General features: G+C 42.1%; 4 protein-coding genes and 1 pseudogene across 22 annotated transcripts; all 5 read left to right on the forward strand.

Annotated features, from left to right (window-relative positions):
- The first annotated feature begins 11,410 nt into the window (after window positions 1-11,410).
- On the forward strand, window positions 11,411-37,635 carry PRPS2 (phosphoribosyl pyrophosphate synthetase 2). Its single transcript, XM_016119602.2, has 7 exons — window positions 11,411-11,629; window positions 17,561-17,744; window positions 23,307-23,405; window positions 24,105-24,229; window positions 32,296-32,469; window positions 33,245-33,404; window positions 35,158-37,635. The coding sequence occupies exons 1-7, from the start codon at window positions 11,508-11,510 to the stop codon at window positions 35,248-35,250; spliced, it is 957 nt and encodes a 318-aa protein (XP_015975088.1). The 5' UTR covers window positions 11,411-11,507; the 3' UTR covers window positions 35,251-37,635.
- A 12,399-nt stretch (window positions 37,636-50,034) lies between these two features.
- TLR7 (toll like receptor 7) lies at window positions 50,035-71,317 on the forward strand. Of its 2 annotated transcripts, XM_016119587.2 has the most exons (3): window positions 50,035-50,145; window positions 50,477-50,574; window positions 67,695-71,317. In XM_016119587.2, the coding sequence occupies exons 2-3, from the start codon at window positions 50,572-50,574 to the stop codon at window positions 70,839-70,841; spliced, it is 3,150 nt and encodes a 1,049-aa protein (XP_015975073.1). In that variant the 5' UTR covers window positions 50,035-50,145; window positions 50,477-50,571; the 3' UTR covers window positions 70,842-71,317. The 2 variants fall into 2 exon arrangements, with proteins under 2 accessions (XP_015975073.1, XP_015975065.1); XM_016119579.2 differs by lacking the exon at window positions 50,477-50,574 and having other exon boundaries at window positions 50,057-50,145.
- Window positions 71,318-81,820: 10,503 nt separating this feature from the next.
- TLR8 (toll like receptor 8) lies at window positions 81,821-110,828 on the forward strand. Of its 13 annotated transcripts, none has more exons than XM_036226885.1 (6): window positions 81,821-82,159; window positions 82,498-82,907; window positions 85,413-85,476; window positions 95,795-95,898; window positions 101,190-101,256; window positions 107,648-110,822. In XM_036226885.1, exon 6 carries the CDS (start codon window positions 107,654-107,656, stop codon window positions 110,771-110,773), a length of 3,120 nt encoding a protein of 1,039 aa, XP_036082778.1. In that variant the 5' UTR covers window positions 81,821-82,159; window positions 82,498-82,907; window positions 85,413-85,476; window positions 95,795-95,898; window positions 101,190-101,256; window positions 107,648-107,653; the 3' UTR covers window positions 110,774-110,822. The 13 variants fall into 13 exon arrangements, 11 of the variants coding, with proteins under 11 accessions (XP_036082778.1, XP_036082780.1, XP_036082781.1 ...); XM_036226887.1 differs by having other exon boundaries at window positions 82,498-82,641; XM_016119500.2 differs by lacking the exons at window positions 81,821-82,159; window positions 82,498-82,907; window positions 85,413-85,476 and adding exons at window positions 95,370-95,574; window positions 98,241-98,400; window positions 98,759-98,817.
- Window positions 94,076-94,192, forward strand: LOC118607950 (annotated as a pseudogene).
- Window positions 110,829-136,659: 25,831 nt separating the features above from the next.
- On the forward strand, window positions 136,660-141,395 carry TMSB4X (thymosin beta 4 X-linked). 6 transcript variants are annotated; one of them, XR_001593849.1, is made up of 5 exons: window positions 136,664-136,678; window positions 137,423-137,456; window positions 139,257-139,353; window positions 140,432-140,545; window positions 140,961-141,395. XR_001593849.1 is itself a non-coding variant. In XM_016119543.2 (3 exons), exons 2-3 carry the CDS (start codon window positions 140,446-140,448, stop codon window positions 140,993-140,995), a joined length of 135 nt encoding a protein of 44 aa, XP_015975029.1. In that variant the 5' UTR covers window positions 139,239-139,353; window positions 140,432-140,445; the 3' UTR covers window positions 140,996-141,395. The 6 variants fall into 6 exon arrangements, 1 of the variants encoding a protein (XP_015975029.1); XR_001593850.1 differs by lacking the exon at window positions 137,423-137,456 and having other exon boundaries at window positions 136,660-136,678; XR_004952846.1 differs by having other exon boundaries at window positions 137,423-139,353.
- The last annotated feature ends 2,784 nt before the right edge of the window (window positions 141,396-144,179 follow it).

The raw sequence follows: 144,179 nt of genomic DNA on the forward strand, positions 1-144,179 counted from the left end.
GACAAGCAAGTTGTTGGCGGACATCACTGTGGTAAGAGTAACATGTGAGTAGGAAATAAAGGTGAATACACAACTGAATTGAGGTATGAGGCAGGGCAGAAAGAAAAATGCCAGAAAAGATATCTTAAGACAATTGCGTAGACCAACGTGGGGAGGATTCAGGTGAAAAGACTGAAAGAAAATGAGAGCAAACTGTCATTTTCCTGAATTCCACATAGACACGATAGACAACAGCATTATTCCTTTATTTTTTCTTTACTTAAATATTGTTTTAAACACTGTAAGTCTTCTTTATTCATCTGCAGTCCACCAGCTTCTGCTTTCTCATTGTTTTTTCTTCATCATGTTAATGAAATATAAAGTTTGTACTAGTACAGATTAAGCACAAGAAAAAGGTCAGAAGAAAATGAAAGCTATCTCAATCTAAGCCATGGCGTCCCATACGCATAGATAGCCATCTAGTCTATAAACTCACCAGTAGCAGGATTTCTTGACCAGGGTGCTATTGGTCTGGATCATTTTTTATGGGGGGCTGCCCTGTGCATCATAAGATGTTTAGCTGCATCCCTGGTCTCTTCTCACTAGATGCCAGTAATAGTTGTAACAAACAGAAATGTGACAAACAGAAATGTCTCCAGACATTGTCACATGTCCCCAGAGGGGGGGGGGGTGGTGGCAAAATTAACCCTGATTGAGAACAATGGCCAAGAGAAAAGTGGATGTAAATCAGCCCTGTCCTGCCATTTAAGTTGTTAGCACTATTAGGTGGAACCACACAAAACTGCTGTTTTTGTAGGTCAAAACTGGTTCAATATCGGCAATTTCATAAATTTCAAGCTGAAATGGCTGTAGTTCTATATTAATTGGTAAATAGCAAAATAGCAACGGCTATAATGGTAAAAATAATAACTTGCATTCTAATATAAACTTGTTAGTGCAAGGTAATTGCCATGCCATAGAATGTCATGATAACCAATGTCATGATGACTGTGTGACTTCATAAATTACAGACATATTAAATATGTTAACAGCCCAGCTAGAAATGATGGCTGGAAAATGTTTTATTAATCGGCTGTGGGCTCATCAGAAGCTAAAAGTGAATTCAGCGCTGAGAATAATATTATTGCTATTAACATATATTCTCTGCTGATTAGTTAAGAAGCCACCCAGCAATATGGCCCTCTGGCAGCTTTGAACGCAGGCAATGGGACAAGGGAAGTAATGCTGGCGTAGGGTGCCTTGCAATGGCATTGGGAAGGGGGTGCTCAGCAGGCTGGAGCAGGGGGCATTGGTGTCCCCATGGTCCACACCACGTAGAAAGCTGTGATTTCCACAGGCTTAGCCAGCTGAGATCTAGAGCACCCAGCATTGTGGCCCCTGGGCTACAACAAATCTGAGAGCTAGCATTGGGGCCCAGATGACATCTGTTTAAGGGGGAAAGCATTGAATGAGTTGGATATGATTCCTTGTGTCAAATCATGGCTCGGACAGGGGTACAATACAGCTGGTTATAGCTGTGTCAAACGAGATCATATCAACAATTTCTAAAAATCAAAAATGATTTGGAAATGATAAGCATATTCAATATGCTTATAATGAGCAATATGCTACCACTTAGATTACTTCGGAAGCAGTTTTGAATTGATATAGCTTAGTTTATTTAGAGAATAAAAGGGAGCACACTTATATGTATCAATTTTTATATTCCCATTGCAGTCATAAAATATATTTATTTCAATGGTGGCCTATCATCAGATGCGTAGAATCCTACTGATTTGCAAAGAACATCTTGCCCTAGCCGGTATTGAAGAGTGAGCAATTATCTTCTGTTTCAACATAAAACATCAAACGTATAAAGAAAAAACAGGGAAGAGAGTTCAAATCTTTGCCCACTACTAAGTTGAATGCCCTACTAACTCTCTCTGAGCCTCAAGCTTTCTCGTCTGTGCTACTGGAGCCAGAGCCACTGTGGTCACTGTGAGAACTAAATGTGACTCTACGAGACAGTGTGTGGCCCATAGGAGAGAATCATGTTCCCTTCCATGGTTCCCATTAATGAATGAATGAATGAATGAATGAGAAAACTTTTTCTGTATTAAACTGATATGATTTGTGCTTAATGCTTTATATTTCACACAATAAGGTGTTCATTAAATGTATCTTATTGACTCGATTTAAAGCACCTCGAAATTAAGGGTCTAAATATTCCAGAGGAGTGTGTTTGAGCTAAATTTCCTGATGGTGGCTCATTACAGTTCTTCTCTTACCCTTGTTAGTGTATGTAACCTTGAAGGAGTGCCAGTGGAGTTAATAATTTACAAAGTGTGACTTTTCCCCAAAGACACTTGAGCTGAGGGTTTTTCAAGCCTGAATAAGGTCACATTATTCTTCTTTTGAAGATCAAGAAAATCACATCATGCTTTGAAAACTGATCTATGGATAGTTGTTATCATAAGTTGGCATCCAGGAAATGAACATTTTTTTTTTTGTTAAAAACCTGGGCTCGTAAATCAGATTCTTATATATAATAAACTTTCCAAAAGTACATGCTGAACTCTTTCACCTCTTTCAGAGTTCTATTTTGGAGAAAAAATTTCAAAAATTATTCATTTTACCTTTTTTTAAAAAAAAATGCTATTTTTTTAAAAAAGAAAATGTTGATTTTAACATTTCCCCACTGCCTTTGCTAAATGACTTAAGTGGCATAAACAGTTTCTATCTTTTTAACTGGTACCTCTGAGCCTGAGGAACAAAAGTTCTTTAACACTGGGAAAAAAGAGAAGTTATGTGACCAGCATGGCCCTGATGACTTCAGTGTTGGTGGGAAAAGAGAATGGTGGCTTAAAGAACTAAGATAAGAATAAAACAACCACAAATGAGCACAAATGCACTGCTAAGTTGGGTGCCACTATCAGATTCGCTACCAATTCCTCCAAGGAAAAGTCAACATTCTGGGGAAAGAGAAGAAAAGGATGGGACAGTTCAGAATCCAGAGGACAAAAAGCCAAAGGTAGAACTGGAAAGATTAGGGGTGTGCGTGCACGTGTGCGTTCATGCTCCTCTATGTGTGTACGTGTGTCCCACCTTATACAATGATTGGAAAGACAAGTATCATTGAGCTATTCTTCATTGCTCCAAGATGTTTTTAGGGGTCACTTGATACTAATTTCTGTCGTGTCGCTGGAGTATTTATCAGAGTGGCTATGTCGGCACAACATAAAGAGAAGTGGATCTTTAGGAAGGCGCCAAATGATGAAGGTACTTTTGGCTGCTGTCTACATTGATCATATCAATTGCAAAATAATCACATTTTCTTTTAACCATGGTGTTGTGCCCTCTCTGTATGTAAATTTAAAGAGTATTGGTTGGAGAACATTTCTCATTTTAAGTTCTTGCCTGCATGTCTTTTATATTTAAAAAAAAAAGGGGTGGGGGGAAGAAAGGAAAAAGAAAAAATTGTAAGAATCTGCCAAGCAACATGCTAGATGAGGGGTTGGCAAACTACTTATGGCCTACGGGCCAAATCTCACATGCACATACACAAAGTAGAATATTATCATCCATGAGAGTGAAGGAAATCCTGCTGTTTGCGACAACTTGAATGGACTTCGAGGGCATTATGCTAAGTGAAACAAATCAGAGAAACACAAATATATGATCTCACTTATATATGGAATCTAAAAAAAAAAGCAAACTCATAGAAATGGAGAGTGAAAAGGTGGTTGCCAGGGGCTGGGGGGCAGAGCGAGGGGAATGAGAAGGTGTCAGTCAAGGGCACAAACTTCCAGTTACAAGATTAACAAGTTCTGGGGATCTAACATACAGCATGGTGATGATAGCTAACGATACTGTCTTATATACTTAAAAGTTCCTAAAAGAGTAGATCATAATCATTCTCATCACACACACACACAAAAAAAAACTGGTAATCATGCAAAGTGATGGAGGTGTTAGCTAACACCAGAGGTCATCATACTGCAATGTACGTGTATCAATTCAATACTTTGTATACCTGAACCTTACACAACGTTGTATGTCAATTATATCTCGATAAACCTGGAAGAAGGAAAGACTTCTCATTGGAGAAGTCCAGCTTTATCTGTAAAGGACCAAATACTATTTAGGATTTACAGCCAGGCGATCTCTGCCACAACTCCTCAACTCTGTGACACAGAGCAGTCATAGACAATGTGTAAATGACTGAGTGTGTGAATGTGTAAAACTTTGTTTACAAAACAGATGGTGAACAGAATTTGGCCTTAGTTTAGCTTGCTAACCCCTGTTGTAGAGTTGGATGTTCACGTCTAGCCCTCACAAGAGAGATCTGAGCTGGAGATACAAACATGTAAATCATCAGGATTTGGTCATGGGCCCGGACCACAGCAAGGAGAGCATGTAAAAAGAACAAGAAAGAGACCGAAAAAAAATGGCGTAGATGATAGAGGCTCTATTCATCTCTCTGGTGACCAAATAAAAGTTGTGACAGAAACAAGGAGCAGCAGAAAGGCAAAATCGCCTGGGATGAACAAGCCATACAACTAGGGAGAAATCCAAGTAAGCACCCTACAACAGCAGAAGGAAGGGTGGGACGAGGACGCAGGGCTGCCCGGTCAGAGTGGCTGAGTGAGACAGAGGCTGTGGCAGTGACAGACGCCTCTCAGAGGGGCCGAGTCTACGAGTGGATTTTCGCAGTGACAGACCTGCTCGCTCTGAGCACCAGTGCCAATTCGGCTGCACCCAGGGAGGACCAGGAATTTACAAGGAGACATTGTCGGAGTGAGGGCCAAAGTGAGACTAACTCTGTACCGAAGTGCCGTCGGTGTCCATTGTTCCCTGTTGAGCGCCCTCCTCGGTACACACTGCCATAGCCATGACATCATCAAACTGGATAACAGAGGTGGCTCCGCCCAGAGGATCCCCTGAAACCCCATCTCCCCCAGTTCACGGTCCCACCCAAGCCACATCCAGGTGCATCCTCAGCGAGTCAGGTGCTCCTTGCTGAGCAGCGCCTAGACTCACACTGGAGGCAGCTAACTGTGGTTTCTGGCATGATCTCTTGAGGCAACTATAAGCACAGCATCTGTGGATTGCTTGCTGAATCTTAACAGGTGGCTCTGGAGGGGCAGAAGCTTGGGCAAAGTTTGGCTTGCAGCCGAACCCCTCGCAGGACTGTGCCACTGAACACCTACTTCACAAATCCACATTAATATGACCAGGAGACTTAGGAGCTTTGCTTAGTTCATAGAAACAGGCAAAGAAAAGCAGCCAAAATGGGAAGACAAAGAAGCAGACATATGAGAACAGAACAGAACACAGATCCAGATATAATGGAGTCAAGTAATCTAACATACAGAATTCAAAACACTGGTTATGAAGATGCTCAATGAACTTTTGGGAAATGGAGATAAATTCAGTGAGAACTTCAACAAAGAGGTAAAAAATATAAAAATGTTATGGAAATTATAAAAGGGAACCAGTCTGAAATGAAAAACATTATCTGAGATGAGAAGTATATTAAATGGAATAAACAGAGGAATAAACAAAGTGAATAAAGAAAAGGATCAAATGCCCTATCTAGAGGACAGGAAAGTCAAGGACACGCAATCAGAATGGCAAGAGATAAGATGCCAAGACTATAAAAATAATTTAAGAAGCACATGGGACACTATTAAGGGTCCAAATATCTGTCTGATCGGCATAACTGAAGAAAATCAAGATGTTGAACAGCTGTTTGAAGAAATAATGATAGAAAACTTCCCTAACCTGGTGAAGGAAATGGACATAAAACCCCAGGAAGCTCAGAGAATTCCAAAAATTAAGGATCCAAAGAGGCCCGCACCAAGACACACCATAATTTAAATGCCAAAGGTTAGATACAAAGAAATATTATTAAAAGCAGCAAGAGAAAAACAGATAGTTACTTATAAGGGAATACCCATGAAACTGGTGGCTGATTTCTCAAAAGAAACTATGCAGGACAAGGGCTTGGCAAAAAATATTCAATAAGATGAAGACCCAGAATCTACAACCAAGGATACTTTATCTAGCAAAGCTATCATTTAGACAGATAAAGAGCTTCCCAGACAAAAATAAGCTAAAGGAATTTACCACCACCAAACCAGTATTACAGGAAATGTTGGACTTTTTAAAGAAAAAAAAATACAAAAGACTCTCTTCAGATTAAAAGACACACACAGACTAAAAGGAAGGGAATGGAAAAAGATATTGCATTGATGGACCTAGAAGGTATTTAAGTCAGACAGAGAAAGATAAATACTATATGATTTCACTTACATGTGGAATCTAAGGAATAAAAAGAACAAACTAATCAAAAACAGACTCACAAGTATAGTGGACAATTTGGTGACGGACAGAGGGGAGGGGAGTTTGAGGGGCTGGGAGAATGAGGTGAAGGATTAAGGAAGTAAAAATTAGTAACTGATAGTTGGTCACAGGGATGGGGAGCACGGCATAGGGAATGTGGTTAGCATTAATATGTTGGCTGGGTGGAGAGTCAGGGGAGGGAGGGAGGAATTAGGGGGATCGTTTTACAAACTATAGATGTCTAACCAATATACTGCATATTTGAAACTAATAAATAAAATAAATAAATTTAAAAAAAAAAGAAGAACGAAGAAGACAAGAAAGCCAAGGATCATGCTTGGAGGCGTTCCAACAACATTCCAAGAAATGTTGTGTGAGTGGGATAATCTTCATTAAAATTGTAGGATTATTTAGAAGCAGGAAACAGTATAAGAAAGGAGAAATACTCTTTTTATACATCGCATTGAGCAAAAATGGAAAGCCTTCTTCAACTGCTCCCCTAACATGGCGAAGTAAGCGGCACGAGATGCAATAGTAAAATCTGCCTGGGTCTACTATGCAGCTGTGTGACCTTGGGCAAGTTACCTAACCTCTCTGTTTCTCTACCTGTGAAATGGGGATGAAAGTGATAAGAATGACCTCACAGAATTGTTGTGAAGGCCTGCCATGTAGTTAGTGCTATCCACATGTACAATATTATTATTCCTTCTCTCAACTACTACCTTATTCTAGAAGAGTCTGCAGAAACTTGCTCTTACTGGTTCTTGCTTTAGACCCTGCACTTCTCTATCAATCTGGCTCACACTAAAATGAAATTCAGTTCCACTTAATTTGCTCCTCTCACCAGAACATCGCCATGCCTCCTCATAGCCACACAGACCCTTTGCCCACTTAAAGAACCTTCTAGCTCCACTGTTATAAAACTTCCTCACGCTCCCATCTACACCCTGACTGGGAATTCCTGTGCTGCTTGTCTTGCCTTGATGCCTCGGCTTGAATTATGCAGGCCACGTCCAACTCTCTTAAGCTTGCTGAGGGCCCCAGAGTCTTTATCTTTGATCAAATCTCCAAAAGTGACTGATGTGGCCCACATGAAAGGGATATTTCCCTGGGCAGCATCAGATTATATGTAATTACCAAAGAAATTGGTCAATTCCACCTTTACCTTGCCTCTCAAGAACATTTACTGTTTCACGACCAGATTTCATGGAAAGGAGTTAGTTCGATATCCATCTTCATTAGATTCGAGCAAATTTACATTTGTTCCTGTTTTGTTCTGGTTTTTGTTTTATCGAGTGTCATTATGGAATCACTGATATTTACATATTTGGTATATTTTAGGCAGTTATCATTCCATGAGTGTTTGATGTCCACACTGTCCTTTTGACAAAGAGTAATCGTTGCTTCAACCTGGTGATTTTAACCTCTGGACATATTCTTCCTTGTCTTTGCTACGGCTGAGGCAAGATGTCGTGGCTCATGTCCATTGCTGCCTCGGATCTGGGACCTGCCAGATGGCCAAGGATCCTTAGATCCTTTCAGTCGGAAATAGCATTTCCACACCAAACTCCTTACTCTGAACACTGGTGATTGAAAGGAAGAAAATGAAGCTTTTGTCTCGATTTCCAGTACAAACTGTATTTGAGGGTAACCAAGTAGCCCCTAGAAGATGAAGAAGTGTTCCCTTTTACTAGAGGATTCAGCTAATATTTTCAGATGGGATGGAATGATAAAACTAGAAAATGAGCATTTGCAAGGGGAGAAAACAAACCGATTTGATAGTGGAGAAATCAGACCATTACCACCTTCAGCCAGTGATTGATCTGTGTCACTAATAACAGGAGACCTTGACATCTTACTATCTCACGTGTGATCATGGAGTCATAAAGAAAATTGTCCTTTTTTTAAATAGCTCTTATTGAGATATAATTCACATACCATTCAATTCACCCTTTTAAAATGTAAAAAATTCAATGGCTTTTAGTATACTCAAAGTTGTGCCTCCATCTCCATGATCAATTTTAGAATATTTTTATTGCACCCCCCAAAGAAATTCTACATTCCTTAGCCATCACCATCCTCCCATCCCCCAGCCCTAGGTACCCCCTAATTTATTTTAGGTCTATAGATTTGCCTATTCTGAATATGGAATCATGCAATATGTGGTCCTTTGTGACTGGTTTCTTCCACTTAGCATACTGTTTTCAAGGTTCATGCATGTCATAGCATGCATCAGAACTTCATTTCTCTTTATGGCTGAATAATATTCCATTGTACAGCTAGACCACATTTTATTTATCCATTCATCAGTTCATGGACACCTGGGTTGTTTTCATCTTTTGGCTATTGCGAATTGTACTGCTACGAACATTCATGTAAACTGTTTGAGTACCAATTTTCAGTTCTTTTGGCTCTATACATAGGAGTGGACTTGCTGGGTCATATGCTAATTCTATGTTTAATTGTTTGAGAAACTGCCAGACTGTTTTCCAAAGCAGCTGCACCATTTTAAATTTCCACCAGCAGTGTTTGAAGATTCCAATTTCTCTACATTCTCACCAAAATTTGTCATTATCTGTCTTTTTAATTATAGTCATCCTAGTGGGTGTGAAGTGGTATCCCAATGTGGTTTTCATTTGCCTTTTCCCGAGGCTAATGATGCTGAGCATTTCTTCATATGTTTATTAGCCTTTTGTGTATCTTTTTTTGGAGAAATATCTATTCGGATCTTCTGCCTTTTTTTTTCATTTTTTTAAATGGATTTTTTTTTAAGAGCAGTTTTGCATTCTCCACAAAATCGAGTGGAAAGTACAAAGCATCCCCACATACCCCCTGCCTCCACAAACTCATAGCATTCCCCAATAGCAGCATCCTACATCAGAGGGGTACATTTGTTATCGCTGATGAACGAACATTGACACATCATTATCTGCCAAGGTCCATAGCTTACATTAGGGTTTACTCTTGATGTTGTACATTCTATGGGTTTGGAGAAATGTATGATGACATGTATCCACTATTACAGTATTGTACAGAACATCATCATTGTCCTAAAAATCCTCTGTGCTCCACCTGTTCTTCCCTCCCTCCCCACAACCCCTGCCAACGATTCATCTTTTTACTGTCTCTATAGTTTTGCCTTTTCCAGAAGATCACGTGGTCGGAATCATACACTATGCAGCCTTTTCGGATCGGCTTCTTTCACTTAGTCATATGCATTCGAGGTTCCTGTGTGTCTTTTCATGGCTCCATAGTTCATCTCTTTTTAGCACTGAATAATATTCCACTGTCTGGATGTACCAGTTTATTTATCCATTCACCTACTGAAGGGCATCTTGACTGCTTCCAAGTCTTGGTAATTATGAATAAAGCCACTATAAACATCCCATCCATGTATAGCTTTTTTTGCCCCTTTTAAAATTGTCTTTTTTATTGAGTTGTGGTTGCTTTTATGTTTTCTAGATACAAGTCCATCATTAGGTAGATAAATTGCAAACAATTTCTCCCACACTTTGTTGTCTTTTTACTTTTTCAATGGTATCTTTTGAAGCACAAGCTTTTAATTTGGATGTTTTATTTTTATTGTTGCCGTTGCTTGTGCTTTTGGTGTTATATTAAAGAAATCATTGTTTAATCTGAGGTCATGAAAATTTATACCTATGTTTTCTTCTGAGAGTTTTATAGTTTTAGCCCTTACATTTAGGTCTTTGGTCCATTTTGAATTTTTGTATCTGGTGTGATATCCTTACCCTTTTACAGGTGCAGACTAAAGAATTTAGATGTAGATATATGATGACTGTAACTTAAATACTTAAGAAAAAATAGATGAAACAAATATGGCCAAATTTCAACAGCTGCTAAATCTAAAGAGATGGATTTATGGGTGTTCATTATACTCTTTTTTTTTTTAAAAAAGTTCTTTAATAGCACGTGAAAAATATAGAAATAAAAATCAGAAAAAAATACTTGATTTGAGTGAGAACGTCACTAATGGAAGAATAAACTTAAATTCATTATAACTTGCATTTTAAAGTGAATTATAAACTGTAGCATTTTATAATTAGTTGTAAATTATTTGTCATGCTTATAATAAAAACACACAATAGAATGAATGCGTCAGGTTGTCTTGGCATTGCTCTTAGGAACCAATGTTCTAGAACTTCTTGCTCTAATATGGCTACTAGCCACATGTGGAGAGTCCCAATTGAAATATGCTGCAGATGTAACATAAGTTGGTAAATTTTGACTCGGGGCTGCATGATAAATAATTAAGGCTTTGTGGGCCAAGAGGCAAAATGAAGAGCAGATTATGTAGGTACTAATATGACGGGAGGAAAATTTTCACAATGTTTTCATCGACCAAATCCAAAATATAATAATCGAGTACAGTTTTTTGCAGTACACACCACTAACAAGTGGAAAGTTCTTTTTTGAGCGAGGATAGTTCTCATAATTGGAGTTCAAAGGGAATGTAGCTATTATTGACGTAGATCGCAAATGTTCACGTGTGAAAACAATGCTTAACAATGGTATAAAGAGGCAGCGCAGTGGATTTGGCCCCCGGGCCACAGTTCGCAGACCCTTGCAGTTGGACACGTCGTCTGCAATGAATTTGGGGTTGTTCTGGGTTGGGGGATCACTCCTGGTTGCGAGGCACCTCCATCGCCTCTTCCTGCACCCTCCTTGGGTGCCCAGTTAATCTGGTTCATTGGCCTTCTCGCTGGAGGCAGAAGCGAAAGGTCAGTATTAGCGCGCCCGGGGCTCTCCCACGGAGCGAGGGCACATCAATGCTTCAGGACCACCCAGGGTCCCCAAACCTACCGCCCTGGGTGTGTGGTCAGCCCCAGCCTCCCAGTGCCCTCTCGCTGTCCCTCCGCTCCTGCTCCCCCACCCTCTCTCTTACTTCCATTTCACCTCCGTCCTCTCCAACTTCCCTTCTCCTCCCCTTCCCGCGCTGCTCCTCCCCGCCCCCCGCCCCGTTCCACCACCGGGTCCAGCCGCGGCGCTTCCTCGCCCCGCCCCCTGCCCCGCCCCTCCGGCTCCGCCCCCCGCAGCTCCGCCTCCCGCGGCTACTCCTGGCTCCGCTCCACCCTCCGCCCGGCAGCCGCGCTTTCCCGCTCCAGCTGCCGCCTCGGTTGCTACTGCCGACTGCGTCTCCGCCGCGCACCCTTCTGAGCTCCAGGATGCCCAACATCGTGCTCTTCAGTGGCAGCTCGCACCATGACCTGTCCCAGCGCGTGGCCGACCGGCTGGGCCTGGAGCTGGGCAAGGTGATCACCAAGAAGTTCAGCAACCAGGAGACCAGGTGGGGGCCGCGCAGTGCGGGGGAGGGCGCGGGGCGCGCGACTGCAGGGTATGGCTGGGCGGGTGCTCCACCTTCCGGGGCGGGCCGGCCACGACGCGGCCTCCGCGCCACCGTCGCGGCGCCCCGGGAAGCCGGGGAGGGCGGCCCCAGCCCGGAAGGGAGACCTGGGGGTGGTCACAGCACCTCGGCGCGCGGTGGGCGCAGCCGGCGGGAATCGCCTGGGTGCGGGGAAGGCCGCCCTGGGTGTCTTCGCCGCGGTTTCGCGTGTCTGCCAGGCTGATCCCAAACCCCGCGTGCTCGGTACAGTTCCGCCCACGCCCCCGGCTGCGCATTGGATTCACCTGCGGCGGTTGAAAATGGTGCTTCCCCGCCCTGCCCGGGGTGTCCGAGCTCACGGGCTGGGGGAGGTGCGTGGTCAAAGCTCCCAGATGACCAGATGACTCTTCCGAGCAGCCGGGGTGCAAACCCCTGGGTTAACCAGAAGGTGTGGCTGTGCAAAGGGTTTAAAGAGCGTGGGAACTGCGCGGCGCACGTGCTGGATTCAGCTGCACTTTCTCTAATTCTTTTGCCTCAAAGATGATGAACTTCCAGCTCCTTCGTAGTTCTTCTGGGACACTACCGTGTCCAGCAGCCAGGCCATGGCTGGAGTGTAAGTGCCACCCATGTCTCAGTGAGCCAAGGGCTCCTTTCTCCACCTGCCTGAATCCTCGGCTCTTTGACTAATTTCAAGTCGACGTCATTTGTCCCCTTCCTTAAATGTCTAGCACTGTACAGGGTTGCTGGTCATTTTTGTATTTTTCCCCAAGATCTACTTAAGCATTTCAACAAGCGATGCATTATTTTGGTGCTCGCTGCAAAAAAATAAAAAAAACCTCCATCCATTTCAAATTTAACTTGAAATAGATCACAGACATAAATGTAAAACCGAGAACTAAAACTTTCTAGGTGAAAACATGGGAGAAAATCTTGACGACCTTGGGTCAGGCAAAAATTTATTAGATACTGAGGTGTTACACCTGTGGGGAAGGTGGTGGCGGCGGTCAGCTTTTTAGAAAGTGGACAGCCCTTCTTCCGGGTGGGAAATTACAAGCACATGGCCTCGATGATAATGTAAGTGGAGAAACATTTGTGACTGAGTACGAGGTGGCATTAATGCTGGGACTCCGCGGGTAAAGAATTCTTTGCAGAGTTGAATACAGAAGCCCACGGGGATGTCAAGGGCTCTGGAGAAAGATAGTACAGCTAAGGTTTGAATGTTGCAATCTTTTGCCAGTCCTGTTCAAGTTTCAGTAGCTTTAAAAACAGGAGAAGAATGCGATAATGGATTTTGTTCAGGAGCTGGTGTCATATAAATAGAGGAGACTTTTCCAGAGAAAGTGGATTTTGAAAGCAAATGTGGTGTCCTTTTCATGTTATCTGGGTGCAGCCCGATCCTTTGCTGTGGGGGCGACCTGGTTAGTGTAGATCAGAAGCCCCCCAAAAAGTCAGTGTTGGATTTCTGCTGAAAGTACTGTACTGTGGGGGTGAAACTTTGACTTTGAAGTATTAAAGCAGACTCAATTTTACATGGTTTTGAGTGTTTTATAACTACCACTTGATAATTAGATATCTCGAGGTCTCAAAAATCGCTCTACATGAAGTCTCGGAGTTACTTGTATAGTTACATTTTATGTTTTTACTATCTAGACTCTAAAGGATTAACTTCTGGACTTTTGCTTTCCCATGAACCATGTGGGTCCAGTGGGTGATTGTTACCAACAGTCCGCTCTGTACCAGGTACTGTGCTAGTGGTCCAGTTTTTACCGTGTGTGCCTGCGGACCAGAACCAGAAGGGCAAAAGGGAGAGAGGAGTGATTCAAATTGTGTAAGGGGCCCCTTCCTGAGTCTCTTACTGAGCCAGGACCAGAAATCTGATTTGCTGTCTCTCGGCCATCACTCCTTCCATTCCCCTTTTTTCAAACACTTCGTAATCGGACACAGCCTCCTGCTTTTACCTTCTCAACTCTAAATCATTTCAGATATGAGGGAGGTGTCTGCCCCGGCTTTATTGTAGACCACTGAGATGCCACGATGATGTCCTAGGACGCCACTGATGATGGTATCTGAATGTCTTATAACATTTTACCCTGGTTTGTTTGTTAACCTGCCCCCAGAGTCATTACTCTGCTATAAGACGCAAAGTTCTGGTTATCTCTTGTGTATCAGATCACCCCCAGAACTTCATGGCTTAAGGCAGTTATTTTTCTGACTCTCATCTGCAATTTGGGCAGGATTCAGCAGGGAAGGCTTGTTTCCGCCCCATGCAGTGGCATCTGGGGCAATTAACTGGGGCTGAAGGATCCACTCTTAAGATGGCTTACTCACGTGGCTGGCAAGTTGCTCCCAGCTTTGGCCTGGGAGCTCAGTTAGAAAGCTCAGTACCTCTGCACAGGGCTGCTTGAGCATCCTCCTCACAGCATGGGAGCTGGGTGCCAAGCTCCAATAGTCCAAAAGACAGGAAGTGGGAGCTACCAGTTTATTAAGGCTTGGGCCCCAAAGTTGGCACGTTGTCACTTCTGTCACATTCTGTTGTCAAGCACAGAGTCCTCCCAGATCCAAAAGGGAGTCTTCTTGATGGGAAAAGTGTTTTTAGAGTCTGTGGCCATCTTTAAGTTACCACGTCCATTGATCACTGACTCAGATAAACACATCAGCCTTATTTCGAGATCAGTAAAGATCCTTTATCTGAACAGCCAATGGATGCAGCCTCTGGCCCCAGTTTTCAAAAGTCCTAGAATAAAGATCTCTCATGATCATCTTTATGAGTAAAAGCAGGAATAGCTTTGGGGGGAAGAGTTGCCATGGTAATGGTATTTTCTGTTCTCCCCTGGACTGCTAATCATATGAGGATTGAGGTCCCTAAGGAAAAATAGGCCAAAGAGGCTGAAATTTTGGGATAAAAAGTCCTCACACCGGAAGTTGCCAGATAGTGAATATTTTAGGCTTTGCAGGCCCCCGTCTCTGAAGTCCATCATGGGTCAGTGCGTTTCTTTCTGGAGGCTCCGGGGCAAAAATCTTGTCCTTTCCCACCTTTTACAGGGCACCCGCATCTCTTGGCTCTCAGCGCCTCCTTCCATCTTCAAAGCCAGCAACATAGCATCTCTCTGACTCTCCTTCAGTCCTCACTTCTTTCTCTGACCTCTTCTGTCTCCTTCCATTTTTAAGGAGCCTCGAAATTCTATTAGTCAACTAGAACAATCCAGGATAATTGCCTTTAAGGTCAGCTGATAAATAATTCCGTCTGCCACTTTGCTTCCTCTTTGCCACATAAACTAACAATCAAAAGTTCGCGAGATTAGGACATAGACGTCTTCGGTAGGCCATTCTGCCTACCGTGTCATTCTCAGCTCATGGGCTTAGATTGTCAACCCTTGAGCTATTCAGTACTGTGATTTCCAAATTGACTTCATCCTGCAGTTAATGTAATGTTCACAAAGAAATTACATTTTAGCTCCTTCGTACTCAAGATAGGAAGGAGTACATAGAATTCTGTCTGTCCCTCTCGCCCCGAGGTCAACATTGTACTATTTTTATCTACAACTGAGTACATGCAAGAATATGACCCACTATTACCAAAACTCATTTTCAGATCGTATCAACTTGAAACAGTTCATTTTGTCTTCTAATTATTCTACTTGAAGTTAGATAGAAGTTTCTGTTGATTCAGATAAGCTACTCTATGGTATCCCAAATGTCACTCGTGTTTAGATTTTCTTTAGAAATAATAGTTTTTTTTTAATAAAACAACGCCATTGAATATAATTGGCTTCTTATAGCAGAAGAAAGGATAAAGGTAATTATGTGCCTCATTTGTAATTTTAAAATAAGATTTGATGGCATTCTTTTTTGGATGTGCCTTTCATTTACAGTCGGTTCCGTAAGGTCATAGACGCGTTCCTAAAAGTCACCACGCTATGCAAAATCATACGGCAGGGCTTATGGGAAAAATGCAGTTAGGGGCATAGCACTCAAATCTTCCTCGGTGACATATTTGAAAAAAGATGGAAGTGTAATAAAAATGGTGAAATACTTGTACACGTATTACATGTTTAAAAAAAGACAAATACTATGATAAATACGGTGCTTCCCGTCAAAAAAGACCTGTGGCTTTCTTGTCCACGCGGGTCTCAGCAGGGTTGCAGCTCTTGCATTCTTGTGAGGAGGTGGAGGGACGGCCATCTGAAACCGTGCTGAAAGTTGTGACACAAGACGTGGATGGGTGTGGTTGTCGTCATTGTGACGGTGTGTGTGTGTTTGGAGTGTTTTTTCGGGGCTCCCTTTAGCTGGCTGCGGCGCAGTCTTCTGTAGTCTCTGTAGGTGAGAGTTCATGGGAAAGCAGGTGCAAAATTCACGTTATGCTCAAATCATTTCTAATGATCATTGGAGCAAATTTCCCATTTCAAAACAAGCGTCATATAGCAGAGCTGACCGTGTCCTTGGTTCTCGGGTGGCGCTCTGTGGAGGATCTGCCTGGGCACAGGGCACTGTTTTGCTTTCCTTGCCCTGGAAGACACCTGCCAGGTTCACTAGTTAAAATTCTATACCCGAAATATAGAAATTTTTCCATGTGCGGTTTGCAGAGACTTCTGAAGCTCTTGTTTACTCTTTCTTAAGCTACTGGAGGATGACAGCAAAACATGGAAGTACACCAAGAAAGGGTACAGAAAGTGGGAAATGGAGTGTGAGAGAGGGGTGGTGGAAACCCCCGGGCCAGCTGGGCAGAGCCGAAAGGGTCTCGGTCAGACCCTTGCAAGAGGATGGAGTGCAGACTGCACGTCAGGTCTCTGACCTCGTGGGATTGAGATCGTTAGCTCAGCATTTAGGCTGGAATTTGTATTCAGTGCTTAAAAACTGAGCACATCAAAAGGTAGGATAACTTTCTCCAGGAAAACACCTCCCACCCCTCCAAAGAAAGTTCTGCTTAAAGGGAAATACTACAGACTTTGCTTTAAGTTCACTGTGTGTGCTTAGCCCTGAATAGTATTCACGTAGTTAAAATGCAGCTCATTTGGTCGAGTGACGATGTGTATTAGGACGGTGGCCAGATGAGATTGGGAGGCTGCAGACAGTGTAAGTGAAGGGGCCGGGAAGGAAATAGTTAAATCCTCATCTTCATAGCAAAGAGTCAACACATGCCTGGAAATGAGAAATCAAGATGAAGCAATACAAACACATTAGCTGGAGACTCAAAGATCTGTATCAAGAATCGAAATTGGTTGCCTCCGGGCTGTCATAAGCCTTACAGAATGATTTGAATTTTTTGATTACTGTGTACATGTAACTTGAATCAAAACGAAAAAAACTAAATATATTGAGCAGAAAAGAGTTAACATAGCAAGACTGAGGCAAATTTCTAAAGAATGCATAAGATCGTGTCACATGTGAGAAAGTCCTGCTTGCAAGGTGGCCCTCGGCTGGCCTCTGGGAACTTAGCTTTTGCAAGAGTCCCTCCGTTCTCTGATAGAAATGGCTCACGGCTAAACTGTATGAACAGTGCAGTTAATGCTGAATACCTGGGTGTCTGGAATTTTGGTACGTGCCAGGCAGGGGGTGCCTATGCGACCAACCCCCCCAATAAATCCCCCTGGGCATTGAGTCTCTAATGAGCTTCCTTGGTAGACAGCAAGCTCTTCACGCGTGTTGTCACAGCTCGTCGCGGGGGGATTCAAGCTCAACCTATGACTCGACTGGGGACAACTTTCGGACACTTGCGTCTCTTTCCCTGGATTTCACTCTACGTGTCTTTTCCCTTCGCTCTGTATTCTTTAACCATAATAAGTCATAGTCATGAGCACAACTGTGTGCCGAGTCGTCCACCCTGGGGGTGCTCTTGGGGACCCCCGCGACACCAACATGCTTTCCCATTAGTTGATGACATCTTGCTTTTCCTAGCGTTGAGATTGGCGAAAGCGTGAGAGGGGAAGATGTCTATATCATCCAGAGTGGCTGTGGCGAGATCAACGACAACCTGATGGAGCTTCTCATTATGATCAACGCCTGCAAGATCGCGTCTTCATCCAGGGTGACTGCTGTGATCCCGTGTTTTCCATACGCCCGACAAGACAAAAAGGACAAGGTACGAGAGCTGTGTCCTCTTGAAGGAACCTGCTCTGGGTTAACGTCTACATTTCTTTTCCCCTCACGTTTTATCTCAATATCCGGGAGATGTTTGCCTTCTTATTTCAACGATCGCGGAACTATGTTTTCTCACCTTGGCTTTTTCAAAAGTTTGTCTTTGAACCAGCCATCGTGTTCATACCTATAGATACAGAAACAGATTCCGCATATTTTTGCAGGTATTAAAATACCACAGTAGCCCTTGTGAAATTGTCATGTGTCTGTGGCAGTGGCTAGAACTAAATACCCACCCGCACACCCAGCCGGTCAGCACCCAAAACTGGGGGAGTTGGAATCGGATCACTGGGCTGTCTCAATGCCGGAAACTTTGTGAAGGACACACGGGATCTCGGCATCTGCAGTTGTCTCAAAATGAAAAGTTCGATTTTCAAAACACACCATTATCTCTTTTTAACCTTTCAGGGAGAATGAAGCCAATATTGTCGAATTATTCTTTTAGCAACACTAGCACTAGAGAAACTCTGTGAGTTTTTAGAAGAAATTGAGGAAGATGTGGTCTTTGGTGAAAGAATGAAATCACTTCTCTCCTTATTATAATACAAGTCGGAGTTTGAGGGGAGCTTTAACGGGGCTTGTGATCGTTTGGCGGGGCCGCCCTAACGTGGGGCTGGTCTGACGGTTTGCCATTTTGGGGTCATTTTGAGCACTTGTTTCCTCCTTCGTGCCCTTTCTTCATCACTGTGTCGTGTGTCCCTTGGGAACAACATGGTAGCTGCTTTTCATTTTTAACTCGATCAGAAGATTCCACGACTTTCTGAATTTAGCTGCTGCTGAACGAAATAAGATTTTCATTGTCAACAGCACAGGAGCAAGGATGCGGTCACAGTTGAGGCTGCACACACAGCAGCCGAGGGAATCCTGAGTTCGCGAGTTGAGTGGCTTATTGTTAGAGAAACCAATAGGAAAGATGGAATCGTGGAGGGCCGTGTCAGTTGCCTAAGGCTGCCATACTAAATGGCCACAAACTGGCTGGCTGAAAACAAGAGAGATATTCTCTGCCACTTCCAAGGCCAGGAGTGGGAACTCAAGGTGCCGTAGGCCACGCTGGTCCAGAGGCTCTCAGGGGGGAGGGTCCTTCCTGGCCTGTCCCAGCTTCTGGTAGCTGCTGTGTCCCTTGGCTTGAGGCCACATCCTTCCAACCTCTGCTTTTATCTTCACTTGCCTTTCTCCTCTCTGTCAAATCTCGCTCTGTGAGGTGGCAGCATCTGCCTATCAGAATCCTTAGTCACATCTGCAAAGACTTTAACAGTTACCCAGGTTCTAAGGATTTAGACCTGATACCTTTGGGGGCTGCCATTCAGCCCACTCCTGGGGACCTTAAGTGGATATTTGAAGGACGGTTCAAGCTTTGCAATAGTGTCATTATTACATATCATTTGTCATCCAAGCCAGGACACTTGAGAATTTGGAAGGGGCTCCTTGAGTAATTACAGTAGGAAACAAGTGTCTACCCCGGCTGTCTCGGGAGAATCTGACACATGGTCCCCTTTTAGAGACCTCTAGCTTTGGGACTCACCTTGGACACGGCCAGACATGTAGGTTATTCTGACACCGTTTCTGACATGTCTGTGTAATCAGTGTGGCTTGTATTATAATAAAGAGAGAAGTGATTTCATTCTTTCACCAAATTGGTCGACAGGGAAAAGTAAAACTTTGCCTATCATTTCAGGTATGCCTTTGTATTTGTCAAATGGCTGGTAATAGCCGTTGGTAATTTTTCAAACTATCCATTTCTTTCCTTAGATCTAATAGAATGGCTTTGTATTGGGAAACTGTCGAAGTGAGGGTAATGAGATTTAGTCCAAACATAAGCGATGACCTGAGCCTGTGAGCAGACTTCATTTACCCGGGAGGGTGAGCGATGAGGGGACCCAGAGTGATGGGAGGGGGCAATCTCCCATCTTTGGTGTCACTCAGGTAGGCTAAAGGCCATGTAGTGTTTGAACGCGATGGGAAGTCATGGGCCATTCTCACTCTCTGGGCTCAGAATATTCTCCTCCTCGGACACAGGAGAAGCCCTGGGCAGCCCTCCCAGACTTTCTCCTGTGTTTCCCCTCCCACCGAACGTTATTTATTGTCTGTCACTTCTAAGACGAGGAAGTTCCAGGTAACTGATCTACTTAGAGTTACCTGCAAAGCCCAGAAAAAGCTGCAGGCTTTTAACCATATTCAAAGCTTGCTTCGTTCTTTTTAATCTCACTACTTCTTTTTAAGCAAGCCCCGTACCTCTTTACAATTTTATTTTTGGTTTTATTTATAAATGCAAGAATTCAGAGACAAGTTCCGCCAGTGAAGGAATGGTTTCATAAATTTGACACATCAGCACGATGTAATACTACCATGGAAAATGACGATGACACAGTATTGATTGTAAAAGGTGTGGTCCAGCCTGGTCTGAGCTTTGGGGTTCCACCTTTGGAATCAGGTGGACTCAGATTTGAATTTCAGTGCCATTATTTACTCAATTTGTCCTTTGTAAAAGTAATTTAAGCTCTTTGCATCTTTAGTGTCCTCATTCGTCAATTAAGAATAATATTTGCTACTATTTATAAACTGCTTAGCAGACTTTTTACAAAACAAGCCAGGTGTCAGATTTTTTAGGCTTTGCAGACCACTGGGTAGACACAGATGGCCCAACTCCGCCATTTTGGCATGAAAGCGGCCATATATCATATGTAAATGAGAGGGTGTCTCTGTGTTCCAGTCAAACTTAATTTATGGGCATTGAAATATGAATCTCATATACTTTTCAAATGTCCCAATATATCGTTCTTCTTTTGTTTTTCAACCACTTAAAAATGTAGAAACTATTCTTAGCTCACAGGTTGTATGAAAACAGACCACAGGCTGGGCTTGGCCCAGGGGCTCCAGTTTGCTGACGCCTGCTCTAGTGGACACTCAATAATTGCTAGTTTCTTTTCCCAGTAAAAACAATATGACGTGGGCAAGGCTGGGAATAATTACTTCTGAGGCAATAAAAGACTTCTAGCTTTTTTCAAAACTATTTTCATGGTCGTGTTCTCTTTTCAATGATAAGACTGTTTCTTTTTATTAACTGAAAAAATCGAGGACAGTTGCCCCAAAGTAAATTTCTGCAATCTTGAACTTTTTTCAAAGTTGTCCAATTGAAGCTTTTAGCATCAATTTGACATCGAATAAGATCCGAAGTAGCTGGAGAGTCTTTGTCATGATTGAGCTGGCTCACAAAACTCAGGACCTTATCCATTTTTCATCAGGGGACTCAAACATTTCATTTTTGATTACTGTATCTTGAACTCTCCCTTTGTTAAAATGGCATACTAATTTTCCTCTTTATTGGTTGTAAAGTCAGTTAACTTGTACATCATTTTTTCCTGCAAGATTCAGTTGAGCATTGAGCTAAATTATGAAACACAGCGCAAAAACCAAATCTGTAAACAAGATTTGAAGAAAGTATGAATTTAGAAGTTACCCCTGTGGTTTGCATCTCAGAAGTAAGAAATGCTCGCTGCCACAGAGAGATGAATGGAGGAATCTTTGCTGGTTTAAAAATTAGAGGAAAAGCCCCAAATTGACTAGCGTTATGAGTCAAATTCTATTACAAAGATGCCCCAGTGGTCAGTTTGTTCTTTTAATTATCCTGGAATTTTGTTAAACTAATTCTCACAGTCAGCAAGGCTAAGGATGAAGCCTTGGAAATTTGGTGGTATGGAGATTCTATTATGAAATATTTATCAAAGGACTATTGTATACAAGGTACAGGGCTGTACGCTGTAGATGATGCGAAAACTCTCCACAACCAATTCTTTGTGTTTGAGGGCCACATCGTCCAGTTGTGAACCTCCATCCATCTAATATCTTATGTCAGTCTTTCAGCAGGTGACCCCAAGTGGTGGGGGCCACATGCTTAGCCAGTGCTGTGTCCCTTTAGAAGAGACAGATCATTTTTTTCTGAAGTTCTCAGAGTCCCATAAAGTTGGGAGATTTGTACCAGATCTGGAGGTTCAAATGCACTGGCTCAGCAGAGACAGTATGGGATGGAGGCGAGGCAGGTGTGCGGGTGTAGACGGCACCTGAAGCGTTCTCCATAAGAGGGAGAGCAGGCTGGGGGCAGATTGTGGGGAGGACCAGCTCTCAGTAGCTTAGAGCCAGTCTGGCGGCCGGGGGGCTTTTTATCCCAAAGGTAACGTGGACCAGAACAAGGGAGTAAACAAAACATGGGTGATGGCGCGTCGTTAGTTGAGAAGGTTGAAAAATGCAAAAAAAAATGAGGGAAATATTTCTCTATCATTTCAGTATAGTAACATCTGCTCTTAACATTTTGAGCTGTTTCCTCGCATTCTTTGTTGAAAAAAAATGCATGTTTGTAATTTATGTATTTATATTAATGTTGCTTTTTTTAAAATGGCGTACGAGAGAAAACACAAACAATCTGTTAACACAGTGATGTAATTCCTTTCCGTGTGTGTTTACACAAATACTGGGTGTGTGTATTTAATAAGGATCATTGATTTTTTTACTCTTGAATGAAATCATTTTTCAGCTTTATTGAGATATAAATGATATAAAACGTGTAAATTTGAATGAAATCTTTTAAGCTTAATATTTTTTGTGGCTGGCGTATAGGATTACCGTTTCGGACAGAGTTATCATCCATCATTTATGATGTGTAAGTTCTATGGAGAAGTTTTGTCACTTTAAAGGGGATACGCAGTAATTCACGATGCATCTGTTTCTCTTAATATTGAATGATGCATCACCTTAAGGTGTACTTTTTCCGATCCGATTTTTGTTTAGTTTGTAACAGCATTAGCTTCCAGCTTCAGTACATTCTTCTTTAAGAGCTGGCCTTGCCTTTCAGGGCCGTGCAGGATGTGACCTCTCTCTCCCCACCCTTCCCCCCCCCCCCAGCATTCCTTTACACTCTGCCCTGGACTTCGCTCACTTCCTGGATGTGATCTCTCAGCCTGGGTGAGGTCACACGTGCTGCTCCTTTCTGGAATACTGGTCTCCTCACCTCTGCCAGCCTCGCCTTAAAAGCAGTTTTCTCAGGGGGGCCTCTGACAACCAGCCCCTTTGAACTTGATGTCCTTCATGCTGTTTCTCGTTTTAGCTCATGCCCGCCCTCCCCCCCGCCCCCTTCCCCCCCACCTACTCTTCTACGCACTTGTCATGATTTGAACTATATAAATTAAGATATTACATGTATATAGTTTAATCGTTTGCTTCTTTGAGATTTGTTCTCTATACCCAGTGTTAAGCACATTGTCTTGCAATAGCAAATGTAAATATTTGGTGAATAGAATGGAGTGAATATTTTTTGTTATAGCATGTAATTTTCATTATTAATTAAATAATTATTAAATCGAAATCATTAAAGCATTAAATAATTAAAATTATTCATGTTAATTTTCTTCATTAGCATGTTACAGATCAGCTGTGATTTCTCTTCTGTACATCTCAGAGGAATCTCAAGGTGTCCATCTCTTCCTGATATAAAATCCATGTCTTTATTTTTTAGAGCCGTGCTCCGATCTCTGCGAAGCTCGTGGCCAATATGCTCTCAGTCGCGGGGGCAGATCACATCATCACCATGGACCTGCATGCCTCTCAGATCCAGGTGCTGACATTTTCTTTCTTGCCCTTGTTGTGATTGGGGGCTTAATTCAAGTGGTTGAATCCTAACCAGTTAAGTTAAATAATTTCCAAAGGAGGGTAACGCTATTCGTGTTTGAGTTTGTATGTGGCAACTCTCTTGGCTTTCCGTTTTTTACTGAACTTGGAAACATAATTGAACATGCTTTCTCCTGTCTGCTCCACCGCCCGGCCTCCAGTCAGTTTTGAAGGACTGGGAATGGCATCGTGGTTGTAAACTCCATAATTCCATCTCAGCTTCTGGAAAATAATTAAAATGGCAGCGTTATACGCTTTTTAACCTCTTTATAACTTAGTTCCTTCATCTTTAAAGCAGGCCAAATTATCCTGCACCCACTTGGCGATATAACGAATGTGAAGTCTTTGGCTTATAATCGGGTGCTTAAGAAACAACAAACCTCTTCTCCCCACTGCCCTGCAAAGCCATTCTCTATTCCTTAGGATATAGGCCATCATAAGGTAATAGGACACGTCCCCACAGGTAGCAGATGGGGTTGGAATAGGCTTCCTGAACGTATTTCGTTTGATTAAATTCTATTCAAATGAAGAAAAGGGAGTCCGTTGAGAAGGCTTCTTTGGAATAAAAAATTCAAATTTTATTTAATGAAAGATGATCTTTTAAAAAGCCCTGCAGTGTGACACTGACTCCCCCTCCCCCCCTTAGGGATTCTTTGACATTCCCGTGGATAATTTGTACGCGGAGCCCGCAGTCATGCAGTGGATCCGGGAGAACATTGCCGAGTGGAGAAACTGTATCATCGTTTCCCCGGATGCAGGAGGAGCCAAAAGGTACGGCACAGGCCACACCAGGCACATTTCTGCATTTGCTGATTGCTCTTTCCTTGCGCCACGTAGTAGATAGGGAAGCATGTTTTAAATTACTTACTACTCTATTTTGCAAATGGGCAAGTAGGCAGCTTCATCTATCTGCAGAGCAGGGAACTAACTGTCATCTTTGTCGACATTTCATCAGTTGTGAAAGTAAAAAAAAAAAAAAAAACCTGTATTTGTTTTCAGCAAAGAATATGTTTTATTTAAGTTTTTTAAGTTCTTTTTTTTTCTGATTATAAAAGCAATCACCTAATTGGAAAAGAAGGCTTTTAGTTAACACGATTCACCACGCTGGTCCTTCCTAGTACAAACACTTGAGAATGGGAGCCTAAATAGAACAGAATCTTATAAAAATAAATGTTTGTCCATGGAGCACCAAGGGAAAAAGGGAACTCTCTGGAGTCAAGAAATAAAGAAGGGCTGGAAGCCATGCTCAGATGGCCTGGGACGTCAGGTGCCAGATCCAGGGGCCTCCAGAGGGAAAGGGTGTGAAAGGGCAACCCCTCCCCTGCGGGCCAGGAGGGAGGACAGGTTTCACCCAGGCTTTTGGATGGGGGGACAAATAGGCATCTGTGAGAAATGGAGCCGAAGGCCCATGCCATGTGTTGATGGGCGGGGCATATGCGCTCTCCCCACGTAGGGGACCCCTACGGGGAGAAAATCCACATGAAAACTGGTCCCCGGCTGCAGAGCCACGGCAGAGAGAGAATTCACAGGCCCAGGTACTCAGTAAGCTCTCTCCACTGACCGTGACCTCATGCCTGCTGATCTGGGTTAGAAAGCCGAGAGGGCACAGCCTGCCCACAGTCACCATCTGCAGGTCACTGGGCAGCAGCCAGGCAGCACGTGGGAGCGACAGAACAGTTACTAGCAGAAACTGACATGGCACTGAGAGCATCAGCGCGCAGGCATGCCGAGGGGCATGACGGTACTGAGCAGCAAATCTGGAGGGCTTTGCAGAGACTCGGGAGATGATGAGCAATCAGCACAGCGTCCAGAACCAAGGACGAAGATGGGAGAATGCTGATGCAATGCAGAGTGCTGTTATCTGGGAAGGGAGAGCTAAAGAGACCTGTCTGTCTACCTGCCCAGTGAGAAAGCAGGGAAGCTCGTACATGTGCCATGACAGACCAGGAGGACCACCAAGCTTCGGGACATCTTTAAAATGCAAATGCCCGGCTTTCATTTGGCTCCCTCGTCCACCTTGCAATTTCCTTGGAAACTTAAGTCACACGGTGGAATCTTTATTTACTATGGCGAATCCACTGGCCTGATCAAAGGTTAGAGGTGAAAAAGTGGACCAAGGGGTACACAAAGTTGTCATTAATAACAGCTTTTATTGAGAGAAAACTCACGTACGTACAATTCGCCTTTTTCGAGTGCACAGTTCAGTGGTTTTCAGTATATTCACAGATTTGCGCATCCGTCATCACCTAGCTAATTCCAGACCCTTTGCGGCGCCCCAGAAGGAAACCTGTGTGCATTAGCAGTCGCTCCCCATCCCCTCTCCCTCCAGCCCCTGGCAACCGCTCACCATTTGCTGTCTCTATGGCATTACCTCCCTGGACATCTCACATAAACGGTATCACACAACATGCGGCTTTATGTGTCCGCCGTATTTCTTTGTTTTGTTTTGTTTTGTTTTAACCAGAAAACATTACTTTGGAGCTAATAAGCCAAAAGAATAATAGATTCCGCAGATTTTTGTAGCCTTGCTTTTTCTGTGCCAACCTCATTTTTTTAGAGTCTGGAAAACATCCTCTGAGGAAACCTTCAGACAGGGTAGCATCCCCCACTTCCTTTAGAGACCTCTTCTTTCTAGCATCAGACGTACATTATTCGAACATATATCTCCCTTTTTATTTCACACAAGCAGTGACATGGTGTATATACTCTTTCACTGTGCTTTTATTAAAACTTAATTGGCTCCATTGTTTTCTTACAGCTGGGTAATATTCCATTGTCTGTGTACAGCATGGTTCCTTTAATCAGTTACCCGTTCTCACTTCTAGGTATTGTTTGTATACTCAAGAGTTGCTTAACGACAGGCATATGTTCTGAGAAATGTGTCATTAGGTGATTTTGTCATTGTGCAAACATCATAGAGTGCACTTACACAAACCTAGATGGCATAGCCTCCTACACACCCAGGTGCAGCCTTTTGCTCCTGGGCTGCAAGTCCGTACAGCATGTCACTGTCCTGCATACTGTAAACAATTGTCACACGATGGCAAATATTTGTGTATCCAAGCGTATCTAAACAGAAAAGGTACAGTAAAAATACAGTATAAAAGATATAAAAGTATAAAAACGTACCTTGTCCACTTACCACGAATGGAGCTTGCAGGACTGGAAGTTGCTCTGGGTGAGTCGGTGAGTGTGAACGTGAAGGTCTTAGACACAGTTGTACACTACTGCAGACCACGGGACACTTTATTTAAAAATTTTTTGCTTTTATAATGAGTTAACCTTAGCTTACCGTAATTTCTTACTGTATTTTTTGATAATAAATTAACATTAGCTTACTGTAATTTCTTTTACTTTATAAACATTAATATTTTTTTAGCTTCTCAATTCTCGTAATAACACTTAGCTTAAACACATCCAGGTTCTCTGGAACATCTCCCAAAGGGCCCGCCTGAGGTTCTTAAGCGGGTGTCGCTCTTTTCAGAGAGACGTCCATGGCGGTTTGCTTGGGTTTTTTTTTTTTTTTCCATCATAGATTTGTTTGTAAGTGCATGATATATACCATGAGCATTCTTCTCTGTTAAAACCTTTCAGTGTGTGTGTGTGTGTGGGGGGGGGTTCATGTTTTCAAATTTTAAGGAGCTTGTCGAAGTCTGCAAAAGCTTCGGCTAAAGCCTTCATTGTGAATTTTCTTGGGGTTTCTTGTTAGGGGACCACCGTCATATTGTCGGTCCATTGTTGGCTGAAATGTCATCATGCGGCATGTGACCGCCCTCTTAAACACAGTCCTGCAGTATTACACTGGCTTGTGTGTTTCGTATACGTGTGCAAGTAGGATGCATTCCTACAAGCACAATTGCAGAGTCTTAAGGGCATGAGCCATTTTGGTTTTCATGGACAGTGCCAAAACTTGGTCTTTCCGAGTAGACCAGTTGACATTCCCATCAAGTGTGGATGCCAGCGACTCTCTACACAGGCTTGTCCGTACAGCAAGTTATCAGACCTGTTTTACCTTACAAATCAGATAAGTGGGCTTTGGTATCTCTTTCTATCATCCAGTTGCCTGGATAAGGTCACGTGCCCTTTCCAGCATGTTTATTATTCATGAGGGTCTCCTTGTCTTTTGCCTGTTCTGTTGGCTGGGAGGCCTTTTCCTTTGGATTATTAGGGGTTCCGCACAGGCAAGAAGTCACATCTTTGTTGTGTGTCTGTAGAGGGAGGGGACAAATATTTCCCCAAGTTTTCATGTCTTTGTGTAGTTTTGTTCTCTTCAGGACTTTTTAAACATTTCTTAAACAGCCCTGTTTATCTCTTCGCGTTACAGCTTCTTTGTTTATGAAGTAAGTTTTCACCCTCTCAACATTTTTCTTCTCCCATGATTTTGTTTATTTTTAAGGGTCGCCCTTTTATAATGTTCCAATTTTCTTTGACCTGAAAATTGTTTTTGGAATAAAGACTGAAATAAGAATCCAACTCTAACATCCCCCTGCCAGCTGTCGAGTCGTTCCAAAACTGTCAGATAACCCATCTCTCCCCTACTGACATGAAACGCCATATTTTACGATATACGAGGTTCCCCTATCTGTCAACTCCTGCTTTAAAAAAAATGCAGAGTCAACACGTTTCGGATTTTTAGCCACCTCCTTTCCCTTTCCCCAAAGTTTCTACTATGCTGGAGTAAGCTGTTCCCCCTAACTGACAGAACGGCCTCTCAGATGACACATGCTATGTGCAGTTGATGTTATTTGGCTTTTTTATGTGATACAAAAAGCCATATTTCACCAAAGAAAATTTATCAGACAAAGTGGCACTCGTTGCCTTAGGAAAACCTTTGAGGTTTGACCCGTTCCTGGTAAAACAACAAAAGAACAAACAAACAAAATCAATATCGCCACAAGAGGTCACTCTTGGATCATCTTTGACCATCGATTGGGTTGACAGCTAAGAAAAAATAAACCCTAGAAGGCAGCACCTGCCACTGTGGAGATAGTCAATGTTAACCAAACTGGTATGGGAAGTTGGTGAAACTAAGTAATTGAGATTTAACTTTTATTGTGTTTTATTTTGGGGAAGAATATGAACATGTATCCAGAAGAAATGGAAACCAAACTATTTTTCTTCTAGTTTTTTTCTGATTAACATTTCTCTGTGGTACATTGTCTCATCATTTGTTAGGATTATATATTAAGTCTCAGTTATACGTGCAAAAGAAGAGTTGTAGGCTGTTCAGGAGTAAGAATGTTCTAGCAACAACCCAAGGGGCTTTTGGCAGGGATATCTTCGTTTATCTCTGGCTTCTTACATTAACACTGAGTACATGAAGTGTTAGGGCTCCCCACTCATGTCCCATGCCAAACCTCCCCTCCCCCCACCCCACCGGCCACATAGTTCAGTTTCGTTCCCACTCCGGCCTCTGGGGCCCCCCCCCGCTGGTCCGCTTGCAGACAGGCTGGGAGCGCGGGATCACCCTGCAGAGGTGTGAATACTGATTGCTCTTGGATTTCAGATTTCTTTGGCTTAGAACATGGGCCACAGTGGCTAGGTTGTGGACCAGGGCCCTGCCATGCTGAAGTCTTCCCAGTCCTTTCAAATCCAAAAATGTAATAATATATGTGCACGTCTTATCTAAGGCGTTCAAGAGTCTGTTGGGAATACCTGTCTTGTTTTCTGAGAAACTAACTGTCCTTAGTCAGAGTTTAAATGGCTTATCTTTTCTATATGTGTTTTAAGGCGATTATGGGACAAAGTTTTTGTCAGCATTCAAATTAATCTTTTTGCTCAATTAAATCAAGTTAGGAAACCAGCGGTAAGCAGATTTAGAAACAAAGGGTGTGGGCTAGAGAACTGGGGTTCGTTTGAAGCAGAAGGGTTTTTTTTAAGGGTGGGAAGAATGTGGACCTCATTATCATAACGCTTCATTTCCTCCAGAACTTGGGAGATCCAAAATGGGTGTCTTGTCTTGTCTAATCCAGTAGCCTTTGTCTTGAGCTGGAAAGTTTGGTCCTTTTTCCATTATGATGACTGACACATTTCGATTCGTGACCACCATCTTTTGTGCTTTAAAACTGTTGTCTAGTGTAGTTTATTTTTCCTCTGCTAAATTAGACCTTATTACGGTTTTATACAGCCAACGTTTATTTAGGCGTGTCCACATATTGACCGATATCTTTGCTTAGCTCCCTCCACCCCCTGCCACGTCTCAATGTATCTGTTGTTTTCCTTTTGCTTGTTATATTCTTTAGAATTTCCTTAAGTGGTTGTATCAGGAAGTGACTTCTTGCGTTATACAGTTTGGTGGAAGATATCTTTATTTTGTCCTCATGATTGAAAGGCAGCTTTGCTGGCTGTAGAGTCCTAGACCGTTTCATGTCTCTCGGCTGCTTTTTCACATTTCTGATCACTTTTTGTCTCTCAGGCCATATTCTAGACGTTGTCTTTGTCTTCTAATTTATTCTCACATGTTCTCTAAACATACTCGGGTGTGTTTAATCGCTACTAAGTTTTAAATTTCAAATATAGTATTTTTTATTTCTCAAAATTCTATTCTTAAGTCTTGATTTGTCATTCTTTATATAGTCTTTTTTGGTCCTATCCAAGCTTCTATTTCTTTAAAACATAGAAAACAATCATTGTTTGTTCTTTCTTGGCTAATTCCAGTGTCTAACATTTTGCCGTTATGGCCCAGTTATTTCTGGTGGCCCTCACTTTGGGTGTCTTGCTTTCCTGGATGTTTTGTGACTCTTCTATGACACCCTCCTCTTCTTAGAATTTTATCATAAGCGAATTGGTATTTGTCGTCGCCAGTTCCCTTGGAGCGCTGCCCCAAAATATCACTTCAAATTAGATTCTTCACTTGAAGGTTTTCATCATACGCAGCATGGGGATTTGGATGAACAACGCCCAGGAGTACGAGAGAGAACCAGCTCCTCCATGTAGTATGGAGTTTGAGACACACGCATCCTGCCCGTCCTCGCCTGGGCTGCAGGTGTATTTTTCACTCATTCTGAAGGCATAACGTCTGCATCCCTGTGTTATACAGGATGTCTCCCATTCCGCTCGGGTCTCAGCTAGGCCGTCGACTTTCTTCTCTTTTCCATATCTCTACTATCAAACATGCTCAGCATCATTCAGGGCTCCATAGGAGTCCTGAGGGCGAGATCTCAGCTGCGTGCCAGCTTCCCAGGGGAACCTACCATTACATTCTCAGCCTCTCAAGATTCCTGTGACCCTTCCAGCTCCATGATGCATTTATGAAGACATTTCCCTTTGTAATCTAGCATTGTGATTGTTTCTATTTCCGCCAAGAAGGGTGACCAGGGGCTTAGTCTGCCACAGGGCTGAAAGGCAAGTCTAAGATGCCATCTGGAAATGGAGATTTTTCTACATGGAATAAAGGTGGCCTTGCCTTAGGTCTCATTTTCATTCATGTCCCTTGCTTGAGGTAACAGATGTCCCTGCTAATTCCAACGTAGAAAAAAACATTAGGATCTGAAAGAGGTGGCGTTGGTCTTTGATCAAGTTGAAAGCTGGTAAAGTACTGGCCAAATAAGTTACACGCAGAGTTACTACATGACGCAGGAATTCTCGCACTTGCACCCCTAGGGATGTCCCCAAAAGACTCGAAAGCGGGGACTCAAACAGATCATTGTATGGTAGTGTTCATAGCAGCGCTGTTCACAATAGCCAAAAGGTGGAAATGACGCAGCTGTCCATCTGCACACAAATGGATAGACAGAATGCAGTGTGTGCTTACAATGGATTATTATTCATCCCTAAAAGGAGTAAAATACTGGCACACGCTACAACATGGATGAACCTGGCGACCATCATGCTAAGTGAACAAAGCCAGACACAAAAGGCCACGCGTTGTATGATTCCATTCACATGAAAAGTTCAGAATAGGTAAATCCATAGAGATGACCTAGCTTCACAGGCAGGTCGCCAGGGGCCGAGGGAGGGGGAGTGGGGAGTGACTTAACAGGGACAGGGTTGCCTTCTGGGGTGATGGAAATGCCTGGGAATTAGAGGTGGTGGTTGCACAATGCGATGTGGATGCTGAATGCCACTGAATTGTATGCTTCAAAATAATTAAAATGATAAGTTCTATTTTATAGGTATTTTACCACAATTTAAAAATAGTGGTCAGAAACAGGCAAGGGGAACCAGGGGTACGGACTCTTGCTTGCTCGCTCCCCCCATCAGAGCATCCATGCGGTCCTATTCCTGGTTCCCATCTGAGGATGATGCGATGAATGGGACCAGGACTTAGAAAACATACAGGGGTCATGTTCGCCATTCACTGCGCACTAAGTCGGGGTGTGCGAGTGTGTGTATTAGTCCCTCAGTAATAACTTTTCAATTGAATTGCATAATGGTCGATATTGTAAAAACTTGTAGTGGGGTTGGGTGAAAAAGCTGAAGGGATTAAGAAGTACAAATTGATAGTTATTAAAAAAAAAACCTGGAAAATCTTAACTTCACATCACGTCGTATCTGTGGCATTATTCTGTGGTAAGTTTCCATCATCAAAGCCCACTTTTCACGGGAAAAATCCAAAATGTCCTGGACTCTCTGACAGGCCAGGCCTGCAACCTCCTCTTTCTATAGCCAGCCCAGCCCTTTCTGAGCTGATGGCTTTTGGGCACTTACCAGACAGAGGCCAGAGGGACTGGACTTAGTCTCCGGAGGCCTCAAGCTTAACGGAGCCCATTTTCATAAACCTCTAGTGAGAGCTGCTGCTGCTTTCATAATGTCGAGTGTAGTTGGTTGCTAAAATACGACTTTAAAGAATAAGATTTTATCGGTGGTGTTTAAGATGTCCTTCTGCGTCTGCACAGGGTCACTTCGATTGCCGACAGGTTGAATGTGGAGTTCGCCTTGATTCACAAAGAGAGGAAGAAAGCGAATGAAGTGGACCGGATGGTCCTGGTGGGCGACGTGAATAACCGCGTGGCCATTCTCGTGGACGACATGGCTGACACGTGTGGCACAATCTGCCACGCTGCAGACAAGTACGAGGGACGGTTTGGGGAAGCGTTAGCATATCATTAAGAAGGGGAAAACATCCACATTTTAAGAGGGGGCCTCTTTTTCCGAAGTATTGCCATTTGCTTAGCAGTGGCGTTTTAGACCAAAGGAAGTCCTAGGCCGATTTATTTTTAATTGGTAGGAAGAAAACCATGGTCCTTAATGGCCTGGTTTTCATGGTCAAGGTTGAGCTTGCGGTCTGTTTCACCAGGGGTCTGAGAAGGTGCAGCCCCTGAACTGAGCATAGGAAGAAAGAGCCACCCTCGGCCTTCAGGCCAGACTTCCCAGGCAGTACAAGACAAAGAATGTAAAATCTCTCGGTGGTTTTTCTTTTTTTTTACATTGATTATATGTGATGTATGTCGATGATATTCTGGCTGTTTTGGTTTAAACCAGTGGTTCTCAAACAAGGGCAGTTTTGCAACCTGGGGGACATTTGACAATGTCTGGAGGCATTTTTGATTGTCACACAGAGAGGAGGGAGGCATTGCTAGTGAGTGGAGTGCCGGGGCTCTGCACGCCAAAGAGTTCTCCCGGGCCCAGCGCAGAGGTTGATAATCCCAGATTTTATGACATACAAAGTATGTCGGCAGCTCGTAACCTAAAGATCCTCTAGGTTTTCGACTAATAAATGTGAACAAAACCGGTTTCACATTTTCCTTTACGGAATACACTTTTCGCTTTTTAAATTCACACTAAGAGGAGACTGTTTCAACAATATTCGTGTCCACTTAATTTCTTTTGTCTTCTGTTTTATAGGCTGCTCTCAGCCGGAGCGACCAAGGTGTATGCTATCCTCACCCATGGAATCTTCTCTGGGCCGGCTATTTCCAGAATCAACAATGCCGCCTTCGAGGCTGTTGTTGTCACCAACACGATTCCACAAGAGGAGAAAATGAATCACTGCTCCAAGATCCAGGTACTGTCTACACTGCAGGCAGAACCAAGCAGTGAGGGACCTAGCTCAGATCCCCAAAAATAGCATCGAGTCTTCCGTGTGTGACTACTAAGGCAGAGGTCGGCAGAAGTTGCAGCTGCTCGTACATGAGGTTGTAATTCATTTAGATCTCTGGGAAAGGCTGGGGCTGGCAGAAGTCTAAGTTAGAAATAGTAAGTGAATAAAACCACAATAGAAAAACGGTAAGAAGCAGGCTGTGCTAAAGCTAAACAGAATTACCATATGACCCAACAGATCTACCTCTAGGTATATACCCCAGAATTTGAAAACAACTGTTCAAATAAAAACTTATACACATATCTGTAGCAACCCTATTCACAGTAGTAGCCAAGAGGTTACTAACTGTCCATTAACAGATGAATGGGCAACCAGAATGTTCTCTATCTGTACAATGGAATATCAGTCATTCAGCCTAAAAAAGGAGAGGAATTCAGACACATGCTATAGTATGGATAAACCTCAAAAACTTTATGCCCAGTGAAAGAAGCCAGCCAGCCACAAAAGAATATAATATTTATTGTTCGATCCCACTTTTCTGAGGAACCTAGACTAAGTAAAGTAAATGGAGGTTGCCAAGGGCTCAGGGAGGAGGGATGGGGAGTTAGTGTTTAATGGGGTCACAGTTTCTGTTTGGGGTGATGAAAAAGGTTTGGAAATAGATAATAGTGATAGTTACACAACATCGGACATGTAATTAATGCCACCGAATTGTATACTTAAAATGGTTAAAATGGTAATTTTTATGTTGTATCTATTTCACCACAATAAAAAAAAAAATGGAGGTAAAAAAAAAAAAAAGCAACAGGCTATGCTGAGGGTCCTCAGAGCTTTGTTCCTTCTCTTCCCTCCTGACTTGGGAGACCACCAGAGAGCTGGTGATGACCACTTTACACTGACTGGCCTGAAATAGGTTGACAGGGTCCGAGTCCTCATTTTTGCCTCTGTGTCGCAGCGAACCTCGGCAATTCATTTCATTGCTAGAAGCCCCCATCCCATCCTGAAGGTGGGTCAAAGTGGATCTTCGAATCCATTGGTGAACGAAGCAGTTCATTTAGCATGAACAGATATGTTTAGAAATGGTCAAAATAGCTCTGCCCTAGATTTTCATGCCTGATTAGCAGTAGCTGAGAGTCAGCAAACGACGGCCCAATCCGGCCCACCATCTGCTTCTGTAAATAAAGCTTTATTGGAACACAGCCATGCCCATTTATTTTTATGTATTATCTATAGCTGTTCTCACACTACAGCAGCTCAGTTGAGCGTGGCCTGCAAAATGGAAAGTTAGAATGATCATAGCTGTGCTCTTAAATGACAGTCACTGCATTTTCTGAAACCAAAGGAGAGCAAACCTTCCACGTAATAGTCTAATAAAATTAATTTAGAAACAAGTACCCCACTTGAAACTAATATAAGTAAGTAAATAAAACAAGTGCCCCAAGAAAAGGATGTCTCTGGTTAACAGTGGCCCTGAAAAGCCTTTGGGTACCTGCACCGAAAATCTTGCTTCCAGAATCTTCTAGGGGTTTGGTTTAACAGGGCGTAATTTGAAGGTAGACCCAAAGCATCTGACCTCTCCAGAGAAGTGGCTATGGGAAGTCTCGACAGTAGTACATCTTACAGCTGGAGAAATTATAGGTTTTCTGGCTTTTGCGTTTTTAATTAAATTTGGCTGAAATGCCTTACTTTCCTCTCCCCTCTTCTTTTTGGTATTTAGGTCATTGACATTTCGATGATCTTGGCCGAGGCGATCCGAAGAACCCACAACGGTGAATCTGTCTCTTACCTGTTCAGCCATGTCCCGCTATAAATGCGTATGATAGGAGTGTGGAGCAAGCCTGCTAGTGTCTGAGTAGTATGCGTTTATCTGATTTTTAAGCTTTAGGACTTAGCAATTAGAACGCAAAAGCATCAGATCTTTGTATGTTCCAAAATCCGTTGTTTTCTCCTTCTATAGCTCCAAACCGTTATATTTCCAGTTTGGGAGGAAGGTGGCAGTTATTTGACCTTCAAACTGTCATAAATGAGAAATATTTTTGTCATCTTGACTTATTCTGATAGGGGACCTTTTCCTTTATTCTGTCAGTGTTTTAAGGCCATAGCTCTATATTTCCATTGTGGAAGTTCATAGTTTATATTTAGAGTGGCCAAAGGTGACTTCAGGATAAAGCTTTCTATATAGATACATAACAATAATGTCTATGAACGTTTGGGTAAAACCCTGTACAGTATGAGCCCTTAAGCTGTAAGAAAACCTTAGAAAATGTACAATACCATGAATTTTGAATTTATTTTTTTAGTAACTGGGTTCCATATAAACCATTTCAGTCTTTGTGCTTAATTTGGACCAAATTTTATATAGTTTAAGATGGCCACTGACTGACACATTTTTGGGTCAACATTAGACATACCACAGGCTATGTAGCTCAGTATTTTTTTTATTAGCACTTCTGAAAAGCATCTTATAACTATCGCCTCCCTGAAATGTCATGTTCTAAAATTTCCAAAATTATCTTCAGCGATAGATCTGATCTAGAAACCATTTTGAGATGTCCACTCTCACTGACACATTAATGCTCACCTCTGTCCATCCCAGGTGGACAGTCCTTTGGGTACCTCTTGTCCTTTTAGGTCACATTTTTTAGCTCTAGCTTTTACTTTGCCTTTTTTTCCAATAATTTCACGTCGTGGATTTCCATCAAAACAAAACTCCTCTAAGTCCCCTCAGGTTTAGTAATCTGAGCATAATTTTGCTTTCGATGTAAACACAAAGGTGAATTTTTGTGAGTGACCCCAAATGCATATTTAAACATCATCTTAATAGTTTTGATTTAATGTTCTTTTGCCTTTTTAAATCAGAAGTACCAAGTCTTCTAGGCAACTAACTGATTATTTCAACTAAAGTTGTTACTTGAAAAATGTGGGTAAGAAAGACCTATGAAAAAGTACAGATAAGTAAACATTAGTTACTCCATTAAGATCCTATTCAAATAGGGGCCCAAGAGTGACTCTGGAAGGGAATATGGCTCTCTCCACGAGATGGCCCTCGATGACATCCTCCGAAGTGAGGTGTCCCCCGACTGTGGCAGAAGGCAAGCCTTACACATTGGTGGGCAACCAGCCCCAAAAGAGAATTTGCCTGCCCGCATAGAATAATAAACAACAGTCTCTCCCTTCTGCCAAATCTCAAAATCTGAGAATAAATTCCTTAATCTAAATTGTGCAGGTGGAAAAATAAAATCTACTTAAGTCATTAACAAGTATAGCAATCTTTAAGGTTTCAAACTTCACTACAGCAGAGGTTGAATCAAAGTTAAAAAGTATCATTTTAGTGGTTGCAGAAATGAGCATTTAGTTATACTTAAAATGGTTTTTGAGGAAAAATATTATAACCTGGTAAAGCCAGCTGTGCCATATGGATTGACTATATTAAGAAAGTTAACTTGAGATATGTAAAGAGCTTATTGAGATGCCATTTACTTTTAATTTTTGATAAATGAGTGATATCTCTACTTGGAATTTCTGTGCGTAGGAAAATGAAAATGTAGTTAGGAACCAGCAAACAATTTGGCATACAAGTGTAGACATGCTGACATGACTAAAACCAGTCCATTTAAAAGAAATCACTTCAATTAAGATTTAGAATAAAACAGAGCTAGTTTTAAAATAATCTGAAGGTAAAAGAAAAATCTGTATTGTCATTCTCTGAATTAAGAACTGATTGTTTATCATTATCGAGCACCACTTTTGTGTTTAAAAGCACCTCTAATACATTAATTAGACTTCGCCATGCACGATGGCAGTGTCAACCTTAGCTGTTGGGTGATTTCAGTTCAACAAAGATGAGGAAGATGGCTTCCAGGCAGCCTCTTCCCACAACCCAAGCTTCCCTTGCTGGTTTGGAAACATTTAAGTGAAACCATTGAATATGCTGGTCCCGTCCAGCTCTGCTGAATGGAGGCAGACCTGGCATACATCTGGCCAAAGGGGGGCCAGAGCAATGTGAATACACCAGTCACTCAGCCTCCAACTTACAGATGTTCATATTGCAACTGTCCTTTGTCAGATGGAATGTCAACTACATTCGGCACTATTATGATTTGCAGTGCTTGTATTGGCTTAGAACATAGGATTGTAAGATGTTCCAACACTGTACTAAAACATTTCAATAAAATCATACTGCTTTCAAAGTTTTTATCATCGTTGCGGAGTCATATGTTTTGATGGGGTACCTGAAAATGTGCGCCGCCTCCCGAGGATAGCCCCGCATGTGAAATTACAGAAAAGCCAGAAGCTTGTTGAAGTCAGCGCTCCTCCACTTCGAAGGTACTTCTGAAGGGGCGAATAGCGGTCTCCTTGCCCCAGAGCGTAACAGCAGTGCCACATGAGGCATCCAAGTTGGGAATTCTAGATGTTTCTAGAAAATCAAAGATTGCACAGTGTGTTTACACAGCAAAGTAGTAATGTTCGATATCTATAGATTGGCGTAGATCAGACTTAAATGTAGGGTCCAGCGAAGTTTTGATTTTAGAAGCTCTGAGAAGAGTTTCCTGCTCCCATGAAACAACTAGCTATTCAGTGGTACTTTTTAAGTCACTCTCGTGGGGACAGTGAATTGTTAATTATATTCTCCCAGTCAAGCTCAGCCGTGGATAACAGAGTGGCAACATTTTTGTTTTTAAGTGCCAGTGAAAAGAGCTAAAACCAAATCTGTCACAGAAGATCACACTTTATAGTCTGAGAGAATGTGATAGAATGTACCAGAGGGCAGGGGAAAATGAAGGAGAGGTAGAAGTACCAAAAACACTTCAATTCCACCAAATAATGCTGTCACACCTCTTCGGAAGTGTTCCATATGGCAGGTCCTGTGACATCCAGCAGCCGAGTGACGTGGGGACAGGCTAAGTGTCAAAGGAAAAGATGAACCACTAAGGGGTCCAGAGGCTCAATCAGGCTGAGGAGATCAGAAGGGCATTTGTGAAGGGACTGCCATCACTGGTGGTACTTCATGGCAGAATTTTCCAGAATCTGATGGCTGTATTCCAGCACAGACTAGCAGTCCAGCGTAGGGTGTAATAGACATTTGAGCAAGGAGAGCCAATGAAGGTGGAAGTTAGGGCAGGGGCTGGAAGCTGCTACCACATCCTTCCTGTACATTGCGTGGGGAAGTCAACAGTCCTCACTGCACTTTGGACATTAACTGCAAGCATCTTAAATCTTCCCTTTGAAACAATAGGTAGATGTAAAGAAGCAAGAGTTTCACACATTTACTAGATGTTAAGCCATGTGCCTGTGAGCTAGTCACAAACATGATCCTTTCACCCAGGGATTCGTTGTCCTGGCATGTGACCATCTCTGTCAAGGGTAGCACTTGGTGATGACAAATATTTCGGTGTTGAAAATACTTTAAACGGGCTGTAGAAACATAGAAACTGGTTCCTGGTATGCTTACTAGCAAGCTGTGTGACCTTGGGAAAATGTCTACACCACTCTGAGCCTGAGCATGCAAAAATGAGAGAGCGGGTGAGTGCTGAGGGCCCCAGCAGTTTTAATATGCTATGATATTCTCAATTTAGTGGGACTGTTTCTACTAACTGAAGGTTATGGTTCCAATGAGGCAAAGATGGTCACTTCCCCATCATGTGAACAGCTTTTGGCTGGCAGGGGCCTTTCTCAATTTTAACACTGGAAGTCCTGCACCCCAGGAAACCCCTCAGTCCTAGGCAAACTGGAACGCCTGGTCACCCTGGTTCCCTCTTCTAAGGTAGCTGGTTCTGGATTCCCAGTGCCACCTTGATTAAGAAATTCCATGATCACAGCTCTGGTCTTGCGCCAGTTGCAACAGAAGCAGGTTATATTACAAACTCAACAATGTGCCAACGATCTCAGGTCTTTTTAAACCCGTTTTCAAGTAACTAGAAGCTGAAGAGCTGTACTCAAAAATAGAAAAAGGGACACTTTTAGAAATGTGTTTAAGACCCAGCTTGATTGCCAGTCCTTTACTGCCATAAGGGGTCTTTGAGACTCCAGGGGACCGTCCGGGGAGAAGACAGAGTATCCAAATGTTTGCTGGTGAACGTTGCTCTTCCGTGCATTGAGGGTTCTGACATTTTTAAGTGTTTGGCCATCTGTGCCTGAGGATGCATAATTCTCTGAGTTTCCCTAGACGGAGTGTTTAGTATCTTGCATCGAAGCCAAGGCTGACCATGACTTACAGAAACATTTTGAAGACTAAAACTGAATTTGTGTCACTGTTAAAAATCATCAGAGTGAGTCTTTGGGGACACATTTTGATGGACAGTTGCTATAGGGCGAACTCAGAAAGTGCCACTGATATGTGCTCATCTGAAGAACCAAGGGAAGGACCCTAAACTTCAATAAGCCTCAGAATATTCTAGGACCAGAGCTACAGGGCAATCTCCGAAGGTATTGCAAGGGATAGGCCCCTCTCTGCAGCAATGGTGGATCCATTCTCCAGTGACTGCATTCATTCATAGCCTTCAAAGAGCAACACTTCCGGGAAAGACAAAATTCATGGACAGTGTCCTATGAATTAAAAGACATGGAGAAAAAGCAGTTGGCACCATAAGACTGGTTTTGGGTGAGTCTGTAATTCCTTACTCACTTGCACTGGTGTTGACATAAATGCAGTTTTGACCCTTGTAATGTGGAGTTTTATAACATGCATGCAAGTTAGGAACTATAACCCATTTGAGAAATACCACTTGCTTCTCTGTGTTTTCACTGTTGTGAACGTTTCGGCTCAGACAGATGTCAAATGGAAAACTCATTATTTGTAGTCTTCTGGCCTGTCTTGACCCTTCCTTCCACATGCAAAGTGAAGGAGTGGGTCTCATTTCTTTCATTCTCTCACCCATTCTTTATGAAGTATGTGCTATGAGTCTATTGTGTTAGGGTGGGGCTTTGATGTAACTACAAGATAAATAAAATGCACGACTCGGGCTTACAGGTGGCAGGCTAACTTGTTAGGTTAACTCGCAAACCTTTCACAGTTCGTGATTTACTCACCAGTTATTTGACTACCCCTTGAGTATGAGTCCAATGATAGCTGTCTCCCACAAACCACATCTGAAATACGCTATTATCTACATTTTTCTAACTGGGTGAGAACTTTAAAACGTATGCTCTGAGTACAGAATCCTTCCAGATATTTTCCCCCTTTATAGTTATCTTACGCACATCTAATTTGACAGCTGTATCAGGATTCTTCAGAGAGACTGAACAAATAGGAGATATATGGATACAGAAATCTAGAAATAGACATAGGTGTGGATTTACTTAAGGAGTTGGCTCATACAATCGTGAAGGCTTGCAAATCTGAAATCTGTAGGTCTAGAAACTCAGGCAGGATTTCTATGTTACAGTCTTTTGAGGCAAAATTCCTTCTCTGGGGAATCTCAGTTTTTGCTCTTAAAGCCTTCAACTGATTTGATGAGACCCACTCACATTATCAAGTACAATCTCTTTTATTTAAAGTCAATTGATTGTAAAGGTTAATCACATCTACAAAAAACCTTCACAGCAACATATAGGTGAGTGTTTGACCAAATTGAACCCTATAGCCTGGTCAAGTTGACACATAGAATGAACCATCACAATAGCCTTTTTCCTTTTTAAGCAATTTACTTTGGCTGTCTTTCCAAAACATTCAACTCAGTCTCTTCTTATATTTGAGCTATAGTACTACAATTCAAAACATAACTGGCATAAAAAGGTTTAGAAACAAATACAACTGAATCTTGGAGATCAATTGGTAGACGCACACAGGCAGACGTACTAGTAGCCTACCAACATGAGATGTTACGTAGGTCCTGGAGATCAGTCAACATTTTTTTTAAAGAAGGAAAGGAGAATGCAGGTTAACCATACCAAATAGAGGTCAGTCAAAAAAGCTTGTGTTCCTGTTCTGAAGCTTGTTTGTTAATTAGAAATAAGCAGCACTGAAAACTCCCAACACCCAAGCCTCACCCAAGAGCAGTTAAATCAAAATCTTCGGTTGCCAGGCATCATGATTCTTGTCCGATGTGCAGCCAAGATTGAGAACTTCTGGTCTAAAGTCACGGCCACGAAGCTCTTAAGGTCTGCTTCTTCCTCCCAACATGTAAGTGTATTGGCTTTGGGATACTACATTTAGAAAGCAAAAGAGCAAAGAAGAGTATATACAAGAACAAAGTGCCACCATTAATTCCACAAATCAGTACAAATCAGTGCCTATATTTTGGAGAATTTAAAAACATTTTCTCTTTAGTTAGCATTCCTACGGGTGGAATAGCTCTATCAGAGCAATGCCTATTTTAAATTCTGGTATATTTTAATTGTTTGCCAGAAAGGTTGTATCAATTTTAACTCCCACTCAAAGTCCCTAAATGCTGGCCAACACTGGATTGACAATCTTTTTCCCTTTTTTCAATGTTGTAATTTAAAAATACTGAGATGTTGTTTTATTTGCATTTCTGGAAAACTTTATTTTATTGACTACAAATATTTTACTTCGTAAGATCTGTAAAGTAATGTAGTAATATAAATATTATATAGCTATATCCAACCTTGTTAATCCCTCACATATTACTGCAATAATATTTTTGTATTTTTCAAGTATAAAAACATTACATTACCGATTATAAAATAATATATATCTCCTGAAGAAATTTGGGTAAATACAAGGACAAGAAATGAAAAAACAATTGTTCATAATTATTTAGCTATGACAATGGCTAAAAGTGTAGCATGTAACCAAACAAGTATTTGTTTTAAAACATTTTTTGTTTACGCTCAGCATCTTTTTTCATGTCATTCAGTGTTCTAATAAGTGACTTTTAGAGGCTGCATAGTAGTTTAAAGTAATATGTTTTAAATTCAGTATCCTTCAAAGAATCTGAAACAACAAATCTTTACCTTTCTCTTGTATGTATCACAAGTGGTAGACCGACTATTAGTTTGGTGGTTCCCTGTGAACCATGGCTCCCAATATTCATGCTTGTGTGGAGTGCCCTCCCTTACTGACTCCGGGCTTGGCCAATAGGACGTTAGCAAGGATGATTCTAGCAAGGACTTGTGCTTGCGTATTGGCTTGTTTCTGTTGAAATGTTCAGTCCTAGCATCTAACCACCATGAAAAGAAGCCCAAGCTAACTAGACACGTGGAAAGAAAAAGAGCAAGAGGTCATAGCCTCCCAACCTTCCCTACTGGGGCACCAGACATGTTAACAAAGCCATCTGACTACAACCTCATGGTAGACCCCAAATGAGACCAACAGAAGAAGTGCCAACCCACGGAATGGTCGACATGTAAAATGGTCACTATTTTAAGCAGATAAGTTTTGGAGTAGTTTGTTACATGGCGATAGATAATCAAAACATGGCAGCATCTAATATGAAAAGTTGCATCAAATATAGAAAACTAAGCTTTAGAATCATAAACTCACAAAACACTTTTTTTGTTGTTATATGCTTAAATTGCTGAGGTCCTGGCTGATTAGATGAATGCAGAAAGAACATGGGTGGTGGAATCAAAAAAAAAAAAAAAAAAGAAACACATGAAATGTAACCCAGTTTTGTGTATTACAAGATATATGACTCCTTGAAGTATCAGCTTCTTTGTCGGCAAATAAGGTTTTAACACTGGCTACCTTGCAGGTGTTTTATACTTAAGCTCTGTGAGTGACGCTGCTTCTAACTCAATGGAATCATAAACAGGATGAAGGAAGGTACACGTGTGAGTTAACATTTTTATTAGAAAGCCATGTCTCTTAAGCCCAAGAGAGCATTCTTTCCGCTATACCTCACTACTAATGAAATAACTTAGGAGTCTGCGGAAACCAGATGCCGAGATAGAGTCTCTGTAATGCCCACTTGGCAAGACTTCTTCTGATTTTTCAAGGTGGAAGACAGACTGCTTGAAGACCATTACCTCCATAAATAGCCTTTCCTCTTTTTGACCAAGTCATCTATTCCATTATTTGCATGAGGGGCCTTTTTTTTTCAAAGCATCTAACCCTCGGACTCATCTGGTGAACTCTAATACTTACATGGGACCAGTCCGCAACAGGAAAGTAGGTTTTTATTACATGAATTTGCATATCCTGTCAAGGACAGCTTCAAAACACTTTCATTTCAAGGTTAAATGAAACTTACAGGAATAAGCCTAGAGGTGCTTCACAGTTCAGTCAGTCTAAAGAGGGGATAAGAGAGGAAAGACAGGTTAATTGTGGCAGGGGACTTTACGATGCTAAAAATATACTATATACAAAAGAACTAGGTAGCCTGCGTTCTATTTCCATGTGTCATTTACAAAGAGCAGACTCATGGTTTCCGCAAATTTCTAGTAAGGAATATTATTTGAAAAACAATCATGGTTGTATCTAACTCAAAGGGTTAAAACTTTGGACTTGTTATAAAAATACCTGTAATGTCCTCTCCCCTTTTCATCAAACGGACCCTGATTTTCAGCATCCAAGACTGGAAACAGCCAGCAGAAAGTGGGGAAGCAGTGGAGTCAATACCTGCCTGTCACTCACATGCTCTCCAAAGTCGAGCAAGTTGCATAGAGAAACATTAAGGCGTTGTGCTTCCCCATGCTAGGAGCACAGCATCAGGTGGACTGGAGCAGTTTGCTTAAGAGATTTGTTTAGGTTCCCATCAGCTGCAGGAGAGTACGTGTGATGCTAAGTTTCTACTGAACCACTCTGAGGTCTAAGCCGAAATCAAATCACAGAGCTGGGGCCCAAAGTGGGCTTCTGTCCATAGCTCTGTACTTGTCAACCACCACCATGGATGCCGACTCAAACCTGGCCTTCCTTTTCATTCCAGAGACTTAATCCCAAGAGTCCATCAATGTGTAAATCTCTAGATTATCATGACACTAAACACGGCTGCCAGGTAAAATACAGGATCCCCAATTAAATTTGAAATTCAGATAAACAACAAATCATTTTTCAGTATAAGCATGTCCCAAAATTTGCCAAACTTAGCAACCCTACACTAAAGCTTTAAGTACCCACCAAGGGCTGTTCCTGATCCTTTTTATTTCCACCAAAAGAGAAAAAAAAGAAATGCAATGAGACTTAGAAAACTGAGCATGAGGCAGCCTGGCCAATGAGAGGCCTATTCTCACAAGATAAATAGGAGAACTCTTTCGTTTTCATCCAACAATTTCTCTTGAGTTAACTAACCCGCACGAGACCAGGCCAACAATGTGGCCATCTTCTGGGTCATCCCTCACACTGAGTAGTTAGTTCACTGGGGCCACAACTGAGTCTTCGGCAGCAGGTCTTTCATAGGTTCAAGGTTAGTCATTGAGCCACTGCTTGTGATGCCAAAGATCTGAAACAATCCAGATGCCCATCAGTAGAGAGATGGTTAAGGAAATTGCAGAATGTCCAGACAATGCAGCACTTTCTCGCTATGAAGAAAGAATGAGGATGCTCCCTGGATGCAGGTGGAGGAGGGGCTCCACACGAAGAAAGCAAGGGAGGAACAAAGTGTGTGCTAACAAAGTATACCTGTGGGCACGACGGGACGGGGATGGGAATGTGAAGAAACTGGAATGATAAATAAGGAACTAAGAATGGTTTCAGGTGGGGCTGGGGTGGGGTGGAATTGGGTGGATGGTGCATAAGGAAAGGGGAAGACTGGTTTACTCGGTGTCCATGTGCGTGTGCATGTACATGTACGTGTGTGTGCAGAAGAGACTGCACCCAGCAAGCCTGACACCGCTGCATGGAAAGGGTTGTTTCTGGGCTTGGCCTTTGACTGGCATCTGAGAACCTGGACTTCTCATTTGTTCCCGCCATCCCCTGAACTGGTAAGAGTGGCTCGCTGTGGCTAAACTGTTTTTGTAAACACTATGGTTTGTGCTAAACATCTGTTTTCCTTCTGGAAGTCTGGAATTTGGGTATATGCCAGGCAGAGGGTTTCTATGTGACTAGATTCCAATAGACGCCCCGGGTGCTGAGTGTCTAATGAACTTCCCTGGTAGACGACATTCTTTACGTGTCTTCTCAGCTGGTTGCTGGAGGATTAAGTGCGTCCTGAGCATCAGCCAGCTCCTTTGTCCTGAGCTTGTGCCAGGTCTTTTCTGGTCACTGCCCCGCATTCCTTTTTGCCTGTGCTGATGTTGGTTTGTAGCCTTTCACTGTAATGAGTTAGCTATAAGGCCGCGTCCTGTGGGTCCTCTTTGTGAATCGCTAAACCTAGAGATGCTTTTTGGGGGGATACTCGACACCATGGTATCTCTCATTCTCTCTCCTCCTCTCTCTCTCTCCTTTTCTTTTTCTATTTATATATACATATATATGTGTGTATATATATACATATATCTGTATCACATGAATATATATTTATTAAAATAAAAGAAAAATGAAAGTTTTTACTTTTTATTTGCTTAACTGAGAGCCCCATTCGCTCCATCTCCCTTCATTCCTTCCTTCCTTTTCTTTTTTTTCACCTTAAACTATGAATTTTCCATTAAAATTAAAGAAAAAGTTAAAAGGCTATTGCCTTGCCTTATATTTGCCTAACTAAAAGCCCCATTCAAAATGTTTTCAGAGAGAGAAATAGAAACAGAGACAGAGAAAGAAAGAGAGAAATGAAAGGAACAAAGAATAACACAAATTTCACTGCCTCAATCTATAAGGAGACAGAAAATTCTCGTAGCTTTTAAATGTCAGTGTTAGGGGGGTTTTTTTCAAACTTTTTTCAGCTTTTACGTATTAATGTTTCATAATTATAAGGCTTTGTTCTAGAAGAATGTGTCCCTCTTATATATACAAAACAGTCCAGCACATAACTGGAAATACAGGTCTGTCATTTAGGAGAACATTTTTGTTAGAGAGCCGAAAGTCACATTCAGGATGTGAAAATCACACATTAAAAAGCTTTTATATCAAGCAAGATTGTCCAGAGGTTACAGAGGCATAACTAAACTTGCTGTGTGAACACCTAGTAGCTCCTGAATCAGAAAAGAAAAAAGCTATAAAGGATGGTTTGGGGAGAAATTGAGAAAATTTGAATATAAAATTGATATGAGACGATATTATGGAATTATTGTTAACTCTCTTAGGTGTCATCCTTATTTTAAGAGATATAGGCTTAATTTTGGGGAGTAAAACATCATGTCGTCTGCATTTTTCAAATGATTAAGAGAGAACCACGTAAATATCCACATATGAAGACGTAAAACCGCTATGCTTCACTGTTAGCTGCTGCACTTATGCAACAGGCATACAGGTTGCATCGTATAATTCTTTCAACTTTTCTATATATCTGAAATTTTTCAAAATAAAGTTGGGAAGGAAAAGATTTAAAAAAAAAAAACTAAGGCTGTTAATATAATTGAAGTTAAAGTAGAATGATATAATATCCGTTAGTAGAAAATCAATAACCACTCTGCTGTTGAATTCAACACATTGATTTAACAAGGACTTAGAATCTTTTCGATAAGAAAACAATAGGCTTCCTAGATTAGTCAATAATATTTTAATATCTATGTATGGTGCCGGGTAGGTACTAGACTTATTGGAGGAATCACTTCATCAATTATATAAATGTCCGACCACTATGCTGTACACCTGAAACTAATATCGAATGTCAACTGTAATTGAAAAAAAAAATTTTTTAAAAAGAAAACATTAGGCTTTATTTATACTCTACTATTACACAAGTTGCACTTGACTAAACTGGTTAATTCAAACAGCTAGTAAAACTAATCAGATGACTGGTCATTTCAACAGATTAATGTGTATAACAATCTTCCTCTAAATTGACTTCACTGATTGAATTTTTCATATTTTTATGATCACTTTCATTTTTATCATCATAAAGAATGATCAACTATGGACAAGATGCTAGGGACAATGCATTCTAACTCAAGGGGCTTGTAATATCATTGAGGAGCTAGGAGATATGAATCAAGGATAAATAACAAGAAAGAATAATCAATAAGCTAAATGCATAGTATTGTAAACTCTCTGGATCTTACCATATAAAACCTGGGTGTCTCTTTATTGATCATGCAACCTCGTCCCTCACTTTACAGACAAACAGGCAGATTTTTTAACATTTACTTTTAATTATAGTTGACATATGACATTATATTAGTGTCGGGTGTACGACATAGTGATTAGACATTTATATACCTTACGAAGTGATCACCACAATAACATGTTTATTTTTATGTAGTCAAATTTTTCAGTTTTCTTTCGGACTCTGGAGTAGTCACTGTTGGTTTTTCTTTGTTGTCATACTTAGCATGACTTTCCCACTTCAAGATTATACAAGTGTTCATCTTCGGTTTCTGCTAGTACTTTTAATGTTCAGTGTCTTGCATTTAAATTTTTGAATCATATGAAATTAATTTTGATGTAAGAAACAAGGTAGGACTATAGCTTAATTTTTTCCAAAACATTAAGCCAGTTCTCCGATATGTTTTTAATTCATTTTGTCATTGATATGACTTTAAACTAATGTCCCATACATGCTTTTGCTTAACTTTGATATCTCCTCTCTCTCATCGATGTGCTGGTACTATGCTGTTGTAGGCAATGCAGCATCGTAACACCTTCATAGATCTGGAAGAGAAATCTTCCCCTTGTTAATTTTTACTCAGAAATTGCTTGACTACTCTCACGTGTGGTCTCAAGCCAGTCAGATCCAATGCCTCATTTCTATAACAAATAGTTGGTAATGTACCCTTTAGTATATGAAAGGAGATGACATTTATGGATAGCTCCAATCTTTGCAATAAATGAAAATGCCCAACTGATTTCCAAAACTCCCTCAATTGTGAATCAATCTGGCACGTTAGCCATGAAATCTTGATTTGATTTGATTGGGATCGCACACCATTTACAAATCAATTTAAGCAAAATTTCCACTTTTTACAGTGTCGTGGCCTCTACCCCGAATAACGATATACTTCTCTTCATGTATTTACGTCTTCGAGTCCTCTAGGGTCCTTGAAGGAAACGAGTGGCACACTCAGTTAAGAAATTGATAAGTTTAACAAAGTGACAGTTTGGATAGGATTTAGGGAAGTCAAACAGGGTGGGAGAGGGCTTTGGGGAAGTCTTTCCAACCCCACTCCTAAGATAGCAAGGGGAACAATTAGTGGAACTTTGAAAGATGGCGTTCTTGGGAGGACATCACCTGACAAGAGCTTCTTCATTAGAGGGTCATAGCCAACCCACAGCCTCACCAAGTGGGGGAGGGAGTCAAGGGGATAAATACTCTGACCTCTCTCTCTACTGGCCAAACCTGACCAGCAGCTTATGGGCTGTTGAAATTCTTACAGCTCAGCGTTCAGAACAGAGAGCAGGGTGAGGAGGCGTGGAAAGTGGATCTGGAGGGGAAATGGCAAGTCTGTAAAGCATGATAGCCTCCCGCCCTCCCACCACCTACCTTTGTCCCTAAGCTTTTCGTCTCAATTTACTTCCCAGGTATTTCATAGTCTCCTTACTGTTTTGAATGGGATAGCTATTATTACCAATCTGGATCAGTTATTGTTTCTAGGTGAGGAGGCTATCGATTTTAACAAAATGTTTGCATAACAAAGTAGTTTGATAAGGTGTTTGATTTTTACCGCCTATGTGAATATATTACATGGTATGTGACCTAGGGAAAAGTCCATTATCTTTTCTGCATTAATTTCGTTATTTGTTAAAAAAAAAAAAGGATGATAAGATATTTACTTCAATTTTTTTAGTATTTATTGAGATAATACATATAAAGCAGTTAAAATAGTGTCTGTCTCATAACAAACCCTCAGGAAAGATCACCTATTATTATTAGATTTAATAGTTTTTCAGCTAATCTGGGGCACCATTGGCTTTTCAATTCAGTATATTAACCCTGATGATTATCAGCTGGTTTCCCCCACGCCAAACTGCATTTCTCAAATTCTCTCCAGGTTGGCTAGGTGAAGGAAAGAACTTTAAAATATAACTACCGATATTCTGACTCTACCGACAAAAGGTCCCAATAATCAGGAAAGGAGCAATTCTCTTGGGGACCCCACTTTGAGGAGCAAAGCTTTATATGACGCTAGACTGCAAGTGTACCTGACGTTTTTTGGTTTTTGTGTTTTTTTTTACTGATGTGAGTTAACCAAATGGAAGCTTTGTCACTGCTTAAAACCCACGGTCTCTTTCAGCTGTGTCTAATACAGAACAAGGTCAATTTAAACATGTCTCTAAGATTTCTATAGAACAGTGGTTCTCACCCTGAGTGCTTTTGCCTCCCAGGGGATATTTTGCAATGTCTGAACACATCTGTGATTATTACAGCTGTCAAGGGGTAATGCTACTAGCGTCTAGCGGGTATAGGTCAGGGATGCTGCTAAACATCCTACAATATATCAAAAAATTATCTTACAAAAAAATGTCAATAGTGCTGAGGTTGAGAAACTCTCCCGTGAAAAAGAAGGAAGATCAGTTCACCCCGTTGTTTGGATTTAGAGAAGACGTTGCCCCGGTTTTGGTGGCAGAAATAAGAGGAACCTGGTGTTTCTGCAAACCTCATGTCTGGGGTGGCTTGAGTACAAATGCTCCTCCCTCCACCTCCCAACCTTGTCTTTGCACTTAAAAACTCCAGGGCTGGCGATGTGGAGTCTCTGTGACTACACCTGCTGTAGCCCATCTCTTCATCTCAGGAGACTCCAGACATAGAGTCACTTCATGCAACCCATTAAGGTATTTTAAGCATTGGGACAAACTGGGATGATTTAAGTAACTAGATATAGGAGCCATTCTCAGGGAAGAGATTGGGGAGAGGGAAACCAAATCATATGCAAAAGAAAAAGAACGATGGGGTTGTGTAAAATGTCCATTTGAAAATAAAGTCAGACATTTGATAACATTAGAAATAGTTTTCTGAAGTATGTCTCTAATCTGTATAACTTTGAGGAAGTAAATACTATTAATAGACGTTTTCAACAGCACATTTGAGCAATGTTCCCAGGATGTTTTGAAGCAACTTTGCGCTCTTTGAAATGTCAAGTTTGATGTTTTCTCTTTATCTTAGTCGATGCTATGGAGCCCATCTTTGGCTGACCTTGACGCCTCTCTTGCTCTTTCTTCAACCTGACCTCTATACTTCATTTTGGAAGAAGACTAAAAATGGTAGGAACAGCTAAAAAAAAATTCCTAAAAACTGTTATCTGTAATCTTTGAAGGAAGAACTAAAACCAGCTGGCAAGAGCAATGTTTAAGAAACTGAACTTTGTTTGTTGGCTGGAGAAAGTTCTTTGTGATATCGAATAATTAAGATTAATCGTAAGGGTATCTCATAATTTTAGATTAATCAACGCTCTGTCCGATTTCCTATAAGAATTAATGTGTGGTGCAGTGAGGAGGAGCAATTGTTGAATTGGGGGAAATAACTTCTATGGGTCCAATTTTTTAATCCTATGTTGTTGGCTTTAGAGCCCTACAAATCACTGATGTTACTTTGTGCCTTTTCAGTATATGATGTCTTCTGAACGAGTGTGTTATGGGGGGCACATGGGACTAGGACCGCAGGAAACCTGGACTCATGTGCTGTCTGAGAAAACCAGAGCTGGACAGGAGTTAAAGCTATAAAAACGGATTTGGTCCAGGAATTCTTGCAGTAGAGGGAAAAGAACTCTGTATAGAATGGGGCAGAGTGAGGGAAAGTAGATGGAAAATTACTAAGGGGAAATGTCAGACTTGGAGGGATTCAGGGTGAACTTATTTGACAGGATTCTTGCTGAAAACAGGCCAGAGAGATCAGATATAGCCTGGAGGATGGCAGGGCGCGAGGTCTTAGATCTCAAAGGTGACCAGACATCAAGGGTGAAGAATCTCCATTAAACTGACTTAGCAAGATTTGTGGTAAAACTAGGCAGATGACACAGATCTTAGTGGCTCAGAGGAACCTGAACAAAGTTCAGTTAAGCAACAAGTCTGTCAGCGCTGACTAGTTAGGAACCTCGGACCTTACACCCAAGCCCTCTGAAACTCAATTTCTCTGCCTATAAAATGAGCCTTATAATAACCTCTCTGGTTAGGGCCATTGTGAGGCCAAACATTAATCAGAGAAGTACATCAGTGGCCTTTTTCTGAAATTCTTTTGTCACTCCCATTAGACATGATAGAACAGGGGTCCCCGGGCTGCAGACCGGTACCAGTCTGTGGCCTGTTAGGAACTGGGCTCCAGGGTGAGTGAGTGAAACTTCATCTGGATTTGCAGCCATTCTCCAGTGGCAGTATCACTGTCTCAGAACCGCCTCAGATCATCAGGCATTAGATTATCATAGGAGCACTGGTCCCTGGTACCACAAAGGTTGGGACCACTGTGACAAAGCACATTCACCTGGAACCCACTCTGACTTCCAGATCTGAATGTTGGTGCCAGGGCTCATTTTCTAACTTCTAATGAAGAGTTAACTATATCACAAAGGAAACAACTGCTTAGAGTTTCATTTCCTAGAAACTCGGATGTCTATTTTTATGCAAACCCATGCCCGCATCTGTCTTTGCCTCTCGAGAGGTGGCATGATGGGATTGATAATAATAAAGAGAGTTCACATGAATTAACCACTTACTACAAGTCAAACATCATGCCGAGGGCTTGATGTCTATGATTCCATTTCGGCTTCAAAGCAGGTTGTGAGGCCCTGATGAGGGAGCTGGGGCTTTTAGAGGTTACAGAGCTACAGCAGCCTTGACTGGGCACCTGACTCTGGAAGCTGGGTTGGAGACCCCTCTGCTTTACCTAGACCAAACCCGTCACACGCTATTACCCAGGAGACACGCAGTGAATGTGGGTTTCATTATGATATCTTACTACACAGGAAAAAAGGAGAAGTTGGTATATCTTTTTATAAGAAAAGACACAAAAATAATTTTCAAAAGAAGAAATACAAAAGGCCTAAAAGCACTAGGTGATTATTAATAATGAGAGGTCTGATCTTTTGATAATGGAAACTCCTAAAAACTCCACTTCTAAAAACTCTTCTTAAGGAAATGCTCAGGGCTGTGGCCAACTATTTGCAAAGATAGTCTATGCAGCATGGTGAAGAGACTCATCGCTGTTGGTACACCCATTAAATGGAATATTATGTAACCATCAAATCCTTTTTAAAAATAATACTGAATGACGTAATATTCATGATATAATGGTAATGAAAGAAAGCAAGCTAGAAATTGATAAGTATCACATATTCCTGGTGTTTTATTATATGTTGGTTAATCCGTAATGATGCTTCGCACGAACAAATGTGTTACCTATTTCTCTTAATAGCTTCACAATTTTATAATAGAGAAATCTGAGACTCATGGAGTAAAGTGCTTCACCAAAGTCAGAGAACTCTTATATCCAGAATAAAAATTTTTAATTAAGGCTTTCCACTGATAAAGCCCCAGCTAGTACTAAAATGCTTTTCACTATGTGAAATAGATACAGGAATGGGAAGATCCGTATTAGAAGGAAATATGCCGAAATGTACCAGTACTTAAGCAATTTTCAAAATAAAAACATTTTTCTGCTCTTAACAATGGCGAATTTCTTCGTAGCTAAACAAAAGGATAATAAGGAATCCATTTACTAAATTAGTCAAATTTGATTATTTAAAAAATTGGAAAATGCTGCCAAAATTAAAAACAATCATTATACCAACCAGTGTTTTTTGTTAAAAAAAAAAATTTTTTTTTTGACAGTAAATTTGAAGATCTAATTGGCTTTATTAAGCAATTTAGGAATCTGGAAGCATTCCATCTAGTGCCAAGGGGCTGCAGGGAATGGAAGATTTTATAGGAAGTAGGCGGGGCAAGAGAGGTATTAACAAAAGAGAAGAAAAGATTATTCTTGGGCAGGTCATCTTTTCTTTTGAGGTTAAAGAGCCAGAAAGGTTTTTATCATGCAGATTACTCCTTCTTTTGGGGGGGTGGCTGAGGGCCCACGTGACAGATTTCTAGAGCTTGACCAGAAAATTTCTCACTGGTTGATTATATTTCTGAGAGAGGTTGAAACCTTAATTGGATCAGGTATTAAATCTAGGTTTGTCATCATGGGCTTTTAGCATGCCATTTGGGGCTTGTGGTTTTCTCTTTAACATGTAGTGCCCCAAGAATAGATCATTCATATCAGACTATCTCCAAAGTAAGAATGTCTCATGCATTTAAATGATTGTGGAAATCAAAGGAAGAATACTATTTCTTGACATGTAAAAGTTATATTAAAATTGAATTTCAATTCCCACAAATAGTTTTGTGTATTTGTTTATATATGTCTATAACCGCTTTTGCACTATAAAGCAAATTACTCAAAGGGCTGAATAGTTGTGACAGAGATCTTATTGCCTGTAAAACATAAAATATTTACTAACTGCGCCTTGCAGGTAAAAGTGTGCCACTCAAGGTTTATGAGAAAGGAGGGTCTAGGGTGTAAGGTCAAATAAGTTTTAAAATCTTATGGTCTTTGGGGCCCGTTGTGATGTGTGATAGTTGTTGAGTTCCTTATTTACGTAAGACGACTTTATATCATTTTGTTCTTTTATTTTCAAAAGTAAGTCTGTTGGGCTAAGATGGTAGGAAGTAAAACTTTTTTTTTTCCAAAGTAAGTAAGTAATATTCTTGTACTTAAATTTTTGTGTTCTATAATAAAGCTGACATTTACAGCAAATATACTTTACAGAGATTAGCCTGTAATTAGAAATATTTCAAAATTTGCAGAAAGAGAATATTTGGTCATAAATCTATTAGGGAAATTTCCAGTGGAGGTTTGGTCTATAAAACAAATAACGCTTAAGTAACTTCCCTTATTCAGAGTACTTGGATAGCCCCCAGGGAGATACACATAATATACGTCTAGTTATCAAGCAATTCAGTTCCAGATCGATATGGGGAAAGGTTAGTGAATTCAAATTTAAGGGTTTCCAACAATTGCTGTCTCACTTCTAGTGTCTTTCACGTCCCCTATTATTCTCCAGCCAGCCATCACCCCTAATTCAACCCAGCCCTCCCATCTGCAGCTCCCCACCATAACATAATCGCTCATTCCCACAGTTGGCTCAAGGGACGCCCTCCACCAGAAATGCACATGCCAACTCTTCCTTTTCAACTCAGGCAACTTGGCTTTTATTTGCTCTGTGATCTTGGAACTAAATCAGAGGAGCCGCTGAGTGCTCAAAGCTGTTGTCCCTTGAAGCCTGACATATAGTAGTTCACTGTGCCCAGTGTGTCAGCCTTCTGACTTGTAGGTTGGGTGAATGAGTGGAGGAAATTGAGCAAGTTGTCTCTTAACTGACCTCAACAATAAGGGTTCCTCCTCTCATCTTAAGATTAATTTCCATCTGTGAAGAGTTTTGCAGAAAGTAATTAAATCTAACTAGATAAGGACTATGCAAAGACTATGTTGTAAAGACTGGAAGGGGAATGCAAATTAAATACAGACAGGTGAGGGGATTTCTGCATTTAAGGTAAGGGGGGGGGTTCCTTATTGCCACCAGATAATTATACCCAACTTCCTCATCCAGTGGCTCCCTGACCCTCCTGGAGGATATTCTCCACCTTCTCCTTTCTCTTTGAATCCCCAGCACCTCTTGTTATCCCTTCACTCGTAGCTGCTAACTTTACTCCCACTTTTCTGGGGGCATCACAGCAATTGGGAAGAACTTCCATGTTTCCCTGTCCTTGTGTCCCTACCCAGAACTTTTGCACCCATATGTCCTGCCTGAACTCCTATCTAGTTACCTAATCGTTGTGTAATGGATCAATGTAAAATGCATTGGCTTAAAACAAGCACCACCATGTACTGGTATGTGTTGTGGATCCAGGGGTTGACTGTGCTCGGTTAGGTGGCTCTGGTGCTGGGTCTCCCATGCAGTTGCAGTCAGCGCCTGGGGCTGGAGCCACCTGAAGACATACTCTCTGAGGTCTGCTGCCTGGGCTGGGAGATTCAACAGCTGTGGGCTGGAGCAACTGGCTGCTCAGGTGCCTCTGTCTCTATGTGTTCTCTCCAATATGGTGGCTGTGGTGTAACCAGACTTCTTACAAGGGTAGTGGCTCAGGACACCAAAGCAAATGGAGAAAAAGAAAGCGAGAGATCGAGAAGACGAGCGTGAGGTGAGATGGAAACTCACCTTTTCTATTCTAGCCTTGAAAGTCCTGCAGCATCACTTCTACTGATGCTGTCCATCAAAGCCCAGGTTCAAAGGAGGATGGGAGATGTGTCAACAAATTCGTGGTCTCTTACATTACACTCCTAGCTAAGGCCAACCTCCCCACTAGTGCACTAGGTTTCTCCCTGCTCACTTACTCAGGTCAACACTCCATCCTTCTCCCCTTTCTCTCCTACAATATCATCATCATCAACATCATCATCATCATTAACATTATTTTGGATTTTTTCTCTCATGACCTGAAGTGTGTCATTCTCACCAGCATTATAACATGCTGTTATTTCTTCCATCCAAGAATAAATTCTCTTGGTTTTACTGGCCCTGTGAACTACTCCCAGTGTCTTTCCCCCCAACCCCCTTGCTGGAAACTTCCCAGAAATGTTTATCGTCTCTAATCCTGTTCCTTATATTCTTCCAAGAACTTTGAAGTCATATATTTGGCTTCACCTTAAAATATATCCAATATCTGCCAAGTCCTCAGCACCTCCACCCCTTGCCAGCTGGGTCTTTTCCTGCAATAGCCTCTTGCCTGATCTGGGTGCTTCTACCCCTCCTCCCTCACTATTTCTGCTGAGCGCGATCCTTCTAAAGTGCAAGTCAGAACATGCTACTCATCAGCTCAAAAATTTGCAATGGATCCTCATGCCCCTCAGAGTAAAAGCCTCCATCCTTGGAATAGCTGACAAGGCCCAACATGCTTGGGTGGGGAGCTGGAGGCCCTCCCTCTTTGACTTCATCTCCTATCATTCTTCTCCTCTGCCTGCTCCAGGGACACTGGTCTTGTAGCCACATTCATGAATGTTCCAGCATGTTTTCATCTTGGGCCCTTTGTGTTAGGTCTTTCCCTCTGCCTGGAATGCTTCTTCTCTGGATAGATCTACATGGCCAATTTCTTCCTTTCCTTGAGATCTTTACTCAGATGTCATCTTCTCGATGATGCCCACCCAAACCACTCGATTTATAGTCACAATCCCATCTCACATCCCTGATCCCCTTCACCCTGCCCTGCATTTTCTTTTTTACATAACACTTATCGTTTAACATCTGTCGAAGTTTTTGTTTTTCACCATTTCTTTCCACATTGTTATGATGAGGTTTTATTATTTCAGCTGTAATTTTTAGTGTTAAATAAAAACAATACATATTCTTTGTAAAAAAAAAAAAAAAACTTTATGAGTAGAGAAGAATGTAGAAGTCCTTCTCTCCTACCCAATAAAGGCCTCTTTCTTACCAGTGCCCAGAAGAAAGCACTGATTAAAGTTTCTAATGTGTTTTTCCATACTTTTCTCTGCAAATACAAAATCAAATATATGAGTGTGTGTGTGTGTGTGTGTGTATTCTTCGTAAAGAGATCATAAAGAGATCATGCTCTATGTTACTGTGATGCTGCTTTAAAAATTCATTTTGAATTTTTAATAGTATATCTTATACAACTTTTCATGTCAATATCTATAGCTCTTCCGCGTTTTTTTAAAGGTGTGTTTGGTATTCCGCTATTACTGGTTTTCCATTTTTTAACCATTTCCCCAAACTGAGGGATCATCATTCAGTTCTTCCCATTCTTACTACTTCAGAGAGCTGAAGAAACTAACAAAATAGTTTTTATCTGAAGACACGTAATGTTTATCATTATAAAAGGATGCACTAGGTTGTTTTTTTCCCTCTCTGTAAAATCCTTGGAAGGTTTGTGGTGTTGGGAAGCTTTGCTTAGACCAGTTTGAAACATCGACAGCCTGAGGTTCTGAGGAGCTAGGATGACTCCCAGCTGAGGTCAGACCTTGGCAGAGGAGTTTCAGGGGGCTCCATGCCAAGCCTCAGAGTCATAGAATAACCACAGTAGAAAAGGAGCATTAAGGACAGTTAGCTCATCCTCCACAGTGTGTGGATGAGAAAGTCAAGGTTGAGGAGAATTCAATCTGTAGCTCTGCATCACACAGAGTATCTGACTTTTGATCTGACTTTCGGTTGACAGGATGATGACCCTCAGAAAAAAATAAACATGAGAAGTCAGACTAATCCTGATCTTCCTCTAACTTGTTGCAAGATGCAAACCACTTATCCTCACTTCCTCAGTCTTGCCATCTGTCCTAAATCCACCGATTGCATCCATACATCTGTTCCAAACTTGCTAAGTCATGAAGATAAAAATAAAAAGCACGAAGTTAGAAACTTCTTGGTAAATATGTTTTCCTACTAGTCATCACAGCTCCACGACCACAGGCATTCTGTTGGGAATCTAACATGTGTCTAAAATCAGGAGAATTCAGTTCCAAATATAGGCTCAAGTCCCACCACAAAATGCTGCAATCCAATGGGATTCGTCCTGCCACTTTGAAGGCTTGTTTATTCAAGCCATTGTTTGAAGGATGGGCAGGCACATCACCTTTAGGCCTGAATAGCCCTTGTCCTGCAACTTCTTGTTCCCACCATCGAGTCCTGTGTGCAGGAGATGCGCACAGCTTCTGAAATGTAGCTGCAGACGAATTTGGTTCCTAATTGAGACAGTACCCTGCATTGAGTATGTTCCCGGTAATGTCTGTTCAGTGATGACATGAGCATAAAATTCTTTATTATGAAGGTAAACTCAGCATGCCTTTAAATTTACAAGTTTATAAACTATCCTAGCATAGTATTGCTAGATATCAGATGTGAGTCATAAAAAATGTATCATCCAAAAATACCTCTTTCTTTTTCTCCCTAAAGGTGGTCCCACTCAAACCATAAGATATCTATTTTTAATATTTGAAAAATTTTTTAAATAAAAACTCTAGATAGTGTTGTGGCGCGTTCAAATCTAAAACCCATGGAGCCAATTGAGATTAATTATGAGCCTTTATTAGCCGACTTATTCTCCCCACTAGAGAATCAGTCCCAAGCCTCCGGAGGAGGCAGTTTATAAATTCTAAAACTATGTCTTGGTGGGCTTTGATTACACAAGCAAGCAGATTACAGAAGATGTTGGCGGTTAGCATCTAACACAAAGAAATGTGGTTCCTGGTGGACAGCTTTGTTATCTATACTCCAGCGGCAATATTGTTTTATTTTTCTTCTTAGGAGCCTTGGGAGCTATTTTCTCCTAGGCAGCTGGCGCCTGGAGATATCACTCTCTGCCCTGTCCTTGGGCTGACTCACTGAGGAATTGATACCAATAACCGATAACAACATATTTTCCAAAGTGGTCACAGCCGGAATAAAGAGGGGAGATGTGAACAAGGAAGTTGTTATTGAAATGCATTTTTACACTGTTACAATAGCACAATATCAAAACATTAAAGTGCCAAGAATCCTTTCACTGCAAAAGAAATTAAAGAAGATGCAAACACACATTCTACCAAATGCACTGGCTGTCACTAAATGAGATAACTTGAAGATAATTGGTCACAAGGGAGTTTGAATCTTGGTTCAGAACTGCCCAGCCAATCTCTGTGTCCTCATCAGTAAAATGGGAATATTTATGTGTCTTTTAACTTCATTGTCAGGGCTGGGTGATGTTCTATAAACAGTGTGTCTGCCTAAGCATCTGGTATATAACAAGAACATGATAAAAGGCAGCCCTTATAAAAAAAAAACCCTCAAATAACTGACGACTCTTCAGTGTGAATTCTACATTTTCCATTTTAACAAAAAGAGTTGATTTACAGAAAGAATAGAACACCTGTGCATACAAAATCAAAATCCCCATTTTTACCATAATTAGCTCACTAATTGAGCATCCAAATTTACTCAGTGTATTTGCATGTGTAATTAGCTATGATTCATTACCAAAGCTGAGCCTGTGTCATGGTATATTATGCTATTTTACAAATCACATTCCTGAAAAACGCATGTCTTCAGGCAACCTTTGCCAAAAACAAAACAAAACAAAACAACATGGATTTATTTGTATCAAATGACAAACTAGACCTGGCTCAATGCTGAACGAACACATACATTTAAAAATAACATTGATTGAAACTAAGGTTCCAACTTTAGTCTGAAGCAGGCAGTTCCCAATGGTTGGAAAAGGGAAATTTCTATACTTAAGGACGTTTCTATTGGAGTAAAGGAATATTTCTCATTTCTCAATCATTATGAATATCGTTAGAGTTGGGAAGCCTCAAAGGTATTATTTCTCTTTAAATAACATATTTAGAAAGGCTTTGTTCATTAAGTCGGGTACTTTTTTTTCCCTTACCTGCTTGATCAGAGCCCAACTCTGTAGTTGAAGTTAATCTACCCTTTGACAAGGATCTTGGAATGCAAAGCTTGCTAGTATCTCCGAGTTTCAGGCTTCTGGTGCCGCGGGTGTGGAAAACCAAGAGACATCTAGTCTGGCATATAGCATTCCAAGGGCCAGTTGGGTTGGGGATTGACTAGTGAGCACAGGCCAGTGATGGCCCCATTCTAACTGTGCTTGTTCTCAGGAGAGATAAATGAGCTCTGTGTTGTCACTGGGGTTTCAGGTTCAAAGGAACAGTTCTTATGAGAAAAAAGGTTGTGTAGGATGAGTCCTTCTGCCACTCCACTTCCCACGGCATTCCTCTGACACTCTTGCCTTCTCTTCTGTGGCACTTTTCCCACTTTGGCCTTTTTTTAGAGACTCCAAAGCCCTCCTGGTTTCTCCTCATCTCCTTGTCAAAAATCTGATCTTTGGAAAAACTACTATTTCTGATCATTCATTCAGTGTGAGTCTTCCATGGGACTTTAAGACAGCTCAAAGCCTTGATTTATTCAGCAGCTATGTATCTTGAGCTCACTGCGTGGCAGGCGTGATGATGATAGATTGTACGTACAGACAAGTGAAGTTCTGGATCTAGAGCGTTCGCCACCTGGAGGGAGATATGGGTGAGTGGACATAAAGACTTCTGAAAAGGTAGTATAGCAGAGTGACCAAGAGTGCAGCTCTATCTGAGTTGCCCGGGTCTCACCTGAGGCCAGGTCTACGGCTTCTTCATTTCACTTTCCTCACTGTAATGAATCTATCTCTTAGATTTCGGGTGAAGATTAAATAATTTGCTAAATGCTATTGGTTGAAGTTAGCATCATGTGAACTGATTTACAAGGCTTCGCAGGTAATGTAATTTCTTCTAATATTTGGCAGTCTTGGACTGAATTTGCTTAGAGTTTATTCATAACACAGCCTAAGCTTTTGTCTAGACCAGGAGTCTGCAATCTACAGCCTTTGGGCCAAATCCGTCTGGCTACCTGCTTACCTGCTTTTAAATGGCTTGTGAGCTCAGAATGGCTTTTACAACTTTAGTTACATTCTAAATGTTATCTATGCATATAATATCCTTAATTTTGCCTAAAATATTTACTGTGCAACCCTTTACAGAAAGTTTGCTAACCTCGGGTCTAGGCCAATGCTCTCTAATGGAACTGTCTGCAATCATGTAAAATGTTCCATTTCTGCATGCTCGAATGCCATAGGCTCAAGCCTCACGTGACTTTCGAGTATTTGAAACATGGTTGGTGTGACCAAAAAAGTGAATTTTGAAATTGTATTTAATTTTAATTAATTTAAATTTAAATAGCCACATGAGACTGGTGGCTATCATGAGACAGAGCAGCTCTAGACAAGTTTAAGTCTAAAGATTCTGTATTCTGTCAATGTTCCTCTATATTTAATCAACTCCCAAGAGGTTGTGTGAGTCAAGGGGAAGGCAGCACTCCTAATCAGATTCTTTGTCCTGGTCTGGCTTTCATTGTCTGCTAGAAAACACTTAATGGACAGTGCTTGAAAAATGCATGTGAGCATATGCTTATGTCCCCTTAAGGCTGCTACTTTGACTCTATCCATTACATCTGCTTTAGTTTGGGGTAAAGCAGTTGGCTTTTTCAATCCTTCAAGGCCCCAAATTCAGGTCATCTTAATTAACTTTAGAGTTCAAGCTTCAGGCAGAGAAAACCTCACTTGGCGAAGCTGTCTTTCCTTCTGTCCCTGCTTGCTGATTGGCTAACTGCAGTCCTAGTTCATGTCTCTCATGAGGCTGCTAAAAACAGTGAGAAATCATCAAAAGATATCATCATTATGGGTACAGTTGACCCTTGAACAACCCAGGGATTGGATACATGAACCTCCCACACAGTTGAAAATCCATGTATAACTACAGTTGGTCCTCTACGTATACAGATTCCTATCCACAGATGGAAAACACTGCTTTTGATCCACAGTTGGTTTAATCCTCAGATGAGAAACCCGGGGATACAGAGGGCTAACTGTATATTTATTAAAATCAATCCATGTGTAAAAGGATCCGTGCAGTTCAAACCCATGTTATTCAAGGGTCAACTGAATTGCCAAACCATTCTCCTGAAGAGTAAAGTCACACTTGGCGTTTTAGGGATGTAATGTATAACATGGTGACTATAGTTACTAACAGAATAGATCTTAAAGTTCTCATCACCAGCAAAGAAATTGTAACTATGTGAGGCAATAGATGTTAAGTAGACTTATTGTGGTAATCATTTCACAACACATCTATCTCAAGTCATTATGTCGTACACTCTAAATCAATGTATGTGTCAATTATACGTTGATAAAACGAGAAAAACAAAAGTCACAGTTGGAAGGTGTTCTGCCTTCCGAGATAGCATAGGTAATAGTTATGTCAGGTGTTTGGGGATGGTATGACATGGGTCACCGGCTTTACAGCTTCTGCTATCTGAATCTTTCTTACCCCATAGACTGACATCAATGTCGCATATTTTAGGTTCTCTTGTGGCAGCAATTTCTTTCCCAGTTCTAAATTCTACACTGGCTAAAATTAGGTTTGTGTTGAAATCCAATAGAAACAGAATTTCCAACAGAAAATAGAAATTGAAAATCCAGTAGAAATAGAAAAAACCATAGAAAATCCAATTAACACTGGCTTAGCATACCCATTTTATGATTTCTTTTAAACTCCTGGAAGTCAGCAGTTCAGAGCCATTATTTCTGCTTTGTTCTATGAGCTCATTCAAAGATCTGGATACTCTAGATCATCTGTCTTGTTGTTCCATCATCCTTAGCACATTTTCCTCATTCGCATTATCTAAGATGGCTGGCTATAACATCCATATTACAAAAAGCTAGATGGAAATAGACAGGAGAAAGGAGAATAAACCCACCGTTTAAGGATATGTCCCAGAAATTACACGTCTCACTTCCTCTCACTTCATATTGGCTGTAACTTCATCATATGGCCATGCCTAGCTGCAAAGGAGTTTGGGAAATATAATCTTTTCTCAGAGTGGCATATGCCCAGCTACAAGTGGAGATTCTATCACTATGAGGTTAGAGAAAGGGAAAAAAATATATAGAGGAACATATAACAATCTCTGAACTCTGAGAGGATAATAAAAAGAATTAATTTGGAGTATGAGAAAGTATCCCATGGAATAGGAACAACATACAGTTAAACTACACATATGTGAGTGTCAGCATCTTATCTGGAAAGAGCTAATGGTTCTTCTGCATTGTATTTTAGTTCCGTATATATTTTTTCTCTCTTCCACTAGATTTTGAGCTCTTTAAGGGCAGAAACTGTGTCTGCTGCCCCTAGTAGGTATCCAAAAAGTATTTGTCAAATGAAAGAATGAATATGAATGAGTGAAATTATGATTTTTTTAACAATCTTTTCTCATAGGTCCTTGGTACAATCCCTAGCTAAGGAATTGTTGGGGAACTTTTGGTCTAGGTTCTTTGTCTTGGTCCAGCAGGGTTGTCTGGGTCCTTGCTGTATCCAATGTTGTTGTTTCTGTGTCATTTTCTCATGTGCAGAGGTCTTTCCTGAGCACAGGGCTTGCCTCGGAAAGGTATGAACTACTGGAATGGGAATGAACTACTGAGCCAGGACTAGGACCCAGTTCTTCCAACCCTCAATCCCCAGTCCTTTACACAACCTCATGTGTGATCAGTGAAAAAGGAGATGAGAAGAGGGAGTGATTACTTCTGTCTGGGTTGATCCCAGAAAGATTCCTGAAGAAGATAGGTTTGAATAGGACATTATAAGAACACAGCTTCTTAAATCTTTCCCCCAAGGAATCCTGGGGCAAATAGAAGAAACATAATGTGACCCTGAGGAGTCTGGAGCGTAGCCTGAAGGAACCTACTTCAGGGAAAACTTTCTTTTAAGTATTTTGCTTTATTTCACTTTTCATTCATTCATGTATTTAGCATACATAATATAACACTAAATGCCAGGCTACATTTTACACAAGGACATGTAAAGCCCTGCACTCTTGAAGTTTACATTCTCATGCAGAATGGGCATTAAACAAATAAGCGCATAAATCATAAGCAATAAATTATCAGCAAATAATTTCCACTTGTGCTAAGGGCTATGGAGGAAATGAAGTAAGGCAGTCGAGTACAGAGTACATATACTTTCCTGTGCCTCAGCTGACTCATCTGTAAAATGGAGATAACAATCGAGGTCTGTGATTTCAAAATCCTCATACTGAAAACTGTGTCCTAACTCAGTTGATGGCAAACACGACATGATCTAAACTCATTTGCAGGCAAATCTCGACCTGTAGTGAATGAGTTAGTGTTTCCTTTTATTAAAATCCCACTTATTGTGGACAAAGTTCACTGAACAAATTTTTGTGTGTTTGATTAGAGGCTGCTGCCCCAGGCCCCAGTAGGAGTAGTACATAATATAGGGCACATGTATCACATTACCTTCTAAAATCTGAAAAATTATGAATTCAAAACATATCTAGCCCCAAAGTTTTGGGATAAAGATTGAGGACCTATAGCACCATCTCATGTAGTTATTATGAGAATTAAATAGTTAATATATATAAAGCACTGAAAACGATGCCCAACATATAGTAAGTGTTACCTAAGTTAATCAATGTTACTGTCATTATCACTCTTATTACATGGAGGTGGGGGGAAGATTTCGATAAGTTGGTTCAAGAAAGCCTCTCTGAGGATCTGTCACTTAAGCAGACACCGAAATGATGAGAATGACCTGGCTGTGGGAAGAGGAAGAGAATGATAATTTCAGGAAGAGGGAACAGTGAGTACCAACACTGGTTCAAATGAGGAACAGAAAACAAGCCAGATGTCTGGTATGTGGTCAAAAAGAAAAGGAAAGATGGTTCAAGGTCAGAGAGGTAAGTTGGAGTCAGGACATGTGTGATATAAGCAATGGTAAAGATTTTGAATTTCAAAGTGTAATAGGAAGTCATTGTAGTTGATCTTATTCATGTTTATAAAGAATGCTTGATGCTGTTTGATGAATGAATGGTAGAGGAGCAGGGTAATCAGGGAGACAGATCAGTTTAGAGTCTAGTGTGATTGTTCAGGTGAGAGCTAATGGCTAATTGGAGTAAGAAGCTGGTGGTAGACAAGAACAGTAGACAGCTGTAAGAAAAAGTTTAGAAATGAAGGAGAAAAAGGGCTCTCTGATTAATTTTTCATTCTAATTTAGTCTGTAGAGGCTAAAAATTCCAGTGTTTGTCTCAGGTGCATGACGGTCAGTGGTTTGCTGGACTCAGCTCATATGGGCTCACCAGAGCAATTCTGCACATCTCTTCCCGACTCTGCACTCAGTGCCATCGCATGGGCAGCTCAAAGTTGGCCATGGTCCTGGGAGTATTTACACTATAGGAGTTGGCAAATGCTACTAATCAGGACTTAATAAATCAGAGATTGGAGGTGGGGGGGAGGGGAAAGAAAGTGATTGTTAAACACTTAGCAGCATACCGTTGTTATTTTTTTTCTGTAACTAAACTTCCTTCATCTGAAAGCCTCTATTTCTCCCATAACAAAAATACTTAACCTATACATATCCTGGAAAACTCAGTATGAGGATATGCCTGGTGTCTCATGTTCTTAACTCAGTTAATTCAGGGATCTTCCCACTTTTTCCTGGGATCTCATCTAGGCTCATGGGAATGCGATCGAAAGAGAGCACATGGTTCATAATTCGTTCTTTATTCGTATTGGTGCCTTCTGTACTATTACTCACCTCCCTGGTCCACAATATTACTCTTAGGAGCATTACTTATTGTCTTCTGGTGGTGGGATTCATGAACCTGTCATGTTATATGACAGAAGCATAGCTGGTCTGGGATCTTATTATCAGGGAACATGCAAATAGATCACTCTACTTCTCTCCTTTACCTCTTCTAAAGTCCTTCCCTTCATTTTGGTTTAATATTTCCTCCCTGAGTGGTGAACATTTTTCCTAAATCTCTGAGTAAGATTGATGCTTGAGGAAGATATATTTATCTAAGGGCTTCCTATACCTCCTGGTCTGTTGCCATATCTTCCCAGGGATCTGAGAGCTCCAGATTGAGAACTATAGTCTTAAAGGATAACTAGAATTTGATTGGGTGGAAAAGATAGGGAAGAGTACTCCAGGTAGAGAGACTTGCTAGGGACCTGCAAGCTGGGCTTGGAGTTAGTGATTAGAGAAGCTGGTAGCAGAGTTGTATCACTAAGCCCAGACAAATCAATAGGGGGACAATTTATGGAAGACTTTGGATGCCATGATAAAAAGTTAGGAGTCATTTTATAGAAAAGAAAAAAGAAAAAGAAAATTATTTTACAGATTTGAGAGCAATATAATATGATTAATGTTCAGGAAGCTCAATGGGTAGATTGGATTGGAAGAGCGAGAGCCTGGGGACAAGGATAAGGCTTTGGAGCAGACCAAGGGTGAAATAATCCCAGCTGAAATTGTGTCAGCTAAAATGGCAAAGCATGGAGGATGTCAAGAAGGATGGTAAAGAAAGTCAACTAGACTCAGTGAATGTTTTTAATGATGGGAAGGAAGAGATAGGGTGGTGAAAGAGAAAAAAAAGACAAACTTTAGACATGTCGAGATGTATGAAGAAATTCTTTGAGATCTTTCTGACCCATCTTGCTTGAGAGAAAAAGAAATCTGAGGGGGAATTTGCTGATTTATCTCCTATTGGAGGAATTAAGGGAAGTAGGCCTTTGTTTTATTAGATATCAACACGATTAGTTGATTCAGTCAATTGGGAAGACAAAATATTATTTGAGCTAGAAGCCTGTGTAGACACACAAGCTGGATCATTCCATGGATAAGCACCATTTGAACTAAAACCAGTGTTCTGTTTAACATATTGATAGAAATCTTGAAACTTGAGAGCATGTCCATGGTTCAATCACCTTCTAAGGAAGAGCAACTTTGAGTCAATATGGTGGTGATTAGTAAAGCTCTTTAGTGCTTCCTTTTTACGGTCTTTCTCCCCAGTATCTAAGCGTTTTTAATGTTAAACCTAGATAACCAAGAATCACTATTAAGGGTAGGTCTCAGTATATCCCAGTTTGCCTCAGAGGGTCTTGGTTTATGCCTGTAGTCTTGGCATAATTATTATCAGTTCCCCTCCTTTCATTTCCATAAGTTTCCCTTCTGCTTGATCAGTTAGGGGTCATCAAGGCAGTGCCCTGACTGTCCACTTTCTCTTTTCCAAATCTATGTAATATAAGCTCCATGTGTAGGGAAAATGTTCATCCCAGAATCATCTCGAAAATGATTTACAGAAACAATCTAAGAGGAAAGACAGCTTATAGAGTGACAATGCCAAAATGGCAGGAGTTGGGTGATTTGGGGCAAATCAGCTAATATTGCTGAGCTATGTCTTAATCTGTAAAATGGGGATAATGGATTGCCTTTGTTTCTCTACTTAAAATATTAAGAGGACCGAATATTGTGAAAGACTCTTGTAATGTGTACCAGAGTAGGCTTAGCAAGCAAACATTAACTGCACTAAAGTCCTAATGCGTTTTTCTTCCTAGATATACTTGCATTTTAACATTTCTTCACCAAATTTCAGACTTTGGCAGCTAATTGATGGGTCTTCCATTGTAGCATTCTAGATAACTGTGAACAAGAAAATGCTGCTTCTACCACTGTAAGAAGCTAAGTAACTGAAAGGCTAAGATGCTAAAAGCTAAATATGTAACTAAATCATTATGAGCCTCAGTAATTGTCAAATACAATCATGGGGTGGGGGTGGGGGAGTACTGTTTAGACAGTTGAGAAAATACCTGAATTGTTGATTTTAAAATGTAGCAAAAAAGCAGCGAATGAAAATTTTCAACTCTGATTCTTGTTATATTTGAGAACGGTGATTTGGTTTTTCTTAAACTTTCAGGTGTTTCCAATGTGGACATTGAAGAGTCCATTTCTTATTCTTTTTAACATGATCCTGATTTCCAAACTTGGGGCTAGATGGTTTCCTAAAACTCTGCCCTGTGATGTCAGTGTGGACAATTCAACGACCCAGGTGATTGTGGACTGCACGGATAAGCATTTGACGGAAATTCCTAGAGGTATTCCCACCAATGCCACCAACCTCACCCTCACCATTAACCACATACCAGACATCTCTCCAGCCTCCTTCCGCCAGCTGGACTATTTGGTAGAGATTGATTTCAGATGCAACTGTGTACCTATTCGACTGGGGCCGAAAGACAACATCTGTACCAGGAGGCCACAGATTAAACCCAAAAGCTTTAGTGAACTCACTTATTTAAAATCCCTTTACCTGGATGGAAACCAGCTTCTAGAAATACCTCTGGGTCTTCCTTCTAGCTTACAGCTGCTGAGCCTTGAAGCCAACAACATCTTTGTGATCATGAAAGAAAATCTAACAGAACTGGGCAACATAGAAAAACTCTACCTGGGCCAAAACTGTTATTTCCGCAATCCTTGCAATGTTTCATTTTTCATCGAAAAAGATGCTTTCCGACAACTGCTAAATTTAAAATTACTCTCCCTAAAAGATAACAATATCACAGCTGTCCCCACTGTTTTGCCACCCACTTTAACAGAACTCTATCTTTACAACAATATCATTGCAAAAATCCAAGAGGATGATTTTAATAACCTCACTCAACTGCAAGTTCTTGACCTAAGTGGAAACTGCCCTCGCTGTTATAATGTCCCATTTCCTTGTACGCCCTGTGAAAATAATTCTCCCCTACAGATCCATGAAAATGCTTTTGATGCATTGACAGAATTACAAGTTTTACGTCTACATAGCAACTCCCTTCGGCATGTGCCCCAAAGCTGGTTTAAAAACGTTAGAAAACTTAGGGAACTAGATCTTTCCCAAAACTACTTGGCCAAAGAAATTGCGGATGCCAAATTTTTGCATCTTCTTCATAACCTTGTCCAATTGGATCTGTCTTTCAATTATGAACTTCAGGTCTATCAGGCATTTATGAATCTATCAAATGCATTTTCTTCACTGAAAAACCTGAAAGTTTTGCGGATCAAAGGATATGTCTTTAAGGAGCTGAATTCAATTAACCTCTCCCCATTACATCAGCTGTCTAATCTCGAAGTTCTTGATCTTGGCACTAACTTTATAAAAATTGCTGACCTCAGTATATTTAAACAATTTAAAACATTGAAAGTCATAGACCTTTCATTGAATAAAATATCACCTTCAGGAGATTCAAGTGAAGTTGGCTTCTGTTCTAACACCAGAACTTCTGTAGGAACTCATGGGCCCCAGGTCTATGAAGCATTACATTATTTCAGGTACGATGAGTATGCAAGAAGTTGCAGGTTCAAAACCAAAGAGACTCCTTCTTCCTTGAGTTTTAATGAAGAGTGTTACAAATACGGGAAGACTTTGGACCTGAGTAGAAATAATATATTTTTTATCAAGTCCTCTGATTTTCAGCATCTTTCTTTCCTCAAATGCCTAAACTTGTCAGGAAATACTATTGGCCAAACGCTTAATGGCAGTGAACTTCGGCCTTTAGTGGAATTGAAATATTTGGATTTCTCTAACAATCGGCTCGATTTACTCTACTCCACAGCATTTGAGGAGCTACGCGAACTGGAAGTTCTAGATATAAGTAGTAACAGCCATTATTTTCAATCAGAAGGAATTACTCACATGCTAAACTTTACCAAGAACCTAAGGGTTCTTAGGAAACTGATGATGAATGACAATGACATCTCTTCCTCTACCAGCAGGACCATGGAGAGTGAATCTCTTAGAACTCTTGAATTCCGAGGAAACCATTTGGATGTTTTATGGAAAGATGGTGATAATAGATATTTACAATTCTTCAAGAATCTGATAAACTTAGAGGAATTAGACATCTCTGAAAATTCCCTGAGTTTCTTGCCTCCTGGAGTTTTTGATGGTATGCCTCCAAATCTAAAGACTCTCTTTTTGGTCAAAAATGGGCTCAAGTCTTTTAATTGGGGGAGACTTCAGTATCTGAAGAATCTAGAGACTTTGGACCTCAGCTACAACCAGCTGAAAACTGTCCCTGAGAGATTATCCAACTGTTCCAGTAGCCTCAAGAAGCTAATTCTTCACAATAATCAAATCAGGCATCTGACAAAGTATTTTCTACAAGATGCTTTCCAGTTGCGATATTTGGACCTCAGCTCAAATAAAATCCAGATTATCCAAAAGACTAGCTTTCCAGAAAATGTCCTCAACAATCTGAAGATGTTGCTTTTGCACCATAATCGATTTCTGTGCACCTGTGATGCTGTGTGGTTCGTCTGGTGGGTTAACCATACAGAGGTGACTATTCCTCACTTGGCCACAGATGTGACTTGTATGGGGCCAGGAGCACACAAGGGCCAAAGTGTGGTCTCTCTGGATCTGTATACCTGTGAGTTAGATCTGACTAACTTGATTCTGTTCTCACTTTCCATATCGGCAGCTCTCTTTTTGATGGTGGTTATGACAGCAAGCCACCTCTATTTCTGGGATGTGTGGTATAGTTATCATTTCTGTAAGGCCAAAGTAAAGGGATATAAACGTCTGGTATCACCAGAATCTTGCTATGATGCTTTTATTGTGTATGACACTAAAGACCTAGCAGTGACAGAGTGGGTTTTGGATGAGCTGGTGGCCAAATTGGAAGACCCAACAGAAAAACATTTTAATTTATGTCTTGAAGAAAGGGACTGGTTACCAGGGCAGCCAGTTCTGGAAAACCTTTCCCAAAGCATACAGCTTAGCAAGAAGACGGTGTTTGTGATGACAGACAAGTATGCAAAGACTGAGAATTTTAAGATAGCATTTTACTTGTCCCACCAGAGGCTCATGGATGAAAAAGTAGATGTGATTATCTTAATATTCCTTGAGAAGCCTCTCAAGAAGTCCAAGTTCCTCCAGCTCCGGAAGAGGCTCTGTGGGAGTTCTGTCCTTGAGTGGCCTAAAAACCCACAGGCTCATCCGTACTTCTGGCAGTGTCTGAAAAATGCCCTGGCCACAGACAATCACGTGACCTATAGCCGGGTGTTCAAAGAGACAGTCTAGCTCTTCTTTGCAAAATGTGATGGCATAACTTAAGAAGAAGTTTGACTGCCTAAATTTTCTCAAAGATGTCTCACCAAGAATGTTCTCAAATTCTTCAAGACTTTGGGTTGCCAAAATCAGAGAGGCAAATTCCAATCACCAGTGCATGACAAAGTAATTGGGAAAGTTGGATTTATATAATGCATTGATCCATCTTCCTTATCTCTCTATTTCTCCGTTGGTACCTGAGTCTCTCCTCTCTGCTCCTGTATAAAATACCACTTGGAAAAGGGTGGCAAGTAGAAGAGGTGGGACTCTGATTCTCTTGTAATTGTGATTATTAAATATACTTGTGATCATGAAATTGAGAAGAACTGCACTTCCACCCTTAAGAAGTACTGGTATGTATATAAATGGGGAAAAAATGTTCAAGGTCTGTCTACGTGATAGCAAAATGTACCAGAGATAGTGAAATAAAAACCCAGTTAACCCCTCAACTAATTGCTTCAGTGTCGTCAAGGACCCCCGTCTGTGCAGACCATGTGTTGGTACTTGACAGGTGGTCGCTGCTTGTGTGCCACTCACTCTTTTCCCTTGGGCCCGTTGCCAGGTGCCATGGGGAAAATGTGAGAAACATCTTTACCATTGGGAGCATGCTTACAAATGAAAAAAAAAAGTGATCTGCTTTTATACAGTGATGCTCTTTACCTTGGATGTTAATTTTCTTGCTTAAATGTTTGTATAGACTGAATGTTCATTCCCTCCAAATTCATATGTTGAAATCCTAACCCTCAATGTGATGATATTAGGAGGTGGGGCCTTTGGAAGGCGATAAGGTCCTGAGAGAGGAGTCTTCATGATGGAACTAGTGCCCTCATAAAAAGTAGCCATAGGATTTCCAGTCAAGATGGTGCAGTAGGCAAATGCTATATTTGTCTCTTTTCGCTGCATCAAAATCACAACTAAACTAAAAAACAACCATCATTGAAAATTGCCTAAAGTCTACCTGAACAGAAGTCCCACAACTAAGGACACACGGAAGGAGTCACCTTGAGACTGGTAGGAGAGGCAGAGATGTAGAATGGGCTGGTCCCACACCTGTGCATTGTGGTTGAGAATCAGGAGGGACATCTAAGCTGAGGAGGTTCCCCCGGAGGAGTCAGGGGTCCCAGCTCCACACCAAGCTCTTCAGCCCAGGATTCCAGTGTCAGGAATAGAAGTCCCCACAACTTCCGACTGTGAAAACCAGCAAGGATTGTGACTGAGATGGAGGGCTGCAAGAGTCCCAGGCATTCATCTTAAAGGGCCTATGCATGGACTTACCCGCTGACAGATTCACTCGCTCTGAGCTCCAGTATAGGGGTGGTGGTTCATAGGGTTCCAGGGACATACAAGGAGGAATTGAATTTTCTGGCTTCATGACGAGCACTGGAGGGGCAACTTTCTCCCATGCGGAAGTGCTGGCATAGGCCATTGTTTTTTTGGTTCCTTTGTTGAGCCCTTTCCCCTACCCAGTGTGCAGACACAGGCAGTCACTATATCCGAGTCTCCATTAACCTGGCTGATACTGGTCCCCAGCCCTGGTGATTCCCTGAGACCCTGCCTCACCCAAATTGGGGGCCACCCAAGCTGCTTCCAGTGGCTTTTCCATACAAACAGCCTGTCTTGGCTCATGCTGTGGACTTTCCTAAAATTTCTTATCGGTTCGGAAAACCCAAACAAAAAACATCTGGCCTCAGCATGCCCCATACCTTTTGCTGAGCAGTCCCAAGCTTGGCACTAGTGACAGCTGGCCTTGGTTAGAGGCTTGCAGCTTGGCCTTTCGAGCTCAGCTGGCCTCTCTAAGACCAGGATGGGTGGTGGCTATCTGCGGATTGCTTGGTGGCTCATACCAGATGGCCCTGGGCAGAGCACAGGCTGTGGCTAAACCTGGCCTGCAGGGAGACCACATCCAAGGACTATACACTCAAGGAATAGACTGGGCACCAGAGCTTTGCTAAAGTGCATCCTGCTCTGTAGGGTCAGCCCCTGCACAACAGCTCCTCCACCATAGTCACCAGCCAGTCCTCACAAACAATTAGCCTGAGGCCAATCTCTCCCACTAATGTGCAAACAGCAAACAAGTCTTGACTACAAGAGGAAGGCAGACACAACACATAACAAGGGATACACCTGAAAACCTGGCTCAGGTGACCAGGGAGACTGCCACAGGGCCCCACAGTACACCTACTACATAAGACGACTCTACTAAGACCAGAGACCTAGCAGGCCTATGCGATACATAAAAACGAACACAGGGGGACAGCCAAAATGGGGAGACAAAGAAATGTGTTCTACATGAAAGAACAGAACAAAGCTTAAAAAAAAAAAGAACTAAGCACAGTGGAGACAAGCAATCTACCAGACACAGAGTTTAAAACACCGGTTATAAGGATGCTCAATGAACTTTAGGAAAGAGTAGATGAACTCAGTGAAAACTTTAACAAAGGGAAAACATGAAAAAGAACCAGTAAGAGATAAAAAATACAATTACTGAAATGAAGAATACCTTAGGAGGAATCAGCAATAGATTAGATAAAGCGGAGGATTGAATTAGTGATTAGAAGATAATGTAGCAGAAAATACCCAGAGAACAGCAACAAGGAAAAGAATTAAAATAAGGATAGTTTAAGGGATCTCTGGGACAACATGAAGTGTGTACCAACATTTGCATCATAGGAGTACCAAAAGAAGAGAGAGAGCAAGGAATTGAAAACCGATTTGAAGAAATAATGATGGAAAGCTTTCCTAACCTGGTGAGGGAAATAGACATACAAGCCCAGGAAGCACAGAGAGTCCCAAACAAGATCAGCCCAAAGAGGTCCACGCCAAGACACATCATAATTAAATGCCGAAGGGTTAAGACAAAGAGACAATCTTAAAAGCAGCAAGAGAAAAGCAATTAGTTACCTACAAGGGTGCTCCCACAAGACCGTCAGCTGATTTCTCAACAGAAACTTTATAGGCCAGAAGGGATTGACAGGAAATATTCAAAGTGATAGAAAGCAAGGACCTACAACCAAGATTACCCACAAAGCCATTATTTAAAATCAAAGGACAAAGAGCTTCCCAGACAAGAAAAAGCTAAAGGATTTCATCACCACCAAACCAGTATTACATAAAATTTTAGAAGAATTTCTTTAAGAAAGAAAAGAAAAAAAAAGATTAAAAATATTAATAACAAAATGGCAAAAACTATATATCTATCAATAATTACTTTAGATATAAATGGATTAAATGCTCCTATCAAAAGATTGGATGGCTGAATAGATAACAAAAAAAGACCCTTACATATGTTGCCTATAAGAAACTCACTTCAGATCAAAAGACACACACAGACTGAAAGTAAAGGGATGGAGAAGGGTATTTCATGACAATGGAAACAAACAAAAAAGCTAGGGTAGCAATACTTATACCAGACAAAATAGACTTTTAAATAAAGGCTAAAACAAAGGACAAAGAAGGACCCAGTAATCCCACTTTTGGGTATTTATCTGAAGAAACTAAAACACTACTTTGAAAGGAAATATGAATCCATTATGTTCATTGCAGCATTATTTATAGTAGTCATGATATGGAGGCCTCCTGGGTGTCCATCAATGAATGAATTGATAAAGAAGAGGTAATGTGTGTGTGTGTGTGTGTGTGTGTGTGTGTGTGTGTGTGTGATGGAATATTTCTCAGCCCTAAAAAATAAAATAAAATCTTGCCATCTGCAACAACAAGAATTGATATAGAGGGTATTATGCTGAGCAGAGTCAGACAGAGAAAGCTAAATGCCATATGATTTCACTTACATGTGGACTATAAAGAACAAAATAAACACAATGGAAAGAAACTCGTAGATACAGAAAACATTCTGATGGTGGCCAGATGGGAGAGGGTTTGGAGGGGGGTGGATGAAAAGGTGAAGGGATTAAGAAGTACAGATTGGTGGTTACAAAGTAGACATGAGGGTATAAACTGTAGCATGGGGAATATGGTCAGTAATATTGTAATAAGTATGTATAGTGCCAAGTGGGTACTAGATTTATTGGGGTGATCACTTTGTAAGTTACATAAATGTCTAATCACTATATTGTATACCTGAAACTAATATAATGCTGTATGCCAGCTGTAATTGAAAAATAAAAATTATCAAAAAGAAGAGGAGGAAGAGGAGGAGAAGGAGGAGGAGCTGGAGAGCTAGCTTGCTGTCTTCCCACCATGTGTAGATACAAAGAGACGTGAACAGCCCACAATCCAGAAAGAAGGTCCCCAGCAAAACCAGACCAGACCAGCACCCTGAGCTTGGATTTCCACTCTCCAGAACTGTGAGAAATAACTGTTTGTTGTTTAAGCCACCCAGTTTATGGTATTTTATTACAGCAGCCTAAGTTGACTAAGACAAATATTTTTATCTGCATTGCAAAATACTGTGTCCAAAGTAAAATTGCCTCATTTAATGATTTTTCAAACTGCTTTGTTAACTAATACCATATATTTATAAGCATCTGCAACCTCGATCCACCAACATTGGATGGTTCTGATAGTAAACTCTAATAAAAGAGAACCCCAAAGCATTTATTTATTTATTTATTTATTTATTTATAGTTATCAGGCAGGGATGACAATGACATGGATTCCTTTAAATTTGGAGGTGGAGGAATGGGGGACCTTAACACTGAGAAAGCTTCAGTCTTAAACTTCAACTTTACGACTCAAAAACCACAGAAAGGACCAAGACATTCTGAAGACACGTACTTTCAACTGGGTTGAAATTCACGTGAGTTCATCGGTTGAGAGATATTGCATTTTTCTCATATATGGAAATTCCATGCTAAAGGTTTAAGTATTGTTGGAAATACGTAGTCTGTGAATTATTTCCAAAGGACATATAATCAATTACTAAGAGTCACTGATTTCCAAATTAATCTCCGGAATGAACAGAGAGATAATTAAGTTGCCAGAGCCAACTATTTGACTACTTCTGTAAGATGTATTGTACTCAGTAGATGCCTTTCTTCTTCAGTGAAAACAAAGACAATGTCATAGAAAGTGTTATCGTAAATTTTCTTCCATTAAAACTCAAATACATAAAGTTTAAACTATTGCGGCAATTTATAAAACATAAGGCACTTGAAGGCAACTTAAACCTCTTCTGAAATGTATGGAGAGGAAGGAAAAGTGAAAATAATGCAACTCAGCAACCGCATTACATTTCGACATGAGGTTACAAGGACAGTGGTTCGTTGTAGGAAACGACCAAAAGCACATTGACAGATGGTTTTAGTTTTAATTCCTTTGTAATCTTGACAAGTCACTCTTTTAACCTTCTGAAGGCCCTCTGTGGAGTTCTGTACGACTGGAGCCATTGATAAATGGCTTGGATTAAAAGCCACCAACTCAGGCTACCAGAGGAGTGTGACTATCAGGTCTCCTGCAAAGCTCTGAATGTCCTGCTTCTTCTTTGACCCGCTTCTGGTTGGCTCTGCTCTGGAAGGGACTCCCAATTCCCCATAATCCCACTTCACCATCAAGGCTTGGCCCCCAGAACCTGGCCAGGGTACATCCTTCCTTCTCACAGAGATACCATATCTCAGCAAGACTTGGGCGTTTGCAGTATCCAAGACAATGGAGGCATTAGGCAGAGTAAATGTTATGGCTGATAAAAAGGCAAAGCAAGTCTCTGCCATCTGTAGAGCAGACGGAGGGTGGGTCTGATCATAGGTAGTCCTGTCCTGAGTCAGGTTCTCTTAGCCCCATCCTGACATCAACTTCCAGCTCTACCTGCATGAACACCCTTAGGTCAAGATGGTCTCTTGTAACTAACTTATTCTAATGTAGTCAGGGAGTATAGAATACGTGAGGAGGTGATAGTGACTTGAGAACCTGAGCATCTTGTTTCCCAGTCTCCAAGGAAACTGTAATGCAGATAGCAAAAATATACACTCTTCTTTCTTGTGAGGCAGTACCCTACCCCCATATAACATGCTTCTTATTTACTTCCTCATTCTCACCCAAAGCAGGTTGCACATCCTGCATGGTATTGGTGGCCCAATTTTTAAACAGAGGTGGGGATAAGATCTGGTTTGTCCTCCACCTCTTCTGCACATGCTGAACTGAGTGGAAAACACTGGTTGTGGGGTGCGCTTACTGGGCGGGCCATGGGAACACACCCCTCCTTGGAGCTTTGGGGTGCCAGACTTCAGGAGCAGTTAGTAATGGGACTCACCGCCAGTCACATCTGCTGGAAGATTGAACCCTTGACCCTAAGGGACACTGGTAACTGTCTGTATCTTCTGAAGTACAAATAGCAGTGTGGGAGGGAAACTATCAAAGAACACAAGTGAGGGAGACTCAGAAGGCGACGTGCTCAGAACACCGGGACCAAAATTGATCCAGTTGGCTGCGTTACTGTAATGAAGGAGAACATGAGACCAACCCAGCGACCAACCAACCAATATAGTGATGGGGAAGAATTAAAGAGAGAGAGAAAGTCTCAAGATCGGATGATGAGAGTGTGTGGAAAAACGCCTGATAACATAGGGGCCATCCATGCTGGTGACAATGAAATTATAATAGGGCACTCTCACACCGTTTTAGGTTTTATATCTTTTCCTTCTTGGTTTTCTCTTCCCTCTTCAGTTTCCTTTTTGGCTTCAAACACCTACGGCAAGTCTTGCGTGATGCGCGGGAATGAAGAAAGAGTTGTGGCAGGTGGAGTCTTCCGTTTGGAAGCAGTGGTTTTGCGTGTACTTTTGGTTTAAAACTGACCCCTTTCCCATACACACAGAGTCAATTCCCACCTACTTCAGCTCGGTGAAACCTTCCGGGGGTGACCCTGGCTGGACTGTCTGCCACATTCGAATTCATATTCTTTCTACTTATCTCAACTTTTAAGCGTGTGAGTTAAGAAACTTCCCAAGACCCAATATGCTGCCTTTAACATGATCCTAGTCTTCCTGGGTTGTAATTCATTTCTAATATTCTTGTCATGACATTTTAGTAGATATATATATATATCTCTACTAAGTGACTGAGGAGGTTTAAGTCTTAGTGTCTCACAATGAGGAATAGTCTGGTAGGATCTGGAAGGGAAGAGGAAGTCCTGGCGGCCTCATGGCCATTTCAGACATCCCTAGAGCCCACCAGTGGGCAGGACAAGGTGATCAGTTGCCTCTACACAAAGAAAATTGCTCTCAATGTTATCCTGGCCAGTGACAACCCCTGAGGCTAAGGCAGGGCAGAGACAGCCAACTAGGACGCCACACTTATATGATACACATGGCCGTTTCACTCCTCACTGGCCAAGGAGATGCAGTGGGTCCTAGATTCTGGGGGCTTTCATAATACTGAATTGCATGAGCTGACATCTTGAACAACAGAAGTTTGAAGTTACATCTTCATGAACCCGTATCTGGGGCCCATTGTCCAGGGAGCCCGCACTGTTAAGAAGAGTGTTTGGGCTGTTTTGGAAGTTAGTATTAGACTGCTGTACCGCAGCCACCCCTGGAACAGTGGGTAACACTCCTGGGCCGTGTCCACAAGGAGCCCCACAAAGCAGGACTTTGTAACCAGGTGATATGCATCTCTCTCTCCGAGATCTATGTTCCCCACAATTTGTTGCCTTTAGATTGAAACATCATAATTGAAAGACCCAGTTCATTTATGACCTTCCGGGGCTTGTTTTGACACCTTATTCTTGTCCATTAACACATCGTGATGGATTAATTTGTGAGATGATCAATTCTCCAGAAAAGGCCACCCAAGCAAACAGGACACAGGAAATATGTTCCAAATAGCGAGGATGGATTTTAAAACAATCACAAGTTTGATTCCTACTCATGAGCGCAGACCCCCAAAGGGAATGACAGGAAGGAGAGAGTGAGGAGGGTCTTAGGGGGAGTGGTGTACAATAAAGTCTCTGGTACCTGGACAGTGTTACTGAGCAGAGTGTGAAAGGAAGCCACGTTTATTAAGCAGCAAATGCAAATTAAATGCTTAATTTATTCCATTAAATCTTCACATCCCCTTTTTGAGGCTGGTATTGGGAGCTCCATGTCAACTCACAGTTGAAGGTAGGATCAGTGAGGTTAAGGCAAGTGCCCAAGGTCATGGAGGAAGTAAACGGCCCTATACCAAACTGACCCTGCTGTATCCATCCAGTCCAAATGCTTCTCCAGTTTTACTGGGGACCAGAATCACCTAGGGAGCTGGAAAACCATGTGGATTCCAGGCCCCCACACTGGAGATCCTGATCTCGGAGCCCAGGAATCTGCATTTCTGGAATGAGCTGCTTCTGAAGCAGCCGGTCTGCGGAGCCCAGCTTGAGAAGTGGCACATCTTTTGGGGGGTACCCGGGACTACTAATACAGGAGTCACTTCAGCAAGGAAAGCCTGAGCCCCCCCAAGGGTGCTCAATTTCTCTTCCCCCCTCTGTGTATAACCTTCTGCTTGGGAGTGGAGCCGCCCTTCAACTCAGATTGCTCCCCACTTGGCACTCGTGTGGGAGGGGTATAATATAACGGTATAGGACTGGCAGTTCTGTTCAGGGCTGATATGTGAAAATGATTTGGTCAAGTACACTGGGCAGCTTTAGGTAGACACAGGAGCAGGTGGCCAACTGATTCATAGTCCCATTCCCTGAGTCCTATTTATATATCTGGTTTAAAGGATGTCTTTAGTGTAATTTTCCTAGTGTCTGAATTAAATAAATTTTAACCGTGGTTTTATGTAAATGGAGCATAGTACCACCTAGTGGAACCTCGCGGATATTGACGTTCTGCTATGGAGACCCTTGGCCGAGTCTCCAAACAGGGGTATGGGAAGAAAATACAAAAATAGATATAGTCACCTTTTAAAAAGTGTGTTTGTAGCTATATTATCATATACCCCGTGTAGCGATACAGATATAAGTATATGTTAAATGTTGTTTCTTAATGAGAAGGCAATATAAAAAACGGCTGAACACCGTATACTATCAAATCTTTGTTTCCATCACTTATTTCCATTGCTTTTTCTTGGTGTCTCAATGCACCTGGCCGTGCATTTTCCTGTGTACGTGCACATATAGATGAAAAACCCAAGTTAACTAAGCGAGCAGCCCTCTTTTCCTATGACATATGACACGTAACACATTTCTTCTTTTCATAGAACATAGCCCCCAAGGTTAAGCTGTGGTTTAAGTAGCAATAGAATCTTTCTTAGTCTCTCTCTCTCTCTCGCTCGCTTGCTCTCTCTGTCTCTCTGTCTCTCTCTGTTTCTCTCTCTCTCTCTCTCTCTCTCTCTCTCTCTCTCTCTCTCTCTCTCTCTCATAAAGCTGGCAGTAACTTGGTAGTTTGAAGGTTAGAAGGCATCCTACCTAACCCTGAGTTCGTGAAAACCGTCGCTGGGTGGGTATGATGCTTCAGTGTTTCCTGCCTGCTCCCTACAAAGTTAAGCAAGTTGGAGATGATGAAATGCTCACTTGCTGAACATATCAGCCCTGAACAGAACTGCCAGTCCTATACAGCTTAACCTTGGGGGCCATGTTCCACATACAGTGAATAGTTTTGGTCTTTTTCTTTTAGCCTGCAGTATCTGGGAATTTTCTCTTAACCATTTCTGCTTTGTATGAAGCTTTTACTCAAGGTTTTATGTATGAAATTTATATTTAAAATATTTTTTTATTTAAAGAGTGACACTCATTTTTTTAGCGCTTCCATTCATTACATATTCTCAGTCACTGCTTGGTCTACTCTTGTTTTCTTTGGATTTAAGCCCATCGAACTTTCTGGAAATGTCTCAGATACCCAGAGCTCATTTTCGTAGGCTTTTTAAAAAATATAATTTTTATTTTCCATAATATTCTCTCTACCATGAGAACATTAAACATTTCCTGCTTAAAATTTATCTGAGGAAAGTCCCTTTTTGTTAATCCAAGTTCCCATGTTTCCATAGTTCTGCCTTTTCTTATGATCCTGCAAGAAGAAAATCCATAAAGTGTTGCCAAATGTTGGTTTGCATAAAACTGTGTGATGGTTCTTAACCGGTAAGAATCAGAATTGCGTTCTTCCCGTTCTTACTCATCCCCTCTTCTCCTGATATTATAATTGGTCTCCATTTTCACACACGAGTTTATATTTGTGCTGATATGGCCTGTTTTCATAAGATTTCATTTTAAAACTCTGTTGAGAGAGACCGTATCAAGGTTTATATATAAAAGTATAAAGCACTTTCTACCAAGAATGTGATGGGCAGAGTTTAGCTCTCCCTAAGAAAAAATGAACAAGTTCCCGTTCTTCCCCATTTCAGGAATTGATGTCAAAAAGTAAAGAGAAAAAAAATCTCTGTAAAGAACACTTCTGAAACAACAATAAATGAGTAGGATCTCAATCAAATGATCGCTATCAATAAATTAGTCTGCAAAACATCATGCCATACTTGGATTCCTGAAATGAGGAAGGCTCTTCCCTTTAGAGCCAAAGACCAAAACTTAGAGACTTTCCATTCTTATGTATCTACCTTATGGGAGATAAAAAATCCTTGCTTTCAGGGGTGCTAAAGGTATCATTTCTAAGACTCATCAGTATCGATTAGGTTCCATACCTTCCTTTAGCCATTTATAAGATAGTGTAGAATGTAGACATGAAATTTGTATTGTCCATTATGTACATGCAGTATTTAGAAGCTGTCAACTGTATTCATTCATTCATTCATTTTATTCAGTCGGTCAGTAAATATTAATTGTATGCCCACCATGGACCAGGCATGGTGCTAGGGGCTGAGGAGACACTGGTAAGCAGTAATAGAAGTGTTCCCTGTTGAGGGAGACCAAAGTGCTTTGAAAGAAAGGAAGAGTGTCCTATAAGATTATATAATTCTTGTTATAACTCAGAGAACTGAGTCAAATTGGGAAGTGGGAGAGGCAGGCTGCCTAAGGAAGGCCATTCGAGCTGAGATGCAAAAAATGAGTTAACCGAACAAGACAACACTGAAAGAGGACCATATATGGGGCTGGGAAATCATGAGTGTGGCTTAGTCATATTCGATTTGGGAGGTTTCCAGTACCCAAATTGGAGATGCTGACTTAGTAGTTGGCTATAGTCTGTGGAGCTCAAGGAAGAGAGCTAAATTAGAGCTATGTAGTTGAAGTCTTCTGTGGCAATGACAGTCATGAATACTGCGGACAAGGATGATGTATCCTAGGGCCTTGCTACTCAAACTGTGTTCCATGGACCAGTAACATCAGCATCTCTTGGGAGTTCATTAGAAATGTGGAATCTTGGGCCTTCTTCATACCTGCTAAATCGAAATCTGAATTTTAACCAGAGACCCAGGTAATCCCTAGGCTGGAGAAGGACTGCCCTAGGCTAGAATTTCTCAACCTCAGCTGTTGACTTTTAGGGGCAGAAAATTCTTTGTTGGGGCTAGGAGCAGGGCTGTGGGAGGTGGGGGTGGAGAGCTGTCCTGAGCACTGTAGGATGTTTAGTAGTATCCCTGGCCTCTACCCACTAGATGCCAGGGGCATCTCCCCTCAAGTTGTGACAACCAAAATTCATGCCAAATGTCCCTTAGGGGACAATATGCATTGCCTCCTCGTTGAGAACCTAGTTGAGGGTATGGAGTAAAAGGAAAAAATGGGAATTGAGCTTTGAATAATTCGAACCTTCCACAGCTGGTACAAGATGAGCCTAAAAAGGAGAATGAGAAGGAGACAGAGATAGAAGAAAAACCAGGAGAGCAGCGTCTAAGAAGTCCAGGAAACAAGGATGATGAGAACCGTGTCGCATGCTGTGGAGATGAGGATGAGGATTGCAAAGTACCCATTTAATTTGGAGAAATGGAAGTTCCTGGGGACCTGAGAATGAACTTTGTTGGCAGGGGGAAAGGCTAAATTCAGAGTGTAGAAGGTTGGGAGGTGCGGAACCCCAGTGTGTAGAGTTCTTATTACACAGTGTGGCCCCCAGACTGGCAGTATGAGCACTCTCTGGGAATTTCGAAATGAAAACCTCAGTCCCTCCTCTCGACCTACTGAATCAGAATCTTCATGTGAGCACATTAGAATTTGAAAAACACTGCTAATAGGTAAGTCTTCAAACTAGTTTGGTAGTTGAGGAGATGAAACCTATAAACAACTGATTTGGTACTGGTGACTGCCTTAAATATACTTACCTTCTATAAATAGATTTAAAAGAACCACATATGGTTGAACATTGTGGACATTCAAATAGAAAAATGTGCAATTTACAAACTCATAAATCAGAACTGGGGTTGTACTCTTATTTTCAAGCTACTCGATAGATTCACAATGTCATGCTTTTATTAAAGTCAAGTACAATTGTTGCTTTATATTTTTATCCAAGCAGTTAGTGCCCATGAACAAATGAAAATGTTACAACTAATTGGATTTCATTTAAGAAACATAACAAGTATGATTTAGTGTAAAGAGAATACTGTTTCTATTAATTGTTTTTTTTTATGTTAGCAGGCATTCAGTGGATATATATTACTCTAGACTACTGATTTTCACTTCCCACCCCCAGCTTTATTGAGGTATAATTGGCAGATAAAAATTATATATATTTAAAGTGTACAACATGGTGGTTTCATATATATACACACGTCGTGAAATGATGACCACGATCAAGTTAATTAATGCATCCGATGTAGTTACCATTCTTGGGAGCGGGGAGGTGGTGAGAATACTTAAGATCTACTATCTTATCAACTTTCAATATATGATAGAATATTATTAACTATAATCACCATGTCGTACTTTAGATCCTTAGAATTTCTTCATTTTGTAACTGAAAATTTATACCCTTGGACCAGCATCTCCCCATTTTCCTCGGCACTTTCCCGCAGCCCCTACTAACTACCATTTTACTCTCTGGTTCTATGAGTTTGACTTTTTTAGATTCCACATGTAAGTGAGATTATACAGTATTTGTCTTTGTCTGACTTATTTCGCTCAACATACGTTTTCTAGTTTCATCCATGTTGTTAAGAATGGCAGCATTTCCTTTTTTTTATGGTTAAATAATATTTCATTATATATACATATAATCACATTTTTTATTCATTCATTCATTCATTCATTCATTAATAGACACTTAGGTTGTTTCCATATATCTTGGCTATTGTGAATAATGCTGCAATAGCGCATCTATCTCTATGAGATCTGGATTTCATTTCTTTTGGAAATATAACCTATACTGAGATTGCTGGATCGCATGGTGGTTCTAGTTTTAATTTTCTGAGGAAACGCCGTACTGCTCCGTACTGTTTTCCTTGATGTCTGTGCCAGTTCACAGCCCCAGCAACAATGCAAGAGGGTTCTCTTTTCTCCACATCCTCACCAACACCTGTTACCTCTTATCTGTTTGATAATAGCCATCCTAACAGGTGGGAGGCGATATCTCATTGTGGTTTTGATTTACATTTCCCTGTTGATTAGCGATGTCTAGAGCCTTTTTATATATTTGCTGGCCGTTTGTATGTCTTCTTCGGAAAAATGTCCATCGAGTTCCTGTGCTCATTTTTTATTTGGGTTTTTGGTTGTTTTGTTTGTTTTTGCTATTGAGCTGTATGAGTTCCTTATATACTTTGGCTATTAATCTGTAATCAGATATGTGGTTTGCAGGCGTTTTCCCCCATTCAGTAGGTTGCTTTTTCATTTTGTTGATGGTTTCCTTTGCTGTGCAGAAGCTAAAAAGTACAATGTAGTTCCACTTGTTCATTTTTGCTTTTGTTGCCTGCGTTTTTAGTATCAGATCAAAAACAAACGAACAAAACTCAACAAAAAATCATCAGCAAGACCAATATCAAGGAGCTTTTCCCTGTTTTCTTCAAGAATTTTTATGGTTGCAAGTTATACATTTGTCTTTAATTTATGCAAACACACAGGTGGAAGAAAGCTCTGTCCCATCAAGAACAAGAGATTCTTGGGCTAGGGATAAAACCAGGCTATCCCAGAAGGGAAAATATATTTACTGTGAGACAGTCTCAGAGATTCAGAGATCAACTCTCCCCCCTGTTACAGCGGTTCTTAACCTTGGTCGAACCTTGAAATTAATTACCTGGGGCGCTTTAAACATCCCCATGCCTGGGCCGCACCCATACAGATTCTGATTAAATTGGTCTGGGGTATACGTAGCCTGGGTTTTTGGATTTTTAAAGCTCACAGGTGATTCCAATACGCAGGCAACGTTGAGAATCACCGCTTTAGACTCATGGCTCTATTGCAAGTGCTTCTCGGGCTTGAGCATGCGGGAACGTCACCTGAGGGGCTTGTTAAAACTCAGATTCTGACTCAGTAGGTCTGGAATTGGAGCCTTAGGATTTGCATCTCTAACAAGCTGGGCCCAGGGGATGCTGAAGCTGCTGAACCACACTTTGAGAACTTTTGCTCTACTGAGTGGTTCTCAGCCTTCGGGGGCTTCATTGGCCTTGCCCTGAGCTCCTGGGTCGACATACTTGAGTCCTAACAGCTGCATTTTCAATAAGAACCAGATGTTCCCCAGGCAAGTAATCTAAACAAAAACCTTTGCAAAACCCTGCCCTAGACGCGATTTATATTTCTATCGTTAGGTGCTGAGTTCCCATTCAAGCTGACCTCAGGCTCTGTGCGCATTGCTTTGGGGACATGCGCGGGGTAAGTTATTTGGATTTTATCTTCTAAAGTCCTAATGGGATCACAGGGGTGTTTGTGGAGCTAACGTTGCTTAAGGACAGCTGGGTCTCCAGGAAGGGCAAAGCCATGCATTTTGGAAAGAAAAGAGAGAAGGGAAGGGAAGAACGGCAATAGGAAGGCTCTAGAGGTTCCGTTGGTTCTGAGAAGAGGGGGAACCTGCCAGCTTTATGTGGAGAATAATTAAGGAATGGATTGTGCATGCATGAGCACACACACATACACACCACCCTGGCTTGTCGCTATATCAAATCCACCTTCGGGACGGTCAGGTAAGCTGAAAGCTCAAAGACACAAAAGAAACTGAGTCACAGAAAACAAAGTCATCTTTCCGTTTGGTACACTGAGAGTCATACCAGGTATGTTATATATATGTTCAGTTATCTGAACATTTTCCAACTTATATAGTTTTGTTTTCTCAATACCTAGCTCGGTAACTAGATGTAGAATATACATGGGAAGTCTGGGCCTTATTTTATATCATTTTTAATTTTATGAAACTGATCCTTCTCTAGCTCATTACTTAGTTAAAATTCTGTTTCCAAATGGGAGAGCAAAAGCGTATTGTTTCATGGTATTTGTTTTTCTTAAATCTTTAACACTTTGAGACCCATAGGGCAAATTATGAGTAAAAATGTTTTTTATTTGGCAACTTGGGTTACCCTAACTGAAACTTCCCCCAAACCTGGCATAAACTTTAATACATGTGTAGATTTTATTAACCTTTACAGCTATTTAAAATTTTATACTTATTTTATCCTATCTGTTGACGGGTCTGCAGCTTCAGAAAGTCTGAAATACTGGGCGGGGATCGCCACCTGGTGGCAGGATGATTATTAACTCCTTTGCCCTCAGCTGCATCTTCCGGAAGTAATTTTTGACCCTGTCGGCGTTTCTGAAGTCCCTTGGGGTGCGGGTGCAGAAAAGAAACAACAAAAGCGTTTATCTCCAACTCTAAAAGCACCATGTTGAGGTATATGGAGATTGGGAAAGAGGTTTAAAAGAAAAGAGGAAAGAAAGCACGTTGGGTTGAGGGAGGGGAGAGGGGCCCTTGGGATTGTGAGGAATCAAATAAAGACCTCGTGGGGTCTCCTTCTCTATGCTGAGCCCTGGGCCTCCGACCTCACACGTTGTTCTTGTGTTTTTAGAGTGCCCTTGTGTATTTGATTTGTGTAGCTGTCCCCAAAATCTTCCCTCACATTTTCGGACTCTGATATTGATCCTGCCTCCATCAGGCACTCTCTTCCCCAGGACAGCGCCTCACCTCCTACATCACAAAGAAATTGGAGGCCCCCAATTGCACCTCTCCAAATCCCCTCCCCTCGATATCAAAATATGTTTTATGTCACCATCCTCTGCACCATCTCACAAAATCAAGATTCTTACCCCAAAGAGCATATCTACCAACAAGCCTATCCTATTCCACAAGGAGAGGTGGCCCTCCTGTAGATGGCCCTTCCCCTCTGAAAGTTAAAACTCCACCCAACCCTGCTCTTGATCACTCCATTTGCTTCATGGTTACCATCTGTTTCATGGTTACTCTCTTCTACTGCTAGTGTTTCTCCTCATGTGACCATACTTCTTTTAAAATTATTTTCCCTCCAAAGATGTTTGTCATGGCATTGCTTATAATTTCAGAATTTTAGGGCAAACAATCAATAGGAGATTCATTAAATAAAACATTACATCCATACAATGTATACAGAACAGCCATTTAAAACAACAACAACAACTAAAAATAAGACAGGATCTACAGTTTCGAAACAGAGTGCTAGATAGAAAAAATGGAGCACAATAGCACATATCGAGTGATTCCATTTTTATCAAGAATTTTGTTTGTACTTGTATGTTAATAATGGTTACTTCGAAGAGTGGAATTTGGAGGGCTTTCATCTTATATGTTATAAGATCTTGCATTTAAATGTTTCGAACTATGTAATAATATTATAATCAGAAAAAATTTACATGTAAAAAACTTCCCTTAAGTCTATCACACTTTGTGTCTCCCTTTCATTTTCACCAGCATTTATCTACTGATAAGTGCACAGGACTGGGCTGGATGAATAAAACAGCCCTTGGATTCGAAAGGTTGATGGTCTGGTAGAAAATGTAAGATGGACTCATCAAAATGTAATCCAGGGCAAAATGTGACAAGTTCAGTAGAGCTTTTGGTTCGATTTGGGCAAATTACTGAACCTTTGCAAGCCTGCTTCCTCCTTTAAAAACAGAGAATATAAGAACCACCAAAGATAAGTGTGAAATGTTTACGGGTAGAGCCTTAGATGGGTACCTGACACAGAGAAGGTCAAATGCTACAAAAGGCGTGGAGGGGCCTGGGAACCGAGAGCTCACATCTGCTGGGTGGGCCTGGCAAATTGGGTGTCAGTTGAGAAGGGCAGGACGCTAACAGCTGTGCCCCAATGCTCATGACCAAAAGACTCCCACCAGATGACAGAATGCAAGCTCCTGTGATTTGCAAAAGTGGAGTGAGCAGAGATCTCTTTAGAAAGCATGGAGAAGACGGCAGAGTAGGGAACAGCTTAGGGCATTCTCAAGGAGCAAAGGCCGGTCATGTCAACTGAAGGGCAGGAGTGAGGTCCAAGACTATTAAGAGGAAAAGTTGGAAAAAAATTGGATCTAGACTGCAGGGAAACTTGCATCCCAGCTCATGACCCTTGCTTAGAGTGGTGATTTGAGCCAAGATAATGATATTCAATGGAGTCATTGAGGAAAGTTAATCCCAAAGTCTTGGCGTTGGTGCTTAGTTGAGGACGAGTGTGTCTGATCTCATACCTCACTACTATTTAACCTCATATAAACTGGCTTTTCTACCACGCTGTCAAAACTACTCTCTTGAATGCCAACAGTAACCTTCTCTTTGCTAAAGTAAGTGACTTTTTATAGATCCCCATGATCCTTTCTATTGTTGGAATATTGGATAGTGGTCAGGAGTATAACACTGGATCCAAAGGAACCTGACTGTTTTAACCTCTCTGTGCTTTAGTTTCCTCCCATGAAAAATGGGAATAACCACAGTCCCTCTATCTTAGAGTTCCTGGGAGAGGTAAATAAGTTAATGAAGGAAATGCCTGGCCAGCTCTACCTTAAGGGTCAGCTGTGGCTATGCAATACTTCTTTTCTTCTCCTCCCATTCTCCTTCCTTCTCTCTCCATCCCTCTCTCCCTTTATTCCCAAAACAATTACTGAGCTTCTATCCCACAGCCACTGTACTGGATGCATGGGAATCAAATGGTAAAGTGTCTGCCCTCAAGAAGCCCCCAGTCCAGAGTGGAGCACACACCAGTCAATAAGAGTTTTGAAAGAGGGAAGCAGAAGATAACTTGGCCCTTGGGGAGCACAAAGCTGAAAGCCCAATTTGCCAAAAGTGGGGCTGGTTCAGACTGGGTATCTCAGAGTTGGTGAAGTCCAAACTCAGTTTTGGGGGAATCGTAAGAGGTAGCCAAGTTGTGGCAGAGAGGCCATATGGGGACCATGTGAGCATGTGCCCAGAGGTGTGCATGAGTGAGACTTGGAAGGGGAAATGCAAGTGGCTTTTAAAGACTGGAGTGCTGGGACAGAAGGGGGACTTGATTTTTGAAGAGCTAGAAAGGGAGACAGAACTCAGAGCTCGTCAGAAAGTGCCTTGTTTGTAATCTAAAGAAAGTTAGAATTTATCCTGAAGGCAATTGGAAATCTGAAGAACTTTTGTAAGGGGGTGTGGGGTGGGGTGAAGTGGTGGTGAGGTGTTGAGAGTGGAATTCTAAAAAAACCAGCTTCTTCCCCCTAATCTTTGCCATACTGTTTAGTTCTGATTTTTGCCTTCCTCAGATTACTCCTCCTCTGGCTCCTTTGACAGCTCTACTTCCATCATCCTCATTCAACAGTGAATTTTCATAGTCGTTATTGTAGGCCAGGCCCTGTGCAAGGAACTAGGACTACAGTGATGACCAAGATGGCCCTCTTCATTGTGTTTTGTCGCTCTCTAAACACTTCATGAATGGCTATACCTTCTGCCTTTGCTCCTCTTTGGAAAAAGCTTGTTTTGTCTCTCTTTTGTTTTAAGCAAGGACATTCACATTTTATTCTACATATATTTGCGTATATATACATATAGAGAGAATCTTAGCCTTTTTCATTTTACATAGTATTGATGTAAGACCATCCAAACCTGTAGAGAATTTTTATGAGTTTATTTGAGCCAGACTGAGGACATATACCAGAGAGCAAGACCTCAAATGCTCCTGAGAGTAACAGTTTTGCAGCTTCTTCTATGTGTTTGAGATTGAGGTGACATAAGGAAGATAACATAAAGGTGGGAGAAAGCAAGACAGAGATTGGATTACAGGATAGTTAACAAGATCGTGTGCTCTCTTGAGGGTCGCTACCCCCTTCCAGGAGTATTACTTCTAGCATCTCAAAGATAGGTTAACCCGGATGCACAATAACAATGGATACGGCAGTTTAAAACCTTTCACTAAAGAAGTTATAGGCCTGGAGTGTGACTACCCACCAGGACCTGCCCAATTAGGAATTTATAATCAGATCATCATCTGATTATCCACAATAGTCATTTATTTTATGTTAAGTATTTAAATTAACCTTTTGTTTTAGAATAGTTTTAGATTTACAGAAAAATTGCAAAGACGAAACAGAGTTCCTTTATACCCCTTACCCAGCTTTCTCTATTGTTAGCGTCTATATTACAATGATAAATTTGTCACCATTAATGAACCAATATTGATATATAATTACCAATTAAACCCCATACTTTAGTCAGTTTTCATTAGTTTTCCCTTAAAGTTTAGAATATCACATTACAAGTAGTTATCATGTCTCCTTAGGTTCCTAGGAGCCGTGAGTCACATGAATTTTCCTCGTTTTTGATGACCTTGACAGTTTCGAGAAGTAGTAGTCATGTATTTTGTACCGTGCCCCTCGTTTTGTGTTTTTCTAATGATCATCTCACGATTAGACTGGGTTTATGGGTTTTGAAGAGGAAGACCCACAGAGGTGAAATGCCATTCTTGACATAACAGGGGTAGCTGTTATTAGCAAAATTATTTTTATATTCATCTATCAGCATCTATATTAAGCTAAATATGGATTCATACTGATGCCTCTAACTCCAACCCAGTCCCACATGGTTTATTCTAGTCTTCCCCCTTTGTGTAAACTCTATTTTTGGCCAAGTGCTATTGTATCTTTGTAAAGACTTTCTGTTCCACTCGGGTGTTTAACCACTGATAAGGATGGCTAATGCTTAAAGCTTTACAAGCTATAAAAAAGATTTCCATCTGACTGCAGGCGCAGTGCAACGATCACAAAGGTTAGTCTTGCTTCACCAACCATCTCATTCATCTGTGGCCCGTTAGTTCACACTGTCATCCACTGGTCCCTTCAACCTGACCTTGAAACACTCCCAGTCTCTCGGCCAATTTTCACTCTCTTCTCAGAAGCGTTTCTCTCCATGACATTCTGGGACTCAGAGAAAACCAAGGCAGTTGTCTCAAGCCCTCTTAGCCTCAATGCTTTATACTCCTCTCATGCCATGGAGTGAAGAAAATTCTAGACACTCCCTCTTCCCATGATTCTAGATGGGATAGGAAGAGGAGGCTCCCTCTACTCCTGATTCCCAAAACCTATCTGGGGGTTCTAACCGTCCTCTGCCCTTGAATTTAGCACAGCCCAACCCTTCTGTCTGACACCCAAGCAGCATCTCGCTCTATTGCACTTCTCTCTGACCAGCTCATCCTCTCCAAGCTGGATAAATTTAATATTGTCCAGGAAAAGGAAATATTGTTTTATGTGGAGTTTTTTTTTTTCATGTATTTCATGCATTTAGAACTCAGCTACAGCTTTTGAAACCACTCCATTTTCCCCACTTCTTCCAAGCTAACCTTTCCCTGAAGCAGTGACTACCTCCTAGCCCATCTCCCAACGCGGTGGGGGAGGAGAACGCAGCCATCTCGAGTGGATGCACTCTCATTGCTAAATGCCTTACAAACCTTCTCTGCCGCATCAATCTATTTGGTCTGGGAACATCTATCAACACTTAAATTTGCTCTGGTGACTTAGAGCAGCAGGAATTAATGTCAGCATATATGCAGTCCATCCTGAAGAGATGATTACGTGAGATTTAAAAAAAAAAAGAGATAGGGAGGAAGAACAAAAGGTCGATGGGATCCACAAAACCCACCTCATCCTCTTCTCGAAATGCTGATTGAATATTCAATATGCTTGGCGTTTCACTTAGGGCATTGGCGAAGGGAGAAGTTGAGAGAACAGAGTGGAAGTGCAGCGTGAGAGTTCCCACACTTTTTTCTACCTCTGTTACACTTCCGACCTTTGGCTTCCGTTTCCGCATCTGTAGAATAACGGGGCCATCCGAGCTTTAAACTGCTATGGCTTTTTGGTGTGATGTCTTGTTCCCTTATTTAGGAGACACTGACCTCAGGAAACATAGGAATGGGTTGCAACTGATGGAAAGACCCAGGTTTTCACGTAATTGCTCTGCAACCTGGTCCTGACTCAAAAAGGGAGTTTGCAGAGGACTGCAGGGAACTTGCCTTGTCCCTGTGCAGTCAAACATGCCATTGGAAGGAGTCAGTCCCATTTACCATGATGAAATTAGCTTCAGTTTGGTTTAGCTGGGCCACCATGCATGGTTGCATAGGTTGGCTGCCACTAAAGGGGAGTCGGCCATATGGCCGAGTGAGGCTGTAACCCAGCTCTCCTTCTTACCTGGCTCTGTGCCCTGATTTGGGGCTATGCAGCCCACAGGCAGAGTACCTTTAGCTAACTTGTTCCTCCAGAGGGCCGCCATTTTCCTGTGGGCACTGAGGCATTTACAGACGAGCACATTAAGCTTTGTTTGAAATGAGAAATAATGGTGCAAATGGAGAAGAACTGGCTGCAGTTAGGAATGAGTATAATGGGGTAGGTGTGCAGCAGGGTGAGTGTGAAGACTGAGTGGGTTCAGGAAGAGTGAGTGACGGCACCCAGGAATGAGGGAGGAAGGGAAGATGGGGAAGGAGATCGACAATAGCTGCTACCTGCGGCTGAGTCCTGCCTATCTCACCTGTGTCTGCGCTCACCAGGGAAGGGCAGCTTGCGGTCCCCTCAGGAGCCCCACACGTCAGTTTACAACCAGGATGGGCTCACATCAGCTCTGGCCTTGTGGAAAGGAATCTTTGTGCACCTTCTCATCCAAATCCTTTGCATAAAAAATGTTACTTTTACATGACTCCTTCCACTTGAGCCTTTTTTATATTTAGTGGGATTTCTTTCTTTCTTTTTAATGAACAACTGATTCTCTGCATCTGGTGTCATCCTAGGTCTTGGGGCATTTCCAGGGCCCCATGGTATTTCTACATGTGGCGCTTTGCCACAGCCTTGATGTGAAGAAGCCGCCTGCTGGCCTGGGGGTGCTGTGGCACTCACTGACACCACAGGAAAGGGTTGTGGCAGTGCCATGAGAGCAGTTCTCCTGGCCTACTTTGGGCAACAGCCCAGAGATGAATGAAGCCCCCCCAACAACAAGAGTAGTAATAGTAATACCAGCTCTACTTATTGAATGCATAATTCATGCCGCAGGCTGTTCTAAGGGTTCCACGCACACAAACGCATACGTATAATCCTCAAAGCTATGGAAGGAGAGCGAGTCTGTAATTCTCCCCACTCGAGAGATGAGAAAACTGAGGCTCAGAGAGGTTCGTCTGCTCCAGCTGGTGACTTATGTGTCTGGCACATCCATGCTGCCTGGAAGGGATGATTAATGACAGATCGTTTCCATTTTGAAATAAAGATCTGTGTCAGCGCAGGTGGCAAGGGGAAGAGCAAGCAAGGAAAGAGATGCCCAAGAGCTTTGTGCCTTCATGAGGCAGGGCGGGACAGCAGGCCTGGCCACTGAGGGCAAGTCTCTGGGCTCAGGCAGAGGACTGGAGCCGCTGGCCACTTGCCTTGGGGGACTACACTTCTGGTTGGCAGTGACTGTCCTGCCCTGGTATTGATTTTGTTTCCATTTCTATCTTTCATGGTTACTGGTTGTATGGAAAAACATGGGAAGGCTCATTTGATTTGAATCAGTACGTCATTTTTATGAGTTTGCCTGGCCTGGGCACTAGACTGTTTGTAAGTATAACCCTAGCATGTGCCAGGCTTTATGAGTTCCCAAGTAACTGGTTTATAGTCGGATGACACATTATATCCTGGAAGCCAGGGCATATGGGTTTGACTTTTCTAGAAAAGCCAACCAATGCTCCAGCCTGAAGGTCTTCCTCAGTATGCTACTGGTAGTCACTTTTACTTAGCTTTTTAAACTTTGTTTCTGAGCAAACGTTTCATGGGAAAGCAAGAGACTGGGTGGCAGCCACACGAGTCCTTGAGCTCACTGTCGTGAAGGCTTGGGTAAGCCCATGAAGCCGCACACTATATTCCCTGATGTCATGGTTCCCTGATGCCAGGCCTCGAATTGCCGGAGGGACCACTCGTTAGAGATCAGTTTAGGAATGGCCACCCACGGAGATGAATTCTGTAAGGCATTCCTTCATAGCAAGATTTTCCAGTCCATGGCCATGCCACCCTGAACTTACCTGATCCCATCTGATCTCGGAAGCTAAGCAGGGTCGGGCCTGGTTAGTACTTTGATGGGAGACCATCTAGGAAGACCTAGGCATAAAAAAGAAGGAAAAAGAGAAAAGATTTTCCAAACACTCTATGTTGTCACAGAGAGAGGTTATGCAAGGGAGGGAGACCCTAGGCCTGAGGGAAAGTAATAGTAATAATAATGTGTGTATGTGTGTCAATGTCACCTCCTATCCGTCCCTGTCCTCAATGTGTTTTCCTTCAAATCCAGGAGCGTAAGGTAAGATGAAGCATATTCTATTCAATTCCAAATGATTCTTTGGGCCAGGGGTCAGCATATGTTTTTTATAAAGTAAATATTTTAGGTTTTGCAGACCAAGAAGCAAATTGAGGACATTATATAGGTACTTACATAATAAAAGAAAAACCAATTGCACAATTATTTAATTGATAATTCAAAGTATAATGAGCACAGTTCTGTGTAATATAGGTCTAATAATGAGAAGAATGGAAATCTTTAGAGTATGGTAACATTTTGCCTAATTGGAGTTTAAAGTTAGTGATCTTTGTCATTAGATCAATTGGAAACATTCCTCTATAAAAGTTCTTCACCCACGGGCCGGACTTGGCCCACAGCCTGCCATTTGCTGATCTCTTCTCTTAGTTAAATCTCGAGGCCCTCTCTCTGAGAGTTTATAATCCAATGCGCTTATCAGGCCAAATCAGGGAATTAAATTTTCCTGCCTCATGAACGCTCACGGTCATCCATTCACTTGCTCATTCATTCAACATATGTTTATGGAGTTTATACTCTGCGCCAGGTGCTGGCTGAGATACAGGGACACCCAGGAGAAAGATGCCCTCTCTGTAGCCACAGCCTGGTGAGGGACCCACACCCACCTTGCTGTGTGCTGTCTTGGAAATGTGCGGAGCAAAGATGAAGCAATACAAATGTTACTTAACTACATCTGTGAATTAAATAACAAAGGATTAGTTTAGGCGATTCTAAATTGAATTCTAAATCTCTCCCTCATTTTCCCCCAATCTTGCACTGCAGAACTAACTGACTACCATTAACATTTTGGGGGAGATCCTTACAGCCTCACTCATACTCACCCGCATATTTACATACACATGAATATATGCAAGCTCACAAAAATATACTATATATATCTGGCTTGGGTTATATTCAAATCATTTTATAAATGACTTTCCTGCCCCTAATATTAGTTTTGAAATTTTAAAGCCCAATGAATAAATGATTTGGCAAAAGTTAAGAAATCACAAGTTCCCTTCTTGTCACATAAACTTCTGCAAAACACATGCTAGTTTCCACTGATGGTAAAGTGACCCATTTCAGGAAGTTAGCCAGTTTCTCTTCGCCATATGTCCCATACCCACTGCACAGAGGGTACCACTCTGCAGTGCTGCGTGCAGGCTACGGACTGAGAAATGAGAAAAATTGACAACAGAAAAGTGGTAAGTAGCTTCTACTCTTTTAATGAATCTTTCCAACAAAATATATGATTTCTGATCCTGAGATACGGTTTGGTGGCAAGTGGCGTGAACAGAGAAAGTGACGAATGGGCAAATTAAGATAAAAAGGTTAAGTACTAAAGCAACTCTGAATGTAGGTAAAGTGGCCTGGTGTACAGGAAATTTCGAAAACCAAATGCAGTGGTCTTAATTTTTTGGACAGGAAACGAAGCAAATTCCAAGGCAGGAACCGAGCTGGAAAGTTCCTTTCTGATCCTGCCAGAAACAGTATTCTCTTCTAGAAGCAACAGGTTGGAGGTGAAGCAGGTAAGAGGAGTTTCTTATTGGCTATTTCTACAGAAAAAGACAAACTCTGTTCCCTCACATACGCGAGTCATCTGCTGGTGCCTAGGCCTGAAATTAATATACTACAAGGAGCTTAATGGTCAACTTTAATTATTGCTTTTCTTGTTAGAGGTTATAAAGTAACAGGTTACTATTTCTAAAATTATATTCTCTAGCGTTTAAGCATAGCAGGTGGTCAGTTTTTGTTACTGTCGAGAACTGGCAGATCGAAAAACAAACTTTATAATTTTAAAAGATGATATGTTTTCTAGAAAATTCAATAAGATCTAAGAACAGCTGAAAAGCCAGATTTCAAGAGCTCATCCAAATTTTTCCTTATATTTTTCCACGCTCATTTGGTGCTCATTAAACTTCATACAGTCATTTTTACCACCATTTAATGTATATTGAAGGGATTTTTGGTTAATTTTTGTATCCATTTAATGCCCATTATAGACCTTGGAAGTAAATTAATTCTGTGCTGAAATCTGATGGTGCTTTACAAAATGACTGCAATGGCTCATAAGGAATGAGACCAAGAGGACTAATGACACGTACGGAGTGGCAATTGATGTTAACTTCTACTTGATACTTGTAAACCATTGAGATCGCCAATATAATTATATTGTACGAAAGTGAAAAATGGAATAATAATAAAATCAAGCTAAACTTGCAAAACTGCCCACCTCCCTCCCACCTGGCCTCAGAACAGGGGTTTTTAGCCTTGACTATGTATTAGAATCATAGAGAAACTTTTTAAAAGTTCTGCTGCCAGGCTGAACCCCAGACCAATGAAATCAGAGTCTCGGGGGGTGGGAGCTGGGCATTGCAGCTTTCTGACTCCCCAGGTATCTCAGCATTCAGCCACAGCTGAGAACAACTGCCTAAGTGGCATTTAAACAGGTCTCTTGGGTCCGGTACTAAAGAGGATGACAAGGCTGCAAGAAGACCCAAAACTTGTTCATTAGCCCCTTGGTTTGACTTCCAAGAGCAAAATAATGATTATCTGAAAAGCTGATGCTGTGGAGCAGGGTGAGGGCAGTTGGCAAAGTTCATTCTCTCCTTCAGCCACTGCCCCTTATCCTTCTATGTGCTAACCCTGATGCAGCGTGAGGGTTTATAAGACAGGAGCCCGCCCCGTGGACACCCCAGACTTATGGAGTATCACGGTGTGTCTCATAAGAGAGGATGTCATTAGCCAGGGTTAGTCCTTGAAACTCAGTTGGATGCTGTTTGTAAGTGTGCTTTAATGTCACCTCCAGGGTCTGTTGAGGGGGGAGCATCATTCCAATGGAATGTATTTGAGTTCAACTGAGTTATTAAATGGACTTGAGGGATTGATTATTTTTTAAACTATTATCTCTAATTTATGACTCTTCGGGGCTATAAAGACACAGTAAACTTTAATGTATTACCTACAGTTCTGGACCGATATTAGTAAGTACGGGCTATGTTGGCTTTTCAGATAGTTACAAAGAACTGCTAGTTAGTTGGTCCATATATCTAAAGTCGGTGGATTTCCAGTTGTTCCGTGAGATTACAGAGTGCTCTGTGGTAGACTGATCATTGCAGAAAGGTGGGTAATCCACCTCGGCAATCAAATCTTGAAGGTTCCAGGTATGGCTATGGTGTTTCTGCTGATAATCCAAACCAGACCATTGCTAGCTGGCCCCTTGGTTCCGGCTAATTTTTTAACTACTCAGGTACCCATGTAAGCTCTTTCAGCTCTGCCACCTCTCATCTGAGTAACTTCGAGTAAATTAGCCTCTTAGGTTCCACGTCTGTAAAATGGGGTCTTATGACAGCACCTGCCTCACTGATTTGTAGGGGGATTAAATAAGGAAATGCATGCCTCACACTCAGCCCAGTGTTTGTCTCCTGGGAAAGCACTCACCAAATGCTCCCTACCATATTGCCCGGAATTCAAATAGCATAATTTTTCATATTTTTATGTATATGAAATCAGGATCCATGCCTTCATTTATAGGTACCTTAAATGTGGTATAGTGGGTTCTTTTGTCCTCCAAAGCCGTTAGTAAATCCATCGAATTTGGAATGGATAAAATAAAGTATCTATTATTAATTGTAAATTTCATCTAAGGTGATAAATCCTATCTGTATGACCATTTTTTTTTTATTACTTACATAATGTACCAGTTGTCAGCATAGTTAATGCAAATGAATCAGAACCCATTCAAAATCAGAAATATTTCCAGTTTGGCAAAAATTCAGTTCCAGTCGAATCCCACAAAATACCCAATTAAGTAATTCAATTAGGGGGATTAATCACATCTTATAAGCAATAGGTTCTCTTGACATTTTAGTATTAGGGGACGCCAGCAGGACCCATCCCGAGAAAGGGGTGCAGCTAAAGAGATGGGCTGTGGCAAATCACATGTTGGCAAAGGAAGCCTTTGAAGAGAGAGAAGAAAGGAAGCATCGTTGCAAACTCTCTGCTTGCAGCCTGAAAAGGGGTGTGAAAAGGTAAAAAGCCATTTGATTCCAGGAAGGCAGCCTCAGGCACCTCGCAGACCACCTTCACCTTAGAGTGTGTGGGGAAACCTGCAGGATTGTAGTATCCCCTAGTGAGGTCAGTCTTTTTGCACCCAGTCTCTGTCCTGCCTGCCACTCTCACCCCAGGGGCTAGGTTATGGGGGTGGCCCCTTGGCTCATTCTGACTTCCAGGGTTCCTCAGCTAAGACAGACTTTTCTGAACTGTTCTTCAAACTGCACTGGCCTTTAAAAATTGTGGTTTTGGTGTCCATTGGGGTCCAAGTTGAGAAGGAAGTTTTGGGCGAGGACTGAGACAGGTCATTTTCATTGTAACATTTGGCTCCTTCAGAACCCAAAGGAGGGAATTGGACTATTGTGCACCATGGACCCAAACAAAGAATTGATTCGGTATGTAAAATAGGAAAACAGTTGTGAAATTGCTTCTTTGGTTGCTAGCAACAGCTGTATTTGGCAGGGAGGGGGAAGTTAAGCAGATTTCTTTTGAGGTGTGATTCACATGCTTTCTTTGCAGAAATAGGTCTTGATTTTTTCTGGGTGTTCCAACGCAACGCCCAGTGAAAGATGCAGACCATGCAGACCTCATCATCCACATCAGTTCTATGCAGTGGGTTTCACTGAACAGCTCTTAATTACCCACTCTCTGCTCTTACTCTCTTTCCTGTGGCTGCTGTAACAGAGTACCTCAAACCTGGTGGCTCAAAACAACAAATTTATCCTTTCATGATTCTGGAAGCCAGAAGTCTGAAATCCAGGCATTGTCAACAGAGTTGGTCCCTTCTTGTGGTCCCAGAGGGAAAGTCTATATTGTGCCTTTCTCCCGGCTTCTGGTGGTAGTGGACAGTCCTTGACATTCCTTGGCTTGTAACCCCAATCTCTACCTCCTTCTTCACATGGTCTTCTTTCCTGTATGTGTCTGTGTTCAAATATCCCTCTTCTTATAAGGATATCAGTCATTGGAGTAGGGCCTGCCCTAACCTAGTATGAACTCATTGTAAAGACCCTATTTCCAAATGAGTTCACATGCGCAAGTACAGAGTTTAAAACTGCTTCGACATATCTTTGTGGGGACACATAATTCAACCTGCAACACTTCACATTTTTTGATCCTCTATTCTGCGACTTCTACTTAATCATAGTCCTTTCACTTCACCAGCTCCTATTCTAATAATCTACTTTCCAGGAAGTGTCTCCAACTTAACTTGTCTCCGGAGACCTGATCTGAGCCCCATTATACCCTCACTGACGACCAGAACCAATTTCTCCTTAGGCACAGAAAGCATAAAGCCTAGGGCCCATGATGCTTTAAGCAAAGATTTAACTTTTAAAATCAGCAAAATTTTTTCTGGATGTTCCAACCCAATACCAATGCGCAACACTAATTTATACCAATGTGGTCATAAAATATAATTTTACTTTTTTTTAATGGAGGAAGAGGCTCATGAAGGGCAAAATGACTCAGGCCCATGAAAGTCATAATTTGGCCCAGTTGACGGCCATATTCTATTTTCCAATTTAACACATGCCCAGAAAAATTCAGGAATTGCTAATGTGTCCCCAGTGAAGGAGATTTAAGTACTGATGCACAATCTCTGATCCAAAACCTGCGGGTCAGAATTGTGTCAAAGTTCGGAATTCCTGTTTTAGTAAGATAACATGTTACCTATATGACATATGACAAAACACTCCCAATGGGTCCAGGTCACACACATGGCTATTTCTGCCATGATACTAAAATGTTCACACTAAGTGGATAAATAAAGACGATGGTAGCTTTAAGTTAGTTTAGATCAGGTTATGCTGCCAAAAACATTACAAAACAAAACAAAACAAAACAAAACAAAACAAAACAAAACAAAACAAAAACAAAAACAAAATCTCCCGATGTTCAAATCTTTTAGAATTTCTGAATTGCAGAGAAGGAATTGAGAACCTGTGCAAGACAAGATCCACATTAAGAAAAGAAACCATAAACCAGTGTCCTGGGTTGCCAGATGCTTGATTCCACCAATTGTTGGGTCTCTGATTTTGTTTTCTTTTTCTCGGTCGACCTCCTTTTCATACTGGGTGAATTCCCAGGTGACTGGTGCTGGCTGTTATTTCATAATGAAGAGAGGGGCACCAAAGAGAAGCTCCAAACGAAAGAGCAGGGTTTCCCAGTCTATGGTTGAGCCTCAGCTCAGGACAAATGGGTGCACTCGGCTTTTGACTAGGGCGAGGAGAGTGAGGCGTTTGCTTTGGGTACCAAATTTAAGGGAGGGAGGGTACCAAAAATAATCGAGATCAATAATCAAGATCAATAATATTTTAATGCTGTATTTAAAAAAAATCAACCTGGTAAGCTCTGGACAGCAAGCCATTTGCCTGTTTTAATAAACAAATTAAGTTTTTTTTGTAACCAGAGCCTGGCTGAGGGTGAGGCAGGCAGAACAGGGCATTGCAAGTGCGGGGTCAGAATCTGTCCTTGTTTAAAGTATCCTTGTTTGATATTTTGTCCATCAGGGATTTTCAGTTTTTAAAATAGTATTCATCTTGATGACTAAGTTTTGGGGGTATCCCCTTAAATTTTGCAGCCGTGGCCCTACTATTATTGTGCCCATCTGCTTTCCCAGCAAGATCCTCCGGTGTCCTGACTGGGCTGCTGGAGTGGGATGTTCATAACCCAATGGCCGTCAGTTTCTAGAGCCCAGGGGACAGAAGTGGAGGGAGTTCCACACTCCAGATACAGACTGTCCTTAACCCTCGTGTTTTCTCTTGGACAGTTCACCTGGGCCTTCATTTGTACCTCAAGTCCTGAACCCAAGGCTCTGGATTTGACCTTAAAAGATCGTAAGTCTCAGAGAGGGGAGCTAACTTCACATGTGTGCTCTTAACCAATCCACTGTGCAGCCCTATCTGCCATGCCTGTTGCCTCCAGTCGCAGAGTCTTTCCAGGCTTCTGTGATGGGAATGGACTTTACTCTGGTTGACTCTTCAGTTTCTCTGTTCTTCTCTGGCACCTACTGCTCAACCACCTGCTTTCCATCTTCAGCTTCCTACATGGTCTTTGCCTGCTGTGGTCTTCTCTTACGCCCTCTCTAATCTTGTTAGGGTCCTAGTCCTTTACTGTCATTTTAGTGGGAACCTTCAACTGTCAGACTCAAACAACGGAAGTGTCCTCTCTCTCTCTGTATGTCTCTCTCGCTCTCTTATTTGCATAGTTCCACTTTCTTTCTTATTTGCATAACTGCTCTTTTTTCCTCTATTTATGGGGTTGCCAGTTCTCTCTCTATACTTTTGCCTCATTGCATTTCTCTATTTTATTTGGAGAGTTGCCATTCTTCTCCTGCCATGCTGGATAGTGTTTATTTATTGGTTACATCTTAAGAGTAAATTTTCCCTGGTAACCTTCTCACTTGGTCTGGGAGCTGGTTCCCTCTGATGTCCTTTTTGGAGTCACAACTTTTGGTAGCCAGAGGAATGGGTGTGGCCAGGAGGAAGAACTCAGCTGGCCAGGTACAGCTCTTGCTGGGGCCTTGGGCTTCGCTCTGTCCTCAGATCCAACTGGATGACATGAGCTAGGGTTCGCTCTGTGAATGAAGGGCTTTTGCAGTCTATTCTGCCTCTATGAGGTCCTCAGGATGGAGAGGCTTGAATAGTCAGGATTTTCACCTTAACTTCTCTGCTAGCTTCCTGTTCACCACTTCCCATTCTTCCTACCCAGGCCCTTCTCTTAAAATTCAGGTTATTTAGAACCGGTTGACTCAAGTTCTTACCTCAGGACTCTTTTGGGAAGGTAGAGTTAGGACCCTCAAGCTCTTCATTCACAAGTCCCCTCTGATCACTTCCATGGCCCAATATTTACTTTAAAGTGCTGCAAACTCTCTGGGATGCCATTTTCATTTTGGAAATACAGCAAATTGCAAAAGGCTTTCCTCCTGGTCTCCAGAACCCCCTTACAGCCTGACCTCAATTGCTCAGAATTGTATGAGAGAGAATTGCGTTTGAAGTTAGATGTCGACGCCTTAACTTGAGGCCAGACCTGCCAAAGTGACCACCTGAAATGTCTCATCTACCAACAGTGCTCTGTTTGCCATGCAAAGGGTCTGCAAGCTGGCCTCCCGCTGCCGCGGGCCTTTAAAAAATTATTTTTATTTTTTATTTATCTATAATTAAAAATTAAAATAGGAAGCTGACAAGCACTGCCTCAGCCAGGTGATCAAGGTTCACGTCCACACTGCAAGTCGCATTGCCAGTATGTGCCCTTGGTGTGATGTGACTAGAATGACACTTTACCTCTGTGGTCTTCCTCTCCAAAACTCATTGCCCCAATCTAATCATGACAAAAGCATCAGACAATCTACATAATCATCCCCTTTCTCAGCTTTATTTTTCTACATAGTGTTTTCCACATTACTATCTAGCAATGTAAGCTCTGTACGGGCAGGTAATTTAATCTGTTTTGTTCATTGCTGTATTCTCAGCCTGAAAATAGTCCCTGAAATAAAGTAGATAATAAATATTTTTTGAATGACTGAATAAATGAATAGAGCTACCTTCTCATTTTATTGCTGCATAGTAATCCATTATATGAACATAACATAATTTTTTAAAACCAGACCACTACCCATAGGCATTTAGATTCTTTCCAATCTTTTGCTATTACTAGCAGCCCTGCATTGATGATCCTCGTATATAGTCATTTGCATACAAGAGGGTCTATCATTAGGATCTATTTCTAGAATTAAAATTGCTGAGCCTATGTATGTTTCCAATGTTGATAGATATTACGAATTGCTCTCTATCTTAGAGGCAGCACTAATTTAGAGTACTACTGGCAAAATATGAGAATATGCTTCTCTACATCCTCACCCACACAGTAGAATCTGTGAAAAATGCTATCTCAGTGTAATATTTTGAGTGAAATCGAGTATTTTTTCCTATATTTAAGGGCTATTTGTTTTCCTTTTTTCTGTGAACTGTCTGTTAATATATTTTTGTTCATTTTTCTATTGGGTTATTTGTCTTCTCACTTATGCATAAAAAGTCTTTACATATCAAATGTATCATTCCTTTAGCTGTGATATGAACTGCAAACATGTTCTACTACTTTATTGTTTCATGTTTGGCTATCAAGTTTTTTCATGAGGCAGAATTTTTATTTGTATGTGCTTTAATTAGTCTCTGCTCTATTATTATTTTTTCATTGTTCTGGAGTAACTAGGCAATGCAATTAGACAATAAAAATGATTTAGACTGCATAAGGGGTGAGAGGAAGATCATCATCATTTGTAGATGGTTTAATTGCTTACCCAAGAAAATCACATGGAGAAACAACTATTCTAAATAATCATAGAATTTATTATAGTTGTTTAGCATAATATTAACTATAGAAACCAATACTTTGTGTATACCAAGAAAGACCTAGTAGAAGGTACGATAGATGCGATCCATTAACAAGAGAAAAATCATAAGCAAGACTTGCCCTACCAGATACTAGCATACCTGAAAACTGTAATTATTAAAATATGTGGTACCAGCACATGAATAATGAATAGATAGATGAAGCATGATAGAGAGTCTAGAAACAGATATACACAGGAAAGTTAGTTTATGACGAAGGGAGAATATCAAATTGCTAAACAAAAGATGATTCAATAAATGATGTTGGGGCAACTGGGTCTCCATTTAGAAAAAAATAATGTGGTTCTACACCTCATATTTTATGCCTAAGCAATTCTAGTGGGTTAAGATATTTCAATGTAAGAAAATTAAATCATAAAATTATGAGAAAAAAGGGATGAGAAAAATCATTGTTGATATTGAAGTGTGGAAGATCCTTTCTGGCTTACACTGCCCTGGAAGATCACATTAATCCCTGTGGCTGTAGTTGCCATGGCTCCCAAATTCATCCTTCTATCAGAACCCTCCTCTGATCCTAAGACAGATATATGTAACTGCCTACCGGACATCTCCACTGGAAGATCACAAACTCAACTCAAATTCAACATGTCAAATTTAATCAATATTCACTTGCTCCACCCCCTGCCCCAAACAACCTTCTTTCTCAGTGAAGGGAACACTTTTCCGTCCAGTTGCACAGATTAGGAATCTGGAAGTAACCTTGAATTCTTCCCTCTCCCTCACAATCCAACCCCCCACCCCGTTATATATCTATTGCTACGTCTCTCAGTTTTATCTCCTAAGTATCTCCTGAATCCATTTCTATCTCCATTGCCACCAACTTTGTTCAAGCCACTATCATCTCGCTCCTGAAGTTATGTGTCCCCTTGCCAGTGACCACTGTCAAATCAATAAGCATGGTACCACTCCACTTAAAACCTTCAAAGTCTTGCATTGTTCTTTAGTTAAAGGTCAAAATCTACTCTTGTCTTTTCTTACGTCCCTTGCTGTCTTTTGGTTCCATATATTCATGTGTTCATGAAGATGAGGGCTGAAAAATGTCCATTGAATGTAGTGACATGGAGATACTGAGGACCTCAGCAACATCTCTATTTGTCATCTATTGTGTGCCATTCCAGTCCTCTTGGCTATACCTCTTATTCTGGGTCCTACTGTTACAAGCAGTCCTCTGCAGGTTTTGATCAGCTTTGAGGACTTGAAACCTGATATGGTTTGTCTTAGGTCCAAACATGCTCTTTTGATTCCTGTCCAGGCTCCTGTAAAAGCACAGCGTGAGAAACCCAAAGGAATACACTCAGGGCCTTTGTATGTGCTGGAACATTCTTTTGACCTATACGTTCCAATTAAATCTTAGAATCCCAGCTCAAGTTTCTTTTCCTCAGGGAAATCTTTCTCAGCCTCCTTTTTTAAGGCTTTTATGGTATCATATACTTCTTTGTGTCACAATTGAAATCTTGTGATGCTGTGTTCAACTCATGTCTCTTTAACCCACTAGACTGTGAGCTAACTAATAAGCTGTGCATGTAACCAAACAGACTCCCCGGGCCACCCACCAGCTTGAAAATCACAAAGAAGAGTCGGGAAGTGACTTCCAGATCCAGCAATTTTCACACTTGGAAATCACGGAGGCTCACACCTGCTTAGGTGCCGAGCAAATATAACATTGGGTCACCTCCCAAAGTTGCTCACATCCCCAAGCTTCATTACCCCCTTGGTGCACCTGGGTCTCCCAGTGGAGATGTTGAGCCTAAAGATTATGGCGGCTTCTGCAAGAGCTGCATGCTTTCAAGTCATGAATCATCTTTTCACACATATCATCTAAACATATTAGTTTTCTATTTGTATATAACAAATAACCGCCAAATTTAGAGGCTTTGAATAATACCCATTTATTGGCTTAAATTTCTGTGTGTTAGAGTTTCGGTAGGCTTCCCTGGGTTTTCTGCTCTAGGTCTCATAAGTCTAAAATCAATGTGTTGGCCAACTTAGACTCTTATTTCGGGACTCTGGATAAGGATCTATTGCCAAGTTCATTTGGGTCCTCAGTCAGTTTTAGTTCTTTGTGGTTGTAAGGTGAGGTGGGGAAGCATTTCCTTGCTACCTGTCAGCAAGGAGCCACCCAGCTTCTAAAGGATGCCTGCATTCCTTATCAGTGGCCCCCTCCATCTTCAAGTCAGCAATAGTGCATCAAAATTTTCTCCTGCTTCCAATCTCTCTGACTCTCCCTTCTGCTGCTAGCCAGAGAAGACGTTCTGCTTTTAAAGGTGTATATGATTAGCTTAGGCCATGTAGATAAAGTCACTTTTGCCAAGTAATGTAACATAATTACAGGAGTAATGCCAGAGGCAAAAGTCACAGGGGTGATCTTAAAATTCTGCCTTCCACACCAGGTAAAACAGGGCTTTCTTTAGTAAAAATTAAGCATTAAGCAGCAGTACCTAGATAGTGCTGTTGTTGAAAATAAAAGTAACTGAAAATGCCCAGGAGTTCTGGTCCACTTTAATTTTCATCTCATAAGCAGTTGACTTTTTTTTCTTGTCTATTATAAATGGGCAATAATTATTGCCCCTCGGCATTATGAGTATCTATGTAAAATTTTTTTACAATATACTAAGGATATGACAGAGACTGCTAGTCCACTAAATCTAAATTTTAGGATAATTTAGAAGAAAGCACATCTGGTTTAACTCATAATAAGGACATAAGTTGGACTTTAGTGAAAAATATAGTTTAGAAAAGGCTGGTTGGTCTCCATAACCAGTGAGATAAGATTTGAGAGTTCTTTTGATCATAACCTGTTTATTGCATTGTATAATTACTAAAAGTAATATAATCAGCCCTTTATAAACTATCATGTCTTCCCCACAGAAGTTTAAAACATTAACAAAAGAATAGTTATTAATGCCAATGTTTATGCAATAGGGGACATATGAGTAGTAGCCATTCTGCAAAAAAAATTTTAAGTGACAGCTACATTTGAGGCATTGTTCTGGCAGGAAGATTTCAAAATGAGATTGTGTAGTATGATGGATAATGGTTAAAAACAGGACATTGAAATCAGGTCGACTCAAGTCCCAGCTCTGCAATGTATCATCCTTCTGAGGTTGCTTAAGCCTCCCAGGTTTTTTCTTCGATTAAAAAATATGGCTAATAAGATCACGTATCTTGCTGTGTTGCTGCAAACATTAATGTGGGTGAGAAAATGTTTATGTTTGGAACAATAGCTGATACTTTTTTATTATTATCAATAGAAGGGTTCCACTTTCCTGTCATGTAAGGTGATAAGAGAACTTGACATGTACAACCATAGAGGTATAGAAAAATTGTGGGAAATATCAATAAGAGATATGGTTGTGTAGATAAAGTAGAGATGACTATCTTGCAGATAATGAATGATACTGTAATAGAAGCTGGATCTGAACTCTCCTTGGGACATCAAGAGTTATATTAATAGGTCGAAACTATAGATATGTAGCTTGCTGTGCTACAGATCTAGCATAGACCATAGTCATGGTCCAGCCCTGGCCCCATTGTGGTGGGGGCATCTTGATTAATGCGTCCACAAAAGCTTCCCAAGTCTTTACATCATTATTATCTTATATAGCTCCATCTTCAATTTCTTTTAACACCATGAAACTGAACACAGTGAAAACTTAAAATCGTTCTGAACTTAATGTAATGCAATTTGTTTAATTGTGAAGAAAACCCACACTTCAAAACTCATACAAAGTATGGTGAAGCACTGTTGATTTCATCTTGAAATACCTGGTGAATGTCGCTATTTTAACACTGCGCCTCCACTTTTGATTTTCCATAGGTAAACATGGCGCTTCATTCTTTACTTCTGACCTGCGTTTTCCCGCTAATCTCTCATTCCTGTGAGTTCCTCACTGAAGTGGAGTATTCTAGAAGCTATCCTTGTGATGTGAAAAGTCTAGATATCTCTAGATTTATTGCAGAGTGCAACGATCGTCAGCTGAAAGAAGTTCCCCAAATAACAGTCGAGTGTGTGACAGAACTAGACCTTTCTGGTAATTCAATTAGGCACATAACAAATAAATCATTTCAAGGACTGCAAAATCTTACTAAAATCAATCTAAACCACAATGCCATGTTTTATTCTTACAATGAAAATCGTTCTATAAATAAAAAAGGCATGAATATTACAGCTGGGGCATTCCTCAAACTACATAACCTAATGGAATTACTGCTTGAAGACAACCAGTTAGACAAAATACCTGTTGATTTGCCCAGGTCTTTAAAAAAACTTAGTCTAATTCAAAACAACATAATTTCTATAAGTAAAAATGACACTTCGGGACTTCACAATTTGGAAACTCTTGATTTGGGCTGGAACTGCTTCTTTGGAAATGCTTGTAATACAACTTTTCAGGTAAGTTGCAGAGCATTTGAAGAGATTAAAAATTTGAAGGTGCTTTCACTATCTTTCAATATCCTTTCCGAAGTGCCACACAACCTGCCAAAATCTCTAACAGAACTTTACCTTAGCAACACCAACACCACAATCATCAAAGACGACGACTTCAAGAATTTGGAAAATTTAACAGTACTAGATTTAAGCGGGAACTGTCCAAGGTGTTTCAATGCACCATTTCCCTGTACACCTTGCAAAGGAGATGCTTCCATCCAGATAGAAGATAATGCTTTCCAACACCTGATCAACCTTCGATACCTTGACCTCTCTAGCACCTCCCTCCAGAACATTAATGCAACCTGGTTTAACAATATGCCTTTTCTGAAGGAGCTACATCTTGAATTCAATTATTTAGCACAAGAAATAACTTCTGGGGGATTTTTAACAAAACTGCCATCCTTAGAAATACTTGATTTATCTTATAACTATGTACAAAAAACATATCCACCACATATTAATATTTCCTCAAACTTCTCTCATCTTACACATCTCCGGGAATTGCACCTAAAAGGTTATGTGTTCCAGGAACTTAGAGAAGACGATTTCCAGCCCCTGATGAACCTCTCAAATTTACAGACTATCAACTTGGGCGTTAACTTTATTGAGAAAATCGATTTTACCTTTTTCAAACATTGTTCCAACCTGTCGGTCATTTACTTGTCAGAAAACAGGATATCACCCTTGGTAAATGATAACAGGCAAAGTTACAGAAATGGTTCCACTGTCCAAAGTCATATCCTTAAGCCACGCTCAGCAGACACTGAGTTTGACCCACATTCAAATTTTTATCATGGCACCAATCCTGTGATAAAGTCAGAATGTACACATTATGGCAAAGCCCTAGATTTAAGCTTGAACAATATTTTCTTTATTGGGCAAAAGCAATTTGAAGCTTTTCCTGGCATTGCCTGCTTAAATCTGTCTTCAAATGGCATTGATCAAGCATTAAATGGAACTGAATTTTTAGCTATGCCTCAAGTCAAATATTTGGATTTATCAAGCAATAGACTAGACTTTGATTATGATAATGCTTTTGGTGAACTGCCTGAGTTAGAAGTTCTAGATCTCAGCCACAATGAACACTATTTCAAAATAGCAGGAGTAACGCACTGTCTAGGGTTTATTAAAAATTTAATGCACCTAAAAGTTTTAAACCTGAGCTACAACAGCATTTATACGTTAACAGAGTACAATCTGAGTAGCACATCCCTAGAAGAATTAGTTTTTAGTGGAAATCGCCTTAACCTTATGTGGAATGCTCGGGATAACAGGTACAAGCACATTTTTCTATGTCTCACGAGTCTGAGACGGCTTGACTTATCCTTTAACAATCTTAAGCGTATTCCAGATGAAGCATTCCTTAACTTGCCCTCGAATCTCACCGAACTATATATAAATGATAATAAGTTATGTTTCTTTAACTGGACATTACTCTACAAGTTTCCTTTGCTCCAGTTGCTTGACTTAAGTAGGAACAGTCTATATTTTTTAACTTATAGCCTATCTGAATACACGTCTTCTCTTCAGACGCTGCTACTGAGTCACAACAGGATTTTCCACCTGCCTTCCAACTTTCTTTCTGAAGCCAGCAGTCTGGTACATCTCGATTTAAGTTTCAACCTGCTAAAGATGCTCAACAGATCCGCGTTTCAAACTAACAACATGACCAAGTTAGCCCTTTTGAAACTAGATGGAAACCCTTTAGACTGTACCTGTGACATGGCAGGTTTTCGAGAATGGCTGGATAAAAATCCAAATATTACAATTCCTCGACTGATAGATGTCACTTGTGCCAGTCCTGGGGATCAAAAAGGAAAGAGTATTATGACTCTAGAGCTAACCACCTGTGTTCCAGACACCATCGCAGCCATATTATGTTTCTTTACATCCTTCATCACCATCATGGTTGTGTTGGCTGCCCTGGGTCACCATTGGTTTTACTGGGATGTTTGGTTTATATATCAAGTGTGTTTAGCGAAAGTAAAAGGCTACAGGACTCTTTCCACATCCCAAACTTTCTATGATGCTTACGTTTCTTATGACACCAAAGATGCCTCTGTTACAGACTGGGTGCTAAATGAGCTGCGCTTTCACCTAGAAGAGAGTGAAGGAAAAAACGTGCTCCTCTGTTTAGAAGAGAGGGATTGGGACCCGGGATTAGCCATCATCGATAACCTCATGCAGAGCATCAACCAAAGCAAGAAAACAGTATTTGTCTTAACCAAAAAATATGCAAGAAGCTGGAGCTTTAAAACAGCATTCTACTTGGCCTTGCAGAGACTAATGGAAGAGAATATGGATGTGATTGTGTTTATCCTGCTGGAGCCAGTGTTACAGCATTCTCAATATTTGAGACTGCGGCAGAGACTCTGCAAGAGCTCCATCCTCCAGTGGCCTGACAATCCCAAGGCGGAAGGCTTGTTTTGGCAAAATCTGAAAAATGTAGTTTTAACCGAAAACGATTCACGGTATAATAATTTGTATGTTGATTCCATTAAACAGTACTAACTGATGTTAAGTCATGGTCCACCAACATAATATAAATGCAAAGAACTGACCCTTCTGTCTTAGTGATCTATTGCTGTGTAACAAATCACCCCAAAACTTAGTGGCTTAAAGCAACACAATCGTTACAGTCTCTGTGGGTCAGAAGTCCAGGTATGGCTTAGCTGGGTTTTCTGTTCAGGGTTTCTCAAAGGCTGCAATCTAGGTGTCAGCCAAGGCCAAGGGCATCTCCTGAGGTTAAGATCCACTTCTAAGCTCATACTCATGTGGTTGTTTTCAGGATTTAGTTCCTTCTGGACTGTTGGCCAAAGTCTGCTCTCAGTTTTTGGCCATGTGGCCCTCTCCCACATGGAAGCTTGCTTCATCAAAGCCAAAGAGAGAGAGAGAGAGAGAGTGCTGGCAAGACAGAAGTCACCATCTTTTATAATCTAATCAGGGAGGTGATATCCAATCGTTTTGGCCATATTCTACTTGTTAGAAGTAAATCACAGATCCCACCAGCTCATTGGGAGTGATCACCTCAGTCCAGGGGAGCTAGTCTCTGACCAAGATGGGTGGTTGTGATGGCTGCGGTCAGCCTGCCATCTTGGTCAGAGACTGAATCTCAGGAGGTGGGCTACTACATCTTCTTTTTGATATCTAAGAACTTTTGGAACTATAGCTAATAGTTCTGATGTTAATCTGCTGTTTAGATTTATCATCTATCCATGGCTACATGATTATATTATGTTGTAGTTGGGTTAATCTTTTAGAATTTTATAAATATGGGCTATGATATTCGACTTCTAAGGTTTGGATGCCATTTAAAGGCTGAGATAGATAGCTTTTTAAGTGTTCTCAGAGCCATTTTTTAAGGGATGCAGCTAAATTAGAAGGATTTGGAACATTTATCAATTGCCATTGCTGCAAGTCTTGAATAATTAACAATGGTTCATTTTGCATGATGAACATATGATAAATATACTGTAGGGAAATAGATCTATGATATTTTAAAATTGTTCTCTACACTGGGTTTTTGAAAATACTTTAAAAAAATCTTTGGTGGACATCAAAGGGGAAATCGTTTTCATGAAGTTTGTACATTCGGATAATAATTAACAGAGAAATTAATTCTCTCTTTACTTCCTAGTCAGAACACAAAGTCAGAATACCTACCTGTTGACACTCTTTACGCTTTTCTCCCAAATGAAACAACTCTGGTACTCTCCACCACCTCTGCTGTCCCTTTCATTCCTCTGCATCAGTGCATAGCATCCTCTCTCCAGTCCAGTTATGAATCCTGAGGAGGTACCTTAAGAAATATACCTGAGAATAACTGGAAATTATCCAAGAATAATAGTCCCTTCAGAATGAAAAGAAGAAAAATCTCCAATACACCATCCTTCCTTAAGTACAATTTCATCAATCTTGCAGGATGAGTTATCTTGAAATACATGTTTCTAAGGAACTGAACAAATGGTGTGTGATTGTGTTATTTAATATGGAAAATGTGGAAATCAGCACAGGTTTGCCAAGGATAATTTTAGCATTGTCACATTGAATCTCGTTTTGTTTATATGTTCATGATGTTTATAGGGAGACATTTGTGCTGGTGTTTGTTGAGGCATGGGGACAAATATCCAAGATCAGGATCGTTCCAGAAAGGAACACCTTTAAAAGAATGGTTGGGGGAAGATCCAGCTTATTTCTGTTGATGCCATGTTAATTTATTCTCTGCTAGAAGCTCACTCCTATGTTCGCTGGTTGTTTTCGTAAGGTAAAAAAATGTAGATTTTTCAGTAGCATTAGGAATTAGGGATCTCTGTTAAGCTCACACACTTTGGCGGTGTTCTGTCAACAGAATTAAAAGTTAATGAAAGTCACAGGCACTTTTACCTTTTCCTTAGCAAGTATCTTCATAAAGTGAAGATGGCAAAATCAGTGTTTAATAACATTTGTTTTTAGAATTTACTCATTTCTCATTTAAGATACTGGTATGAGAAAATCAGACTTATAATTTGGTAAAGAGAAGGTCAGCATTGTTCTGTTTCCTGTTATTTTTAAATGAGTATATGCTAATGCCTGCATATGAATTTTTAAAAATTCAGATTTTACAAAATGATGTAAAATGAAATTTAAATATCTCTCCCAACACAACTTCACTTCCTAGAGAAAGTCAATATTAAAGATTCTTGTGTATTCGTTCATATTATGTGTAAAGGCTCAGCTGCTATAACAAAGAGACCCAATAATACAGAAGTTTATTTCCCTATCTCATGTGCTATTCCCTGAGTTTTTGTGTCCTGCCCAAATTCATATGTTGAAACTTAACCCCCAAGGTGATGGTATTAGGAAGTGGACCTTTGGGAAGTGATTAGGTCATGAGAGCAGAGCCCTCAAGAGTGGAATTAGTGCCCTTATAAAACTGGCCCAAGAACGCTCCCTTGCTCTTCTGCCATGTGATGTCACAGCAAAAATATAGCTATCTAGGAAGCGAGCTGTCACCAGACATCGAATCTGCCAACACCAAGATCTTGGACTTCCCAGCCTCCAGAATTGTTAGAAAGAAATCTTTGTTGTTCATAAGCTACCCAGTCTCTGGTATTTTGTGATGGCAGCCTGAACGGACTAAGACACCTGTACCAGTCCTAATGAGAGTAGTTCAGGTAGGCAGTGCAGCTCTGCTCTCCATGGTCATTCAAGATCCCATGTTTTTTCCTCTTGTTGCTCTGCTGTCCTCTGGGGAACTGGCATCAGCTGCATGCTCCAGGCTGGAAACCATTGCAGTTGGGTTCCACCTGGAGGCAAGGGGAAAAAAACAAGGACGAGTACTCAGACCAGTGTCTTGAGGCCTAGCCTTGGCAGTGGCACAAGTCTTCTGCTAACCTTCCATTAATGAAGACCTATTGGACCCACATAATCACAAGGTGTGATGGGAAATATGCTCAGCAAAAAGTCTATAATCATGAAAGAAGTAGTGAAGAGATTTGGTAGATAGCTAGCAATCTCTGCTATAACTTCTAAAAGTTTTTAGTTTGCTCATCTAAGCCTTCAATTGCTCATTTACTAGAAGGGAATAGACTTTATAATAGTGTTCGATGTTCTGCTCTTTTAATTTTCCTCAGAGTACATTTTTCTTTTTATTGGCCATATATTACTGCCTTATATGAACATGACATAAAGTATTTCCCAGTCCTTTATTGCTGAACATTTCAGTTGCTTCAAATCTTTTGGTATTATCAAAAAAATTTTGTAATACTTATGTCTTCATATTCACATATACATATCTCCATAGAATAAAATAAGTTTGGTTACAGCGATACTCAAAGTGGTCTTCAGACTGATGCTGATCTCTGACTGGATGTTACTGGTTTGTGATGAGATAAATACAGAATTTGAGAATTTTCAATTCAACATGGCCATGACTTCCACTCTCAGTGGTTCGTGACAGGTTGGAAATTTTAAAAATATGATCTTTTGCCACAGATGGTTTGAGAAGTACAGATCCAGAAGTGGAAATACTGGGTCAAAGAGCTCAAGCATTTAAAATGTTTATAGGTACTGCCCATCGTCCTGCGAAGTGGCAGCTCATAGATACACTTTCACCAAGAGCCTTGGCAGAAAGACTTGAAGAACTCCAGAGTCGAAGAAATGATGGTTCTCATTTCCCCAAATAAAACGGACTGTGCTCAGAGTCTATCTTGAGGTTTCTTCCCTTGTCGAGGAATTAGTGAAAATGATCAGTTTGGCATGGATTTGGCCTGCCAATCAAAACATGTTATAAGCATAAATGCGATGTAAAAGTCTAGAGCCTGTCCTGACTGTGGGGTCTGTTGGGAAGGAGGAGGAGGGTTAGGAAAGCATATTTGCATATGTATTGTTTTTATAATGCAAACTACACAATGCCAGTTTTCATGCAATGTTTTTGACTGATGGTACTCCATGAAATGCAGAGTGAAAAACTTCATAGAGAGGATTGGTTGAGAATCACTGAAATAAGCTTTACTCGGTCTGATGTGATTAATCAACTGCTGAACGATGGGAACAGGGAGCATGACATCGTGGCGGGAGGGGAGAAGCCTGAGACAACATGACAGATATTCACTTCGTTGCTTCTTCATTATTCACTTTTTACCTTACGATCTCTGGCCCAGAAAAACAATGCAGTTTCCGCAAAGCGCAAGAAATAGACCTCCCTGTTGCTGTTAGGAATCTAACACCACAGGGAAATGCTGGGGTTTCTTTGCCCTGCGATCTACCTTGATACTAGAGCTACCTGCTAAATCAAGCATCTCCCACTGTCCTCAGTAAAGGACACACAAGTTAGTAGAAAGAAGGGTCTTTTCATGGAAGAGGAATGTCAGGATGGAGTTTTATCAGAGACCCGGGGAGTCCAACCCAGACAGATCCTCCTCTGCACTCTCAGAACCTTTTCCTGTGAAGTGGAGACTCTCTCAGAGGAGTTCTTCACTCTTTTGATGTAAGTTGTGCCTATGCAGATATTCTACACCGTTCATGCAACAAAAACTGAGTGAGCGCCTGCTATGTGCACCAGTTGTCGCTGCATTCAAGCGTATGCCTGGGGAGATTTTGGACCAATGGTGACTGGTCTTCCCTCCCCTCTCTAAGACTGGGCCTCAAGACTGGCCCTAGGTGAGTATTTTTCCCTGAGGTCAAAGAGAGAAAAGAAGAGGGGGATGTGGGAGGGGGGAGCTGTGTTACAGCAGTACGTGAAGGACTCTCTGGAAGGTCTACCAGGCCTCCGTGCTCCAGCTGGTCCTGCCACAGTACTTGAAACCATCCACACATTGCTCATTGCTGTGTGCTAGGGGAGCCCAGAGTTAAGTCATTAACACTTTAGCTATAAATAGATCCTCAGACCCCTTCTAGTGATAAAGAATAAGTCTTACACATTCCAAACTTATTTTATCTTTTTTCATATGTTCTCAGACTGATTATAGCGATGGTTACACAACTCCGTGAATCTATTAACAGCCTCATTTCTCGTTTGACCTTTTTTTTAAATGGCTCATTTAGCATGGCCCCACCATGTCTGAAGTTCCTGGCATTTCCACCCTACACTCTTGAAATCTTCTCTATCAGCTCACTTTGGTCCTCTGCTTTTCTCTTGGAGCTGGTCAAGATTTTCCAAATCCCTGTTTGGCATTGATCAATGTTCGTTAGCCTCTGTTAAGATAATAACAACCCTGAGCCACAAGAATGGTGATGCCCAGGTCTCATCATAGCTAAGAAACTGGGAGACTCTGGGCAAATCACTCCACCTTTCTGAGCAAGATTCTTCATTTGTAGAATGGAACTAAATGATCTCCAAGGTATTTTCAAATATTACAACCGTGTTAGTTTCCTAGGGCCACCATAACAAAGCACCACAAACTGGGTAGCTTAAAATAATAGGAGTTTATCGTCTCCTAGTTCTGAAGGCTGGAAGTCTGAAATCAAGGTGTCAGCAGGGCCAAGATTCCTCTGAAACTTGTAAGGGAGTGTTTTCCCTTGGCTCTTGTAGCTTCTGGTGGTTCGTTGGCAATCCTTGGTGTTCCTTGGCTTGTAGATGTGTCACTCCAATCGGTGCCTCCACTTTCCTCTATGTCTTTGTTCCTATAACGACGCCAGTCATATTGGATTAAGGGTCCACTCTACTCCAATGTGGCTTCATCTTAACTCATAACATCTGTACTCATAACAACAGCCCTGTTTCTAAATGAGCTCACATTCTGAGGTCCTGAGGGTTAGGACTTCAACATAAGATTTGGGGAGACACAGTTCAACCCATAAGAACAACCATGGCTTTTCTTCTTTAGAAATCACTCAAAATGCCATGAAAGTTAAAAATGCCCTTGTGAATTGGAAAGTCATTTATTATTGTTGGATGAATAAAGGCAATTTCCCTCTTAGCCATTAATAAAACTATTATAGTGATATGGCCAGTTTTCCCCTGTCATTATCCTTGAACTTAAAGCCATAGAGTATCCATTATTTCCAGTAAGTACAAAAGAAGGTCACACATTGTGTTCTCTTCCCTTCTGCCTTTGAGTATTGTCAGGGAATGGGGGAATTGATAAAGCGCCATGTCTTACTCAGCAATCATGTTGTCTCGGAGGAACAAGGCAATGGAGAGCTGTGTTTTGAACCTGAAAGGGACATCTCAGGACTTCCTGTGTCAGTGACCCGAAATGGAAAAGGGTTTATAAATGTCCCTCCAGTGTGCAAAATGAAGGGATTAGATTTAAAATTCATATGATATTAACAGAAAAAACAACACCCTATTTATGATAGCATAACATTGCCATTGGGAAACTGTTTATTATCTGAGCCATATTTTTTTTTTCTGGTGAAAAATGCGTGTGTAGGAGTAGAGAGAAAAGATCCATCTGTCTTATCTTCCCAGTCTTCCTCCGTTTTGACAATATACTTGGACATTTTAAGGATAATTCTATAGTTATTTCAGTAATGATGACACCAGAAGCTCAGAGATGGTAGAGAGTAATGTCTGGGTTTGCAAGAAAAGCCAGAATCCAGAGGCTAATGATTGACTTCTGTTTTCCTCCCAAACATGCAGTAAGCGCTCTTGATTTGACCTCCTAAATTTCTCTCCCACCCATCTCCATCATCAACACCCTTGTCCAAGCTACCAGCATTTCTCATTGGCTTCTTGTTATCCACTTTGGTCTCTCCAAGTCAGTTCCAGCAGCCAGAGTGATCCTTACAAAAGCTGTGATTTCTGAATTAAGTTTATCAACTTAACACCTGAACCAGGCGCACAAGACCCTCTGTGACCTCGTTTGCCTGTCCTCCAGCCTCAGCTCTAAGCACCTCCATGAATAGCCTTCGGTTTATGCTGAGAACACACCAACTCTCACCTCTGTACCTGTACACGCTTGGTACTGTCCCGGGGCATCTCTTCCTCCAGACTTCACTTAGCTAATTCTTGCTCATCCTATAGTGAGAGGTTAAATGTCACTTAGAGAGGCTTTCCTCTAACCTCGAAATTTCACTTAGGTGTCCCCTTATAATCTGAGCATTTATCACAGGTTTTGTTGAGTAGATGATAGAGAAATGGATAGAGCGATATTAACGTATGGCTTTTCTATTCGACTGCAGACTCCAGAAATGAGGGAAGGTGCTTCTTGTCCATCACTCTATTCCCAATATTCATCACCATGGCTGACACACAATAAAGGTTCTCAATAAATAATTCTCAGGTGAATGAATGAATGAAGGTTCAAATAGACCTCTCTGGCTACACACGAGTCCAGATGTGTTATGAGCAGGAGGGTACACTGTCACACGTCACACTGCTTCTGTAACCTTCCCTCCATGCATGACAAGAGTGCTTATGGAACACAGACTTTCTGTTCTCGAGCATCTGATTATTTTGCAATTCCTGTTCAGTGAAAGCCCATTGTTAGGGGAGCATCAAAAAATATACTGGGATCCATATACAGTTTATGAGTTTTATTTATGTTCGAAACACTAAAAATTTTGCCCAACATTGTTCATTTTTCTGGATCATTTTCTTATTGGCACATTTGAAAAACAAATATCTCTTTTTTTCCCACCTCTAGTAGTAAGCATGCTGCTTGGTCTTGGGTACCACACAGCGCCAAAAACCATGGGGCTCAGAACCCGGGCAGGAATAATTTGCATTCTCTCAATGGTGGGCTGTGGTTCAGAGCAAGCGCAGTGTAGACAAAGAAGAAGGCAAGAGGAGATGACATGAAAAAGATGTGAGTTGAGTATAACTATGTGGAGATCATGTGATGTTCCATAACCAAATACATAATAACCGTGAGTGTGAATTCAGGTTCACAGAAGAAGGTTCCTAGCTGGGTCAGCATGGGGTGGTTTAGAGCAAGGGTCCTGAAACCCAGAGCCATGGACCAGTACCAGTCCGTGGCCTGTTAGGAACCAGGCCTCACAGCAGGAGGTGAGCGGAGGGCAAGCGAGCGAAGCTTCATCTGAATTTCAGCCTCTCCCCAGCACCAGCCTCACCGTCTGAGCTCCACCTCAGCTCATCAGGGATCAGATTCTCATAGGAGTTCTGGTCCCTGGGGCCCCAAAGGTTGAGGACTGCTGGTTAAAGGTTCTATGGCACCATTCAAAACAAAATTTCCCCAGGTTAATTCTGCACCATGCTAGTGAGTACTCCGTTAAAAGTGCCGCTGAGGTCAAATAGGTTCGGGAACCGATCGGTTATCACAGTGTTTCTCATCTGCATTGTGATGTCCAACAGGAAGCTGTATCATACCGTGTCCAAACTTATTTGGCCACAGATTCCTTTTTGAGCAAGGCGTCTCCAGGAACAAATGTTCTGTCTCTCTCTTCCAAAATGCTGATTCGAAAGCTTGATAGAGATTCACCCAACCTAGTGAGTCCCTGGAAACGTTTTCAGGTATAGGGTGGCAGCCACTATTTTGACATAGATTGTTCTGTTTTAAAAGCAGAAAAAGTAATCCAGGCCACCACATACCTTGAGGCCTTTATATCCAGCTGATTAGCTCCTTGAATGGGTCCTACTAGGTCTCCAGAGGGGACACTATTACTTCTGAAGAGAGAAGAGACAACAATGCAGATTATAATTCAGACGCAGTAAATAATGAAACTGTAAAAGTGATAGATTCTTCTTTGGTATAGGGTGAAATGGTTGATATTTATTTCTAAAACATCATTAGCCATATAAAGGATACTTTTAGTACTTGACGTAAACTGAGAACAGACACGGAGCTTCCACCGCTGGGCTAGCCTTTGCTGTGGCTCTCTTGTGACCTATTAAGGACTGATCTCGAAAGTCTGATCTTGAAAGAATTTCTATCTTTGAATCAGCAAACCAGATCCAACAAAGGTTGGATACTCTGGAGATATTTTTTATATCGAAAACCAATATGGAATGTGTACAGGGAGGGATAATGTACGCATATAGATGCATGCGAAGTATCTATATAGATATAAAGATGGCCGTTATTGAGCGATTAGTAGATGTTAAGAAATGAAGTGAGTAAAATTTAAAACAAGGAACTTCTGAGGAAAACGAGAGTATGGTGTAGCAATTTCTCTATTTCTGTTTAAATATTTTAACCATCCATTTTATAATTGCACCCGAGAGCATCACCTCATCATAAAAACACAAAAGGACAGAACCCTAAAGATTCCTTCGGAGGTATTTCTTCTCCCGGTTCAGCACATACGCTAAAAAGTGGGCAGGTTTTAGCTGCGTCAGGTGGCGAGAAAGAGAAGAAAGACATGGGAAGGAGGTAGGCGAGTGTGTGGGTGAGACGAAGACGAGGCTGGGGGGAGCAGAAAAAGCCACCGTTTGGGGGCAGTCGGAGGAAGCGACAGAACCATTTACGGTGAGGAAGCAGGTTCTGAAAGGCTAGGGGGCTTGCTCCAGCTGACATAGCTTCGTTTCAGAGTGTGAATTTGTATTTGTACCATATTTGCTTCTGAACCTAAACTTTCCCCACTTCCTTCTCTGTTGTTGTCAAGGTGAAACCAGCTAATAGGGTGTAACTCACAATAGAAATGTAAGGGATGGGTAGTATAAATGCCCTCCCATCATCTCGTAATGATACAAAGCCTATGTGACCTTCGAGGCCTCTTTCTATCCCACATCATCTTGTCTTTAAAGTGGTGATTCTCAAACTTTAGCGTGCATCATCTGGACGGCCTGTTAAAACACAGTCTGGGACAACCTTGAGAATCTGTATCATTAATAAGTTTCCAGGTGATGCTGCTGCTGCTGGGTGGAACCATATTTTGAGAACCACTGGTCTCCGAGCATCATCCAAGGACCACGCTCAAAATCAATGATCTCCACTTCCATATTTTCCAGCACTCAGCCACAGGTTCTTGGCACATCTTTGTTCTGTCTTGATCGTAGTTAGTAGCTTCATTTCCCTCCCCCATAAAACTGTAAACTTCTTGATGGCAGGGGCCACATTTTACCCACGCCTGTATCCCTGAGTGCCAAGCACAGGGCATCTTAGCAGTCATTTAAGAAATGTTTGTGGAATAAAATACTGAAGAGTGATCTGATAAATATGCTTATTACGTAAATGATGCTCATGATAACATTTCCAGATTTCTACGCTTTGTTTACTGATGGTAATATCTTAAAACCAAATGAATGTATCTCTAATGATAACCATTTGGGCAATGTTGAGGGGATATGTTTGGACAAACACCTGCTGAACGGCTCTTAAACTTCAATTTAATCTGAACACACCATCGTAATTTTCTAATCACGGAATGTGAAACATTACAAAAGGAAGGCTCCTTTAAGATTCACATGAACTCGTCCAAAGATAATGGAAACTACTAGGTGAGTATATCTCCCTCTTATTATTCCATCTGATACATTTCAGGGGAAAATCCTTCTGCCTCCAGTATCCTTAGGGAAATAGGGAGCAACAGCAAGAGATGGATCCAGGTTGGGTAACTACCACCGGGGGGCCTTACGACTTTCTCACGGGTCAACGCCAGTCACTGCCGAGAGGTGGCAGCAACAGTCCACCTAAAGCTTTGGTTCGCGCTCCACCAGGAGCAGGGGGACGGGGTGTTGGATCCTCTTTGTTTGCTCCGAAATCGCGAAACCTCGCTTCTCACCTGCCTGTGGACTCAAATCCTCCTCCAACCAATTCTTCAACAGCCTCGGAGCAAACGTATTGAAACTAAGAGAGCTGATGTAAAGCTGGATCTAGTGCAAGTCGGAAAGTGGGCTCTGTCTCATAAAAAAGAACGGCTTTTGTGCGGGAGCCTAGCCCTACACACTTCGTCCAGCAATTTCTAGGTTTAATCAATGTAGACATGAGCCGGTCAACTCAGGTGGAAGTTTTTTATTGGCTCCTGGTGATGTCACACGAGGCTGGGAAAACAGGTTTGCTACGTGTGGGGCTTTTGTATTCCCTGCAACATCTTCTACGCCCTGAGGCCATTCACCTCTTGCGGGGAGTGGGGGACAGGGCGGAGGGGGGGGCGGGGAGCAGGGCCTCCAGTTGTAACTGGATGCTAAGCTTATTCCAAACGGACTCTTTCTAAACAACCCCTCCCCCTCCCGCAAGAAATTGAAATGTGAAGTGGGCGTAAGGACAATAAACTCTGCAGCAGTGAGTCACACACACACACACACACACACCTTGGCTGCTGCTTGAAATCACCTGAGGGTCTTGACACGCACAAGCGGAGGCAGACCCCGCCCCAGAGATTCCTATGTGTAGCAGAGACTACAAACCATTGTTAGGTGTGCAGCCTTTGCTCCTGTGTTAATTAAATCCTCACACCCGCTAACTACAGGCACACCTCGTTTTATTGCGCTTTACTTAAATTGTGCTTCACAGGTGTTGCGTTCTTTGCAGACTGAAGGCAAGACCCCCAGCAAAGAGATGACGACTCGCTTTATGGCGATACTCGCTTTATAGCGATGCTTACTTTGTTGAGGTGGTCTGGAACCGAACCGGTTATGTCTCTGAGGTATGTTTGTAGCTTAGATTCCTTATGCCTTGAGCACATTTAAAATTAGACCCAAAACTTCGAATGAAAAAGTTAGCATGGGGTCAGAGGAGTAGGAACCTGATTCGAATCAAGCGTAAAGCAAAGTTAAGTTTTTTTTTTCTCTCTCTTTAATCGCCACCATTAACTGCTCCCAAAGAATACCAGCCTGCTGTTTACTCTGTCCGTTTCTGAATGAAGCACTTGTTATTTGCTGACCTTCAACTATTTCCAGGATGTCTAAAAGGAAGAAGGCACGTGGGACCTTGACTTTGGAGTGACCTGGCAATTTGTTTGCATCGAATCCCTTAAACCTCTGCAGTTGACAGTGGAGAACTGACCGTTTTCGCATGCCACCTAACCTCTGGAGTGCGAGGCTTTAAACACAATTTAGGTCAAGTCTGTGTAAAGGCTAATACACAACCCACCAAGGTAGGCAGTGAGCAGGGTGAGCCCTGTGAAACCTTTTTCTCAGTGCAAATACGGCCATCTACCAGCTGGGGGGGTTGGTTACATTTCGAACATGCTGTAAGTCTGGTAGTTCTCTTGAACAGTTAGACAACCTACTGTCAGGCTTGGAGTTGGAGGGGTGTAGCATGGCTGCGAGGGTGTGGTGGGAAGGAACAAAGCCGTGGGGTATATGACAAGCTGGCCTCGCCACTCTCTCACCATATGATCTTAAGCAGATTTATCACTGTCTCTGAGCCTCGGTTTGCTCATCTCCATTAGAAGGGAATAATAACCATTTCAGGCGATTTTTCTTAAATAGGATGAAATTGCGATGTGCTAGTAAATGTTTAACAACTGTTTGTTTTTTTTTTTTTTTCCGAGGAGGGGGGAAGCACTCTGATTTATAGTGTTTGCTAATTTCCATGGTGGGAATACTCTCACCACAGCTGACTTCAATATACCAATGTGACGTCATTGAATTCAGCATTGGGAAGAGACATGCCCCATGTGTGATAGACCATCCTATAGCCCCTGCCGAGAATGTAGTAGATACAAAAGATTTCACCCGTGATAGCCCTTCCCCCAACAGGAACATTTATGTTGACGAGGCGTATTTACCCTTTTTAAAGCATTTACATACACTATCTCATTAAATTCTCAGGGCAACATCGTGAGATGGGAAGGGCGGGTATTATTTCTGTGTGTTACAGACATTTACAAATTGCACAAGGCCACGCGGTAAGTAATCTATAAACCGGGTGTATATGGCAGAATAAAGATGTCTGCATCCTTGTCCCTGAAATTTGCAAATATGTAATTTACTTGACAAAAGGGTTGGAATTAAGGTTGGTAGCCAGCTGACATTAAGATAGAGTCCTAATTATCCAGGTGGGGCCCACGTAATCACAGGGGTCCTTAGAAATGGAAGAGGGATACAGAAGAGGAGAATCAGAGGGAAGGTAAATGCAAGGAAGGGTCAAAGACTTGCGGCTTTGCTGGCTTTGAAGACGGACGAAGGGGTCGGGTCCGAGCCAAGGAATGCTAGTGACCTCTAGAAGCTGCTAAAGGCAAGAAGGCAGCATCTTCCCAAAGCCTCAAGAAAGGGACAGACACAGCCCTCCAGCACCTTGATTTGGGCCCCGTGAGATCTGTCTGGGACTTCCGATATCCAGAACTGTAAGATAAAACATTCATGTTGCTTAAGCTGTTAAATTTGTGGCAACCGTTGCAGCAGGGGTAGGAAAGTTGATACAATAAGACTGGCAATCAGGCGTCCTCATTCCTCACGTCTCAGCTCAAATTCCACCACCTGGGGGAGCCTTTTTTCTTGCCTTTCCCAGGCCTTTGCTTTTTCTCCCCTGAGTTGCCATAAAACCTGGCTTTTAGCATTTACCATATGGTTGTAATTCTCGGCCTTGCTGTGGAGCCTTATCCCGAAGGGCAAGGTGGTATTCTGTCACTTTTGCATCACTCGCTGCCAGCACGGTTCCTTCCCTGAGACCAGAGAAGAATAACTAGATTGAGAATGTGTAGAATAAACCAATGAACGAATGCTTTGCTCTGACATTAGCGATAATCCTGCACCTCGTCACCAGAAATCGCGGCATTGAGCTGTCAGTACCGCAGGACAATTAAAAGCATCTTTTGGTTGTGTTTGGAACTACACACCCCCCTTTCCTGCAGTGCATTCTGGGAGCTGCAGAAAAGATCGAGACCGCCTGTCTCCTCACTGGCCCCCAGACCAGTGTGTATCTGTTAGTCCCTTTTGCAGAGGAAGCGGGGTTCTGGCTTGAGATGGCGGGGAAACAGGCATGAACACATTCATCACGCCTGTGAGGATGTCAGCAAAGCTCGTAACTGGATTCGGGCCTTTAGGTCAGTCAGTCATTCACTCGGTCCTCATTTATCAAAGGTGAGGAATCCCAGCTCTGTGCTCTGCTTACTTTTAAGGCGTATGAAAAAGAAAGAAAAGAGATATAGACGGGGTTTGAATACTGTCACCTAGTGAATGCACTGAGAGCAGATGTGACCACGTGTTAAGAAGAGCCAGGGTTACGTAGGCAAGTTCACATTCACACGGGAAGTGAAAGTGAATCACGTCACTTTCTATCATGTGACAGCTGTGGGATACTGAACAAATCACTGAGCCGGTTTCCTTGCGTGTGAGATGGGGATAATGATAGCTCCATTTACTGATCGCTTCCGACGTATCTGACCTGTCGCAAGCACTACACCATTATCTTCATTTTACAGTTATACAGCTAGTCGGTGTCAGAAAGGCTACATGACTTGTGAGCCCAGTGCCCTCCTTCGAAAATGAGTAGAATTCTATCTGCTGACACTATCCTCGTGTGGTTGGGTTAGACCTTGCTAATGCCCTGGAGGCCGCAGCTGTTTGGAAAAGGAATTCCCTGAATGAGAACGGTTCCCCCACTTTTTGCTTCGGGGTTGGCACCCTGCTGCCCCGGTACAGTTCCTGGGAAAGCATTCCACCAGCATTATTGACTCAGGGCTCACGTTGCTATGCAATAGAGATGCGCAGAGAAACGAAACCTGGACCTGCCATTGAGGAGACTGGCCTGACTGGGAGAGAACAAACAAATGTCACAACAGGGGACAAATGTCAAGGGGCGGTGTACTTTCCAGAGGCATGGGGTTGTGAGGACTGTAATCTGCCTCCGGGTCAAAGAGCTTCACAGAGTAGGCTCCCATTTAAGTCTGTAAAATGGCTGGGAGACAGGAACCTTCTAGAGCGATGAGAACAGTCTGTATCTTGATTGGGGGCGTGGTTGCGCTGGTGGACATGGTTGTCAACACTCATGGAAGGTACTTTTAAATGCATGCATTTTATTTTATATAAATGAAGCGTCCATCAAGGCGACTGTAAAAAGAGTCTATAAAGGCAGGGGGCCGTGTCATCGTGTTAGCACGCCGCCTGGCAGTTAGTGGACTCTCAGTAGCTCTCTGCCGAATGAGACCATGAGGGTACAATACAGAAGGGTGAGCGTGCCGAAGCCCTGTGTGTCCCCAGGAGCCTCTCTGCTCCTGGTTCTGAATCTGGCCTTTGTGTGGCCACAAGAAGCCTGGGGCTAATGCCAGCCTGTATTGTTGTGGCATTGGGGTGGGGGGTGGGGAGGGAGAAGCCTCCACTAACAGCGTTGATCTGCTGAGGCCTAGCCAGGCCTCGGAAGTTTGGGGAACTCAGGGAAGTCTTCTTTTTACTCACTTGTCTTGACACGGGCTCGAGCTCCAAGCCTTGCAGGCCTGTTTATCACGTTAGTGGCTCCCGTCTGTTCTTGGAGTTCTTGTCGCTGTATCTGCTGGGCCGAGCTCTTGGCCACCTCCCCTGACACTGCTTGCTTCTGAACCTCTCCCTCCATCTTCCTTCTCCTTCCCCTCCCTTTCTCCCCTTCCTCCTCCCCCTCTCTCCTCTGCCTGGGGACCCAGCTGGGGTAGGGCTGGCAGGGGCCCCTACGAGGAGAACTGAGTGTGAGACCTGAGACTTAGGAAGGCCTCTGTAGGTGTGGGTGGGTGGCTCTGCATGGACAGATAGCTGACCCATCTGAAAAAAGGGCTAAGTTTCCCCCCAAGGTGATATATGGGACACCCAGTTAAACTGGACTTGCATATAATTTTAAATATAAGTACGTCTCATGTGTTGCATGAGATAACTTAGACTCGAAGGCTATATGTTCTTTATCTGAAATTCCGATTTAAGTGGGCATTCTGCATTTTGATTAGCTAAATCTAGCAAGCCTACTGAGGTGTGATGAGAACGGTGGGAGAGGGGCCAGAAGACGACATTGCTTTAAGCCAGCACCTGGCACTCTCAGGGAGACAAGCGTGGCCAAGGCCACGCGGCTCTCTTCACCAGGGGCCCCAGAATCGATGCCAATAATGGCAGTAATGATGGTGCTTGTAGGGCAGGTGTGTGCGAGGCTTCCGCGGAGGTGATTATCCAGCAATTCGCATGGGAAACCAGCAGTCAGCAGACGTGAGGAGGGAGCAGGGGCCATGAACGCGTTCCGCTCCCCACCGCTGCCCCCACCCCGCCCCCTTCTCTGTGCAACTCCTTCTCATTTCCCATGCTATGAGTCTGCACAAGGCAGCCAGGTCGGAATAACTGGGGGTCACGGGCATGAATGAGAGGCGGGACGGCACCCCCCCACCCCCAGCCTCACCTGTTTTTCAGGCTTCCCCACCCACTACGCACATGGACCCTTCCCTGACAGCTCCCCCTCTGCGGGGCTCCGCTGCCACTTAACTCTCTAGGTAGGAGAAGTCAGTGGAAAGTTACTTTCAAATAAACTGGTGGAGGGGGTATGGCGAAACCCCAGGAAACCACAGCTCCTCCCCTGCCGGGCGGCCAGAGGCCAGCCTGCTAAGCTGGGGACCCGCTCTGGCCTTGCTACATGCCCAGAGACCACAGGGAAGTCACTTACCATGCATCTCATTTCTTCACTGATAGATGGAATACCACTGGGCTGTCAAGAGGCAAGAATGAGCTAGCAGGTGCAAAATAATGGCAACGTTTTAAAATGAAGCGTGTGTACAAATGTACGCTTTTATAGCAGTTCAACCTTGGTCACAGATGCTTCTACTTAAAGAAATCCAGTATGTGAAGATTCAGACACATACACACGACATTACATGATTCTAGAAGCAGCTTCCCTACATCACTGGAAGTGTGATGATTCAATCCACCAAAATGTGCCGTGCTTACATTTTACAGGGAACCGTCCAAGGCACAGCTGCTCTAATTAAGGGTGGCTTTTAACTGGGCCTGCGGTGGGTTGGCTGACTGAACTCCGTGTGCTTCGGTTGTATTCTAGAAAGAAGACCTACCGTGGCCCTGTGTACAGTCAGTTCGATTTAGGATTATAAGAGGCATCCATACTCTTGACAATAACTGTCATCCTCTGCCCCTTTAAGAACACAAGTTCTTTCGATTGCAGATTAGCAGAAAGTGCCACTAGTCTGCCTTGGCTGTATGTTTCACTTCCTTTCAAGGGTGTTTTCTTACTAAACCCCCCCCCCCAAGTCTTATTTCTATTTCTTTTAAAGGTATACTCAACTTCCTTTGTGTTGGCTTTATAAAGTTTCTTGGGCAGGAGAATATACGAGATATATATATATATATTTTTTTAATAGACTTTAGTTTTAGGTTCACAGCAAAATTGAGTGGATGGTACAGAGTTCTCATATACCGCTTTACCCCATACGCAAAGCCTTCCCCATGATCAACACAAATAATATTTTAAATATATCAAAGATGAAAGTGAAACAAAACATTCAAAATATTTTAAAATATTAAAGTAATGCATGCTTCTGATAAAATGGAAACAGTAGTGTATTGTCCTCCCCTCTTCCCCAGAGGTAACCTCTATTAATAGTTCTTAAAATTCCCTCCTGGAAATCGTCTCTCTGTACCTCACTTGTTTATCGCACAGAGGGCATCAGACGATGTTTACGAGGTTCTCCTTTTTCCACTCAAGGGTACACTTTGGACGTCCTTCCATGGCATCATGAATAAGTTTTCCTCAATCTTTTTCTAACGCTGCATGATTTTTCTATTGTTCGAGTATTCTATCATGTTCTTAGCTAATCTCCTAATTTCATGTATACTTAGGTCGAGTCTGGTTTTTCCTCTTTCCTATCATGCTATAGGTAAAAAGATGAATGTGTATGTAGATACATATCTTTGTCTAAGTGTCGAAGGGGTTCAGAACAGGACTTCCAAATATGTGTCACTTTGGCATGTGAAAGACATTGAGTTGAAAGTAATCGAGACCCTGTAGGCTCATGAGAAAGTTTTACTTCTCCTTTAAAGAATTTAAGTCAGGGGCTTGGCCCATAATAAGAGGTATCACCAGAAATAACTTTTTATGACCCACCTATAGGGCAGGGCAAACTTCTCATCACCGAATAAATGCTTTTCTTACCTACGTCCTGCGGCGACCATCCTCCTCTCTGAAGCCCCTGGGTGCCTCACCTAGTCCTTAGCTCACAATGTCTTATATACTTAAACCCCCCTTTCTGCCTCCGAATCTCTCACATGTGGGGTTCCTGCATGTATTTTTTCTCTTGTTAATGTGTCTCGTGTAGATTTAATTATTAGACCACCCGAAAGAACCTTGAGGGGAAACGAAAGTTTCTTCCTCTCTGTCCCCTGCCGGGCCAGACATGGCTGTACAAAACACTTCTAGCAGAGGAACCACTGGATCAAACTGGAAATGCTGCTTTAATCGTGAGAGTCACCGGTACCTCTGAAAATCTATACTACTGTAGACATCCGGCCAGGGCATGTGAGAGCCGCTTTCACTCTGACTTTCTTGCCTTCTGTGCAACCTCAGACATTACTCAACCTTCTCTGTCAGTCTGAATGGTGCAGAGAGGACCCCCTCGTGATTTGTACTTGAAAACCTACTGTGGGGGTGATGGTGGGGGTGGGGGTATCTTCCTGCTGAATCCTGGCTCAGTAAGCAGGGCTTAGAGGGCAGACTTTGCAACCAGATAGAGCCAGATGCAATCCCAGGTCCTCCACTTTGTCAACTGTGATCTCTGGAGCCTCAGTTTTTCCATCTGTAAAATGAACATCCTAACATGAAGTTCATGGGGTTATTGAGAGGATCCAACAAGGTAATACGGAGTGGGGAGCACTACAAACGTTAGTATGCTTCCCAACAGAGCAAAAATAAACTATGTACATACACATACTGATTTCCACTGCTCTACTCAAAGCTTAACTAGCAGTTTCTGCAATGCCTGAGATTTCACCTTCTCCTTACTTGCCACCTTTACTTGAGGGAGGAAAACGCAAATACAATGCTGAAAACTAAAACTGTCACGTTGGTCTTACTAGCTGAGCAACCTTGGGCATTTTACGTCTCCAAGCCCCAGTTGCCTCCTCTGTAAGATGAGGTACTCGCTATACCGACCCAACCAGGTGGTTCGAAGAATTAAAAAGCACGCAGGACAATGCCGGCCTCCGGCGAGCTCTCCAATTCCTCCTTGTTATTCTTAGCCGATCCCCCCAACTTCTCAGCCCACATTCCCCAGCAGGACAGGTGGGGAGTAGAGTCCCCTTAACCAACAGCTGATTCTCAAACACCTACTCGGCAGCAGGTTAGTCAAAGGCGCTTTGAGACTATAAACACTGCAGTGTTTTTAGGGTACTGGTAGAAAGACATCTTCCGACTTTCTAGTCTGCCCTTTGAGACAGAATTATACATTCCGTGAGGCTCAGCAAGCAGATTGAGCAAACAGCCCCGTTACTCCATTCTCTCCCACATTTAATAAGAAAAGACCCTGATGGGTCTACTTTGTGAAAATACATTCACCATGTTTTATATTTTTAAATGTTCTCCTTTGGAAGAAGGACGCAGTCTGAATACTGTGGTGTTGCTCACGTGACAGTTAAGTTATTCGTAAGCGGGGATGGCACTGTCATGGTTTCCGCGTGTCTTTCGATGCCACATGGAATCTCATTTGGGTTTGTGCACGGAGAGAGGGTAATTCACCTCCATTGATTATCGCGGCATTACTGGATGCTATGGTCTCAATGTTTGTATCATCCCCAGATTCATATGTTAGAATCCTACCCCGCTAATGTGATGGTATTAGAGGCGGCGCCTTTGAGAGCAAACAGTACACGAGGGCAGAGCCCGCATACATGTATAGTGGATTTTATAGGGGATCAGTGCCCCTATAAAAGAGACCCCACAGATCTCCTTTGCCCCTTATGAGAACTCTGTGACCTGGAAGAGGGCCCTCACCCAATCGTGCTGGGAATAGAGATACGTTAAAGAGCATGCCTTTAAAAAGTAATAGCTTCACAATGGACAAACCTGGCTGATAACAGCTTCATCGAGTGATTAAAGTTAATAACCCCAATAATGAAACCAACCAACTTCATGCGCCTCCCGATGCGAAACCACCAGAAGGTCACAGCATCCACTGTGTGGAATTCCTGCCAAAAAGACAAAGCCCAAATCTTATCGCGAAGAAACATCAGTCAAACCTAAATCAAGGGAAATTCCACAAAACAACTGGCCTGCCATCTTAAAAAATATTACTGTCTTTGAAGACCAGGAGAGGCTGAGGAAGTTGTATATTAAAAGACACTAATGGGACATGACAACTAAGGATCATGCAATGATCCTTAGATGTCGTATTCACAACAAATTCTCAGGGTTTAGAAGACAAAAAAAATAGAGAATGATAAAGCAAATGTGGCCAACTATTAATAACTGATGAACCTTGGTGAAGGGTACACAAGAATTCTCCGTAATATATTTGCAGCTTTACTGTAAGTCAGCTCGTTATCATGAACAAAATTGGATGTGGTCCAAGGGGCCGACAGGAATAACAGGGTCACTCCAACACCAGGGACCAAGGCCACCACATTCTGTATCACACAAAACCAGATCTAGTATTCCAGCTATGAAAGTAAGGCTTTTGTGTAAACATAGCCATACAGTACAAAATATAAAATTCTAGCATTAAAATACCTCCTCCTGGCCCAAAAGAAAATTATGTCACTGTTTGTATATCGATAAAATAATAGATTTAAGTCCCAATGTATGTTCACTCTTTGTGCCAAGTACTAAAGTGGTAAAAAGAAAAAAAAGAAAAGAAAAAAAAAGGCGGAAATGTCAGAGAAGCCATTTTCATGAATGAGTAAATTTAGGACTTAGGAAGCTAAGCGCGCAGTTTGAAATCTGAGAAATGGGTGTTTGGATGAAATAAGCTAACAAAACACGCCGCTGCCACATCACCAGCACTGTCATTGCCACAACTCAACCAGGTGTGCAACCGCTTGCTTTGTATAGGGGACAATTGCAGTATCCCCGAATCGTCCTATGGTTAGTTTTAATGCGGCCCTTGGATGACTGAGTTTCATAAATGACCGAATTTGGCTCCATCTCATCCCAGATGTATAATCTCCCTCCTGAAGCATGGATGATCTGAACTCTAGCACCTAAAATGATGAAAGGACTATGGGCCCACAGAAGAAAGTAAGGAGTTTTAGTTTATGCTCTTGGCTCTGCTAACCAGCTGAATACCCTTGGGCAGGTTTTTCACCCTGGCTGTGCGGTGCTGAGTTTCACCCTCTGTGAAATACCGATACCAATACCTAGCCCCTTTATCTGCATAAGGGCGCCTTCGGGATAAAAGCACACAAAAGATGAGAGAACGCATTGACAAATTCACAAATACCAGTTAAATACGAGTTGTGTTACATAAGGACTTACTGAAGCCCAAAATGTAAGGTGACACCTATAAGCTGGTCTTTTTTTTTTCTTTTCTTCTTCTTTTTTTTTTTTTAAGCTGTTGTCCCATTTACTGGTTCCTCTGAGCTGGCACCTCACCCTTTCAGGTAATCTGCAGGTAGAGACTGGAATTTTGGCCATGCAGAGAACACGCAGGGGGGATGGTAAATGAAGTTTCCAAAGCAGAGTTATTCAGTGGTTTCTCAGGTTCATCAATGGCCGTCTCTTCCATTCTCTCTCAGAAACGCTGATGCCGACTCGCTCTAGAATGAGACACCCCTCCCAGAGAAGGACTAGGGTCCACAGACATCCCAGAGATCTTTGGAGAGAATCCACAGAATCCATGAACTTAGGAGAAAAATGACATTTATTTTCATTACCCTCCAACTGAACATTAGCATTCCCTTTAGGTACTCATGTAGGCCAGTCTCAGCATGGGCCGCTATAACAACATAACCATCGACTGGGCAGTTTAAACAACAGACATTTATTTCTCACAGTCCTGGAGGCTAGAAAGTCCAAGGTGAAGGTTCCAGCAGACCTGGTCCCTGGTGAGCAGCCCTTTCCTGGCTTATGGACACCCACCTTCCTTCAGACAAACATTCAGTCCACAACAGCAAGGAACCTCTGTAAAATTAGCAGTTCCTGTGATTGTATCAACAATAGAAATCATCACAGATATTTTTCTATGTGTTAACGTTTTACAGACGTCTACACACTGATCACTATTTTGAATTTATGCTGGGCGTGAGACCTGCCACTAGACTGCATTATTTAACGCATAGCGAAGCACATGTATTTACTACATCGCAGGCTTAAAACTCTTGCTAACTGCGTGGAAATAGAATCGCTTTTATTCGTGATCCCGGGTTTTTTATTTTATGCATCGACAGAATTCCAAGACAGGGTCTGTAGGCTTCGTGAAGTTGTCATGGCATAAAAAGAATTCAGAACCCTCACTCGGCTCCCTTCCACCTCCTCATTACCAGACACTGGGGTGTGAGGAGACGGGACTATGACTTGCTTTTCTAGCTTCTTCTCCTTCTCTGAGATTTTTTTTTTTTATTGAGGTGAAATTCACATAACATAAAATGAACAACTCAGTGGCATCCTGCACATTCACAATGTTGTGTAACCATCACCTCCATCTAGTTCCCAAACACTGTCACTCCCTGAAAATGCCATCCCATAGCTATTAAGGAGCCACTCCTCTTCCCCTGCCTCTTCCCCCCCCACCCCCCACCCCTCGCCCCATTCCCTGGAGACCTCTAATCTACTCTCTGTCTCTGGATTTGCCTCTTCTGGACTTTTCACATAAATGGAATCATACAATATGTGGTCTTTTGTGTCTGGCTTTTTTCACTGAGCGTATTTTCCAGGTTCTTTCATGTTGTAACATATACCGGGACTTCACTCCTTTCTATGGCTGAATATTCTTGCATCGTATGGATGAACCATTTCGTTTTATTTATTGATGGACATTTGGGCTGTTTCTCCTTTTTGGCTACTGGATAGTGGTGCTCTGAACAAGTGCACAAGTATTTGTTTGAATACCTGCGTTTGATTCTTTTGGGGATCTACCCAGGAGTGAAATCGCTGGGTCATGTGGTAATTCAATGTTTAGCTTTTTAAAGAATATGATTAACTTTTAAATCTTTAGTTGAATCTATTCACTGTAGTGAGATTTGTCATTGTAGCATCTCTAGATCTCAATTGTCTACATCATCTTTACCAGATAATTGAGTCCTGGCTGTAAATTGCATAGTATAAAACTGGAACTCACGCGTCCTTTTATTGGTATTTTCATTTGTCCTGTGTTTGGCCTTTGTGTGTGAGGATGACATCCTTCTCTTGTTGCTTTGGTGGAAATGACGTCTGTGGAATTCTTCCCCTGGGAAGGCTCCTGTGAGTGCAGGCATCAGAGAGAATTGAGGAGGTGGGCGCAGATGCTGGTAAAGCCTTGCTCCTTCGTTGGCCTTGGTACATGCCAGTCAATTCAGATGTGCAGGGAAGCTGAGAGTTGCAGGCACGCATCAGAGAGGAAAAAATCTGGCAGGAAGGAAGGAAAGAGAACCAGCGTGTGCGCCTGACACAGGCCCTTGGAAAAGGTGGTGACTGCCCCAGGTCACCAGCTTCAAGGCAAGACCATCTAGGCTCAGACTGAAGCTTAGCAGAAAACAAAAGAGCTGACACATCCTGTGCACACATTCAGGTCTTTACACACTTGGGCGGCATAGGTCGGAATGATCAGAGAGAGAGCGTTCTGGGCAGAGGAAGGGACAACTGAGTAGACGGGCCCATTCCAGGGTCCTAGGAAAAGCCAGGGGAATCGGGGGCATGCAGGAAATGCAAACAAGAGGGGCAGGACTGGCTTCATAGTTCGGGGACGTAGTGCGAAATGAAAACACGGACCCTGTGTTTAAAATTATTCAGAATTTCAAGATGGCGGCGGCAGAGCATCAAGCCGAGTACATGGCTTTCGTGTGGGGTCCTGTGTGACTGCACAGGTCGCACACCCGTGAAACCAGCCTTGGAGCGGGGAAATCATCAAGGTCAGTCAAGAAAGTTGATTTTGGCTATGTGAGGTGTCCCCTCAAATTCGGGCCAATTCTCTAGTGCTTCATTATCCTCATCATAAAGCCATTAACCACCTTCCAATAATCCGGGAACTATATTCTATTTGGAAAAAAGCTTTGACATCCACAGAAGAAGCATATTAAAATATACAAACACTTATTACTTACTAATGACAATTCTGCTTCATGATGAAATATGTCATACGTCCCCTTTCAATATGTTTTTGACCTGTTTTTTTTTTTAAACTCTCGTAATATGAATGACTGCTGGGAAAAATATTAAAGAAGTGAAAAGCTGTGTGAAACTGCGAATATTCAAGGTACAGAATTCCATTTATTGCGAGTACACTGGCCTATGCATACAGGATGAGAGAAAAAGAACAGACTGGATTTCTGTAATAAAATAATTCGAAAATTGGAGCAGACAGATTTTGAATTTATATGATCTATGACTATAATATCTATGCTTAAAAGTTTTAATGATAGAAAAAGACAGATGGTCTACTGAAATGAAATATAACTTTACCCTTATCTGGGCCTAGAGAACAAAAGTCTAAAAGGCCTTAAGCTTAGTTAGCATTCCAGAAAAGTGAGGCAGCTTCCGAGCCAGCCAGTCTGAGTTCAAATCCTGCCTCTGGCTTTCCCTGTGTGATTTGGGGTAAATTATTTAACGCCTGCAGGATTCCCACATCTGCAATGGAGAGAAGTAACTGCCTCTCTCCTGGGATCACGTGAGGCTTTAAGGAAGCTCCTTAGCATGTAGTAAGCATTCAAAGAATGTTTGCTGCTGTTAAGGCCATTATTATGGTCATGATTGATGTTGTTATTATACGATCTGGCCCCTGCCTGCCTCTCAGCATTATTTCCTGTGACTTTCATTCTTTGCAAGCCTCAGCCAAACTAAGCTGCTCACCACCCCCTGCATATGCTGGAAGGTTCTCTGCCTTCTTATTGTTGCCCTTACTGTGTGGAGGCTGAGGAAGCACTTGGAGAGGGTGTTGTAGAGACGAGTTCAGGCCACAGAGGGCAACTGGGTTCAGTGACATCCTCCTCGGAAGTTCTTTTCGGCTCTAAGTTTCATCAGATCAACAAAGTGGACAGGAAATTTAGCAGTACGACAGTCAACATTCTCGAGAATGTTCTTTGACTCCTCTGCTTTCCTGTTATCCTCCACAGATGGGAATCCTGAAGAAGACATTTTAGCTAAGTATAAGGCAAAGATGGGCTGCAGTAGAAGGACATACATAGATAGACTGGCTGTTTGATCACGAATAAGTTTAACTTCTCTGAGCCTGTTTCTTTAGCAGTAAAATGGGGATACTCATCCCCACTAAACAGGATGAGAATGAATCTGATGTCGTATGCAGATCACCCACTAAATAGCCTTTTCCTCCCTTGTCTTTTCCTCTCTGCGTCCCCTCAGGCTGTGTCTTTAAGGGAATTTAGATGAGCAGATGGAGATTGTGGGGTCACAGGGGAAAGTGGGTTGCAGCCGGGTGGGGGCAGATGGTGGGAGGGGCCTGAAACACAGACAAAGGGACCTCAGCTTGAGAAAGCAAAGGGTTGGGAGCCTTGTCGTTGTCATTGTTCCTCTATTCCACCTCTTTTGTCTTCTCTTCTGGCCAGTGCACTGAACAAAATGTAATAGATTAAAAACCATAAGACTAATTTTCCCGGACTCGGCCTTCAGTGGCAGTGTCCCCAGCACTGGAAATAGCTCCGAATTAGCCCCAGGCCCTCCCAGGAAAGCAAAATAAAATGTCGCCTGCCCCGACACCACTTCCTGGTTCTACCGGGCACGGGCTTAAAGGGGGGCTGCCCTCAGTACCCACTCTCTTGGCACGTTTTTTACAGGGCACTGTGGCCCATGAGGCCAGGAGGGCAGGGTAGGTGTCGGGTGGGCTCTTAACTCATCCTCATCCTCACCAGGGAGCCCTGGCACGCCAAAGTTCTTTTACGCCTCTAAGCCTCTGTCTTTTCAATTAGGATTGCACGGCCCCACCTACATGGTGGTCGGACCCAGCACAAGCTAACCACTTATGAATGGGAGCTTCCGTGAGGCAGGAACTATCTGTGACATCCGAAACATTAATACTGAAAGGATTTAATTATCTGGAGAAGCAAGCAAGGTAGGTGGCTAGGAGAACAGACTCAGAGTGGGGTGGAGCTGGGTTCAAGGACCTTCCTCACTAAGGCGAGATGGTTCAATTCAAAGCCATGACTGTTTATTGAGCAACTACTGTGCTAGCTACCAGGCACTGCGAGAAACAAAGCAGCCGGCCTCGCTCTCCCTGGTGATCCCCAGGCATAACTCTGGGTGATAGGGGTGAAGTCTTACATGTACCCCTGAGCATAAACAATAGAGTGGCAATTGGCCTAGTTACCACAGCGATGGCTCTCTAAGCCTCAGTTTACCCATCTGTAAAACCCTCCTCATGGAGAGGAGCTGGCACGAAAGGCAAAAATAAATGCAAAGCACCTATTTCAAGGCCTGATTCTTAGATGGAAGTTTTTTTATTTGCTGAAAAACTAGCAAAAGATCTCATTTTTACTAGTGCTTAAAGAAACAGCTAATGCAAAAACATCTTAAAATTGTAGTTAATGCCAAACACTGAATTTTTAAACTGATTTTTCTCATCCTTTTATCCTAATAATAATCAAAACACAAAGCGTTTATTGTCGTGCATTGTCCTGAGCATCTAGGTCTCCCAGCAATCCTGTGGGGTAGGTACTAAATTACCCCTCCCATTTTACAGGTGAGAAAAATCAGCTGCAGAAAAATTAACATGGCCCGGGGCACGCAACTCTTAAGAATGTTCCTTTAGTTTGCATCTCCTTTCATCGCCTCATCCTCTCGTTTTCATTGTCTCTAGGTCCTTGACAAGTTGGTGAAAGAAACCCACTACAGTAAGCCTTTCTGTCTCCTTCTCCCTGTCCACGTAGTTACCAAACTAGAAAGTCCAGGCATTTACAAATTTCCACTCCTCCATCTGCTTTGGATATAGTGCTTTGCAGGGCCTAACCCTTTCTAAGGCAAAGGTCTTGAGAAGAAGCAACAAGCTGTGATCGAGAGATATTGGAGAGGAAAGAAGTAATTCTTGACAGCGGCAGGGCGGGGGGAGAATAGAGTCGCAGAACCTACAGAAATGGTGTTGGCACACGGCAGCTGCCGGCTGGCCCCAGCCCAAAATGCACCCTGAGAGATCTTTTCTGAGTTTTCACGATGAAACAGACTCTCTTCAGGTCAGGCAACTAGGGGAGGACCAGGGGGACGTGTAACCAGAGAGGTGACACCCCGTGCCTGCACGGAAAGCTCCAGTGCCCCCACTGGGAGAGCATAATGGCAGCCACGCACCGGAGCAGAAACTGGGGGACCAGACTGTCATCTGTCCCCCTCACATCCCCCCTTCCCCCAGGAAGAAGGAAGTCAAGTGGGTGAAGAAATGGGGAAGTCGGAGCTGATCCTGTGGTGGCTTCTAGGGGCCTACAGTACAGTTGACTCTAATCCCCAGTGAGACAAAGCCTCTGCCATAAACCTGATTAGCAAGAAGGTTCTGGAAACATTTCCCGAGGGTGCAGAAAGGAGCGGGAGTAGTGTGCATACTTTTCTGCATCTCAAAACAATCTCACTCACGTAAGCCTTTTGCAGTGCTGGGTCTTTTTCCTTGTCTGTGCCATTTCCCCAGGCTCAGGGCGTGGTATTTGTGACTGGTTTCCGCAGCATGGGGGCCCTTGGTATTCAGGGTCAGGTGCCATTTTGAAAAATGCTCCAGCTACCTAAATCTTCCATATTTCCGATGTGACATAGAAGCGCACTTTGAAAACGTCTTGTGCTGAAAAGGCTCCTTTCACAATACGGAGTTCGAGTTTTAAATTTAACCTTCGGAATTTAGAGATCACGGGATCGCAGTGCTTTGCTTTCAACGGGGGCCTCCTTAGCAATCACTTCGATAATTTAGAAAAATAAGGAACGTGAAAGTAAAAGAACTTCCTCATTATCAGGCAGTAGTAAGTCAATAGCTGAGCTTGAACTTGACTTATTTTTCTAAGAGGGGAGACGTTGTACTCTATCAAACTCCAGATAAATTAATCTCGACTAAGCAAATATTCCCGTTATTTGATTTGGGTGCGCACAAAAATTATAGCGAGGAAAAAAAGATGCCTGTCACAGTGAAGAAAGTTTTTTTTAAAAAATCACTTAAGGGTGCCTTACCTCCCACCCAAGTCACGGAGAGCGTCTTGGAGGAGACAAAGAGGATTGGGTGGGGTGAACGCCCTCTACTGGCCTGAACGCTGAGTCACACGAATCTCACCCCTGCAGTGGGCGAGGCTCTCCTGCGGGGTACACCGCACCCTTGCTAGGTGATGGCTGCATTGAACAAAGCGAGATTCACAGTAAAGGAATGCCTGTCCCCTTAGGTACCCACTCAGGCGCTTAGTTATCCTGCTCCGCTCCCCAAGAGCTGGTTCGCGCGGCCGTTGCAAAGATCCATTAAGATAAAATAGAGAAAAGGAAAGTGCATTTGTGAAGGACGTGTAGGAGGGTGGGGTTTTGCCCGCTTTGTATTTCAACCGTCGTTGCAATTAGGGTGCATCGGTAGACGTGGGGGCGGGGGAGGGGCAGATGCCAGTCAGGCCGTGGGACACGGTGCGGGAGACGCGAAGGAGTTAAGCAGGCCGGCGGGTGACATCACCTCATTTACATAGGAGAGCTCTATATAGCGGCACGCGCCGCGCCCCACCCGGCACTCCGCGACCGACAGCCACCGAGCCCCTCGGATTCTCTCCTCGCTGCCTCGCGCCGGTGAGCCCCGGGGCCCCTGCCTCCTGCCCTCGGGAGGGTCCCCTTCCCACGCGGTGCCCGCATCCCAGAAGCCGAGCCCGCGCGGCCCTCCGGGGAGAGGCTCCCTTGGCGGGGAGCCGGGGGATGCCGAACCCTTCAGATGCGGGGAAACGGGGTCGGGAGCTCTAGGGGATTTACAAAAAAAAACAAAAACCCCCAAACTGGCATTTTGCTATGCAGCTTCGAGGGAGCATTTTCCCCTTAGCCGCGGAAGGCATTTTACATTACCTCTTAGGCAGTGATGAATCCGGTCCTTTGTTCCAGCTCACACCCACCCAAGCCCGGAGCTGCAACAATTAGCATTTTTCCTCTAGCATCTGACAGCTTGGTGGGTTGTATCGGTCCAGGTCTAAGGTGTCTGGGCTGTGAAATGTGTTTTTTTTTTTTTTTTTTTAAGTCCTTCCTGCAGGGGAAGGTGTGCCGAGGCTGCCCCCCTCGCTGCAGAGGAGGCCGATCCGTGGGCGCGGGGGCAGCTTTGTGCGCGGCTGGCTGCATTGTTGCACCGCGGCCGCGGAGCGGGGTGGGGCGGCGGTCGCAGGCGCCGGCTGCAGCGCCGCCTTTGTGACGCGGCGAGAGCTGCGCGGGCTGCACGTTTGCAGGGGGAGAGGTACCTAGAGAAGATCGAAACGCTGCAGCCTTGGCTCCATTTTAAGAATCTGGGCTCGGTTTTTTTTCTCCCCCCTAAACTTGGAATGGCTCCAGTGTTCTCTGCTCCTTCTGGCGAGATGTTAATGCTGAAATGCCACTACAGTCGGCAACCCCGCAGCGGTCAATGTCATTCTCAAAGACTCGACCTCCTGATGGGATCGGTCTTCCCAGTCGCCCCCACCCCTCTCCGCGCATCTCGAAATATTAAAGGGGGGGGGTCCTTTTTTCTGTAGAAAGATCTTTCTTTATCCCCGAATGAAAGCGGAAGGAGGTGGAGGTGGGGTTTCAGACAGGGTATGGGAGGGCAAAAGCGCATTTCGAAGCGGAGAGAAGAGAACGAGAGCGAACACAGGCTTCGCGCTCACCCTCGCTCCTGGCTTTGTATATGCAGCTTCCTCCGCAACCATGTCTGACAAACCCGATATGGCTGAGATTGAGAAATTCGATAAGTCGAAATTGAAGAAGACAGAAACGCAAGAGAAAAACCCACTGCCATCAAAAGAAAGTAAGGCACCCCTCCCTCCTTGAGAAAAGCCTCGGCGGGAGTGGCGGGTGGGTAGGGGAAGGATGGGAGGGGCCGGGAGAAGAAGGGGGGGGAGGTGGGGGGGAGGGAGCCGACAGTTTTTATGATGAATGTGGCCTGGAAAGGTTAATTAAAATTTTGTTTTGCAGCCAACAAACACAGGGCTTTAATAATTTGATGGAATGTTTAATATACCATATTAATATGTTAAAAAATGTTCCATTGAAGATAAACCGTGATGAAACGCCTATTGTTAACTTGTAGAACTTTTACGATTGGGAAAGATGGTTTAAATGAAAGTACTATAATCTTAACACTAGGCTACACTGGATCTACCTAACCGGGCCCCTTCAATCTTTGTTTTTTTTTTTTTTTTTTTTTTTTTTCCCCTCCACAGCGATTGAACAGGAGAAGCAAGCAGGCGAATCGTAATGAGGCACGCACCGCCAAAATGCACTGTACATTCCACAAGCATTGCCTTCTTATTTTACTTCTTTTAGCTGTTTAACTTTGTAAGATGTAAAGAGGTTGGATCAAGTTGAAATGATTGTGCTGCCCCCTTTTTCACATCCAAGAACTACTGACAACGACGGCCGCACCTGCCTCTCCCACCTGCCTGTGGCTGGCAGGGAAGGAAAAGAACTTGCGTGTTGGTGAAGGCAGAAGCTGGGTGGGACGGCAGTGAAATCTAGAGTTGAAACCAAGTTTGGTCCAAGGTGTCCTGCAGGCTGTAAAATGCAGTTTAATCAGAGTGCCATTTTTTTTGTTCAAATGATTTTAATTATTGGAATGCACAATTTTTTTAATATGCAAATAAAGTTTTAAAACCTGGTCCAGTGCGTGACTGATAACTGGAAGAGGGGGAGCGGAGAAGGGGTGGAGGGATGCTTCCTGGCAGGTGAAAACCTTTGCAAAAGGGCCTGCCTCGTGGCCTCACTGGGGAGCGATAAACGACGAACGTTTTGGTGATTGGGGTAAATTCTCAAGTTATAAAAATGAGTTTCACCCGAGTATGTGAAGTTAACCTCATCTATGCTAGATAATGGAAAATCATTTACTGAGGCTGTTTGAATTCCAGATAGGAATTGCATGAAAATATAAAAGTACCTTCACAGGGTTTGATAAGCTAATTTATCGTATCTGATCACTAAAACGGGGAGTGATAACAGCATAATGTTCATTTTAGGCGTCGAATTGAACTTGGTTATTTAGCCAGTCTGCAGCATCAACACAGAATGTGGACAGCCTTGTCAGAAAAGGCACCTTTTTAAATGGGTGCTTTATGAACATTAAGACATTTTCCCTCATCTAATGGCTGGTTCCGATGAAAGCCACATTTGCGATTAGTGAATAGAACTTTAAAATTATTGATTTCTCCGAATTTGAATAGACGAAGACTACACAGAACAAAGATGAAATTTGTGCTAGGTTTAAATCCGGTAGGATTTAATTGGCTCAGCTCCAGGGCTTTTCTTGAGTCTGGGAACTTCTACGGATAAAAGCCAAGCCGCTGTTGTTTGGGAGCATTTAATGTGCAAAAAGGTAAATAAGCTACCATTCCTAAGTGCAGAATGGTAGCGCACCCAACATCTCAGCAAAGATTCACGATGCAGATGTCCAAGAAGTTAAAACTTCCCTCCCTCCCCAAAACTTAACGAAAACGCCCTTTTCGGAGGAGAGGAGGGCAAATTGTCAATCATTAAACTGGTTGATTTCCTTTGCTCAACACTTATTTTGAGAAATGCACAGGAAGCCATTTACCTGTGGTTTAAGACAGTCAACCACATCAGCTAGAAGAAGCCTTGCAAGGGAAGACATGTGTGCTGGTAGCTGCAAAACTTGAGCTGCCACAGCCTGATTGGTCGCTGGAGAAACGAGTGGTGAGCACAAAGGTGTGGGGGGCCTGCCCTCCAGCCCTGCATTTTCTTTACCTGCTTGCAAGGAAGGGTGTGGGCAGAATGAAAATGCCCAAGGCACCATGATAAACCGAGCCCTCTTGGTTTTTGCTCTGTGCACTTTTCAAACAATGCAAAGATGAAATTAAATTTTGAGAAATTAACACACGTAAAGTGTTTCTCAGTTTAAAAGTAAAAATGAGCATTAAGGGGAAAGGATGATTCATGAAATGAAGAGAAGACCTTTCCTGGGAGGGTAAAGCTAAGATGTAGCAAATAAATTAGTAAAATGAAAAACCTGGTGAGGATTGAATTTTGGCTGCTTGGTGTGTGGGACGGGCAAATTCAAAGGCTTCTGTACATACCACACTGTACACTTAACTGCCTCACATAGAGATGGAGGATGGGAGAGGCGACCTTTTTGTTTTTCGGTTTGGTGGGGGAAGAGAATTCTTTTTTCTTCCCAGGAAAGAATATTCTCAGAAGGGCCGGGAGTATTTATGAATCAGCTCGGGAATGTACACTGATATTTAGGAGCTTGGAGATGACGGTCTTTTTCACAGACAGGAATGGGTCCTGAGGTTTGCCATAAGTTACAAATTCGTCATTAGAATGGGGTATTGGTCCAATTGAAGGAGCCTAGGCTCTGTGTCTTTACCCCCTCCCTACCTCCCCCCCGCCCCCCGCCCCCGGAGGAAAGAGGTCAAGGGAGCTTTACAGAACCAAAGGCCACAGAGTCCTGTCTGGAACTTCCGCAAATTTTGAATTGATCAGACGGAATAAAGCAAAAATAGAGGAAGTTAAAAGAAGCACACCGAAAGCTCTAGGGACACACTCTTTATTTCTGAATCTCACAAATTCCTCAACCTCCGCAGCCACGTTTTCAGTCTTCCAAAGGATAGAATTTTCAAGCTACTTTATTTTTCCAGGAGAACGACACAAGTCCCAGGCTATGTGTGTGGGGATCGTTGAATGGGGTGGGGATCGAGTGTGTATGGGGGTGGGAAGCATGCAAAGCCCTAACAAACTCGGATCCCCCTGCCCAGAGCCTCTTGCAGCCCTCATAACTGGGCATCCTCCCCCATACCGTGGCAGTTAGATATTGTCTCCTTTAGATGCACCAGGATGAAAATAAATTAATGAATGCGCAGGAAGATCTGTTTGTTTTTCTAAAGAACCATCTAACTCCACAAGACACAAAAATAAAACAATTTTCTATTCTTTCTCAACGTATGGGGCCAATTTGGTGCTTACTAGAAAGAACGGTGCATTTTGGAACCAACATTATGGCCGAAACATAAAAATAAAAAATCTTGAGCCTTTCTTAGTTCAAGTATGTAAATCAAAAAAATTGTCTCATAAAGTCGAAAGCACTTCAAGTTCGCTTTACCCTTGCAACACCGGCCTAGCAAGAAAGTAAAAAAAAAAATACTCTCCCCCCAGCCCCAATTTCTCACTTTTAAGAGTGGCATACACTGCAATCCAAGAGAATTAAATCACCAATTTGAAGTTCAGCTGTATTTTATTTGCATGTAATGAGAAGAGACTAAATTACAAATTTAAGACAATTTATGCAATGAAGTCAGGTAAGGAGAAAATGTGTCTCTAAGACCTATATTTACCTGGCTTATTTTTTCCCTTGAATTCTTGTATAGCCTCTTCTCTCTTTACTCACATCGTCTTGGTGGTATACCATCCTTACTCTTGACTTCTGAGACATT

The sequence above is a fragment of the Rousettus aegyptiacus genome, unplaced genomic scaffold, assembly GCF_014176215.1.
Source record: "Rousettus aegyptiacus isolate mRouAeg1 unplaced genomic scaffold, mRouAeg1.p scaffold_m13_p_9, whole genome shotgun sequence".
Lineage (NCBI taxonomy): Eukaryota > Metazoa > Chordata > Mammalia > Chiroptera > Pteropodidae > Rousettus > Rousettus aegyptiacus.

Excerpts from the sequence above, each read along its gene's own strand:
- PRPS2 (XM_016119602.2), top strand. The coding sequence starts at position 11,508 with ATGCCCAACATCGTGCTCTTCAGTGGCAGCTCGCACCATGACCTGTCC. Across the intron at positions 17,745-23,306 it reads GACAAGACAAAAAGGACAAG|AGCCGTGCTCCGATCTCTGC; the intron begins GTACGAGAGCTG and ends TTTATTTTTTAG. Across the intron at positions 23,406-24,104 it reads TGCATGCCTCTCAGATCCAG|GGATTCTTTGACATTCCCGT; the intron begins GTGCTGACATTT and ends TCCCCCCCTTAG.
- TLR8 (XM_036226885.1), top strand. The coding sequence starts at position 107,654 with ATGGCGCTTCATTCTTTACTTCTGACCTGCGTTTTCCCGCTAATCTCT.
- TMSB4X (XM_016119543.2), top strand. The coding sequence starts at position 140,446 with ATGTCTGACAAACCCGATATGGCTGAGATTGAGAAATTCGATAAGTCG. Across the intron at positions 140,546-140,960 it reads CCCACTGCCATCAAAAGAAA|CGATTGAACAGGAGAAGCAA; the intron begins GTAAGGCACCCC and ends TCCCCTCCACAG.